General features: G+C 39.0%; 2 pseudogenes; both read right to left on the reverse strand.

Annotated features, from left to right (window-relative positions):
• Window positions 1-1969: 1969 nt before the first annotated feature.
• Window positions 1970-2374, reverse strand: LOC101523679 (small ribosomal subunit protein eS24-like; annotated as a pseudogene).
• A 16345-nt stretch (window positions 2375-18719) lies between these two features.
• Window positions 18720-111276, reverse strand: LOC101523926 (heterogeneous nuclear ribonucleoprotein A/B-like; annotated as a pseudogene).
• Between the last annotated feature and the right edge of the window lie 32903 nt (window positions 111277-144179).

Here is a 144179-nt window from a genome sequence, read left to right on the forward strand (position 1 = left end):
TTAACCTTCATTATGAAGGTTGTTTTGTTTTGTTTTTTCATTAACCTTCATCATGAAGATTGTTTGGGTTTTTTTTTTTCATTAATTAAGCCTTAAACTGATAATCCGAAATGATTCCCCTTGGGGGATTTAATGGAGGCCCAGAAAGAGAAAGGTGCTATTGGTTACCCATGCAAGAGATAAAGGAAAGGCAGTGGATATGCCAAACTGACGTCATTGGTTTCCCATATTTTTAGCCCTCCTTGGCCCTCTTTCAATATGGTCAGTTGATAGCACTTTATCTTCTTTATGATTATATGGATTAGGGCTTTCAAATCCTATTATCCTTTGACTGAGAAATGTTATTGTCTATCGAGGAATGTGGTATTGAGAAATGGAATGAGGGCAGATGTAAAACGTGCGAATTGTTCCTTTTGTGCAAATGTTTTATGTGATTATATATCACTTCTAATTCCTTCCTTTGGAAGCATGATCTCATGTGACCCTCTGAACCATTTCTGGGGGTCCTTTATCCTCTGTTGACTGACAAGAAAACCGACTTAAAGGGGGGAAGAAACTTTCCCAAGAAACAGTAGAGACCAGGTTCTCAATATACATCCTTTTTTGCTTTTAAAAATTTACACATTTACAGTTTTTCATTATTTCTTTGATGACAGAACATTGGACACAGGGGTGGCAAGATATTCTTGGCGTTAAAAACTTGACAGAGGATTTTAAATGCTCATCATCCTGAGCTGTGTACTCCAGCCTGTTAAAAATCAATAAGGGAAATTAGGACCACTGAAAGAAATACCCAAAGATAAATCCAAGTTTGCTTTTCCTATTCCATGTAAAGAGGTCCTCACTATTTATTGTGAAATAAAAGTTGCAACAGTCTGAAAAGAGCTATTTCTTTAAGTGGGATTTGAAAAAAATGTTGTTTATTCTCCCAATGTCATCTAAGCCATAAGTATTTCTTTTATAATTCCACAATTCATAAGAGCCTCCATCTTCAATTTTAGAAAATCCCAGTAATTCCAGGAAAAAGAAGAAAATTAATTTATATCTTATTTAGACCAAATTTGCTTCTAACAATATCCCTTCAAGTAGACCTCAAATGGATTATACTTCTGTGTGTGTGTTTGACAGGGAAAGTAGAGAGTTTAAAATATAATGAGGTCATCTTTTCTCAAATGTACACAACTCTTTCACAAAGAAGTCTACCAGAAGGCTTCTGTTAACCTAGCTTAGTAGATTACACAATTATTAAAGGTTAATCTTTTCTGTGGAGTTTAATGAAGTGAAAATTGCATTTTTAACCTTGGATCTTATGCTGTCAGATGTCACTCATCATTTGCTTAATCTTTCTAAACTAGGCTCTAAATTAAGTTGATCTAAAAACTAATTTATTAGGCCACCTGAGGAATGAAAATAGTCCATGGTTATGAGGAAGACTTTGAAGGAAAACCTATCCTTAAGTCATGTTAAGAAGATGGCAGTGACAATAAAAATAAAATCTGAATTACAGATACAGTGATAAGAATTATTAAAGGACGGGTTTTCCTATAATAGGGCCTAGGAGCTAATGTAACTTGTACCTCAAATACAAACCTGGACTCAAAGTCTGGTGAAGCTTGTCATACACCAGGCAAAATACCAACAGAATCATATCTAAACCAAGCCCATCATTAAGCCTTTTTTTAAAAAAAAAGTATCTTTTTCCATTTTATATATCAGTGTCAGAGTTTTGTACTGAGCTCCCTCACCAATCAACTGAATATTTTGTTTTCAGATGCTAGAAAAAGGAGACATCAGTAATTTTACAAAATACACATCTCTTCAATCTGATTTTCCTTCATTAACATTATTTTTTCTTCCTACTTTGCTCATTAAGAACAATGTCCTCCTTGTAATAGATGTTTCTCTTCTTTAAAAGTTTTTACAGTGCATTTATTTCAATGAAAAATTAGCAGGATCACCTTAGATAAAGTCACAGCAACATCTCTACTCCTTTGACTCTGCCAGCACCAACACTGGCCTTGGTGCTTCTTGACCTGTGTCATGCTATGCCTGAACTCCTTTTGCTGTTTTCTTGAGGACTTACTTCTCTTTCTCATTGAGGACTTGTCTTGCAGTTCATTTTTCTTAGCAGAATCCAGAGAATTATAAGTCATACCAAACCCCATTATCTTGCCAACACCAAAATAAATTCTGAATCCAAATACAAAGATGACGTCAGGAGTGGCCTTGCGCATTTTTCGGCTAGTTTTTTCAGAATTCCTGTCTTTGGCATGGTAGCCTTGCCGGAGTGGAGAACATCAATGACTATTTGCATCCTCTGAAGTAGCTGATTAGTCATGAAGTTCCTGATCCAGGCAGTTACAGCGTCATTCATGATGGCACTTGAACCTCATCAGCCAGGGAAGCAAATAGTTTTCCCATATGAAAAATTTTCTTACAGATTAGCTTATTTAAAAAAAAGGATCAGCTTATTTTTATTGGAAAGGGAATTTTACTGAGAAAAGGAGACACAGAAAGAAAGATCTTCCATCTGCTGTTTCACTCCCAAAATGGCCACAATGGACAGAGATGAGCTGATCCAAAGGCAAGAGTCAGGAGCTTCTTCTGGGTTTCCCACATGGGTACAGAGGCCCAAGCACTTGAACCATCCCTCCACTGCTTTCCTAGAATATAGGCAGGGAGCTGGACTGGAAGTGAAGCAGCTGGAACATATGAGATGCCAGCACTGTGGGTAAAGGTTTATCCTGCTACACCATGGTGTCAGTACCAGGAACCAAGTTTTTTACTCTCAGAGAAAAGAGGTACAAATGTGGAGGTTGGAAAGCAAAACTGACAACTACCATGTTAGATTGAAACTGAAGGTATAAGGTGAACTCCTACTTTTCAATATTTGGATGCATGGATGGATAGACACAAAGATAGATAGATAGATAGATAAACAGATAATAAAAACAAATCAAGGAAGATATAAATGTATATATGAATTTACTACACCACTCAGAAATACTTGAGACCAGAAATGTTTTATACCTCAAAATTTTTCAGTTTGGAATATCTGCATATAAATGAATCTGATATGTTGAGGACCATAACCAAATCTAAACATAAAACTCACTGATGTTTCATATACACCTTATACATAACAAGCATGTCATTTTATGCAATACTTAATTGTGTGACAGTTCTTTTTAATCTAATTCATCACATAAGATCAGATTTGGAATTTTCTACTTGGGGTATCATGTCAATGTTCTAAAAGTAACAGACTTTGATGCACTTGAAATTTTTTTAGTCTTAAAATTATGGATGTTTAACCTATATGCATATGTATGATGCTGTGCTTTGTACATATTATATAAATTTCCTTGCTGTACCCAGTTAAAAGACCCACAAGTAGCAACACATCAGGAGTAATAATGCACACCCAGATCATGGATCTTGATTTTTTAAAACCATCCCTCTATTACAAAAAAAAGATATATTGAACAAATAGATGATTTCAGGGTGGGTAGAGTAAGAAAAAAAGATGTATTTTAACCTCATGGTGCATCAGAAGATTTCATGGCCAAATTGCGGAAATTTGAGCTTCAAAATAAATAATCATTATAACAGGTTGCAACTGATAAGATAAATGTTAGTCTCTGAACTGATGTCAATAACATATGCATTTGATACATCTTTACATACTGTGGAATGTCAACCAACAGATTCATTTGTTAATAGTTAACTCAAACAAGAAACTTCAATAGATGTTAAAACTGATAGATAACACTGTGATTATTGAACTTTTTCTTGATTACTGAGTTTCACCTAGTATCCTATCATCTTTGATCAAAACACTCAAAGAGGAAGGAAGGTAAGTTTACAGTAGAAAAATCTGGAAGATATTTTACCTAAGGGATAAAAACTAACATCACCAGCAATGCAACAGAAAGACAAGAAACTGCATCAGTTAGTATGAATCAAGAAGACCACAGCATCCCTATGTGGAATCTGGGGTCTTATCATAAGATCAATCAAACAAATCCAAATATTTTGTAATCTACATAACTGTCCATAGTCCTAGAAAGTCAAAGGAAGACTAAAGAATAATTCCAGGTTGGAAATTTGAGTGACATGACTATAGGATTTGAATGTAACAACTGTATGTAGAGTCTTGAGCCCGGCGCAGTGGCCTGGCGGCTGAGGCCTCACCTTGAACGTGCCAGGACCCCATGTGGGCACCGGCTCTGATCCCAGCAGCCCCACTTCTCATCCAGTTCCCTGCTTGTGACCTGGGAAGGCAGTGGAGGTTGGCCTAAAGCCTTAGGACCCTACACCCATGTGGGAGACCTGGAGGAGATTTCTGGCTCCTGGCTCCAGATGGGCGCAGCTCCAGCCGTTGCGCTCACTTGAAGAGTGAATCATCGAGCAGAAGACCCTCCTTTCTGTCTTTCCTCCTCTCTATGTATCTGACTTTGCAATAAAAATAAATAAATCTTTAAAAAACAGAGTCTTAAATTTGTCATATTGTTACACACTAAAATACAGTCTCCGGGCTACAGATCTTGCATATTTAACATTTGTGAAAATTTGCAGTTGCTTCGAAGTGAAAACTGTAAAAAGAGACAATGAGTATATGCATTTACTGTAATGATACATGAGATGGTGTCCAGAAGATAGAAAATTATTTTCCCTTGGTCAACAAAACTGTATCTATCTTCAGTATTACTCTCTATCATGAAAGCCCAACCTAGTCCTTCATGTAATTGGGTGTATCAAATGAATTCTTATTTAATTAAGCATGAAGGAGAAAAGACGCAGGCTGAACAAGTCTTCATAACAGAGATATATGAGAAGAATGGACATTCTAAGCATAGGGAACAGAATGAGAAAAGTTGTAGATCAGATACGGCAGACAGCACACGACGAACTAGCTAGCTTGAGCACAATGTTTCAGGACATAGCAGGACTGACAGCTGTAAATGTTAGCACAGTATGATACTTGACCTACAATGTCAGGGTGAGGTGAATGATACATTCTGAATTTAGAAGGTAACTGAAAAGCTTATTAACATAAGCGAAGTAAGTTTACTCTTTCTTTTCCATCTTTCCTCTAACAACCCAATAGTGAATCCAAAGTAAAGGGAATACAAGCAAACATTAATTTGCCAATTAAATGACAAAATGTCTTGGTTCTTCAGCTACATTTCCAAAAATTTCTACTGAATTACATTCCATAGAACCTTATTCTATGTTGATAAGTGTTCCAAACTAGAATAACTTCTGATTGAGCTAAATTCACCACACACACACACACACACACACATACTCACACACACATCTTATTATAAGATATATACATACGTAATGTGTATCTTATGCGGGGAGTTATCTATTACACACACACACATATTTACATGTCTTATAATAAGATGTGTAAATTAGAGTCATTGGATGTTCCAAAAGGAAAAGAATGTGCAGGTTGGATCACACTGATCTCATATCTTCTCTATATCACTCCATCTTCCTGGAGTGGCTAGAGAAAGTCTCCAGGTACCATGGTTTGTGTTGTTGAGCAGATAGAAAGGGTAAATTCAAGGCTTTTATGAGCAGTCAGTCCAACCATTCAAGGCTAAGGGTTTTCAGGAAAACCAGAGATAAAATGACTTAGCCAAACAGTGGCAGAGGAACAGGACCCACATACTGTCACTTTCCTACTTCTCTCTTTGGGACCATTATTAGCCTATTAGCCTATGTATTTTCTTTCTCTCTCTCTCTCTCTCTCTCTCTCTCTCTCTCTCTCTGACAGACACACACACACACACACACACACACACTATAAGGATGTAGAAGGTCAATTCCTTCCAGGGTCTGTCATAAGAGGTACTAGCTGATTTCACAGATATCAGAACAGAAGAAGCTTGCAGGAGGAGAGTTATTCATGGATGGGTAGGTGTCATGCCTATGAGAGTTGAGAAATAAGCAGAGGAGAAGAAATGAAATGAGTATAGAAAGACTGAGTAGCCAGTTTAATGGGGGCTCAAAGTGCTGCCAACTTGTACTCCATCTAACAGCACTGACTGGAACACCTTCTTCATTGAATGTTCACATTCAAGGTCTAGTGACTCTCACTGACAGGTTTGCAGACATTCAGCCCAGAGGGGGCGGGGGATGACTGATGATTTCTGTGGAATTGAAATTCAGTGGTGCATGAAGTATGCACAGCGCCTCTTCAACGACCACACTGGACAATTACTAAGCTGAAAGATACATAAGTGCCATGTAAACTCTACAAACATTCAAGAAGCAAATAGCTCTTTCCCACATAACTATTTTTCTCTCTAGCATCAGAGTGAAAGAAGGGGCAGTCAGAACAGATAGCAGCAGAAACTAGCAAAAGATAAATGGAGGAAATGTGAACAAGATCCTGAAGTTTGCCCTCCAGTTAGGGTGCTGCAGAAAAGGTGGAGAATGAAATGGAAAGACAAGTATGCACCATGCACACAGTGAACTTTCTGAAAAACTATAAGATGCTCTTCTATTATTCTCAAGTTTCCTCTCGCTCAGAAACACCCTAGGCAGTTTGTCAGAAATGCAAGTGTCAGGGCTCCAACTTCCCCTTAAGTTAGGGATCACTGCGGGAAAAGTGTGGACTTCAGAAATCCAAAGGTTCACAAGATCCTCAGGTGATAAAGATGTAGGTATTCCTGGGTCATATTATCATAACGATGTGATAAAAGTCATCTGGTTGAAGGATTTTCTGAGAATGTAGCTCTGTGCCTGAGAGGGCCAAACTGCTGAGCAGGTGAATAATAGTCTCCTCATTCAGGAAACTTGGGATAGGCATGGAGCTACATCAAGGCCTTGCCTACTGATGCAAAATATTTATGTGTGTGTGTGTGTGTGTGTACAGAAAAGTGACCCACTTTAGTTAGGGGAACATATTTCCATATTGGGAGGCACAAAGATTATGTTACAGTAACAGTATTGCACTATATAGTTAAATACCAGTAAATTAGAAATAAATTGAGATTAAATGAACTCCTAACTTACTGGCTCTTTGTAAAGGGTTAGCTGCATATGCTTCCTCACAGCTATGTCCTGGAGGCATTTAGTTCAAGTACTTCAGTTAAAGCCCCGCAGGAATGTGGAGATAAAGATAGCTTTACATGTATAAATTGCACCATATGGCTACAAAGAAAGCTAAAATATAGTCTCTCTGCTAGGGATATATGCATATTTAACATTTATGTAAATGTTCGATTGTTTCAAAATGAAAATTATAAAAAGAGGCAATGAGTATATGCACTGACTACAATGACATAAATAAAATGAGATGGGATTCAAATGACAGAAAATTATTTTCTCTTTGGTTATACGCCCAGAAGTGGGATTGCTGGGTAACATGATAGTTCTATTTTTAATTTCTTTAGGAATCTCCGTACTATTTTACTTAGTAGCTGCATGAATCTACATTTCCATCATGTAGAACATTCCCTTTTCTCCAAACTCTTGTCAACATTTATTATCATTTGTCTTTTCCATAATACATTTCCTAACAGATATGAAAATAATATCAGATGATGGATCTGTTACCTTTCACTATGATGACTATTTTACTCACAACAATACCTTAAATATATATAATAGAGGGTAAATTTATTAAGTTTTGCTGTCAGCTTGCTTGGTTTCAAATTTTGTTCTGAAACCCCTCTACCGTAAGACTCTAGGCAACTCAGATTGCACAACCATCCAAACTACATTATTTTTCTTAAAACAACAAGGACTTTTAACATGGAGAATCAGTTATGCATATTCCTGAAAAGCAGATAGTGCTGGTAGGGGAAGAAAGCTGCTGGAATTGCACAGACGTGATATTTAAAAGACTGAAAGTATTCAAATCCTTAAGTTGGAATTCATTAGCTGCATCTGTTGTGTATAACTGGAGTTACTATCTCCGTTGTTCCAAGTTCACAAGAAACATGCTGTCTTGACCAGGATCAGAACTACAAAAAAGATGTCGCTTACATTCCTGGCTTACATAGTTCAGAATCTTCCTACCTAACTAGTCACACAAGAAAGCATTAAGCATTGCCACACTATTGGAACACAAAGCAGGGAATTTCTTTTTTTGTCTGCTAGATTTCAACAAGTTTAATCTAAAAAGAAATTCACTGCACAGAAAGCTGGGAAATACAGTTTGAAGACTTCAACCTCAGTAGCACAGTTAAATAGCATTTAGAATTGAAAGATCGGCCTAAATTTTATTCTCATGCTAAATTTGTTAGAATTTCTTTTATATACTTCTTTAAATTGCTCAACTCCATATATTTGAGATGTACCTCTGATATTTTGCTAAGTGTAGCAAAATGATTACTATAGTCACGGGACTTACAGTATTTTAGCTGTTTTTAAAAGACTCATTTATCTTTATTGGAAAGGCAGATTTTGCAGAGGAGAAACAAAGATCTTCCATCTGTTGGTTCACTCCCCAAATGGCTGCGAGCCAAAGCTGAACTGATCCAAAGCTAGCAGCCAGTTGCCAGGAGACTCTTCCAGGTCTCTCATGCAGGGGTAGGGTCCAAGGCTTTGGGCCATCTCTCACTGTTTTCCCAGGCCACAAGCAGGGAGCGGGTTGGGATGTGGAGCAGCCAGAGCATGAACTGGTGCACATATGGGATGCTGGCACTTGCAGACAGAGGATTAGCCAGTTGCACCAGCCCTGATGCATATCATTTTGCAATCTCTTCATTGTGTGTGTTAAGTGGTGAAAGGACCTAAAAATCTATTCTCATGCATGTTTCCATACTTTCTGTATATTTCTCTGGCTTGATCTTGAACCCTCTCCCTTCTTTCCTTCTCTCTCTCCTGATCATAAATTCTAGCTTTGCCCTGATAGAGCCCTAGAGAAGAAGTTGGAAGATGTGCACAATATGCCTTTCAAGCATACTTTATTCTGGTGCACAGCGCAGTGTGTAAGTGTCAGATATGTGATCGTGTCTCCTTCTCATAGAAACTGTGTTTATTCTGGAACATGCTCCAGTGACTCTGGTCTAACCTATATCAATTCTATTAACATAATAAATACTCTTCAGTAAAGCCATGAAAGAAAAGAAGTTAGGTTTGGGTATGTCAGTCAAGTGAGACACAGGCAAGGAGGTATAGTAAAACACCTGAAATAACAGAACAACAGGAATCCCTCCTACTGTGCTCAACCAACAAGTGGATACAAGTAATACTTGTGCTCCACCAACAAGTGGAAAGAAAGAAACAAAGAGTGCATGCCTAAGGGCAAAAGTTTTCACAAGGGTTCAAGATATTACCCAAGCAGGTTTCTTTCTAGAGTGTTAATGGGTGGATTTTGAGCATACAGGTTCAGGTTGTGGAGGCAAGAGTCTCACAAGCCTACTTGCGCCATACACTAAGGGTGTCAATGTCAGTGGGGTGAGTCAAGTAGGTCGGATCTAACTAATTCAGAGGAAGGTGGTTATGGGGAACTGTATAAGATAGCTCTATCCAGGTGAACCACCTTGAGGAATTAGGGAGACGTGGACAAGTAGAAATGGTGTCAGGGTGACTACATCCTGCTTCTCTGGTACAACAAAACACAGCTCATATTGGAAACAGATACCCAGTCAATATAAAATTATAAGAATTCAATACTGTAACATAATGTTATTAACTACAGTCTTTATGTTATATACCATATTTCTCGACTTACTCATCTTCAAACCTTTTCATCTACATCTCCTTATCCCTGACTTTTCCTTTCTTAGATTCCACATATCAACTGGTTTAATTCACTTAGCATTAGGTCCTCCAGTCTCATCCATGCTATGCATCTGGCAGATCTACTTTTCTTTTTTATTAAGATTATTTTTATTTGGAAGGTAGATTTACAGAGATAAGGAAAGACAGAGAGAAAGATCTTCCATTTACTGGCTCCTCCCCAAATGGCCACAATGGGCAGAACTGAGTTGATCCAAAGCCAGAACCCTAGAGTTTCTTCCAGGTTTCCCACAAGGGTGTAGGGTCCCAAGGCTTTGGGCCATCCTCTACTGCTTTCCCAGGCCATAAGCAAGGAGCTGGATGGAAAATGAAGCAGCTAGGGAATCAACCAGCACCCATACGGAATGCCAACATTTGCAAGCAGAAGATGAGCCAATTGAACCATTGTGATGGCCCCAGACCTACTTCTTTTAGAAGGCTGAGTAATATTTCATTCTATATACAACAACATGTCAAATTTTTTCTATCCATTCCTCTGTTGATAGGGATGTGTTTCCACGTCTTAAATATCCTAAATAAGACCACAACGAACAAATTAAGATATTTCTACCAGGTATTAATTACATCTCCATTAGACATTCACCTAAAGGGATTCCTTGGTTGAGGTAGCTCAAGTTTTAATTTTTAGAGCAAATCTATGATGCTTTGTATAATGGTTGAATTAATTTGTGGTCCCACCAACAGTGTGAAAAAATATAAAATGTAGATACTACAGCACTCCCTGTTCAAATGAACTCAGGTAACAAAAGCAAGGTGCTCAGCATACTTAAGACAACAGTTAAGCACTCAGAGTAAGTTGAAAGAGCAAGAAATGGGCCCAGCATGGTGGCCTAGAGGCTAAAGTCCTCGCCTTGAACGCGCCAGGATCCCATATGGACGCCGTTTCTAATCCCAGCAGCTCCACTTCCCATCCAGCTCCCTGCTTGTGGCCTGGGAAAGCATTCGAGGACAGCCCAAAGCCTTGGGACCCTGCACCCACGTGGGAGACCTGGAAGAGGTTCCTGGTTCCCGGCTTCGGATCCAAGCAGCACCCGCCGTTGCGGTCACTTGGAGAGTGAATCATCGGACGGAAGATCTTCCCCTCTGTCTCTCCTCTCTGTATATCTGACTTTGTAATAAAAATAAATAAATCTTTAAAAAAAAGAAAGAGCAAGAAATGGATTAATATTTCCTTTTTGAGCTATTGCTGAAGAGTAAAATTATTTCAAGAGAAAAGTCAAATGCAGACAGATTCTCAAACTAGAAATAGCCTCATTGCTAAACATCAGTGTATCACTACTGTTACTGAAGTTTTTCACAGAAATTGTAACTAGTTGTTTCATGGTTCACATCACTTTCATTCTTTATTAGATTTGGAGATTTAATGACTTTAATCTTTTAACATAATTGATGAGAAAACCCTGCTCATAGAGCTTGTGAATTCCTCAGAATCATATAGTAGAGTCCAGTCCAGGCCTCCCAGTTCAGAAATTTTACTCTCTTCACCTCTGTAGTTCCTCAATTCTTATTAACAGTCACATTGGGCTGGAAACTACAAGGTCAAAACTTGCACTTACACTTACTATCAACCTTAAACAAATCATTCCACCTCTCTGAGCATCAGCTTCTCATCCTTCAAAATGGGCATATCACTATCCCCTCTCAAAAGTAATTACACAGATCAAAAACAGCACCACTGTCCAAGTCTTCTCTAAACTGTGATTCTGTAGAAGCACACAGTACTAGCTTCTTGCTATTAAAATTAAGTAAAGTTCAAATTCAGATGAAAATGGGCTTTTCAAAGTCTATCAGGAAAAGCCTAGCCATGTGCGAGGTTGGCATTCAGTGTCAGAGTACTAGTTTCTGTCCCACTACTCCACTTGTACTCCAGCTTCCTGCAAATGCATCTGAAATGACAGCATAAGGTGGCCTGTTTTGGTTCCAATCTCCTGTCCTGGGGGAGATTCCAATAGAGTTCCTGCTCCTGGCTTCAGCCTGGTTTAAACCTAGCTATTTAAGTCATCTGAGGAGCAATCTAGCAGAAGGAATATCTCTTTTTCTCATTCTCTTTCTGTTTCTCTTTTTCATTCTCTCTGTCTCTGCTCTCTCTCTCTGTCTTTCTCTCTCTCCCCCTTTCTTTTTTTCTCTTCCTTCCTTCCTTTCCCTCTTAATTTTTCTTCCTTTCTTCCTTCTTTCCTTCTTTCCTTTCTCTCTCTCTCCCTCTCTTTTATTGTTGAAATAAATAGATAAATGCCTTTTTTAAATGGAGGGGGAAAAGGAAATCTATGAGGAAAATATATTTATACTCAAAGCTCTATTCTTTCAACTTGGATAAAATAAAACTAATGTATTCAAATGAATTTAAGATTTATTTGCAATTATATGAATCAAAATCCCAAGACTATGATCTGACTGCTTGCATATCCCTCAAATGTCTGTATTAAAATCCTAACCCACAAACTGGTAGCATCAGGAGGAATTAGTGCGGCCTTTGAAGGGTGTGCGTTCATAAGCTTGATTATCAACCTTAGCAAACAGGCCCATGGGAGCTCATTCCACCTTTCCACAAAGTGCAGTTACAGCAAAAAGCAACTATCTATGAGCCAGAAAGGGAGCCCTTACCAGATGCCAATTCTACTGGTGCTTTGGTGTTGAGTTTCTGAGCTTCCACAACTCTAAGAGGTAAATATTTGCTCTTTACTCAACCATCCACTTCACAGTCTCTTATTAAAACAGCCCAAGGGGATTAACATATCTAACATTTTTGTCCAAGTGACTACTCTTCTAATCCCAGGACCCAAAGGATAAAATGGATCTTGGACAGTGTGTCATGTTACTTTGTTTGTAGCACAACACACAGGAGCCTGCTGTGGAGGCAGAAGGCTTTCAGAGATTTGTCCCATCACTTCAGCAGAACGTGTAGGCACAAACAAGGGCATCAGACCAGAGGGCAGAAGTTCGGGGTCCTCTTCCAGGAACAAGCTGCCCGCAGCCTCGCCAACAGCAGAACAGAGCCAGAGCAGGCAACTACAAATCACTCCCAATCCACCAGAAATGCATATGGGTCTGAAGAGAGCAGCAGCTGTGGCAACAGTCAGCTATCAAATGGACCGCTGGCGGTTGGCTGCTCATCACCAAAGCAAAGAGCAACTTGTGCTGAGAGGGCTGGGGGAGAGAGACTGCATCTTCTAACAGCAAGGGTCTGACCTTTTCAAGTTACCCTCTTTGCTGCACTGTTGAGACTTAGAAACTAGAGCATTCATGGGGAACCACATGCAAGATGCTTCAAACTGTGGGCAAGTGCGTACAAAGGCACCATGAAACCAGAAAGCTTTAGCTGTTGTCAGGCTCAAGAACAAACTTTGTTGTCCTTTTTCCTAACTGATATTTTTAATAATCCCTTTACCCACAAGCAACTCAGAGATGATATTAGGTTTTCTGTGTTTCCAGGGGTTGCTAGGCAACGCTTCTAGGCAGCTGGAGATATTTCCACAGTAAGCAAGTCGTGTTCTACCACAAAGGCCATGGATTGAAAAATACATTTTTCATCTATCATCTATTAACCCAGTGTTTTAATACTAGGGGCCTTTATCACGGCGAAAATGAGATTCAGCATTTTATAACTACAGAATGCTTTCACATCAGGCCCCGACATAATTCTGCCCTGGGAACACACACAGTCACCAAAGTACGCATCAGTGTTTATAGGTATCATAAGTCAAGCACGGTCAACAAGAAGAATCAAAGAAAACTCAACCAGGCAGATTTTTCATTAAATAAGTAGGAGGATATTTAAAAAAAAAAAAAAAACAGCTTTTTGGAGGTTGCAAAGTTTTGGTTTCAGTTTTTAATTCAAACCAGAGAGTCTGGCCCCTCCTGTCTTTCTTTATGTTGTCTAATGTATACTAAGAGATATCATGTGATTTACTTGTGGAGGTCTCCAATGTTTTACTTTTTTTTATTAATTACGTTGCAATGTTTTAATTTAATATGTGAAATGTTGTGGCCCTCCTTGTGCAGTGTGTTAAGCCACGCTCTAGGACACTTGCCTCTGATATCAGCCTGTTAATTCATATTCTGACATTTCCACTTGCCAGCTAGCTTCCTATTAATGCATCCTGAGACACTACAGAGGATGGTTCAAATGCTTGGGTCCCTTTAACAACATCAAAGACCAAGATGGAGTTCTTGAAACCTGGCATCAGCCTGGCTAAGACCTGGCTGTTGTGGGTTTTTGGGCAATGAACCATCAGATAGGCTATCTCTCCCCACCCTTCTCTGTATCGCTATGTATTTCAAGTAGATGAAAATGATACACAATCATTTTTAAATCTAAAATATACCAATAGGCTATATATTTTTCCTAAGTTCCAATTTTGATTCATACATGTATATGAATATCCTCAGTATGTGGGATGCTTTAAAAAATTCAAATGCTGATTGTGCCTGGAAGTTTAAAAAATTCTCCAGAAACCCTGCTGCATCTCTGCTGTTATAGAAAATTACCTTTTAACAATAAACATGCTAATCAATAGCAAATGCAAATTATTTTCCATCCCGGCTCATTTCTATTTCCGTGGGGCCACACAACTAACTCCCAGTGCAGATCTCTCTTCCCCTCTGAAAAGTATGCTGTGCCAAACACCTAACTCTTGGGGTTAGGAATAGTTACATAGCCTGAGTTCCAAGGCTTCTGCAAATCTGGCATCTGCACAAAACCTCTCCCACAGTTTCCTTAAGCTCAAATTCACTCTCTCTCTCTTCTCTTTACACCTGAAAAAAAAATGTTCTAAACCTGCTATTCTGGTTACTGAGTTCTCAGGAAGCTAAAAATACCATTAAAAAAAAAAGCTCTTGAACCCATTTCTCTACTGTCCTCATATGCATGTAACTTCAAAAAGCATGCTAATTTCCTCCAAATAAGACATTTAAATCTGATTATTTTCTGATTATATTTTCCACAGAACAAAAAGGGGGGAAAAAAAGAGAGAAGAAACAGAGAATACAATTCATGTGACTTTGAATTTTTCTTGCAACAGTTGGGTACTTCACAGAACAAAGGGGACTGAGGCTAAGGCAATACACCCTCAACAGAAGTAAACACAGTGGCATATTCATATTCCAAAAATAGATCTCTTCTGCAATAGACAATTTTCTAAATCAGCCAAATCTACAGAATTAAATTAATTTTAACAATTGTATTCTCACTCAATTCTTTGTGCTATTAAATCACCACCACGACTAAGAAAATTATGTTCTTTCTGCTGAACTATAGGCTCTCCTTGACTCATTCAATGAAATTTGAGACCTTACCATAGTTATATGCCAGGTGCTCTGACCACTGTCTCGGACAAGCAAAGGGAAATGTTTTCCTCATTCTCAAAGAGCTTAGGACCCATGAAGGAAATGAAAACAACTATGGAGGCTATTACAGCAGTGTTCTAAGTTTTGGGTGGAAACAAATGCAGGTGATGAGAGTTCAAAAAGGTTTTAGAAAGTCCTCCTAGAAGCAGAGTCTTCAAACTGAGACCCACAAGACTGGCACCGGTGGCCAAGAGAAGGTTGTAGAGAAGGGGAGGGTGGGCAGAGGTGTTTCAGAAGGAACAAGCCATTATACTGAGGATAGCAATACTCCTTTCCTTGGGTGTTAGATGGCTACCTTCTCTTGAATCTTCACACGGCTTTCCTTTTGTGTGTCTCTGTGTCTTCATCCAGTCACAGGACACCAGTCATACGGGAGTAGGGTTTACCCTAAAAAATGTAATTGTAGCTTAATGACCTGTTTAAAGACCCTAACTCCAAACAGATTCATGCTCTGAGGTACTGGGAGTTAGGATGTCAACAAATAAAATTTGAAGAAATAAATTTAGCTGATTACAGCTATCAAGGTTGAGAAGGTACAACCAGAGGAAAGAGATGTATGTGTTTCCAGGAGGATGGAGGAGTTAACATGATACCAATGGGCACAAAAGGGAACCAGGTTTAGGGCAGATTCTTCAGGGGATCTGTGGGCTCACCCCTGTGCCTTTGTACTGCCCGTGAGACACCCTGTGAGCCTGCAGTTTGCAAAAGAGCTAGAGCTGGTGTTGGGCCAAACTAGGCTTGACCATGGAACTCACCAACACTTACGAAAACTGGAATTGCGAGCAGGCTGGGCTAGCCCAAGTTTCAATGCCAACAGACCACATCATTAGCCAACACATGCAAAGGTCAGGACTGGGGGTGGATAATGATGGGCAGGGGTCTATTATGTACCAGCACACATGAAAGCTAGGTCTGGGAGTGGACCTGGTGAGGGAACTTGGGGAACTCTCCTACTAGGTCACAGCTCCCACTGGTGAACATGAGATCATGGGCTCAAATGGGCCAAGCCAGGTAAGGTTGTACTACTCATCAGTATGTGTGAGGGCTGATACATGGCAGTGCTCAGGCTGGGGCTGGGCTAAGCCTTAGCACCCACTGGCATGTACAGGAGCCAGGACAGAATATGGGCCTGCCAGGGCAGACTACTTCACCTGCCAGTACACATGAGAGCCAGGGATAGAGGCAGGCTGAGCAGGGCTAGACCACAGCACCCTCCAGCAAGAGTTAGGACTAGTAGCAGGCCAGGCCAGGCCAGACTGCAGCATCAACTGACAGATGTGAGAGACAGGATAAGGTGCAGGCCAGGCCAGGATGAGCCATAACACTTGCCAGTTTACATAAGGGCTGGGACCGAAGCCTGGCCAGGCTGTGCTATGTTGCTGTACCTGCTTACCTGGGCTAAGACTCGGGCCCCAGGCTGCAGCAACTATGGTGAATGCTGAGGTGAGGTGGGCCATACCAGAGTGGGCCACAGCACTCACTGGAATGCTCAAATCCAGGGCTGGGGGTGAGCCTGTTAGGGAAACTTCAGGGACTTTTCTGCTAGGGTACTGCTCCCACTGATGAGCGTGCAAGTTAGAACTGGGGGCAGACCCGTATGGGTCTTGGAAAGATTTTCTCAATTCTGAAGCAATGAAACCAACATGTCTCAGAACCATCAAAACCACTCAAGTAATACCTTCATAACATTCTTCCTCACATCAGGGTCTCTAAGATGATATCAAATGACTGTCTCCCATCCCAGGATGATGGTGTGGTTTGGCAGCAAGGAGTGGCTCCCTCTATTCTATCCACCTCTTGCAGATACAGGAAAGAAGAAAAAAAATAGAAGCATATCTATCACTCTCCTTTTTCCATACCTCAACCCTACTCAACCCTAATCCATGGCCTACCATGGGCACACATCCTTCTCAACTGTGTAAAAAAAATTAATAAATTCAATTCAATTTAAATTTAAACTTGAACAAAAGAGGTAAGGCCTGGAAATGTCCCTCAGCAGTAGGGGCAGTGAAGGCATGATGGCTTTGGTGAACTTATTTAGAAGAGTGGTAGACACCAAAAGCCAATCACAACATTTGTGGACCATCTGGGAGTCTGAAGGCACAGGTGACTACCATCAGGAGGTTTATCTGGAGAAGGCAGGAGAGAGGGTGGAGTAGGAAATATCATCATGTTCTTAAATCTGTACATATGAAATGCACAAACTTTGCTCACACCATTATATATATATAAATTAAAAGGAGAGATATTGAGAACTGAAAAAAGGCACAGTCTGAGAGAAATTTTTGCATAAAAATAATTAAAATGAATAAATTCCCACTGTATACAAGGGAGCTAAAGAAGGACATAGATGAAACCTTGCCATGGACAAAATCATCATTTAAGCTAATGCTGAAATCACAAGGTGGGGGGAGTCAATTTTTAGTTCAAAATCTTATGTGCTTTCAATATCCAGATCATGGTAAAACCATGACATGTATGAAATACCTTACAGTACATTACTCTCCCAATGAGTACCAAAAATTACAGCAAAATTAACACTTATGTTACAGGAAATCTATGACACAAATAATATAAAACTAAAGGTGGAGAAAGGCTGACACTGCCTTTCTGAGATACAGTTTATTTTACATATTTATATGTAATATAGATATAATATGTATATATACATATATTAACCTAGTAGCTACAGTCCTCGCCTTGTACATGCCAGGATCCTGTATGGGTGCTGCGTCATATCCCAGCTGCTCCACTTCCCATCCAGTTCCCTGCTTGTGGCCTAGGAAAGCAGTGGAGGATGACGCAAAGCCTTGGGATCCTGCACGACGTGGGAGACCCAGAAAAAGCTCCTGGCTTCAGATCGGCTTAATTTGTGGCCACAAGGAGTGAACAAGCAGATGAAAGATCTTTCTCTGTGTATCTCCTTCTCTCTGTAAGTCTGCCTTTCCAACAATAAATAAGTAAATAAATAATTTTTTAAAAAAATTATGTTAAAATTTTTAAATTTATATTATTTATTTGCAAAGCAGAATTACAGAGAGAAAAAAGCACAGAGAACTCCTCATCAACAGGTTCACTTTCTAATGGCTTCAACAGCTGGGGCTGGGTCAGGCAAAAGTGAGCAGCCTTCTCTGGGTCTCTCCCATGGTCTCAGGGTCCCAAGGATTTACACCATTCTTGCCATTTTCCTAGGTGTATGAGCACAGAGCTTGGATTGGAAGCCAAGCAGCCAGGACTCGAACTGGTACCCATATGGGATGCCACTATATCAAAATGCAGGTCTCACAATTACTCTTTAAACTAAGTTCCACAGGTCCAGGCTACACAGTGATGGCAGGAAGCCAACTCTTCTTCCATGTGGTTCAGGAAAACCTGGTGATAAAATCAACCCATAACTCAGCCACGCCTACTATGACACCATACATTGACTGAAACAACCAGCACTCTAGAAATACTAAACAAGAGACTGATTTCCAGGGTAAAATCTTCAATAAGATTGACATGGGACAAGCCAAGAAAGTCTGCCATGTTAAATTCTGTACATAATAGCATCTATTCCATAGCCAAACCCAGCGTATACAGGTGCTGGCTGCTCTTGTCATCCCTCAAATCCCTTTGGGCTGGGTCACCTTGATGTCACACTTGTTTCCACTAAAGGTATGGAACTTATTTTCCAGAAGTTTCTTCAAGGGGCCTTCCTCTGTAAAAGTGATACAAATAAGACCCCCACCTTGGATCGACTGGAAGCTCAAAGGCCTCACTGTAGTCAAACTCACCAAAGTTCTCCTTGATCTTTCCCACAGTAGCCCGAGGAGTCACTCCACTACAAAGATTGCCTTCACTGGTTCCTTGATAGCCACAACTTTTTCAGAGCTGGTGATACAGCCATCCTGCCCATACTGTATCTGGTCCAGGACTTTATCTACACTGATTGCATCTTTGAAAAGGATCAACCTGAATCTACTTGATATCCAGTGTTAGGATTCATTTTTATTGCACAATTAATGACTTCTCTAAAATGAAAATGGTCCTTTAAATGTATTTTTTTTTTTTTTGCTGGTACCACAGGTCAGACCATTAAGGAATATTTTTCTGACACTGTCGGGAAAGATGCATGGCAGCAAATCTTGAAAAGCAAGCTGTGATTCTGGAAATGCCTGTTCCTGGCTAAGTTTTCACTGCAAGCATTACAACCCTACTGCTTGTGAAAGTCTGTATAGACTCAACCTTAACAGTATGCATGATCAGGGACTGTTGTACACAGCTAATCAAGCCACTGTTTCCAATGATGGCATATCATATTGGTCCCATTCAATTCCAGAGACCTGGATTGGCTCCACTTCCAATCCAGCTTTCTGCTAATATGCCTGAGCAAGTAGTGGAAGATGGCCCAAATGCTTAGGTCCTTGCATCCACATGGGAGAACCACATGAAGCTCCCAGTTCCTGGTTTTGGCCTGGTCTAGTCCTGGCCATTGTACCATTTGGGGAGTAAACAAGTGGATAGAGGTCTCTTCTTCTTCTATAACTTTGTCTTTCAAATAAATAAATGTATCTTTAGGGGGGAAAAAGTCTGCACTGTGCCGTATTTGAAGGGTGGGACATCTCCATTATCACATAGTACAAGCCAGCCATTTATAAAGTCAAAGACAACTGTAGGCCCTGCCTCTGAGAGAGAGGGAGGGAGGGAGGGAGAGAGGGAGGGAGGGAGGGAGGGAGAGAGAGAGAGAGAGAGAGAGAGAGAGAGAGAGAGAGAGAGAGAGGAAACAGCAAAACTACAGACCCTCACCACATAGGATGGAGAATACAATTGCAATTTTTAAGGGGGTAGAGTTGTTGGCCCTTAATGTGAGCACTGAGTTCAAGTCCCAGCTGCTCCGTTTCAATCCAACTCCCTGCTAACGACCTAGAAAAGTGGTAGAAGATGGCCTAAGTACTTGAGACTCTACAGCCACGTGGGAAACCTAGATAGAGTTTATGGCTGCTGACTTCTGCCTAGGCTAGCCCTAGTAGTTGTGGGTATTTGGAGAGTGAAACGGGATGGAAAATGTCTGGATCTCCTCTCCGTCACTCTCCCTCTCAAATAAATATTACCAACCAAAACATCTAGAAAACCTAATTAAAAGATATATTTATGTTTTTAAAAAGATAAGTTTATTGGGGAAAAAAGAGAAGAAGTGGTTTTCACATATGATCAACGAATAGAATTTACAAAAATGATGTCAGTTGCTGGGTTTGGGTTACATGTAGGAATAACATATTTAATAACTTTCAGGCATTTCTTTGATGTTAATAGTAATAACACAAGTCACCACTCAGTGTTTGTCAACTATAGTTAGACAATGTGCTAAGTACTCCTTATGTTATTTTAATCCCTTTAAGATACCTTCCATTATTTCATTCATTTTTTAAAAATAAAGTGGAGGCTTATTTAAGTAAATACTTTCATCAATTTATGGCAGAAATTAGACCCAACTCCATTCATGATCATGTTCTTAAAACCAATGCTACCAACTCTTTTTTAAAGGTGTGTGTGTGTTTGAAAAGGGATGAGTGATGGAGAGAGGAGATCCAAACATTTTCCATCCCGTTTCACTCTCCAAATACCCACAACTACTACATTCACGACATCACAGAAAACAGAGATTAAATTATATCTTACACTGAGAAACCTTACAATTTCAATGTTGTGTGTACATTTTGCCAGGCAATAAGACAAATCTCTCAAGGGCAGATATACCTTCTACCTATATTACTGTCCCCACAAAACCTATCTAGGGCAGGAGCAGTTACTTAAGACACATACTACTCCTTCACCCTGTGGTGCCTGTGGTGCTGGCATCCCATATGGGTACCAGTTTGTGTACTGGCTGCTCCACTTCCCATCCAGCTTCCTGCTTATGACCTGGGAAAGCATAGAGGATGACACAACTCTGTGGGACTGTGCACCCATATGTGAGCTCCTGGCTCCTGGCTTTGGATCAGCTCAGCTCTGGCCATTGCACCTATTTGGGGAGTGAACCAGCAGATGGAAAATCTCTATCTATTCTCCTTTCCATAAATCTGCTTTTCAAATAAAAATAAGTCTTTAAAAAACTATTTCAGAAGTTTCACCATAGGAATTTAAATCTAATTATGTTTGTAAATGTTTACATAAAGAATTACTGAATGTTAAACAAAATACTCAAACATAACAAAACAGGACTATAATGTTCAAGGACACCAATATCTGTTTCTTGCTTAAATATTTATGCTATTGGTGATGTCTCACACCATTTCCCGGCACAAATTCACCAGTCCTGGGAGCATAGAGGGATTTTCTTAATCCCCAATGTTATTTTGCTTTGATTAAAAAAAGGCTGTTTCTATCAGTTTTGGAAACTAAAAAAAGATATTTTGCAGTTGTTTATTAGACATATTCAATCAACACCAAAAATCAATTATACATCTTGGCTTTGCTGCTAAGATCACTAATGGAATGCAGTTCACTTATATTATTAGCAGTCATAGGTCATGGCCATGCATAAATGTGACAGTAACTAGTTACAGCTTAATTGCAAAATCACTCCTTTAAGCAGAGATTAGAATGAAGCTACTACAACCCTTCTTGCAGCAAAACAGATTTGTTCTACTTTCATAATAGAATTTCGACTGAATGCCATAAATCCAGCTTAATGTTACTCTTTCAATCCAATAAGTCTGTTTTCACATGTAGTACGACATAAAATGTCTAATGATAGTGTGGATAATGTTGCTGTTAAGAAACAATAGCCACTCTACCAAACTCTCGTATAAGTTCTAGGAGTCTCTGTGTTGAGCCTCGTGGCTCTTCTATATAAAGAATCATGTCATCTGCGTATAGTGAAAGCTTGACTTCTTCATTTCCCATTTGGATTCCTCTGATTTCTTTTTCTTGTCTTCTAGGACTATGTTGAATAGCAGTGGAGAAAGTGGACACCCCTGTCTTGTTCCAGATCTCAGCGGGAAGGGTTCCAGTTTTTCTCCATTCAGTATGATGCTGGCGTTGGGTTTTTCATATATTGCTTTGATTATGTTGTGGATTTTTCCATCTATGCCTACCTTGGTTAGGGCTTTTAGCAGGAAGTTGTGTTGGATTCTGTCAAAAGCTTTTTCTGCATCTATTGATACTATCATGTGATTCTTGTTTTTCAGTTTTTGGATATGGTGGAATACCACTCAGCTATTAAAAAAAACAAAATGCAGTTCTTTGTGGCCAAATGGGCCAAACTGGAAACCATAATGCTAAGGGAAATGAACCAATCCCAAAAGGTTAGATACCACATGTTTGCCTTAATTTAAGATGATATGATGTTAAGCATAACATGTAATGTTATGGATGTTATGTCATATGTCTTATATAAACTAAAATTGAACTGTGAATGGGGGGTCACAGAAAGTGGTTAAGAAATCGCATTTATTTTTAACATGTTGACTGCTCAATACCATGTCAATTAATTCCATAAAGATGTTAATTGTTGCAGATGGTATGTTAGTGCTTTTATTTGACCGGGATGATACTCTGCTGTCTCTGCCCTCAGACCAGAGAGGGTCTACCCAATAAGTAGTTGGACTTGACTAGACTATAAGATGTTGGACTCTATGCTTGGCATATACTTGCAAAGAGGGAATTTCAACTGAACTTGAACTATGGTTATGCAACAAGGTGGAGGAACCCACCATGGGGGTGGGTGGGAGGAGAATCCCAGATTTTATGTAATTACAACACAATGTAATTAATGAATAAATTTAATTAAAAAAAGAAACAATAGCATTTCTAAGTACAAGTTCACATGTTCCTCAATTTTCTGCCTCAAGATAACAGAAAGATTAATCAAAGGTCTGATTTTTTCTGTTACACAGTTCTAACCACCAAAATTGCCATCCTTTAAAGAAATGCTGCATAGGCTGGTACAGCCTCTATGGAAATCAGTATGGAGAATATTCAAACAACTCAAATTCAACATACCGTATGATCCAGCAATAGCACTCCTAGGAATATATCCAGAACACTTGTTTTATGAGAAACCAACATGCACTCCTATGCTCATAGCAGCACAATCAGCAATTGCAAAAACATGGAAGCAACCAAAATGCCCATCAACAGAGGATTGGATAAGAAAGCTATGGTTCATCTACTCCATGGAATACTACTCAGCTATTAAAAAAAAACAAAATGCAGTTCTTTGTGGCCAAATGGGCCAAACTGGAAACCATAATGCTAAGGGAAATGAGCCAATCACAAAAGGTTAAATACCACATGTTTGCCTTAATTTAAGATGATATGATGTTATGTATAACATGTTATGTTTTGAATGTTATATGTTGTGTATAAACTAAATTGAAGTATAGGTGAGGTGGTCACAGAAGGTGGCTGGGAACTCGCATTTACTTTCAACATATTGGTTACTCATTACTATGTCAATTAATTCCATAATGATGTAAATTTTTGCTGATGGTATGTTGGAGCTTTCAATTGACTGGGATAATACTCTGCTAGCTCTGTCTTCAGACCAGAGAGGGTATACCTAAGAAGCCGTTGAACTTGACTGGACAATAAGATGCTGGACTCTATGTTTGGTATATGCTTGCAATGGGGGAATCTCAACTGAACTTGAGCTGTGGTTATGCAACAAGGTGGAGGAATCCACCATGGTGGGAGGGTTTGGGGAGGGGTGGGAGAACCCAAGTATCTATGTAACTGTGTCACATAATACAATGTAATTAATGAAGTTAAATAATAAAAAAAAAAGAAATGCTGCATGGCGGTTATGTGTGCAACCTGAGGAGTTATACCACTTGGGACCAAATCCTAGGATTACTACCAGTGTGATCTCAAAAAACTTAACCTTTATTGGCTTAATTTCCCTAATGCTAAAAAAGTTGATAAAAATTATAAATATGTAATGCTAGTAAGTAAAAATTAAGCAAGATGACTTTCTGACCATAGTGCCATCTGATTTTTTTATTAAAGTAATTTTCACATCATACACAATTCACTATTTTAAATATTTCTAATTGTACAATTCACTAGTTTGATTATATTCATAATCACATCCATTCCCTAACGGCAGGACATTTTCATGTCCCCCAATAGAAACCTTATACCAAGTAAACAGTCAAGCACTTCTCCCAGCCCCACTCCAATCCCACATCCCTCCTATCCCAGCCCCAATAACCACTAGTCTGCTATCCTTCTCCACAGATTTGCCTGTCCAGGACATCCCGTATAGATGGAACAACACAAAAGACAGCCAATTCAATTTATTATGCAGTTGTATAGCCTAATATATCTAGAGACTTGAAGATAAATGCTTAAAGAATCAAAATAATTTAAAATGATTGCTTCTGGATAGCAGGAGTGAAACAGGGTAAGAATAACAAGCAAAGTTTCTGGTAGTAATAAGTTTTTTGCTATTAAGCACAAATACATATTGCTTTCATAATTTTGCTTCTAAAATTTTATTTAAAAATTAATGAGCAAAAGTTTAATGATGAAGCAGTTACTTCATGAAATTCTTTGATGTGAAGCAATGTAATAATTACAAAATATTTTTCCCAGTGCCTGCAATGCAGGACACATTTGACAACTTTTAATGATCATGATTGTCACTGGTAATTATTTACTAGCTTAGCAGTGTTACAGAGCAATGGGATCAGAGCCACATCTTTGGCTCTTTTACCTGAGAATGAATGGGCCAGTATCAGCTAAACAGAGTATTTTAAGATGACCTATCAATGCCAACTACTAGCTATTAAAAATCAAAGTGGCAGGTTAGGGGCATCCCCTTGAAACAAGGTTAAATACCAGCACTGAACTTCTACCTTCAAAACCTGATGTATGATGAGATGCAGGCATTTTGAAGACAGAACTAGAATGGAATGAACCCCTTTCTTATCTTTTTCTTTCTTTTTCTTTCTTTCTTCCTTCCTTCCTTCCTTTCTTATCTTCCTTTCTTTTCTTCCTTCCCTCTTTCCTTTCTTTTTCTTCTTTCTTTCTTTCTTTCTTTTTAAGATTTGCTTTATTTTTACTTGAAAGTCAAAATTACAGTGAGAAAGAGAAGGAAAGAGAGAGAGAGATCTTCCACCACTGGTTCACTCCCCATAGACTGCAATGGCTGGACTAAGTTGGTCCAAGCTGGAAGCCAGGAGCTTCTTCCCTGTGTCCCACGTGAGTCATCCTCTGCAGAATCAGAAGTGGAACAGCTAGGACACAAATCAATATCCATATGGAATGCCAGCACAGCAAGCAGATTAGCCTGATAAAGCACACCACAGCCCTAATCTCAGCCCCCAAGCCCCTTAGTTCTTCTATCATTCCTATGGCATAATTGTCAGAAAAGCTACTGGGAAACATGATTACTGAAAAGTAATTGGAGAAGACAAAAATGGAGAAGACAAAACCTATAAACTTCCCCTGAATGATAAGTCTCTTTCAGAAGACATGGAATTTAGTTTAAACTCCAGCTCATCCTATTCATTTAGGTGGATGGACTACACACCCCATATTGTTCTAGTTTCTATATTTGTTAGGTGATGCCCTGAGGAATTTGATCTCATGCTGTTTTTGTGAGAGTTAATTATAAATGTAACTCCATGGAGCTGATACCTTAGAATAGCAGGCCATGCTTCCACCTGGGACACTGGCATCCTATGTGGGCCTGGGTTGTGCCCTGGTTGCTCCCCTGTTGTCCCTGGTTATAGCCTAGTAAAGCAATGGAGGATGGCCCAAGTCCTGGGAGCCCTGCATCAAGATGGGAGACATAGAGGAGGCTCCTAGTTCCTGGCTTTGGATCGGCTCAGCTTTGGCTACTGGGACCATTTTCTGGAGTGAGCCAGCAGATGAAGGATCTCTATTTCTGTGTCTCTCCTGCTGTCTCTCTGTAACTCTGCCTTTCAGATGAAAATAAAATGATCTGTTGTTTTTTGTTTTATGTTTTTACAAATAGTAGATCTATAAAAACACTTTCACCTGCGCACCAAATGGTAAGCACTCATTAAATGTAGAAAGCAGAATTATCTCTGACAAAAGCTTCAAATTCATTAAGAAAGTATCCTTTAGTATATACTGAATTCTTCATGTCACAATTACAGGAAAATTATACTCAGTTTTTACCTTACTACTATTGAAATCACTAAAGTAAAAAAAAATCTGGAAAAAAAATCCCTTCTTCTTATTTGGATTCAAAATAATATTTAACATTTTCTAATGAGTGGAGTTGTTCATCTCTTCCCTCTGTCCTTCCTAGGAGTCTCACAATACTTGTGTATTCACTGAGAGTTCTAGAAAGGAGCAAACAAAACAACTGCCTACTTGCCTAGGAATGATGTCCATGCAGGAAGCCACTGGTTTGTTTGTTTATAGAAATTGCTGTCATTTGAAATATTAATTTGGTAAGTCTTGTGAAACATTTTTTTAGCCCATTTTTTTTTTACTACAAATCTTTCAACATGAATGAGTCTACACAGTTCTATAAAATCTCAAATCTGGAAACGATCTCAGGAGACTATCTAGTCCAGCATTTTCATGTTATAGATAAGGAAACTGAGGTACAAAGAGATTACTAATTGGATTGCCCAGCAGTAGGATTAGGAGGTAAGTCTATAGAATTCCAGTGTTGGTTCTTTTTTCTCTACCATGCAGCTTTGATTAATGAGAGACAGAGAAAAACAAGGCACAAGAAGACTGATTTAAGTCAAGGTAGAAAGCACTAGGTGCTTTGCTAGTTATTAGCTTCCAGAATTACTAATTCTCAATTCTCTAACTATAAAAATAACCCTATTGCTATCTACGAGGGGCAAGGAATTAGATGAAAATAAACTGTGCCAGAATGGTTATGGTCACTTTGTTTACTCTCAACCACCATAGGATGCCAAGAAATACCAGCATGCTAATCAATCCTGCCCATCTGGCTAATTCAGTCTTCATAATTAATAATCCAAACCCTTTGGGCACAAAGACCTATTAACATGCTAATATACCTTCTCACTATTCTAGCTGCTTTTCAATTAGTAATTATCTATAGACTGAGCCAATCACTGACAATTTTTCCAAGTGATTAGCACCTTGAAAATCATGGTCAGGCTGGTTGCTGATTAACATTCTTTGGTGTCAGCAGTTAGCATTTCTCAATCCAGAAAATTATTCCAGTGGGTTCCATTGGCAGCTTAAGGCTATGGAAATCCAAGCCTATTTAATAATTAATGTCTATTTTGAGAAAACAAAATTATAACACATTAATGTGAGAATTCTATTCACTTGACAAAAAGAATTGTATGAAAACATTTGTTTCAGAGCTAAAGCATTCTGAAAGTATTTGCAGAAACTTAACTACAAATGCATACTAGATAATACCATCACATTACTAAAAATGGTCTTAGGTGTGAAAACAGCAATATGATATAAAAGTTGGAAACTGAAGTATTTATGCACGCAGCATTATAATATCTCAACTTGCATTCAAGTGCTTTAACAATAAATTTACATAATTGGATACATACATATATAACAAATTGTGGCAAAATGTTGAAGATACCTTTTGTTCCAAATATATATTTTACTTCAACATCATGAAAGAATGTTTATTCTACAAATGTGTCATTTCCAGAAAATCACTTATGTAACTAAACACTACATTTACAACTAATATATGAATCAAGTCTCATTCCTTTCATTTATCAATATTTTTCTCTCCTCCTTTCTGAATTGTTAAGAATTGGAAGGTGTTTCACACTACTGTCTTCAGCCTGGCCCAGATCCAGGTGTTGCAGGCATTCAAGTGAACAAGCAGATGGGAGATTTTTCATACTCCCACTCTCTTATTGTACCATTTAAATAAATAAATATATTTTTAAATAATTGGAATTTAAAATTTGAATATCCAAATGTTCTACAAGTAGTTACGTGACTTCTACATTTTGGAACAAACATATGCTGGATGATAGAGTTAGCTAAAAATTGAACATGGGATCAGAGAGTAAAGCTGATGTTCCCACAACCAAAGCATACATCTGTAGTACATATTCAGGCAAGTAGTCCCAGATTTTAGCCACCTCAGAAATGACCATTGATACGTAAGTTTTGGGAGCACTACCTAGGCTTCTACATTGGAATCACTTTGACCTTTGTTTGGTGTTAGTTTTTCAAACAACAAATGTTCTTTTAAAAATGTGTCTTCATACAGCTTTATATGTGAGAAACTTTATACTGTCTTCTAATTATATAATTAATTAATCTGAGCTTAGCAGCCATAGTAAGGGCATTGAGTCTATCTCCAACAAAAGATGTGGACTGTGGGCTGTGTGCAGAAATAAATCAAATGCTATAAACCCAGACAAAACATAAGGAATTAGTATTACATTTGTCAAGAGTCTGTTTAGCTTTTTCCAATGACATTAAAGATACAATCTTAGGAGCCAGTGTTGCATCACAGCGGATGAAGCTTGCATGCTCCTATTCCACATCCTTGTCCCTGTACAAGCCTGGCTACTCTGCTTTCCATGCAGCTCCGTGTTGCAGTAGATGATACTTGTGCTTCTGACACCCAAGTGTGAAACCCAGATGGAATTTCTGGTTCCTGAATCTTGATCTAAATCTGGTTGAGCCACAGACTGCTCCCTGGCTTCTGGCTTCAGTATAGTCCAGCTACAGATTTTAAAGTTGATTTGGAGAGTGATGGAGCAGACAAAAGATAGTGTGTGTGTGTGTGTGTGTGTGTGTGTGTGTGTGTGTTTGGAGGAATGTTTATGTCGTTCAAATAAGTAAATAAAAGCATTTTTAAAAAGATGGAATCCTGAACCAAAAGCAACCACTGGATAATGATTCAAGCAGTGAACATTAAGCCACAAAAATACCATAGCAGACATTTCCACATACATTATGACACCTTCCAATATCATTTATCTCTTGATAAGACAAACAAGAAGTCGTATCAGTACAGTACCATATTATAACTGTTTTTGAAAACAGCCTATTTTTTCATTTAATAGTGAAATTAGTCAGGCTTAGACACTTTATGGAGGACTAAATATCAAGAAATCAAACATAAAATGTCATACTCTATATTCATCTGCATAATTGATGGCATTGGCTTTTTCCCGAAGGAAAATGAATTACAAATATGTAACAAATGCACTGTTTCATGTTAAAAGATTATATTAAGATTATACTTAACAATAATGTAAAACTCTGTACAATACCTCTAGAGTGAGAAATTTTGTTTCACTGTAAATCAACTCTAAAATCTTCATTCTAGTACATGTTGATGTATATAAAGCACACACTCACCATTTTAATTTGATTCATAAGTTCACATTTTAAATAAATGCCATACCAATTTTTAAAATATGGACATAGGTTGATAAGGGAGCAACATCATCGCATTCTCAAAATGTCTAATATGTCAATTATATGGAATATTTTAAAATAAAAGCAGATTAACAGACAAGGTGTTTGAAGGTCTCAAGCTAAACCATGCTTGACCCAATATAATAATGGTTAAACCACACATACAAGAAGTAATAAATGTATCTTTTCTTTGACAGGCAGCAAATCAGCACTTCTGATAAAATTCTTTTCTCTTCATTAAACTTTCTGTTTAAGAATTCTTTCGTGTAGAAAATGAAAAAAAAATACCAAGATAGACAATAGATAATTTGTGAGACTAGAAACAGATGGTTACAAAATAGGTAAACTCAAGAGAATTTTAGATGGGTCACTTTTGACATTTAAACTTTTTTAACCTCTGAATTGCATGCTGTCACATAAATGATAAGAAAAAACCATTGGATAGGCTTTTGATCTGCATTTTCTGAATGGCTTCTCTTGCCTCTTACAAAAATCTTTCTTAAAACAAAAAAATAAAAAAAAAGAAATCGTATTAGTTTAACATGAAATTTCACAGTATTAAACGCTAATTTATTAGATGATTATAAAATGGACATACTGTCAACCACAGTAATAATGAATCCCTTTGGTCTTTGATTTCATGAGGAACTTGACATATACCCTGAAAAAATGAAGAAACATAATCAAATGTCATTGTTAATGATATTCAATTATTCCACCTGTGACCTGAGCTATTATAACTATCACCTTATAATTGCAACTCATCCACTGGGAGAGCCAACTTCAAACATTATCACAGCTTAAAGGTCACTCAGAAAGTATGCAATTATAACAAAATTTCTGATAGTTATGGAAATGAATTCATTTTTATACTTAGTCTCAGGTGATATTTGTTCTCTAAGGAATAAGGCATAGAAGATGAGTTAAATATATGAGTGTTTTCTAGCCCTCATGCATATTTAGATGAAAATCAAGAACTGATTCTCATCATATAATTCCCTTTTTCAGCCATCTTTTTTTTAAAGATTTATTTATTTTTATTACAAAGTCAGATATTCAGAGAGGAGGAAAGAAAGAGAGGAAGATCTTCCATCCAATGATTCACTCCCCAAGTGACTGCAATGGCTGGTGCTGCACTGATCCGAAACCAGGAACCTGGAACCTCTTCCGGGTCTCCCACGCCGGTGCAGGGGCTCAAGGCTTTGGGCCGTCCTCGACTGCTTTCCCAGGCCACAAGCAGAGAGCTGGATGGGAAGTGGAGCTGCCGGGATTAGAACCGGCGCCCATATGAGATCCCAGCGCGTTGAAGGCTAGGACTTTAGCCTCTAGGCCATGGTGCCGGGCCCCTCAGCCATCTTTTTTATTCTCAGTACAGCAGCTTCCAACAGTGATTCCTGTCTTTCTGTAATTTGTCATGTATTTACAGAACAATTTTATCATCTCCACTTCTAGCCCTGCCTCTTACTCTTCTCTGCCCACTGCCCTCTTGGACACAGTAATGCCGTATCTCAGACCCCCTGGTCATCACTGATAAACGAAGACTGCACAGTGATTCATAAAGCAGTTCCCCATTGCTTATTAGCCCAAACCTAATTTTTATTAGCCTACTTCTGATGTGGAAATAGAAAAACAAAACTTCAAAATATACTATGTAATTATATCTAGATTCATATAATCATCATTTATGGACATTTTTCTAGGTACAAAGTACATGGCTAGGTACTTCACACACATCTTTATTTACAGTATTGCATACTTTCTCTTGATTCGGTTTTCATATTTGAAAATGCTCGGTCAAGGCTATCTTCCATTGAGGAATAGATAAGAGAGAAATATTGCAGTATTCATAATAACCATCATTTGTTGCATACTATGTTACTGGACTAACACATTCAAGTAAGAATTCAGAGGACAGAAAGGGGTGGAGAGCAACAGACGAGAAAAATAGGAGTCTCTGGGTCTGCTTCAAATCCCAACTTCGGGCTCTGATTAGCAGGAACTCTTGTCATGGTGATAAACTACAAAGAAAAGCCCGAATTGCCAAAAACAGGAAAGAAACATACTAGACAGTTATATAGAGAGAGTTGTGAACTCCAAATAGCTTAGAAGATCAAGGAAATTTAAGATCCTAGAGAAGTGACAGGAAGAAGGGGAAAACCACATTTGTTCTTAGTGCCAAATGTTAAGGCTGTGATAGCCTTTTATCTACCTCTCAAATCCTTTATTTTCAACTCATTTTTAACAATAAATTAATTTGTATGATGTTTACATAGTTGAGAGGGAAGCATGCCCCTGTAGATCACTGACTAAGATGGGGAAGGTCAATGAATGGGGGAAAGTGGATGAGATAGCTGCCTCCAATCTCCTCTTTTCTTCTGGAACCCCACCCCCACCATACCCACGAGTGTACAGATGCCCAAACCCAGTGCTCCTGCAGTTTGCCATCCGAGCCTGAAACCCTGCCTGCCTACCCAGGGCCCATGCATACTCATGTGTGGATCCCAGGACCCTGTTTGTTGGCGAACTGGACTCTGCCCCCGCCACACATCTTTTTTAAAAAGACACAGAATAGGCAATTACTCTGGCACACTGACATAGTTAACACAAAATTGGCACTAACCAGGTTAGGGATGCCCGCCCATTATTAGCGGCATTTCTCCCAGAAGAGTAACACTTGCCTAGGTACAAAGCTATAAGGCAACTTAAGCCATTGCCAGCAGCTGGGGTATTTTCATTTTTTTTTTTTTACAGAAAATAAAAGTAATACACATTGAAGAGAAAAAATAACGTAATATTGCATATAAACATATGCCACTTCTGTATACTCAAAATATTATTTATAAATGCATATATGAAGAGATATTGAGAAAGTTGGTGAAAAATGCATACTATGGAAATATACAGATGTTAAAAAGCATTACATGAAAATAAACATATATAAGTTTCACTTTCTACAAACTTTTCAAGTACTTCATAAATGTATGTAAAATTACTAAAATGTGATAGAGTGATTTTTCCTCCCGTGTGAACTTTCTTACAATGTTTGTAGCAAAACAATGGTTCAAGTTGAAAATCAGAGTTGCTGGGGGTAGGCCAAAGAAAGGGAGTAATTAATCAGTCAAATTGGATATTTGGCATGATTTAGGAAAAGCATCAATGGGTAAACACCATTTCAAGAGAAAGAATGTTTGCTTGTTAATGTGGCACAGAATTATGTTTTTCTTTTATGGGCTTTATATTCATACTTTACACTGTCTGTGAATGATTATAGAATTAGACTCATAATAGGATCAGAGAAAAATTAGTGCAGTTTTCAGTGAAATGCGATAGCTTTTAGTCATTTAAATATCTTCTTATAATTAAGCAAATTCAGGTAAATAAACATTGACCTGCCTAATGTGAGTGTAATTTTACAACGAATGGTAGCATGTAATAAGGAATATAAATCAACCTGACACTCTTCGCTCTATTCTTAATGTATTCATTTGCTTAATTTCTATAATTAAAACCCCTAATTTAACCCTGTTAGGGAAAGATCCAAGATGACTGAGTAGGCAGCAGCCACAGTGACTTGAGCTTCTCCGGACTATGTAAAGAATGAAGCAAGCATTGCAATTCCAGAAGTTTGACTGACAGAAATGCTTGTGGTTGAAATGAAAGAAAATAGTAGAAGCTCCATGGAACAAGAGGCCAGAGCTCAGAAATGCTGCAGCTCATGGCTGCCTCAAGTGAGAGACATCATGCAGGGCATGGTACGCGCTAACTTTGAGTTGGCGGTGAGCTGATGGCCTGGCAGGCGATGGCACAGGCCTCTAGGAGTGTGAGGCATGCACACACCTCTACACTTCTACAAGCCCTGAGGGGAGGCACAGCAGCACAAGCTGCTGAGGCAGAGCACTCAGAGGTGGCTGGTGCTGGCAATGTCTCTGCTCTCCAAGCTCAGAGCAGACTAGTGGGGCTGAGGTAAGGTTCAGCACCCTGTGATTGTGGCACCGGTACCCTTTTGGGATCCCAGCATGGGATAAAACATGGGATACATCAAAAGTAGTGTTAGAAAGGAAGTTCACAAAAATTAGTGTATATGTCAAGAAACCAGAAAGACATCCCATAAATGATCAATGCACCTCAAGGACCTAGAAAAACAATAAGTTAAATCCAAAGTCAAATTAAATATAATTCAAAGAAATACTTAAAATTAGAAACACACAAACACACACAAAAGACACGTAAGATCAGGGAATTAAAGAACTCTAAAAAATGAAAACATTGATAATCCATTGGCTCAACTAAGTCAAAAAATAGTGAGAAGACCCAAATCAATACAATCAAAACTGAAAGTGAAATATAACAATGGACACCACAGATACACAGAGAATCATCAAAAATTCACAGAAGGTGGCTGGGAACCCGCATTTACTTTTAACATATTGGTTACTCATTACTATGTCAATTAATTCCATAATGATGTAAATTTTTGCTGATGGTATGTTGGAGCTTTCAATTGACTGGGATGATACTCTGCTGGCTCTGTCATCAGACCAGAGAGGGTATACCTAAGAAGCCGTTGAACTTGACTGGACAATAAGATGCTGGACTCTATGTTTGGTATACGCTTGCAATGGGGAAATCTCAACTGAACTTGAGCTGTGGTTATGCAACAAGGTGGAGGAATCCACCATGGTGGGAGGGTTTGGGGAGGGGTGGGGAGAACCCAAGTATCTATGTAACTGTGTCACATAATACAATGTAATTACTGAAGTTAAATAATAAATAATTAAAAAAAAATTAGTACAAACAGCCAAATGCCAAAACAAAAATTGGAAAAACCTAGAGGAAACAGATATCTGAACACACATAACTTCCCAAAGTTGAGACACGATGACATAGGAAAATCTAAATTGACCAATAACTAAGATGGATATTGACTCTGTAACAAGCTGAGGATAAAAAAAATAATATGATTATCTAATAAATACAGAGAAGGCATTTGATAAAACACGACACTCTTTTATGATATGAAAAAAAAAGCACATTAAGCAAACTGGGTATGGAAGAAACATTTCTCAAAACAATCAAGGTGCAGTGGCCTAGTAGCTAAATCCTCGCCTTACACGTGCCAGGATCCCATATGGGCACCAGTTCGAGTCCTGGTTGCAGCATTTCCCATCTAGCTCCATACTTGTTGCCTGGGAAGTCAAGGAAGTCCTAAAAGCCCTGGGACCCTGTACCCATGTGGGAGACAAAGAGGAGTCTCATGGCTCCTGGCTTTGGATGGGCTCAGTACTAGCTTCTGCTACCACTTAGGGAGAAAATCAGTGGAATATCTTTCTCTTTAGAGTGTCTCCTTCTTTCTGTAAATTTGCCTTTCCAATAAAAATAAATAAATCTTAAAAAAAAATCAAGGCCTTATACAAAAAACTCATAGCTGGCATCATATTGAAACGAGGAAGCTGGAATCACTTCCAGCCACTAAAATCCAGAACCAGAGATCTTAAGAAAAGGGAAAAGCTGGGAGAATTTCCACTAAGATCCAATTCCACACAAGGATGCCCACTTTCCTCACTGCTGTTAAGCAATACAGTCCTGAAAATTTAAGCCAGAACTATTAAGTAAGAAAAAGAAATCAAAGAGATGTAAATCAGAAAGGTGGAAGAAAATAAATGTCTGTTTGCAAATGACTTGATTCCATATATAGAGAGACCAAAAGGCTCTACTAAGACTACTGGATCTTTTTAAGAGAGTATGGAAAAGTTGTGGGATATAAAATCTACACACAAAAATCAATCACCTTTGTATACACAAATTATTCAGTGACTGAGAATGTGTACGTTCAGTCCCAGTCACAATAACGATAAATATTTTAAATATTTTGAAATAAATTTAGCTATGGATGTGAGGGATCTCTACATGGAAAATTACAAAACATGAAAGAGAGAAATAGAAGAAGACACCAAAACATGTGGAGAAACAGCCATGTTCACAGACCGGTAGAAATAACATCATCAAAATGTCCATACTACTGAAATTAATATACAGATTCAATGCCATCCCAATCAAAATACCTAAAATATTCCTTACAGAAATAGGGGGAAAAGATGCTAAAATAAAAAATGAGAACATGAGAGATTGAACAGCTAAAGCAATCTTAAACCAAACAAAGCTGGAAGCATCAGAATACCAGATTTCAAGACCTACTGTGGGGCAGTTGGAATCAAAATAGCTTGGTATCAACACAGAAAAGACCTGAAGATCAATGGAATAGAACAAAAATGAACCCACACATCTACAGTCAACTGATTTGAGACAAGCAGAATCAGCGCAATCCAGAGAGGAAGATCAGTGTCTCCAACATGTGAAGCTGAGAAAATTACGTCTATGTGTGCAGAAATAAAATAAGACTCCTACCTTAAACCTTATAAAAAATCAACTCTAAACAGATCAAACACCTAGATCTATGACATGATACTATGAAATTACTAGAGAAAATCAGGGACACTTGCAAGGCACAGGCAAAAAACTTCTTGGAAAAGACTCCAGAAGCACAGGAAATTAAAGCAAAAACAAATAAATGGGATTATATCAAGCTGAGAAACTTCTGTACTATAAGAGAAATCGTCAACAAAGTGAAGAGGCAGCCAAGAGAATGGGAGAAAATATTTGCAAACTATGCAACTGACAGAGGATTAATTTCCAGGATTCATAAACAATTCAAGAAACTCAACAATAATCAAACAAACTTAATTCCAGTTAAAAAATGGGTAAAGGACATGAACAGACATTTTTAAAGTATGAAATTCAAGTGCCCAAGAGACAAATGAAAATCTGTTCAGGTTCAATAGCCATCAGGAAATGCCAATAGAAACCACAATGAGGTTTCATCTCACCCAAGTTAGAATGACTATTATACAAAAAACAGAAAACAATAAATACTGGTGAGAATGTGTGGGGAAAGGAACCCTAATCCACTGCTGGTGGGAATGTAAACTAGTGAAACCATTTTGAAAGACAGTATGGATATACCTTATACATCTGAAAATAAATCATTCACATGACCCAGTCATTGCATTCTAGAGATTTTATCTAAATGAAATGAAATTAGCCTAACAGAGGGTTGAATTTTCTGTACCACCATGCTTACAGCATCTTAATTCACAATAGCTAAGATACGGAATAAACCAAGATGCCCATCAGCAGATGAATGGATAAAGAAATTACATATATATAATTTTAAATGTGTATACATGTATGTGTATGCATGTGTCTGTGCGTATATACACATACACATACACATACACACACATACCTTGATGCACATTCCAGAATGCTACTCAGACATAAAAAAGAAGGAAATCTTATATCTTGCAACTAAATGGATAAAGTTGGAACATATGCTTAGTGAAATAAGGGGGTCCAAAAAATTGTATGCTTTTTCTGATCTGTGACAGCTAATACACAGAATATTAAAATAAAAATATATAATCAGGACCCAGTGTGGTAGCCTAGCAACTAAAGTGCTCACCCTGAACATGCCGGGATCCCATATAGGCACCTCTAACTCCTGGTTGTACTGCTTCCCATCCAGCTCCCTGCTTGTGGCCTGGGAAAGCAATTGAGCCCAACGCAATGGTCCCAGCTTGGAACTCTGCACCCATGCGGGAGACCTGAGTTTCCTGGCTCCAGGCTTCAGATTGGCTCAGCTATGGTCGTTGCAGTCATTTAGGGAGTGGATAATTGAATGGAAGATATTCTTCTCTATCTCTCCTACTCTCCATATATCTGACTTTCCAAAAAAATTAATAAATCCTTTAAAATAATAAAGATATATAACATATATGAATGAGATTGACATTCTTGGATTTAATTGTTTAGAATCTATCTACATTCTAGAAAAATAGTAGAGTTTTTCTATTTGTTATGTGTTGATAATTTTACCTAATAGAGTGTTAAGTAATTGCAAAGTAAAATGAATGTATTCCATTGTACAAATTAGCAAATAAAAAGAAATAAGAAAGGAGAAAAGTCCGTTGGGAAAGTGGGCAGGAAATAACAAAGGGTGAGAAGTATCGTTATGCTCCTAAATCTGTACTGTAAAATAATTGCAATTTGTTCATTTTATATAAATAAAAAAGATTAAACAATTTAAACAGAAAAATGTACAGAAATATTCAATATTTCAGTCAGATCTCACCCACTCCGACCTTCACACACACACACACATACAAACTTCATAAAAGTAGCATTATTGAACAGCTATGGAATCAAATTTCTAAAGACCAGTTTTAGGGATAGATTTGGTAAGGTAAAAAGCAACAATGTTTGATACCTTTGATAGGCCAAGATTCCACTTAAACAAATAAAGTCAGACACCTACTTGAATCCTTTAATAGATAACTTAGTCAAAATGTCCGTATCAGTCAAAACATGTAGCAATCTCCTGAAGCCAGCACCAACACTGTGATGGAGAATTTTCTACACTTTTAAAATACCCGAACACAATGCCTTCATTGTTTCTATGAGTGTCTGCAGTGTCATCATGATCCATCAAAGAAAGTACAGTGACTAGACAATGAGGTGGCTATTAAGGTGAGCTATTTCAGAGAACTGTGTCTTGAGGAAAGAGCTGTTTGCATTACCCACAGCATTATGCTCAGTTCTCTCCCTGATCACTAAGGGAAGATAGATCTTCTTTGGCTAGATGAACAGCTTATGAGATTTTGTACTATATAAAGGGACATCTTCAGGGCCATGTGTTAGTACATTATACAATCCATGAGTATTTTATGTTACAACATGCATATTTAATGTGATAATAAAAATCTTATTTATTTCAATGTTCCTCTTGATCCTTGCTTATATAACCAAACAGCTTGATGCTACTGGCAAAATTTTCAAAACTTTCTTTATTTATGTCTGCATCAGGAACATGCCGAACTTCCAGAGATACCTCAATCAAATTCAAGCATTAAATGACATAGCTAGGATGAGTAATAGGCATCAATACGGAAGCACAGTGTAGCAGGTTCAGGCAGCCAAGCATTTTTAAGGCCCAGCAGTTCCCTTTAACTCCAAATTGTTTCCACAGTAAAATATTATTCTTATATTGCTAGCTCCAAAACTGATTAAATTATGAGGCTGAACTGTTTAGTGCACTGACTACTACAACATGAAAGAGCACAGAACCCTTTTGACAAAAGACAAAAATACTTGTTGCACTGAAATAGTAAAGAATAAAATATTTATAAATCAGATCTCCAAGTGGGAATTCTTTTGAACATCAAATTACATTCACCATACAATCAACACAGACTACTTGAAGACTTGCAAATTCAACTCTATGACATCTATTGCTATTCAGAGTTAGGAAGAAATACCGCTGTAAATAATTTTCAAGGAGTAGTGTGAAAGTTGTAAAGGAATGACAGCCATTTCAAATCCAGTCTGGATACTAAAGATCAAAATGTAAATAATAGTTGGAACATTAAACCATACATTATTTCCTAGCCAAAACATAAAAAAGAAGCAAACTCAGGTATCAATCTTGCCTAGTTTTATCCTAAAGATGGCAACAAAGTGATTTTTTTAGAAAGATGTGTATCTGAGTTATAATGTTGAATTGGATCACTAAGGACAATTACATTATCAGAAAAGAGAAAGAATCTTGCATTATTTTATATGAATATTATTTGGGGAAAATGCTTCAGAGATTATTATAATAAAAGTTTAAACAAAGGTTATATTCACTTTAATGTCTATAACCCAAAATACATGAGGGCTTGAATTAAGCTTGGTGATTACAGAGCAACCAAAACAGTTTCAAAATATTTTACTTTGGGAAACATAATTGCTTAGAACTAACACTGGTTTTGATGTGATGCTTTTATGTAAATAACGTGAATAAAACACTTTTATTAATATTCTGAATACTTTCTAAATAAACTGCTTGTATCTAATTGTATTGGTCCAGGTGAGATGTTTTAAACAAAGCTCACTTTTAACCATTCAATAAATAAATACTACATGGTGTCATCAGAGCCACAAGGACTTTTAACTTGAAAGAAAGAAGCCTTTGCCCCAATTACTCATTTGTGATCAACTGGTGTCTGACATTATTGCTCATTACAGGATGATGGAAATGGCTGTTTTGTCCTAAAAATACTCCTTGCTCTAAGCTGAGAATTATTTCATTCCATTTCTTGAGCAACACCATTTAACTTTTTTTCTTTAAATTCTCCTCTGATAGCCAAAGAGCACAGTAGGAAATTCAGTGTTTGCTTCTTGCACCTTCCTTTTGGTTGTACTTACTGGGCAAAATCCCCCAATGAATAATTTCAGAAAAATAAAGAAGTTTTATCTAGGATCTTTGTAGGAGGAAGTAAAAGATTTTCACTCAAGGTGGGGTGGCATGCATGGAGCAGATACCAGACTCCTCTATCCACTAGAGACACAGTTCTTCAAGACAGCAAGCATCGTGGCCAAGGCAAATCAATCACAGACATTCGCTGTGAAGATTCTCATATGAGGTGGTGTTGTTTCAGATGCCTTGAAAAATCTCACTTGAGAAAGCTCCAATCATTTATTTAAAAAAATAGAAGGAGAAGGAGAAAAAGAACAAGAACAAGAAGAAGAACAAGAACAAGAAGACGACAATGACGACATCATGCAAAAATGATGTTTTCTACCTGGAAACCTCTATTGTTAGATTCCAGTTGCTACAGTTATGTGTTTATAATACACATTATCTTAAATAAAAGATCGAGAAGTGATAGGTATATAAAATACATATGAGCAATACATGGTTGCAATGTGAAGATGAATCCTGAGGATCACTCTCAATAAAGCAAAATACCTGTTTGTTCAGTTGCCTTTAAAAAAAAAATACTTCAACACTTAAGATATCAGCAAGTATTTTATTCTCATAGGTCTTCTTCTAAATATTCATTTACCTACTTCACTAGTAATCATTAAGTGCATTTTCAGTAGGAGAAAAGAAAATGAAACTTAGAGGGCAAAACAACCTTTAAACAAATTATCATAGATATGTGATAAAAAAAATTCACTTATTAATTTATTGGAATTGTACGTCTAAACATAAATAACAGCTCCATGACTAGAAAGGGAAATTACAAAGTAGAAGACAGAGGAACAGAAAGAAGATACCAGCCAAAGGAAAAACAATCTGTGTGGGCAACAACACAGGAAAAAAACTTGGCAGCAGCTTCCTGAAAGTTTGGATTTAGAGTTGCCTGGAAACAAGGAATGTGTAAGGCAGTGGCATACCCTTCCTATAATCACGAATCTGGAGAGAAGAGAGCAGAATGGATATCCATATCTAGTACATTTTTTTGTAGAAATAGAATGTGGGCCCAGCATGGTACCCTAACGGCTAAAGTCCTCACGTTACACATGCCAGGATCTGATAACGGGCGCCGGTTCTAATCCCAGCTGCCCCCGTTTCCCATCCAGTTCCCTGCTTGTGGCCTGGGAAAGCAGTGGAGGATGCCCCAAAGCCTTGGGACTCTACACCCTCATGGGAAACAGAAGAGGCTCCTGGTTCCTATCTTTGGATTGGCTCAACTCCGGCCATTGCAGCTGCTTGGGGAACGAATCAACAGACGGAAGATCTTCCTATCTCTCCTCCTCTCTGCATATCTGACTTTGAACTAAAAATAAATAAATCATTTTTAAAAATTAAAAAAAAAAGAATGGAAGCCATTGCTGAGTTGATCGTGGAAGTGGTGGTGCTAACCTAGGTGTCACTAGTATAAAACATTCCTACCAATAAGGGTGGCAAACCAGGTCCATGACATTTAACACTCTGGGAGAAATAGCAGAGTCTAAGTCTTCTAAGAATGTCAGTTCTCTCTCTCTCTCTCTCTTTTTTTTTTTTTTTTTTTTTTTTTTTTTTTTTGCTATTTACTCAGATGACAGAAAAGCAGAAAAAATGAAATCCCAGCCCTTTCCCCATAGCTTAGAGAAGGGAAAATAAATAATTCCCTACAAAGACAGCCCTCCAGATAGTTGAGCTTAGAATTATTAGATTCAAGAAATGTTGGGTCCAAATGTTTAAAATTGCAACTAGGGGCAGTCACTTGGTATAGGGATGAAGATGGCATTTACTTCGGATTTGATATTAGAAGTAATCTAGAGATGACTTAAAGTATACAAGAGTATGTCAATGTGGAAACACCACATCATTTCATACAAGGGACTTGAGTATATACCGATTTCGGTATCCACAGGAGGTTCTAGAGGTCACTGAGGAACAACTGCAATCTTCCAAGAGGATCAAGTCTTCACCCAAATCATATTAATATAAATACGTAGTCAGATGCAGAAAAAACAAAATACTATACAGTTTATGCAAGCATATACAATAGGAAAGAATTTGCACACATAAAGACAGAAGAAACAGAAATCAAGCGATTTAAAAAATACACACACCTCAGAAATTAGAAGGAAAAAAAGGAAATTAATTTCTTCACACCATAGAATAATTTAAGACTATCAACTCAAAACAAAAAGAAAAGTAAAAAGTGCCCAAGGATGAAGTGGTAAGACAGCAAAAAATGAGATAAACTTGAAAAAAGCAAAAGACAACTCTGAAGATCATGCTAATTATAAAAAACAGCATTTCACACAAGTTTCTGTAAAAATTTAAAAATATTAGACATAAAGATAGTGGTTTGTAACATTCAACAAATGAAGCAGAAGACACATTCAAAGATGTAAGAAAATGTCCCCAAAATGAGCCAACAACTTAGTCTTCTGACTAAAAAGAACACATTGTATCTCAGGAAATTTAAAAATAAGACACTCAGCTTTGAGAAAAATCCAGGTAAGGTCTTAAATTTTAAAATGAAAAAAACTTTCAGCATCAGGCAACTTAAGCATATGGCTGAAAAGGAATAATTTTCATATTACAAAAAAAAATCAGGCAGCTGCTAGAGCAAATGACAATAAAACACTTGTGTAAACTCAACAAGGAAGTATAACCTTAAAGTAAAACATTATTAATACAGCAGCTCTCAGCATTTTTTTCAAACATTTGCCTGACAGTGAAATCCAGTCAATTAGCAAAGGGTGTACATAAAGATCTTCAGAATGAAGATCCCCTGACAAAGGAACTGATGATGTGACTGAATCAACTTACATGTAAAACCAATCCTGAACAACTGACAGAATTGCTATTGTATCTGATTCAGTGAGAAACCAACAATGTAACTACCAAAAGCTAAGGGAGTGGAAGGGGGGCATAGAAAGTATTAATTAATTTTATCATCATTCAAAGCCAGAAATCAAAATCCAAGTTTCTAAAAAAACCACTCTTTTTTGTGTTTTTGCAAATTGTTTTCTATCTTTAAAAGAATCAAAGAAATAAAATTTATTGCATTAAAGAGAGATTTTATTGGTTTATTTTAACCACCTTTTTATTCAAGCAAACTTCATGAGAAGCCCCTTATTTCAAAGTGTCATCAATAATACACCTTTGACTGATTTCAAAAACAAATATTTATAATTTTCACAAAAAGTAAAATAGACCAAACCTTAGCAACAGCTGAATTTGGCCATTAAGAATACTTACCCATCCATTGATTTTTAGCATTTATTGAGACCCATTTAGCAGTAAGTACCACACTATTAAAAATATCTAAACTACAATAGCAAAGAACACAAAATTACTCCAAGATAATTGTGAGGAGGGAAGAACAGACAAAAGACGGAAAGAAAACATGACATAGAACATGCACTATTGGGCCACGATGAGCTATGGATAAAAGTAAGCAAAGAACAGCATGACTCAACAAGAATGTTCCATTTTATCAGGTCCAATCCCAACGCGTGACTTCTGTTTCAACTTCTTTGTATAGCACCCCCTTCACTCCTGAAAGTGTCTTGATTTGCATGGTTAATTGTGTTTTTCCCAAGTAAACGTGATATTAACTACCCTTTGGTGGGAATCAGAGAAGTCAGCCACTGAAGACCTTGGTAGAAAGGTCTCTGTTGAGAGAGACTTGAAAGAAAGGAGAGTAGACCCTCAAGATACCTACAGAAAGGTGAATAACAGGCGGCCAGAGCAACACATGCAAACAGCTGAAGACAGGGCTCATGGGGCACTCTCAAGAACACCGAGGCCCAGGGACAGGGAGGTGGGAGTGAGGTGAGAGCGCTTCAGGCTGTGTTCAAGAGGACAGAATAGTTGTGAATGAAGCAGCTTGGTTTTTCACTCTGTACAAGACAAGACATTACGCAAGATTTGAGCAAAGAACTATGTTTTGTAATTTATGAGTTAAAATAATCAATCCAACTGCTTTGTGGAGGTCAAAAATAATGAAAGAAAAATATAGATGGAGAGATAGAGGAGTCTATTTGAACAACTCAGGGATGGGATGAAGGGAATGTGGTGGGGTGGATAAAAATGGGAACAAAACAGGATGGATGACTGCTATTTTTCTTCATACTTTACTAAATTTTTTAAATTCAACAAATTAACATTTAAAAGAAGCGATAATGGTTAACAGACACAAAATATATTTGAGTAGAATCCAAACAAAGTCAATTGCCATTGGAAGGAGAAGAATGAGTATGCATTCTTCAAAATTACTAAGTTTTGACTGGAACAACAAAAATCATGCCACTGTTCATCAAAACAAAGAATGCCAAATGTGTAAGAAACTTCAGGTGTTACAATATCTAATTCTAAAGCCCATGAAACAGAGCTATCCAGCAGCAGATGTGAATGTGGGGGCAGGAAGTGATTTGGGTCTGGAAATATGTCTCAGATATTTGGTTACAATACCAAAAAAGATGACTAGTATAAGAACATACAGAAAATGGTGTCCTCAAAAATTGAGGAATAAAAATCCAGTAGGCAATATCAAACTACACATGCACCATGAAAATGCAACCGATTTGGTGCAGTCCATTCCGCATCGAGAAAACAGGTTACTAAAGTTCTGTTTTAATGCAGAACCTTGTTATTAGTGTTACTAATTAAAGAAAATAGTGTTTTATTCAACAGTAGAACTGTCTCATCACAAACTTCACAAGAAAATCCAACTGTATCTAGAAGGCTATGTTGGTAATTGTTTTATACTTCATTTAGTATTCTTTTGTGTTATTTTTAATATATCCTTAAAAAGTTTTTATGAACACTATAGGCTACACAAACCAGATAATTACATAATATATTAACATCTATCTTATTAAGCTATCTCCAGTCTTCCTTAACAATATTCTTGATTTAAGCAGTATTACCCTGAACTAACATCATTCATGTTAAGGAGGAACATGGATGTTCCACCTGCCTAACTCTAAACAAAGAAACAAAAGTCTTCTACAGACTTTTAGTAAGTTTTACCTATTTTGCTGTAAAAATAGGCAAATTTATATGTTGTTTTATTTATTTTTCATGTATAAAACTAAACTTATTATATATGAGTTTTTCTATTGAAAATTCATCTATTTTCACTTTAACGGGTATTTAAAATGCTGTATCCCAGTCAATCTGTGATTGGCAGAGCATGACAAGAAAAAGAAAGATGCCCTAAGAACCTCCTGTCTTTCACAATAAAATACATTTATGATACAAGAAAGGTGATAAAATACAATAGTTTGAGCTTTTTCTAGTCACTCATGTTATTTCATCCACACATTTACAAAGAATCAATTCTTACCTATCCACCCTTAAAAGAAATTCACAAAGCATATTTCTCATTTTCCTAATTTCAAGGTGACTAAAGTCCTAGGGTTTCCTATAAACTGATGTTCACAGACGTTTAGTATTTATGCTCTTCTGGAAATAGACAATGCATGCATCTTAACCCTCAAGCCAACCTTGAGTGTCCTCTACACCACTACAAACAATAAGGATGGGATGATTAAGCTTGTACACGTCCTCACTAGCACCTTATGTGAACTGTGAAGGGTAACGAGAGTTTCATTTCTGAAAATTGTGCTAGGTTGTTTCAGCTCTTTGATATCCAAGGACTAGCAGGGATAAACCATATATTGTTGCTTAAGAAGATATTCTCAGAAAGAAGGAATCTTTGTTTCCCCCAAAAATGTATTTTATTGCTTAGCAGATGTTCACTAAATAGTGTCTTCTGAAAGAATAATCTCAAAGTAGCATTTTTGCAAGTCAGCTTCCTTTGTATGAAGACATTTTCCCTGTGAGTTGTCTGTTTGGTCCAGTGATGCCATGTTCATTTAAACACTTGGTGATGATACTCCCAACTTTAAAACTATTTCTAAACTTTGATCAAAATATGGACTTTCATGTCTACCTTCTTTCAACCCGAGAGGGGAAAAAAATGTGCCTTACATAAACCACAGTAAAATGAGTGTATGCGCTGGCTTTGAAACATGGCTTGAAAATGTGAGCAATTGTAAATTTATACCCCTGTTCCTAGACCTGAGAATCAGAATATCTAAGAGCAGCAGTTTGAGATTTGGCACACCCTCAAGGTGATTGTAAGAGAGGTAAAGTGTGAGAAGCACTGCAAATAAAGAACACCTGGAATACTTTTTTAAAAAAACTCAGAAGGGAGAGGAGCATTGTAACTACTGAAATTTCTGGGGTTGAGGCTTGGGAACTGAAACTTATTTTTAAGATTCATTTTAATTCTGTGACAGATAACGACAGCACATCTTTATGAGGTCCATTTATGCACAGCATATTAATCAGCTCAGGATATGTAGGTCATCCATCCTATCCAACATTTATCATTTCTTTGTGACAAAAACACAGTCTTCTCTTCTTGCTGTTTTGGACTGCATGGGTGCCTTGCTGTTAACTGTACTCACCAGCTGCACAACAGAACATCAGAACTCCTTCCTGCTATCTGGCTGGGACTTAGTAACAGATCTGCCCCCAGACAATTCTAGCACACACCCAGTTTGAGAGTCACTGCTCTAGAGACATCCTGTGTTAAATGATGGAAACACTTTAGCATAAGCAAGACAATTCACCAATTGTAAGATTTGCTAGTTCAATTTATTTAGGCGCTTGTTTTCTCTGCCTGATTAGCTTGGGGTGGGAGTTAGAGGATGGTTCATATGTCATCCCTTGCAGTGCTAGGCAAAGCCCATGCACCCTTACTTTAATGGGAACATATTTCAACAACCTCTTCACCAAGAACCATCTCATGCAAGTCTCTGAAACAATGACATCATGATCTCTGATGTTTCTAACTAGGGCTCACAGAGCGCAACTATTTCACAGTCAATTTCAGTAGAACCTGAACTACCAATCCAGAAACCTTTCCACCACAGGAGTCTGTCCGTTTGTTTAACTTCTGCTTGGGTTGCAGCTCTCCTGTAAGAAACTCTTCCACCTCATTTAAGCAACCCTCTCCTGCCCCATCATTTCACCATCACTTCAGGGATACAACAGACATCATTCAAAAGTCATAGTGGGTTTGGCATCCTCACAGCTGCAGTTTCAGCCCTGTTCACTCAGTAGAGGTGTGTAGCACGGTTCATCTCATTTTGATGAAATACTAAGAATACAGATTATAGTTTTCATTTTTTAAAAAATGCTAAAAGGGAGGAAAGTAGGTAATAAAATGAGCAGGTTTCCTGGATCATTGATATTTATCACTGATAAAAAAAAATAAAGCCTCAAGTAGATTTGATGTACATTTTTCCTAAATGCATTCCCTATTTGTTTTAATCAAAGTATTCTAATAACTCAATACTTTATGTCATGAAAATGTGGACTCAATGAAGTTGTTGCCTGAATCACATGCAAATCTATCTGCATGCTGGCCACGCAGCAGCTGCAAGAAAGGCCTGTAAATAGTCCTTCCTTTCCTCCCAAATCCAAACGATTATACTGTACACAAGCCGTGTTTACAGATGGATCACTGTGCATTCTCATTAGAGGCTCTGGAGGATCACTTCCTTTTTCCTAACATCTCAGTGTTGACTAGCTGGTCTACAGCCCTCAGAGCATGGGCAGGCAACATGAAATACTTTAGATAAAATCAGAACCATACTCAGAAGCAGCCTCTGTGCTGGAGAAGAATCAGTCATCCCCTCCAGTGTTAGTTGTGCTGAGGAAGGCACTCAGAAAGCATACTTTACTTTGACTTCCTGGAGCTGTGTGACTCTAAAGATTTTGCAAGCTTTGTTTACTGCACTCCCATAATAAAATGTAAACCCTGATAATCCAAAGAGGGGATAGAGATAAAAATACAGGATTATCTAGGATCATATGAGTACCTTTGATGCAGAGGAGGAGAGCACTTTACCAATAATGAGATGAGGAACCCGGGAACATGCCCATAACAACATGTTGTTATGTGTCACTGCTAGATAAAGTAGTTTGGTGTCAGTTCACCCTCCTCAGGACCAAGAAAGCTCACACCTCCAGGATGACAAGCAAATGGGAGATAGGAAGCCAGCTAGTAAATGAACAGAAAAGGACATGCTACTAAAAATGAAAGTTAGGATTTGAAACCAAAACCATAGAAGCTACAACGAGGGTCACTTCTACTTACAGAGCAGTAGACATAATAAGACCTACATTCTATTTGTAAATATTTCTAACTGTCCTACATTCGATTTCTGGGTCCACTAATTTGTGTGAGCTTTGATAATTCATTTAACCTTTCTGTATCCAATTATTTTCATCTGTGAGGTAGGGAAAAGAATGGATCTGACCTCACTGATGCAGCACACAGTGAGTACTCACTAGTATTATTATTATGTATTATTAGTATTATTATGCTTCCTGTTCAACTGGGAAACATTCCAAAGGAAAGTATTCAGCATAGGGATGGAAAGTTATGCCTGGCTCTCCATTGCTCTAAGCCTTGTGCTCCTAGCTAAAACTCACATGTCTGGTCTCCTGATTTTTCATGTCCATCTTTAAATATATTCTGCTCTTTGCCTCTCTAATTCTTGATATAGGAGAGACCAAGATTTCCAGGTCTTTAACTTCTCCAGCAATATGAGAATATGATCCCACAGGATCATTCAGAAAATGAAAGGGCTTTGCAAATGTGGTTTTTAAAACAACATTTAAACTCCAAATGTGTGGAAAATCAGAAGCTACTATAACTGGAGAGACTGCCAGGAGAGATAAGCTGATTTGTCCCACATTATTTTATAAAGTATACGCCTAGGTAGAAATTACTAATATTTGCAGTGTATTCAAGGGTCATCTGGGTTCAAGACAAGATTCATGTACTATGACTACATACATGAGGGATTTTCAAAAAGCTGATACAGGGGCTGGCACTATGGTATAGTAGTAGCTTAAGCCTTCACCCATGGTGTTCACATCACATATGGGTGCCAATTTGTGTTCCAGCTGCTCCAGGTGATCCTGTTCCTGCTTATGGCCTGGGAAAGCAGCAATAGAGGATGGCCCAACTACTTGGGCCCCGGAGACCATGTAGGAAACCCCAAGGAATCTCTAGTCTCAGCTCAGGACATTGCAGCCATTTGGAGAGTAAGAAAACTGATGGAAGAATTTATCTTTCTTCTCTGTGTAACTATGTCTTTAAAGTAAGAATAAATTATTTTAAAAAAAAAGCTTGCAGAAAATGCCTGTTACGGATATAGGTTGTTGGCCTAACAGTTAAGATGTCATTTCAGACACCTTCATGCCATATTACATTGTCTGCTCTTCTCTCAATTCTAGCTTTCTATTAATGTGCACCATGGGAAGCCACTGCCTCTATATATTACTTCAAATACTTGAGCCCTTACCCCACAGAATGTAGTCTTAGGCCAAGTTCCTGGTTCTTGGATTCAGTCTTTCCCAACACCAGCCCTTACAGGCATTTGGAGGGCAGCCCATTGGATGGGAGACTTCTATCCATATATCTGCCGTCTATCTGTCGTCTATCTGTCTGTCTATCTATCTACCTACCTATCTATCTCTATCATCTCTAATCTCTACCTCTAACTCATCTCTCTTTCCTGTCTCCCTTATTAAAATTTCTTAGAAATAAAATGCTTACTATGAAAAAACTATACATGCATTTTAAATTTTTTGCACCAAAATTAACTTCTTTTGTTTTCATCTTTCTGTGAATTTTTAGAATATTCCTAATATGTATGCACTCAGATAAGCACTTTCAAAACTCCGCTGTATTGTTTATATCCTAATGTTTTCTTTCACTTTGCATTTTTTTCAAGAGGATTCTAATAAACCTGACATACGAAGCTGAAAACCAGTTATACTCTAATCAGTTCTTTTCAATCTGATCAAAATACGGGCTGACTGCTTCAGAATTGGGGCAGAATCTCTCATTTAAAAACCTTGCAATCGTTATGCACCAGTTAAATCTTTTCTAACATGTTTCTGTATTTACTATCAAGCAAACAAGACTAGACTATATATAGTTTAGGCAATCTCTTGATGTCCTTTCCAGTGCTATACTGACACTTCATCTGACCCCAAGACACAAGATGCAGGGACTGTTAAAATTATCAGTGGCTTTTTGACTGGCTTTGACTTTTTAAGGTTATCTCAAAATGCTGAAAAGCACACTGGTTATGAATAAGGTGATTTCTCTGTGAACAGCTATTAAACTCCTAGTGACAGTCTAACATAGCAGACACTGTGTTAGGAAGAATAAAAGGAGAAGAGAATTGAAGTGATTCCTACATGTTTCCATTTTTGGAATAACAAAAGCCAATGTTGCTTTGAATAGCCGTCCCAGTAGAAAAATATTTCTCAAGTGTTGTTGCACAAAAGCAAATAAATTCTGTGTGATATCTGACATGATCCAGATGACAGTTGCTTTCACAATCGCCATTGAAAACTGAAGAGTCATTCTGCCTCTGTCAGAAGTGTGTTATAATAAATAATAACAGACTAGAAATATTTCAAACAAATGATTGCATAAAACCAACTCACACTCTGCATACTCAAATCAGCATTGCCATCTCTTATAGGATCAAAACGCTGCTTGGGATATATACTGATTTTGGAGTACAGAACATCACAACAAATTAGGTTACAGGTATTATCCATATTCTGATCATCTCTGATCACTCAATATAAAATCATGATAATGATACCCAATTACAGAGTCATGGGAGATCACTTTCAATAATTTACAGAAAAAGCTCTGTTCATAATACTTATTCAATAAAGGGTACACACAATGGGTCTATAAGTTAGTGGAAACATATATTATGAAAATATTAAGCACATATTTGAAAATGTTTTGCATCAAAATAAATTTATCTTTTAATCACATCCTTTTTCACTGGCAAGTATTATGTTTTGTGTTTTTTTCCCTAGATGAGGCTTTTTTTTACTTTATTCATTGTTTAAATTAGACAGGCATTAAATATTAAGTTAATTCCTGGGATAGTTGATCACTTAAAGTGAGATTTAAGGAGAAATCCAAAAAAACATTGTTAAATGGGGCACAGAGCAGTAGTCTAGTGGCGAAAGTCCTCTCCTTGCATGTGCTTGGATCACATATGGGTACCAATTCATACCTGGCTGCTCCACTTCCCATGCAGCACCCTGCTGTGGCCTACGAAAACAGTAGAGGATGGCCCAAAGCCCGAGGACCCTGCACCCTCATAGAAGACCCAGAAAAAAGCTCCTGGCTCCTGGCTTTGGATTGGTTCATCTCTGGCCATTGCAGCCACTTGAAGAGTAAACCAGTGGATGGAAGTTCTTTCTCTCTGTCCCTCCTTCTCTGACCTTCCAATAAATACACAAATCTTTAAAAACAAAATAAAAAAACACTGCTAGATAGAATCTAGGTTGATAAGGAAAATTTTATCTTCCGTGGCTTGGAAAGATTTATTTCCCCTGAGAAGGAATAATCAGAATGCAATGAATAACATCTGAAAGCAAAATTAAAGTAAACCATTAAGTGGCTGTTTCAGCTCCATCTTTGTGCATCAAGCAAAATGAGAGATCACTAAAAATAACTTAGGTAACAAAGGTAATTATGAAAAAGACCTCTGTTACACTGTTTCCTCAAATATCAATATATTTCAGGAAGAGTGTGTACCATCTTCAATTACAGATTTATAGTAGCAGATTCAGCCAACCACAGATTGAAAATATTTGGCCAGAAGCCCCTGCTACGGTGCATAAGAGATGGGGTGGGGGTGGAAACGACCAGGCAGCTGCATCTACCAATGTGTGCACTGGCTGGTGCAGGCGACAAACTTGACACTACTCTAGCTGGCACTAGTAAGAGTCAAGTCTGAAGATTCTCCAGGCAAGATTTTGTGGGGAACTACCCATCTAGACCGCTGGACTCAGACCCCAGGCTCAGAAAAAAATCACAAGATACATGATCCAATCCTAGAGTACAGGTATCAGGACTTGGCCTCTTGAGTTGCTGGCTCCCTTTTAGTGGAAAACATGTCCAGAAGCACACAAAAGACATGACCTTCAGTTCATCTGAGCTGACAGAGCAGAACACGTTGGACAGCTCTCCTGGTCAGGCATTACAATGAGTGCCTGGTTCTGTGGATACACCAAAATGGATCTAGTCAGCCATCAGACCTTTCAAAGATTTTCTCAACCCCGGTGTAACTAAACTAATGGTGTCTCAGAACTATCAAGACTGCCTAACTGGCACTTTCAGAACATTATTCCCCACATAGGGGTCTCTAAGGAAATATCAGATGACTATCGTCTTCCCCAAGCGCTGACTGTAATAAAAAAGAGGGAATGATGGAAGAGGAAAAAGGGGAGGAGGGGGAAGGAAGGGACAGGGAGAATCCTTATACCTACAAAACTGTATTATGGAAAATAGTAACAATAAAAAAATGTTGGAAGAAAAAAGAGGGACCAGCTCAATGGTTCAACTGGCTAATCTTCTACCTCTCAGCACCAGTGTCCTATATAAGAGTGGGGTCTAGTCCTGGGTGCTTTCTAACTTCATGCTTATGACCTGGGAAAGCAGCAGAGGATGGCCCAAAGCCTTGAGATTCTGTACCCAAGTTAGAGACCTGGAAGAAGCTCCTAGCTCCTCCAGCCATTGTGGCCGTTTGGGGAGTAAACCAGCAGATGGAAGATCTTTCTCTGTCTCTATCTCTTTAATCTGCCTTTCCAATAAATATAAACAAATGAAAACATTTGGTGAAAATTTCCATCTATGCAGATGTTTTTCTTATTATTTGCTAACCAATACATTAAGCAACTCTTTACATAGCATCTATACTAAATTTAATATTACATTAGATATGATTTAAAGTATATAGGAAGGTCTACGTTAAAACATTGCACCATTTTATATAAGTGGCCTGTGAATCCTGGGTGTTGGATATCCAAGAAAGTATCCCACACTCAGTACCTCCATAGATATCAAGAGGTTACTATATTCAATGACTGCTTCAACTCCATTGTCCATGTGTTGCAAATATAGATGTTGTATATTTTAAGATTTCATAAGAAAAAAAGGGCTGCTCATTCATACCAACATCGTGAAAAAACAATTTAAAAAGCAGTTGCAGTATTTGGTTAAAGGCAGATCAGGAAAGTACAAGTTTAAGATTATAATACACTTTTATGAGTCATCCTGAGCTCAAAGAGTACTATAGATTTCAGATCAACCAACAGGATATCTCTTAAACTTTAACGGCCTCTAATGACTTAAAGGAAATACCTTTATGTGGAACCATTTATCTTGGCAGAAGAAACATACTTCTAACACCTTTTCCATGGAAATCTATTTTATTCAAAGGTCCATTCCATTTTCTTAGCCTGCATTTCTAGGCTACAAAGTAAATTAGAGAATTCAATTTACTGTCCCACTAGTTCATATCCAAAACTTCTGTTTTCATTCAAAATGTCTAGATGCTTTCACCCTGTGTCATATATACACTGTCACAATTCTGCACTGCATTCCACTTGCATGCACAATTAGACAAATGTATGTTATGTAAGGGCTTTATTTTGGATTCTAATTTATTCTGCTTTTCATGCTTGATAATGAAAAACAAGGCAATGAAAGATAAAATGTCTTAAAGTTGTTGACATGGCAAGATATATTATATTTTGGTCAATAAAAACTAAAATTTACCTTTCTAAACTCATAAAAATCAAGCCGTGTGCAATTCTTGAAGTTTTGCCTACATCTAAGCTGTTTTTAAAGGCACAATTACATGCAGATCAACAGCTAAGGAAAGGTCTTGTGCAAATTTGTATCTGTACTATCCTTTTATGTATAGTTATATTACTAACGTCACCAGCTTAGCTTAGATATTGATTTTGACTTTATCAAAAATTTTTTAAGCCTTTATATTGCTATTTTAACTGTTCAAATGTCTCCAAGGTCCCAATCTGTCTTCCACACCCCCACAACATTCTAACACAAACCTCAATACAATCTTCTCAGAACAAAAGCACTAAAATGATGCCACCAACATCAGTATTCTCATTGCTTATCAGGCAAAGTCCTAGTTCCACTGCATATCTGCAAACCTGTCAAGTTCCATCATTTGTGCAAACTTTTCAAGGTTGGACAGACTTGAACACTTCTCAACACTTCTTTAGGCTCACCCCAACACATTAGCACCTGTTGGGAACGCCCGCGTCGCCACGTAATCCGAGCCGAGCGGAGGGACTAGGGTTGCAACGCAGACAACGCAGAGAGACAAGACAAGGCAACACGCAGTACACCGAATGCCGGTCGATGACAGAATGATTGATTTTTATTGCAACTCCAGACTTTCTTTTATACTCTGCTTAGCTCCTCCCAGTAGTGGCCACCCTAAATCCCTTCAGTTCCTCCCAGTAGTGGCAACCCTAAATCCCTTCAGTTCCTCCCAGTGTTTATCCAATCCTCTCGTGGCCACCCTAAATCCCTTGAGTTTTATCCAATCCCTTGGCAGATAACTTGACAAATAGGAAGCAGGAACTTGCGGTTAAGCCAGTGGCTAGATGTATCAGGCCAAAATTACCAATCCTGTTATGCTCTGAGAAACAAGCTAAGCTGTGGAGTTAATCCTTGGGAGACCGGTGCCTGCATGTAAGGTTTTGAGAAGTTCTGCCAAGATTTTAATATAACTCACAAAACAGGCATTCCTTATAATCCTCAGGGTCAAGCCATTGTTGAACGTGCTAACCGCACCCTTAAAGTTTATTTAGAAAAAATAAAGAAGGGGGATGTGGCTGAGCATTGCAGCTCACCCCATTCCTTACTGGCATCTGCCATCTATGTGTTAAATTTTTTAACTGTCACTAATGATGTAGCTCCTGCAGAGCGCCATTGGCTTCGCCCTTCTAATGAGAATAAAGGCCAAGTAAAATGGAAAGATCTGGCCACAAATAAATGGCGAGGACCAGATCCAGTACTAACGTGGGGGCGAGGCTCTGTTTGTGTTTTTCCCCAGGATGAAGAAACACCTAGATGGGTTCCTGAGAGACTTACACGACAAATCTCCTTGGCTCCAACTCAACATGATTCCACTCCTAATGATGTTCTTGCAGGATAGGAGACCTTGCAGCAGTGGTGCAACTTCCTGGTATCCTGCCCATGGGAAACGCAGATCTCCAGCTGCTCCCCGATTTACCATCATATATGTGTTACCCCTGTTAAATGGCATTTAACTGGCAGCATGGATGTTTTAGGAACAAAGCGGAATCTTGGCCATGGGGCTGATGGTCGTAGCCATGATTGCAGTACTGTTTAGTCTTCTTTGCCGCCTATGCAGGCAACAAGCCTGGGAGCAGGTCATTATTTGACAAACCATGATGGTTTTAGCTGTGGAAAATCCTAGCGCTCAAGTTTGGCTGAACATGGTGTGATGGGCAGCCAGAGACGGGTAAGATCTGGCAGCGCTGATGACCAACCTAAGACAGGGATTCCCCAGGTGGGGCTCCCCATGACGGGTAAGGCGTCAACTGACTGCTGGACAACCTAAGACAGGCGTCCATTAAAAAAAACAAAAAAAGGGGGACATGCAGGCACCGGTCTCCCAAGGATTAACTCCACAGCTTAGCTTGTTTCTCAGAGCATAACAGGATTGGTAATTTTGGCCTGATACATCTAGCCACTGGCTTAACCGCAAGTTCCTGCTTCCTATTTGTCAAGTTATCTGCCAAGGGATTGGATAAAACTCAAGGGATTTAGGGTGGCCACGAGAGGATTGGATAAACACTGGGAGGAACTGAAGGGATTTAGGGTTGCCACTACTGGGAGGAACTGAAGGGATTTAGGGTGGCCACTACTGGGAGGAGCTAAGCAGAGTATAAAAGAAAGTCTGGAGTTGCAATAAAAATCAATCATTCTGTCATCGACCGGCATTCGGTGTACTGCGTGTTGCCTTGTCTTGTCTCTCTGCGTTGTCTGCGTTGCAACCCTAGTCCCTCCGCTCGGCTCGGATTACGTGGCGATGCGGGCGTTCCCAACAAGCACCCATAACTTGCCCTTCTGCAAGTGTGACATGCATTTTCCATCTCTGTACTTTTGTTGTTGATTCTTTCACAAAGTATGACAGACAACTATACTTTATACAACCCACATACCATATTATTTGATATCTATCCACCTCCAGACACGGATTCATCAGCCCATCTTTGGTGCTTCCATGATATGAATCTCCATTTTCTTCTACTTATTTTTGACAAGTATTAAACCATTTGATTAATTCACTTATATACCAAACCATTGAGAGAATCAAGAAAAAGCCAAATTCTTTAATCGCAAATAGAAACAAGGGCAAAAGATAATATAAAAGACAAATCTTGGAGCTAGTGCTGTGACACAGAGCTTAAGCAGCCCCTGTGACACCTGCATGCCATACGGTACCAGTTAGTTTCAGCTGTTTCACTTGTGATCAGCATCTTCCTAAAGCATCTAGGAAAGCAGTGGGATACAACCCAAGTGCATCTGTCCCTGCCACCCACAGGGGTGACCAGGACTAAATTCCTGACTCTTAGCTTTGATCTGGCTCAGCCCCATCTGTTGCAATCATATGGTGAGTGAACCAGTAAATGGAGGGTGTGTGTGTGTGTGTGTCTGTCTGTCTGTCCTTCTCTCCCTATCTTTAACTGCCTTTTCAAATACATAAATCTTTACAAACAAAACAAAAGACAGAAATTGGGATTGGCATGATGGCTAAAATTGGTTAATCTTCCACCTCCAAGCACTGGGATCTCATCTTGCCACAAGTTCATGTCTCAGCAGCTCCACTTCTCACCAGTTCCCTGCTTATGACCTAGAAAAGCCAGGAAGGATGGCCCAATGCCTTTGGATTCTGCAACTATATAGGAGACAACAGAAGTTCCTGGCTTTGGATCAGCTGGTGCTGAGCTGCCATTTGGGGAGTGAATCAGTGCACAATCTCTGTTTCTCCCTCTATCAATAAATCTGCCTTTCCAATAAAAAGTAAATCTTTTTAAAAAAGGCAGAAGTTTTATTTACTGGTTATTTTGAAAACCTCAGATTAAGTGAGTAGGTCATATTAATCACTGGAAAATTTTTCTAAATATGCTTCTCAGAAGTGTATTTGAAAACAAAAATATTGCCTATCATCATCTTCAATTCAAAATGCTTTTAAAGCACATTCTACAGAAAAGCATTTCCCCTCTTAATTTTGTACTAACTGGCTGTAAATATACACAGTTAAATATCTTGTTGAGGAAAAGCATAAAAGCAAATCAATCCTGGAAAATACATTTTCCCATGTACTACACACTGCAGTCAAATTCATCGTCAATGGACCAGCAATCTCACTCAGGGGAACATTATTTCCAGAAACTTAGATCTGAAGTTTATTAGTAATTGTGTGCCTGCCCAGGGAAAAATTCCACTCCTCTGTCCTGGCCACCTTGTTGAGTCTTAAATGCTTCACACAATTTTCTTAGCTTAGGGTTTAATTAATCCGGACTGACTTAAAACATTCGTTGAGTAGGTACTTCAAAGAAATGATTTTCATTATATGATGGACATTCTGAGGAGGGTATGTAAAATTATTTTATTTTGTATTTTGCATGAGGGTTGACTTACACTAGACAGAACATACGATATTTGTTCTTTTTGGACTGGCTTATTTCACTGAGCAAATGTTCTCAAGTTGTGATGATTTTGTTGCAAATGGCAGACTTTCTTTTTAACGGCTAAGTGGTAATCCATGAAATAGATACGCTACAATCTCTTTATCCATTCCTCTTTCAGTAGGCATCTGGGTTGTTTCCATGTCTTCACAGTTGTGGATGTGCTGCTATAAAAGTAGGGCTGCGGGTCACTTTCTCATATGTAGATTTTACTTCCCTTGGATATATCCCAAGGAGTGGGAGAGCTGAGTCATACAGTCAGTCACTTTTCAGTTCTCTCTGAGCATTCTCTATACTAATTCCTATAATGCTGCACTACTTTAAACTTTCACCAACAGTGGAACAGGGGAACGTTCTCCCTACATCCACAACAGCAGGTGTTAGTAGATTTCCAAAGGTAGGCCAACAGAATTTCAACATGATTTTTATATGTGTTTCCTTAATAGCTAGGGAGCCCAGCACGTTTTCATATGTCTGTTAGCCATTTGAATTTGTTATTTTGAAAAATGCTTGCTCATTTTCATCCACTTTTAACATGTTTGCTTTTTATGCTGTCACTTAGTTTCTGGAGTTCTTGGAAAATCCTGGATATTAGTCTCCTATCTGTTGGGCAGTGTGCAAAGATTTTTTTTCCCATTCTGTTGGTTGCTTCTTTACTTTGTTAATCATTTCCTTTGCTGTGTAAAAGCTTATATATATATTGGTTACTCATTACTATGTCAATTAATTCCATGGTGATGGAAATTTTCGCTGATGGTATGTTCGAGCTTTTGATTGACTGGGATGATACTCTGCTGGCTCTGTTTTCAGACCAGAGAGGGTATACCTAAGAAGCTGATGAACTTGACTGGACAATAAGATGCTGGACTCTATGTTTGGTATATGCTTGCAATGGGAGATTCTCAATTGAACTTGAACTATGGTTATGCAACAGGGTGGAGGAATCCACCATGGTGGGAAGGTTTGGGGAGGGGTGGGGAGAATCCAAGTACCTATGAAACTGTGTCACATAATACAATGTAATTAATGAATTAATAAAATTTAAAAAAAGCTTATATATATATTCTCATAGACTAACTCTGTAATGGAGACTAATATGACAGGAAGTAAAATACATTGCAGGAGGCATTTTTACTTCTGAATAACAGGAATACTCCCAATGAAACTGTTAGATATACCCTAACAATTTGACACTAGACTTTTTTTTTTTACCATTTCCGATACCACAATTCCACGATAAACTCAAATAGCTGAATGTTGAACTTGTGACTTTTGCTGAAGAACTATATTACTGTAATAATAGCGGGGGCGGGGAATGACGGCAGGAGGAGGAAGAGGGGGAGGGAGGAATGCAAAGTGGAAGGGTGGATTCCTATACCTACAAAACTATATCATGGAAAGTAAAAGATAATAAGCAAACAATTATTATAAAAACATGTACCTGAGTAGAACCCACCCACAGTTCTCCCCCAGACTGATCCTAACAAATACTCCCATATTTCTATCTACAACACGTAAAATACAACAAATAGAGTGCCTGCAGCTCTTGCTGCAATAACAGGTAAATGTATTTGCCTGACTAAACAGAATTTGAAGCTCACAGAAACAATTTCATAAAGTGCTATGTTTTCAAAGTAGCTTTCAAAAATCAAAGCAAAGAAAAACTTGGGTAGGATAACAAAAATGAGCGTAAATTCTAGTTAGACACTGAAACATAAGCTCCTAAAGTCTTACATACTGATCGAAGGTGGTCTGTACGTTTAGAATCTAGGCCTTCCAGCAGTAAAATCAAAAAGAAAATTCTTAGAGTTAATAATTTTTTTTACTTTATCAGAGGCTCATATTTTTCAGATCAGAGAAAAAGCAATCCTCCCAGTGGACTTCATTAAGAGGATTCTGTGAATTGTGCTGCGCTTTATTCTGTTTGCCCCAGTTCTAGTTAGCGTGTATGTTAGTTAGTTTCAACAATGTGGTAAGCATCTCTGACTCTACCACCAGTAACCAGAACAAGGACCTTGCTAATAATCTATAACAACCCCCCTGGTCTCCGACCAACGCAAACCACATGTCCCTGCCACCAAAATAAACATTGTCCTGAAGCACCTTTTCCTCATTACACGTTGATTTCCTTTCTACATAGGTGTGTAACATTAATACACACTCCCAAATATTTATTTCATTTTATTTTAGTTGCTTTTAACATTATAAAAAGGATATAATCTTGTGCATAATTTTAATTGTTATTTTCTATTATGTTGTTAAAATTCATTCATATTGTTGTCTTTTGTCATAATTAAGCTTTTTCAATTTCTTTATAACCTCTCATTGTGTGACTATATAAATCTCATGTGTCTGATTTCTTATAGTTGGGTATTTATGTTATCTGAAGAGTTGTGCTATCATAGAGAACAGTTTGTAAATAACTCAGTGTCTCAACGCTGACAGGAATTTCACCAGTGTGTATATATATATATATATATAAAACAGTAAAATTGGTAGATCATCAATTATGATAATATTGAACAAAATTCTCTTAACAAATCTAAACACTGACATGTAAATGTTTCATAAAGAATGGAATTCTTTTGGGTCTGGCGTGGTAGCCTAGTGGCTAAAGTCCTCACCTTGCACACGCCGGGATCCCATTGTGGCCACTTGGGAAGCGAATCAGTGAACGGAAGATTTTTCTTTCTACCTTTCCTTCTATATGTATATCTGATTTTCCAATAAAAATAAACAAATCTTTAATAATGGAATTTCTTATGGTACATAGAATGGGACATAAATATCAAATTAAGCTGAAGCTGATTGCTTTCTTTAAACCTGAATCTCAATTTTCTCTTGGAGGAATATTCAGTTTGCATGGAAGTAGCAAAAGTATTCCTGGTTTTTCATCTGTTGAATGCATAGCTTACTTGGACCTGGAAGGATAATTGAGATATCTGCCTTCATTCTGCACATCCAACCACCAAGACGAACCTTTAAAATCAAAATATCAACTCACATCTCCTTCCTTCTGAAACCATACATGCACTAAATCGTTACTGAATCAAAGACAAAAGTATAACTCAGTTTAAACATAATAAAGCTAAAGTTCTGCACACTGTGAGGGAAGTCCCACAGTCAAGGAGAAGAATGGGGAAAGGGAGATACTCTCCTGAGAAGTTTTGAGTTTCCATAATGCAGTAATTATTTTATTAAAAGCATTATAATTGTCCCCCTTGGCTAATAATACACATGCACAAAATGAAGATTCCGTCAAGCACAACTCCTTTATGTTACCCACAACATCCCGTCCCTTAGTTTCCATGGCTAATGGAGATGGATCTAGGTTTTCATGACACTGTACCTCTGTCACTGGGAGATTTTGCTACAAAACAGTTTAAAAGTGAGAACAAAAAACAAATGTTGGGTCACATAAGTATTATCTCCTGTTAGATGACTGGTAATCTTCCTCAATATGAAAGGAGTCTCCCATAGTTTACAGTAATACAAGACACAATGCCAACAAAAGTAAGCAAATTATTATGTATTCAGAGTTTACAAAATCATGACATCCCTAGAGAAAATTAGGTGGCAGCCTGAATAATAACAAATCTAAGAGAAATTTGAATCCCTGACATTCATTCCTTTATATTTTATCCAAGTTGTATTTGTGAAAATCCTGGGGGAAAAGTCAAATGAAGAATGGGAGAAACTATCAGCATAATCTATGACCTGAAATACATTATTTGTCTGCAGTAGTTAGACCATTCAAGCAAATATAATGAGAGTTTTTCATCATAGTTTGAATTATCAGCATACATATCCCAGCACTCTACTTCACTGTGGATAACTGGGCCCGGCCTTCATGTGCAATGAGGAAAAGACATGGGACATAGTTGTCCTTCATTCTCCATCATCCTGATTTCGCTCCAAAGTTTTTGGTTGCCCTAACTCCCCCTAAATCTATCCTTGCATCCCTTTCCCACATTTGTCGGCATGTCTACAAGGGCTGGTTTAGGAACTCTACTACGAGCACCGACATTAGTGCTCACCTGCTGCATCTCTCATGATCCGGAGCTTGTCTGCATCCAAATGTTAGGCGAGAACTCAGTCACATGAAACTATTGACATATATTTGAGCAAACAGAAATTTATGGATCGGGTGATGCAATCACACAACCTCTTCTGGAAGGGCCTCCATGAGGTAAACACGAAGCAAGGCAAGCAATTCATCCCACTGGAAATTCCCTAGTTACAGATTATCTGGACGCTTCTTACTGGCATTGACTGAGGTAGTGGTTGGTTTGCTGGATACTAGAAGTGCCTTAGGCATGTGGCTTCTCAATAAGCAGTGCAGGTGCATCAAAATTAACAACAACTACCCAGGAAAACTTTATCCTGTAAGAGGGAGGAAAACAACTGGGGATAGGTGGAAGTAGAGAATAAGAGCCAGGAGGCCCTTTTACAGGTTCTCTAGAGGAAACTACAAATAACTATAACAGAACTACTGTGTCCTCTGCTTGAAGGTCATCAAAACAAAGATCTATGTATATAGGCATAAACACCACAAAGACATTATTTCAATATTCTATACATTATGGTAAGGTCACCAAAAAATTACACTCCACAGGAAAGTGACCATAGATAATGTTAACATAGTGTATTTTTTTGCTACAAGAAACATGCTACATGGTAAGATTTTGGATGTTTTCATTAAAAGGAAATATTAGATGTTTGAAGAGATAAATATATTTATTCTGACTGAACATTACCAGAGATATGTATGTAATACATATATTTGCTAGAGCATCACATGGTATCCTATAAATATATGCGATTCATATATATTTTTATTTATTTATTCAAATGTAGAGAAGTAAATGTGAATCTAAATAAACTGTAAAAAAAAAGTTTTAACTTTTCTCATACATTTACAAACTCATACTGGAGAATCACATTTTAGTCATGTTAGAGGTCACCTTGTCCATTTATATTAAAATTCTAATTTGTTCTGGGACTAGGAGCCCATAGGCTAAGCAATAGATGAAATACTTCTTGGCAAAATAATTTCCTTTGAAAGACAGTGTTCTTTCCAGTCCTATGCTCATGAGTACTTTGAAAAGGCGCATGTCCCTGTGGTGGTCATTACAGCTGTTCCCATACATCCTCATCTCCCTTCTTCTGGACACATGGTGGCATAGGACTTCCTTTCCTCTTTGAAGTTAGGAATCAGCAGGTGATGCCCTCTGGCCAACAAAACGTGACTAAAAATTCCATGTAACCTTGTGCACAGAGCTACTTTTCTCCTGCCTTGTTAAGTATGGGAGCATATAGGCCTCCCAGTGACTGCAGTGAGTCACAGAAAGGATTTACACTGCATGTGTAGCATAAACAGTTACCAGAACTAATCCCTTAAGGTGGTTATGGCACTGAGAGTTGCCAGTTGTATCTGTCTTTAGCAAACTTGGCTTATCCTGAGGATACAATTTATAAATGTTCCAAATGTTTCTAAAAGTCCACTCAAGAAACAACTGTGATTCATGTAATTGAGATTTCTTCAAATAATGAGTAACAGTAATCACAGAGGTGATGCTAAAACGCTAATAAGGACAGAGTACTGTAGATCAACTTCGACCAACTGTTACAGACAGTCTCAAGCAACAACTCAAGTAATAAATTCAGATAGGTATACTCTATAATATAAAATCTAATCATATCTGCCTTCTAAATAGAATTGAGCCTACAATAAACCAAGTGTTACATTTGGACTCCTTAGGAAATCCATTACATAATTTTTAAAATTTCTCTCTGTTTCCACATTCTTCCTCTATAAATATCTCTGCATGTCTGTGATAAAACCATTCCAAGGCTATTTTTCCATCTAAGGGATTTAGAAGCTCTAAAACATTCCCTCTAATGTTGCATCAGTCAAACTCAAACTCTTCAACTCTAGCACAAAAATCTTTTAACAAGAGTCTGCTTTTAATATAGATTTCCACCCAGAATCCTTTGAAGATGTTTGTCATTTTCACCCCTTCCTAATTGACTGGTCCCTTCATGCTATGCAGTATGTTCTTCTTACTTTGCCATTCCCACCATGGAATCTCTACATTCTTGGAAAACTTATAATGCACACTTAATCTGGTATTTGATTATAGATATTTTTCTATTTCAGATGAGGATATAGCCCACTGTTGATGGGAATGTAAACTAGTGCAATCAGTATGGAAGACAGTATAGAAATTCCTCACACACATGAAATTAGATCTACCATATGACTAGGCATTCCACTCCTGAATAAAAATTAAACCTGCATATGAGAGTTAATTACATCCCCAGGTTTATAGCAGTGCAATTCACAATAGCTAAGATATGGAACCAACCAAGATGCCCATCAAATGAGTGGATAAAGAAAATGTAGTACATGTGCACTATGGAATACTGCTCAGCTATTAAAAATGAATGAAATCTTATCATTTGCAGCAAAATGGAATTAGCTGGAAACCATTAGGCTTAGTGAAACAAGTCAGTCCCAAAAAGACATCATATGTTCTCTCTGATCTGTGATAATCAATGCACAAAACACAAAAAAGTAATCTCTATAAATGAGTGAAATCCCAGGCTTCAGCACAGTAAGTAGAAGTGTACTGAGGAAGGACAAGGTATACTTCTTAAGAGCTTGGTAAAACATCCACACTCAAGCTTCAATAATCACTGCTAAGTAGACCTGAAGTGTGAACAAGCAATTTCACATAATTCTAAGGCACAGTTGCCTGCAGGTGCATAAATAGACCAGCAGTTTGCTGAGTTGGATTACCAGGTTCTGTAACAATCATTGCTATAAAAACAAGTCAGACAAACCCTTTGCTCATGACGAACTCAGGGCAAGAATGTTGTATAGTTGGCTTTTTATCTGCTTGGCACTGAGCTGTGTTATCAGGTTCACGCACTAAAACCACTTGGCTACATATTCCTTTTGAGAAGTTCTCCAGTAATGTTGTGGTAAGAGAAATATTGATTTTAATGTCAGTTTACATAACCAAAGAGATAGTTCAGGTGTATTTTTTTCCTCCTGTATTCCTGTCTTCTACATTGTTTTCTAAAATAGCTTCTTATTATCTAACAAGTATTTAGTACAATTAAATTTATGCAGACAATAAACCTTCCTGTCTATCCAATTGGAAATTTACACAGGTGATGGAGAGAAAAAAAATACACCTTGAACAACTTCTAAAACTCAAAGTAATTACGTTCCAAATTCTGTGAGTGACATTGTGTTTACTCCAAGATGATAAATTTATAATGGATCAAGACTTTTTTATTCATATTTTCATACAAGTCTTCATCCACAGCCTTTCCTCAAAGGGAAAAAAAAATTCTCATTTCCAAAGCTTTTAGTGATCAACAGCGGCAAAAGTAAAACTCATTGCTCACCACTCTTGATCCTTAGCAGAACTCTTAGGATTTGCACCACACCAATCTTGTAGCATCAAGAAGACCTTGTATGAAGTGAACTCCTCCGTGAAGCCACCTGTGCCAAAGAAAATGTTATAAGCCGAGGTTGGAACATTCTCACAAACTTCACAAGTTGTAATTAGCTCAAGAAACAAAATGCTTGCTTTGATATATGCCTTTACACAAAAACTGAAATGAACGTTGTTAAATTATTTCAAAAGACATTAATACAAGGGAATAGCTCTTGCTGTGATAATATTTGAAGTAAAACCGTATATTTTAGCTGAAACATTCATGCAACTGTCTTATTTTACTATTTCTCTTTGTGAGGCTACTCCCCTTCTTTGCTTGCCAAAAAACAAAAGCCTCCATAATTCCTACTACTCTGTAGTTTCCTTAAAATGTGCTTAGATCCTTTCAGGAAAAGGAAGGGTCTTGGCAAAGGTTATTACTGTCACTGATGCTGTTTTGTTAGATCATCTTGACATAATTGTGAAAATTCTTAGATCTGTTGAGCAATTTCATTCCCTGAAGGGGTACTTTATAACTCATTTATAAGCTCCCTATGCAAAGAAGAAAGAATGCTATTGAGAAAAAGGAACACAAAACAAATCACCAGGCTATCTAATGATTTTTATATTAGAAGAAAACTATTTTTAAAAGAACAGCATAGTGTTTATTTATGCCGAATGAAAGAGAAAAATAAGCCACATTCCAATTCAGGTAAGACATATACACATCATTCACAATTTTGAATAAATGATCTCACTGCCTTAAAAAATGTTCATATACATGTATATATGTATATCTTTGGATAATTTATGATTATTTCCTAAACATAGCATAACTATTGAATTAATACATGTGAGTACATTCAAGTAATTTGATACCTATTGTTAAATGTAAATGTTTCTTTTTTAAAATTTACATAAGGGCCCGGCTCTGTGGCCTAGCAGCTAAAGTCCTTGCCTTGAAAGCCCCGGGATCCCATATGGTCGCCGGTTCTAATCCCAGCAGCTCCACTTCCCATCCAACTCCCTGCTTGTGGCCTGGGAAAGCAGTTGAGGACGGCCCAATGCATTGGGACACTGCACCCGCATGGGAGGCCCGGAACAGGTTCTAGGTTCCCGGCTTCGGATCGGCGCATCGGCCCGTTGCGCTCACTTGGGGAGTGAATCATCAGACGGAAGATCTTCCTCTCTGTCTCTCCTCCTCTCTGTATATCTGGGCGTAATAAAATGAATAAATCTTTTTTAAAAAAATTTACATAAAACTTTATATATACGTGCTTATTTAAATTTATGCATTGAAAATTTATTTTCTCATCAAAATAATCAAATGTATTAGTAAAGTCAAATTTTTTATAGATTAAAAACTGCATAAAAATCAGTGAGATGATTTGCTAAGCCATGCAATATGCGTATGTGTATTGCCAGCTGACTCCCAAGGTGTACACCAGAAGGAAGCCGTGATACACAGCACAGCCAGAATTCAAACAGAACGCAGCTGTTCCAAGGGGCATTGTAACTAATACGCCAAATGACTGCTCCTAATGTAAAGATATTTTCACAGGCAAAATATTGTTTCATAATCATGCAAAATTTTTTCATAAGCATCAGTTGGAGAAAATTCTGTCTGGTCCAAATTTCAAGGATAGATATACTTCTAAAAAGTAATATGCTTGATTTAAATCTTGTCAACATCATTAATATTGTAAAGTAACTATCTTTCCCTGAATTTCTCAACTGGTAGAAAGTTTAGCACACAATCTGTGACCTGCCTGTGATATAAAACAGGAAAAATAAATAAATAACCAGGAAGTACAAATCATATCTTTAATGTGTGAGTTCCACTCTAGCTCTTTTCCCTTTACCTCTAGCTCTTCATTTTTAACATACTATGTTTTCTTGGTGTTTAAATATGCTATCACAATCCTCCTTTAAAATTACTCATATGTGAATAAGATACATCAAAAATAATTTAGATTATTTCTATACTGTTATTTTCTATGCGATTGTACAACTGCATATTTTCTGTACTATAGTCAGTGATGCTTGATTGCTGAATTTATTTGATTTTTCTCTCTGGAGACAAAATATTTCTACAATGCACATATTCTTTAAAATACGTAACAAGCAGGTACTTAGAGATAGCTGTTTTTTCTCCAGATGGTTGGTGACTTGTCAAGAGAGCTACCACATGAATGATACTGTTTTCTACCACATCATATAATAATTAGGTAGAAATTTTAATACATTTTATTAGCGAAAAATTTAATTTAAAATATCCACTGTGTTTTAAAACGTTCAGACATCTGTTCCACTTGCATTACTGTGACAAAGATACATTTCTTACTTATTTGGCAAGCTCTACAAATACATCTGCTATTTACAAACGTGTTGCTTCATCCATCAAGGTTGCTCAGAGCAGACAGCATTTAGTGACTAAGTAAGGCATGGCAAAGAAAGATAAAAAAGAAAAATGATTGCAGCCATGGTTATGTTAATTGAAGAATGTCAACTGTAAAATGTTAAATCTCCTATCTAGTAAGCATTTCCCCAAAGGAAGCTTGACCCTAATCTCAACATACATCCTCAAGAAATATAATTTGTGAGGTTGAAGCACTTGTGCTACTGGATTTTGTGTATTTTTTTCTTTGTTTACTCATTTTTTTCTTTTTTTTTTTCTTTTTTTGTTATTGCTAATTGGTCCCACATCAAAGTGTTAAGTGACATGGAGACCTCTGGAAACCCCCAATGAGCGGACGATACTACAAATTAAATAAACACTGACAAAAGGAAGAGGGAACTGTTTTAACCTATCATTAGGTTTCACACATTTAGTTCCTCCAACAATGCAAAGCACACTTTTTGCTTTTTCTTTGGGTTCTTTCATTTATTTTTTTTCTTAATTTCATTTGTACATCTCTCTATAACATATCTCCAAACAATATCTGGAGGGAAAAAGAAAAAAAAAATACCAGTAGATATCAGTTGCTTTAGGGCATCTCCTTCCAAAAGAAGGTCCTGTCTTGGATCTTTATGGATAAATGCAATTCTGTTTTCCCCTGGGTACTTGCCGCATGATAAAATGCAATATACTACGGATATTTTTAGAAAGAGAGAAAATGCCTATGGGTCAAAGAAAAACAGATGTAGCAACTTTCCATTTAGGCTGTTCAAAGTCAACAGTAGCTACACCTGATTGCTTAGGAAGCTACAGGTCTGAATATTCTGGACAAGAGGAAAGTGCTACAATAAAACCTGACTAAATCAAGGTTAAGATTTGGAGGAGCAAATGAACTTGAAAGATTGAGGCAAGCTCTCTAAGCCTACATGAAGAGGAAGCAGAATCAAGAAACAGAGAGATCAGCCAAGAGCCCTGCTATTCCCAAAGGTTTATACGGTCTCTAATTTTACACCATTGAGTCGCTAAAGCACTACTACTACTCATCTGCAACCCTCCACTGAACCTAGAATTGGAAAGATTTGTAAAACATGGTTACCACTCCTAGAGCGGCACAATGTAGTAGATCATGCAGATACACAGAAGCAAAGGTGACAGCAGGCCCCACTTACTAGCACTAGCACTAAAACAGACATCCTTTAAAGATGTTTATATTTATGGGAGAGGTAAATTTACAGAGAGAGGACAAGACAGAGAGAAAGAGCTTCCATCTGCTGGTTCACTATCCAGATGGCCACAAAAGCTAGAGCTGAGCCAATCCAAAGTCAGGAGCCAGAAGCCACTTCTGGGTTTCCCACGTGGGTAGAAGGTCCCAAAGTTTTGGACCATTCTCTATTGCTTTCCCAGGTCACAAGCAGGGAGCTGGATGGGAAGTGGAGCAGCCCGGACAGGAACCAGCACCCATTTGGGATGTTGGCACTTACAGGTAAAGGATTAGCCCATTGAGCCATCACACTAACCACAAACCAGGCACTATTAACACCTTGTCTTTTGGCATTCACACCTTACCACAACCCAGCTCCACTGGGCCACACAAAGGCAGACAAGGGCTCACGAGGCACAAAGCCAACTCCATCCACCATCTATCTTGTTTTTTTTAAAGATTTATTTTATTTTTATTATAAAGTCAGAAAGAGAGGAGGAGAGACAGAGAGGAAGATCTTCCGTCCGATGATTCACTCCCCAAGTGAGCTGCAAGGGGCCGATGCGCGCCAATCCGAAGCCGGGAACCTGGAACCTGTTCCGGGTCTCCCACGCGGGTGCAGGGACCCAAGGCTTTGGGCCGTCCTCGTCTGCTTTCCCAGGACACAAGCAGAGAGCTGGACGGGAAGTGGAGCTGCCGGGATTAGAACCAGCACCCATATGGGATCCCGGGGCTTTCAAGGCAAGGACTTTAGCTGCTAGGCTACGGCGCCGGGCCCACACCATCTATCTTTTGCCAGCTTTCACAGGGTATCCTCTACTAGACAAATGCCATCATTATTTTTTTCACTTTACACTAAGACAGTTGAAGTTCAGACAAACTAAGCAACTTAGAAAAGCAAAATCTAGTAAATGGCAGAATGGGACCTCAGAACTGTACTATCAACCATGTCTGAAACTATTATTGAAGACAAGAACAGGTGATTCTTCTAAAAAGTAGTATAAATGGTCATATAAACCAATAAAAATTAACTTCTCTACTATGGAAACAATGCAGACTGAAATAAAATATAGTTTGTCACTAATAAATTTGAAGACAATTTATTTTGATGAATATATTTGAAAAGGAGTAGGCATTATTTCCGGTTGGTAAAAGCATATAGTGATAACCTTCTAGAATATAATTTTATAATATGAATTCAGTATACTAAATGAATATTTAAAATCAGTAACTCAATTTCTGAGTTTCCATTTTAGAATATTAAAAAAAGAGTTGAAACACTTTCATTGTATTTATTCAGTATCTCAACTGGCAAATATTTGCTTGGCACTTGGGATAGAATGTGAGCAACACAGACTTGGTCTCTTTATTGAGTCTAATGGTAATGATGATCACTGTAATAATCTGCACATAATAGCCTAAATATTGGAACTAACAGGGTGTGAGTAAATAAAATATAACACAACCACACAATGAAACAAAATTGCAACCAAATGGAACACTATGCTCAGAAGAATATTTAAGGTCTTGGTTAATGCTCACGACATTTTACAAAAAACAGATTATAAGATATAATGGTTTGAAAGAGAATATATGTTAATCACAGTACAAATTTTGTACATTTCTAATTATATGCATTCATACACTCAACAGATGGTTATTAAAACCTTTTCATGGCAGGCCCGATGGAAACAATTATAAGTAGATAACAGCTTTGCCTTTGGGCCCTGCTCTGTGGCCTAGCAGCTATAGTCCTCCCCTTGCATGTGCTGGTTCTATTCCTAGCAGCTCCATTTCCCATCCAGCTCCCTTCTTGTAGCCTGGGAAAGCAGTCGAGCATGGTCCAAAGCCTTGGGACTCTGCACCCACGTGGGAGACCCAGAAGAGCTCCTGGCTCTTGGCCTTGGATCGGCTCAACTATGGCAGTTGCGGTCACTAGGGGAGTGAATGATCAGATAAAAGATCTTCCTCCCTGTCTCTCCTCCTCACTATATATCTGATTTTGCAATGAAAATAAATAACTCTTAAAAAAAAAAAAAAAAGCCTTACCTTCTCAGGGAAAAAAAAAAGTAAAGTGAAAAGTTTATCCAGATAGATGCGGAAGCCCTGCAGAAACGTCTCACAGGTATGCTGGCCCGTGGGGCAACTACTGCACAGTGTTTACACTCGGACTACACTTCCTGCAGGCTGCTCCTACTGCTGATTCTTAGGGATCCCAACTCGTATCCAATACAGACCCAAGAGTCCTTTGTTGGCAACAATCACTCCAAAATTCATATCAGCCTTACAACATTTTCTTAGAACTGTATCAAATTTTAAGACTCCTATCTAAATCTCCTTCCTTATCTCTGTTACCAGCACAGTTAAGCCTTATTTCACAGGGTGGAAGATCCCCCAGCCTCCTTTCAAGACCTCATCTCTTCCCAGGTTCCCTTCCTACTTTTTGCACAAGCAATTTATTCAATAAATGAGTTGCATGTGCAATATCATCGTGGTGTCTGCAAACTTTTACCCATGTTGAGGTCTGAAATGCTAATAAGCACCAAATGAAAATGTCTGCTAGGTAGTCTAGAGTACAGACATGGCAATGGAAATTTAAATTGAGAGCCACCAGCACACTAATAATGTTTAATGTCCTGGGGCTAAATGAGCTGGGTTTATTCAACATATGTTTTTGTCAGTGTCCCCCTAAGGACAACCCTAATATAATGTTGCAATCTGGCATGCATTTTACAATGGATGTCTTCTTCCAAGGTCCAGCCCTGCAAGAATGCCTGCATAAATTAGGAAGCCCAGAAAGTGAGTTTAATAGATTACACTATGTCTTGATAAAACTTTAAGCCTTATGCCAATGACTGATGAAGATCATTTTGAACCCACTCCACGTTTATTCAGAGGCAGATTCACCGCTACTTATGACTAACTCATATGTCTAGTAATTCTCATTTGTTCCCTGTCATTCTTTTTTTAAAGATTTATTTATTTCACTGAACACAACAGTCTCTGGTTGGGACCATTTTATTGCAAAAGGTAGCATCCCATTCCTTTTAATGGCTGAGTACTATTCCATGGAGTAGATGTACCACGGTCTCTTTGTCCACTCCTCTTTAATGGACATCTGAATTGTTGCTATGTCTTTGCTATCATGGCTATGTTGCTGTAAATACAGGATTGCAGATCACTTCCTTACATGCAGATTTCACTTCCTTCAGATATATTCCAGAAGGGGGATAGCTAAATCATACAGAAGATCACATTTCAGTTATCTTTGCACTCTCTATACCCCAAAGAACAAATATCATATCTTCTCTCTGATATAAGCAACCTTCATCTATGACCATACCACCCTGAACGCACCTGATCTTGTCTGATATAAGCAGCCTTCAAGCAAAATACGACATAAATAGATAGGGCTCAGTGTGATGGCTCAGTGGCTAAAATCTTCACCTTGCATGTGCCAGCATCTCATATGGACACTAGTTCATGCCCTGGCTGCTTCACTTCTCATCCAACTTCCTGCTTGTGGCATGAGAAAGCAAAAGAAGACGGCCCAAAGCCTTGGGAACCTGAATTCATTTGCTGCCTTTCCACCCTTCTGTCTTTCCAATAACAATAAATAAATCATTAAATAATGATAATAAAAAGATAGATAGATACACATGTATATACATATATTCTCAAGATGAACTCTATAACAGAGACTAGCATACTGGAAAATGGAGTTACGTTGCAGTATGCATCCCTGCTTCCAAATAAAAGGATGACTCCCAATAAAACGTTATATAGGGTCTGGTGCAGTGGCTCAATCAGCTAATCCCCTCCCTTCAAGTGCCAGGATCCCATCTGAGCACTAGTTCATATTCCAACTGCTCGATTTCCAACCCAGTCCTCTGCTTGCAGCCTGGGAAAGCAGTGGATGATGGGCCAACTCCTTGGGACCCTGCATCCACACAAGGGGACCCAGAAGAAGCTCCTGGCTTCAGATAAGCTCATCAGTGGCTATTGCAGCCACTTATGGAGCAAACCAGCAGATGGAAGATATTTCTGTCTCTTCTTCCCTTTGTAAATCCACCTTTCCAATAAAGATTTTAAAATCTTAAGAAAAAAGAAACTGTTAAATATATCTTGACAATAGGTTGCTGAACTTTCTACCATTGTTTATATCTACCATGCAATGATATGCTTTAATAGCAGAATGATGGACTTGTGACTGTTACTGAAGGAATATACAACTGTAATATGGATGAAATAGTGGGGAGCGGAGGAGAGGGGAGGGTAGGAGGGGAAAAATCCCAGTTACTATGGAACCATATCAGGAAAAATAAAAAATAATAATTAATTTCTAAATTTATTTATTTGAACGGGAGATTTATAGGAAGAAGGACAAAGAGATAGACACACACAGAGCGATCTTTTATCCATTGGTTAACTCCAAAATGGCCACAATGCCCAAGTTGTTCCAGGCAGAAGTCAGAGGCCTGGAACTCCATTCAAGTTTCCTATGTAAGTGGCAGAGACCCAAGCACTTGGACCATCTTCTCTGCTTTCCCAAGCATGCCAGCAGAAAGTTGGATCAAGAGAGGAGTAGCTGGGAATTCAACTGGCACTCACATGGGATGCTGGCATTGCAGGCAGCAGCTTAGAACCCAGTAAAGCCAGATGCCTCAAGTCCACATCATCTCTTCACCATTTTATGTTCTTTTTCACTTTCCTTCAGTGATCACTATTTACTTCCTAGAAGAGGTTTCTAAGAAGCATTGCTAACTACACTTGGGAATACAGAGATAACACTTCTAAATCTTCCTACAAATAAACGAAAGTGTGACACCCTTGTTAACCCCAACAAACCCTCAGAAAGTTGATTTCTGACATAATTGAAAAATGTTAAATAATAATAGTTATTATAGTATATAAAAGAAAATAATTATTTTGCATTTAGTTATATTATTAGCATAATAATTATACTAAAATGTAGAAATTAAATGAGGAGAAAAGAAAGGTGACTAGAAAAATTATTTGCAGAAAAGCAATAACCGTTCATTCTTTCCCCCTTACTTCTATCTAGCATTTCCATTGAGAATGCACTGTAAATACAATGTTTCCTCCCTTCTCCATCAATGAGGTTTAGCTCCTGTAGGCTTTCCTTCTATCTTTGAGTGTGTGGCTACTTCCTCCCTTTTCACAAGTATGCAAGAGACATAAATATTCTATTAGGAATAAAAAAATGTATGAAAGAACATAAAATTTACTAAGCTTATATTAATGACATTAGTAAATGATATATATACCTATAGTCTCTTGACTGATGAACACACATTCTGAGTGTAATCTTGTTCCACTGTAGGTGTATCTGAGAACCCAGTATTAGAACTATACAATCCGGACAGCATCAGGCAACAAAACATATTTCAGATCCAGCATTCCTTTGAAGCCCAAAATATGTGTAACTGTGCCTAATCGGCATTAGTGGTATCATATCACCTGGGTCAATAATGTTTAGCCCCTGGCTCAGTCACATACTGGAAGCTGCTTAAAAAAGGCAACCAGACTCTTCTGCACTGCCAAAGGGCCAGAGTGAATTTTTATAGTCCACCTAATTTTATCATGAAACCTCAAAATAAAATACCTACCAACACTAATAAACCGACAAAAGAATGCAATACAACAAGAATAAGCCAGTCTTGATGGTCACTCTTCTCCAACATCTAGTTAATGAAGACCATCTCGGGGTTTCCCCTCCATCTCTTGGAAATCCAATCCCAATTTCATATCTTAATCAATGGAATAGTAGGATTCACTTGAAAATTATGAACAGAATCGTTGACAATCTATCCATTTTGTAAATGGAGATATAGCTCAATACACACAAACTGCCTAAAGCTTCAAAAAGAACACCAAAAGTAATTTGGAAAAAAACTAATGTTTGTGTGAAAAATAGCATCATTTAACACATTTAGCTTGCCTAAGGAAAGAACGGTTTACAAGTACTCTCTCTGTGAACTGTTAACACAGAGAAACTTTAGATAGAATGAGAAGAAATCAATAAAAACTGAATTATGACTGGCTGCCAGGAAAAGAAAACCTGTCTTCATACCATCAATTCCCCCTTGGGATTAATTAGGACACTAAACACAACTTACTTAAGAACTCTTAACAATTCCACAGAAATATAGAATAGTTTTAAATTAAACATAAGGACAGAAACCACCTTGGTGTTAACTCTTGGGTATATACAATTTTCTCTTCACCTTTGATAGTGTGAGTAAGCTCAATATTCATGTCATTAAGTAGGAAAAGGAAGAAATGAAAATACAGCTTGCAAAGCACATCCGGCACACAATGCAAAGACCTGTAATTCCCTATGACGACTCTGATGAAAACGGAGCACTCACTTCCTTCCGCAGCCCAGAAGGAGAAGACACACCTCATGAACAGATAAGCTCCTCACCAATTCTACCTTGACCATGACATGAGTCCCACCCAGTGAAAACTAGATATTTCCAAATCCCATGGATTTTACTTTTGGGGAGTACTAAAAAAATCATACTTTAGGCATGTATATGACTCTTTTTTAAGAACCACTGTGAGGAAAATGATTTGCCCCAAATGCCATCATAACAACAAACACTAATGGGTATCAAAACATGAAATAACGTGTTCATAAATCCCTGAGAGGCACTTTATGCACACTAGAAATTCTCGTGACAAGACACTTTACATGGAGCTATACATTCTGCACAGCAGGAGGCTACACCACCCACCATATATAAGTTATTACCATTGATGTAAACTACATTTATATCCAGAGACAGGCAAAGCTCTGGGAAGTTTAGGTTTCATGCCAAAATTCCAAGACTGAAAATGTTCACTTTAGTTAATTATCGAATTGTAATGTTCTTACAGAATTTATTCAAAATTAGAAATTGGTGATATTTAAAGGGACAAGGGGGTGTGTATATTTTGTTTGCCATTTTTACTAACAGTAACAAGAAAAGGTAAAACAAGAATCACTCTCGTACACCATCAGCTGTGGCAATCCCTTAACATTTCTCAGTGATTTCACAGACAAGATGACATCCATGAGTGTCTGTTCTTTAATCTGACTTGTGTCTTCTATTGGTGAACTTGCTTATGCCACACAGGAACCACACAGCTCATTTCAAACTCTCAGTTCAATAGTAGTAGCTACTTGATGACACTGTTATGATTGATCTACAGATAGTAGTTGATTTAATTCTTACCTGGCCAGAACAAGTAGTAATTTTTTCACAAAAAGTGAAAAATTAGGCTGTGTAATAAGGCAGTCTAGATGCAAGGTCTAAGCAGGATCTGAAAACTCAGGCAGCTGGCCTCATGCCAAGTTTTGCTCTGAGTTTTGCTGGAGAGGAGAAAAGGGGGCCATTAAGCTGATTACATACTCCAGCAGCAACAAAAAAAAAAAAGAAAATTCCAAGAAGGCCTGATGCAAAAATAAACAGCCAAGGCCCTAACTGTGCCAGAAGAATAGAGTTAGTATGCTCCAATTATTACTATCTCCAATTTCTCTACTTTTACAAAAGGCAAATTTTTTCCTACTCTATCTAGATTATTCCCTCACCCTGGTACTTGTTTTTAGTGGTAATAGAATAGGAGGTGTTATATACTTCTTTAAAAATTAAGATGATGTCATAATGTAACCCAAAGCTACATCAAAGTATCTCTGTTGTGTCATAAAAACTGTCAGACAAGAATGCCATAAGCCCTTAATGATGTCAGTGTAACAAGGCATTTTTGGCAGATTAAGCTACTTCCCAGAACTGAAAGCAACAGCTCCTTTCTCTTTTTTCCATTCACCCATTCCAACCTGCTTTTCTTAGTGTGCTGGTCGGTACTGACTTTGTAAGTGATGGGAGATAAAAGTCTTGTAGGAGAGGAACTAAAAGAAAAGTGATATCGCATAATAGAATGTTAGACTTTTTATCATTGTGTATACCTAAATGAACACTTAAATAAGAGAACATGGACTTGTGACTGTTGCAGGACTATACTATTATAATAATATGGGTGAAAATAATAGGGTGTGAATTGGAGGTAGGAGGAGAAATCCCTGCGTCTATGGAACTGTAACATGAAAAAAAATTAAGATGTGAGGTCCCAGAAGGGATAGAATATCACCTGGCCTTTAACTGCTCTCTTAAGATGGTTTTGAGCTGCTTTAGAAGGTTGTGTGGTCTCTGACACACACAGAGTCACACTGGAATCAAAGTAACCACACGTGGTCCTGAGTTGGAGAGGAAGTCACACCACATAGCAGAGAGAGCTCATTCCTCCAATAATCAGAGAGCACACAGAGATAGCACCTCAGACATGGACAATGGAGATCGGCGCCTGCAAAGACAGTCTAGGAAATGGTAAATGAGGATAAGAGGGAATCAGGGCAGTTTACAGGTGGCAATTGGAAGGATGACTGATGAACCTAAACGTGGCACACTTTGGGGGACTGCTAGTTAGGCTAATAGGGCCTTACCCTATTCTAATGGAAAAAGAAAGGGCAGCCTTGTTTCACAGTCACACTGGTGTGCAACCTGGCATATTTATTTAAGTTGGGGTCCATCTCAGCCTCACCCCTACCTGGACTACTCTATCAACCTCTCCACCTGTACAGACTTTACTTCCTGTGTGCTGCATATTACCAGACAGCATTTCTTCATATGATTTTCCTGCTTAAAACGTATTCTGGGGCCTGGCGGCGTAGCCTAGCAGCTAAAGTCCTCTCCTTGAAAGCCCCAGGATCCCATATGGGTGCCGGTTCTAATCCCGGCAGCTCCACTTCCCATCCAGCTCCCTGCCTGTGGCCTGGGAAAGCAGTCAAGGACGGCCCAATGCATTGGGACAGTGCATCAGCGTGGGAGACCCGGAAGAGGTTCCAGGTTCCCGGCATCGGATCGGCGCACACCGGCCCGTTGCGGCTCACTTGGGGAGTGAATCATCGGACGGAAGATCTTCCTCTCTGTCTCTCCTCCTCTCTGTATATCCGGCTTTCCAATAATAATAAAATCTTTAAAAAAAAAAAAGTATTCTGTTACCCATAATATAGAGTGCCCACAATGTAAAGTGTGATTGTAATTATCAAGAAGGGTTGATAGGGTAATCAACCAATCCAGTTTTCCCAGGATAATCCTGTTTTCAGTATCGAAGATCCCATGTGCTGGGAAAACCCTCCGTGCAAAGGAAGCTGGAAAGGTTAGTCACCCTCTGTGACCATTGACTTGAGCTTGGGATTGGTATAAAAACGTGGTGGCTGCAGGTTTCTTTAATGGTGTGGTCCAACACACAGAAGAGCTATTAACAGCTGCTATTTTTAAACCAAGGAGCAATGAAATTGAGTTGCCTCCTTCATATGGGTAGCTTGGTTGCTATGGCAACAGTGCGTGGCAAACTTGATTGTACAAACACATAAAACTGACAAATGTTTCAATGTTTTCTTTATACCTGTGTTAAAATTTGCTACTATGGGGCTGATCTCCTTGCACTGTGAAATCACATTATAACACTTTAGCATAACTATTTACCTTTCAGAATATTATCTACAACGTATTTGAAAACTAACAATTTATTTACAATAGCCATTTAAAACATCGTTCCCCTGGAATGGACATTTTACCTACCAGGTAAGACACCTCCCCACCACCACCCGCCATGGTATGTCTGCATCCCATAATGGCTGTGTGGATTCCAAGTTCCATTTCTACTCTTGATTCCTGCTCCCTGATGGTGTGTGCTCTGGAGGTGGCAGCTGATAACTCAAGCAGTTGGGTCCCTGCCACCCACCCAGCAGTTAACACTATTTGAGACCCCTGCATCCCTTATCAGAGTGCCTGAGTTCAAGTTCCAGTTTTAGCTTCCTGTTAAGGCATACACTGACATGCAGCAGATGATGGCTCAAGTGCTTCTGTCCTTCTACCAATGGGGATACGTGGATTGTATCTAGCTCCTGGTTTCTGTGTCACTCAGCACCAGTTGTTCTGTTTTAGGGATTTGGGGAGTGAACTAGTACATGTGAAACATTCTCTCTCTCTCTCCCCCTGCTTACCTCTCTCCTCTCTTTTCCCTCTCTTTCATATCTTTCTCAGCTGTTCAAATAAATAAGTTTAAAATGTCTTTCATCTGAACTTTTAAAGCATTAATTTAATTCAAGGCACAGGAATTGCAAACCCCCTGAAGATAGCAAGTCAGAGTAATTGCTGCATTCACAGCACATGAGTAGTATCTAATAAATCCACAACTGCAGGTTATAGTCTGCACATTTTCATGACCTGAAGACGCTGATATTATTTATTTACATTAAACCATCCCTTGTCCTGTAAAGGGTTTAAGGAGGTTTTTAAAATACAAAATAAAGCAGGCAAAAAAGAAACAGAAATAAGTGGGAAATGTGAAAAGCAAAGTATACCAGGAGATAATACTCTTAGAGTATGATACCAGGAGTAAAATCAGAACCAAAAAAATAATAATAATAATCATAATCCATGCCAAGAAGTAACATTTCCTTGCAACATTCTAAATATGAATCCTACATGTGTTTTGGGCAAAACAAGAAATTCAAAAGGAAAAATCATACCTATTATAAAAACTATTGTCCATATGGTTAAAAAAAAGTTACCCAGAAATTTAAACAGATTGACAGAGAAATTAGAACTATTCATCATATGGTTTTCACATGAAAGATATTAATTAATGTGATCAATACCAAATCAATGGCCAACTGTCTAAGACTACTTTGTAAAAAACAAATTACTACTTTAAAAGGAAAACATTTTTTTCATCTGAAAAGTAGATAAATAGGTTGATTTGGGAACTATAAAATAATTATTTTCAATATTAGAAATTATTCATTATCTTCTCCAGGTAGGTTCTATATAATTGGCTTATAAAACAAACTCCCCCCAAAAAATCACACTTCTGCAGGTGCATTAAAGCTCAGCATCTCTCTCCACCAAGTCCTATCTCCTTTACACTGCTGCGGGTGTTGACCCTCAGGTCACTCTCTGGTAAACTTGCTGCAAGTAGATGGGAATCTTAGAATGAGCTGCCCAGGAAAACTCACGAGTGCCAGTTACCCTTTCTGTTAGCTCTGATGCTTCCATTTTCAAAAAGTTAATAGTGCAAAGGACACAAATCTATTCTGACTTGTTGTATCTGGTATGAAACCACCTTGAAAAGCATGCTTACCTTTTTGTGCCATTAGGAACTTAATGACTACATGAGGAAAATGGTAATTATTGTGATGATTTTATGAGAAATCTTAGCTTTCATTAAATCTCCCATTTTCTTCTTATCATGACACACATACAGAGATTTAAAAGACACTCAAGTCCTGAATTTTCTTGCGGCATTTTCTGAACAGAGTAAAAATGTAATTTCTGATCAATAAGACCCAGATTTACAATATCTTTCTGAATCTATTATTTTGGGTCATTGAAGTGTAACTGTGAAGCTGCCAGTGTATTTTCCAAGTTAGGGTTTTTAGACGAAGGAACTTTACACAATGAGTAAGTGATAAAAAGAGACTATTGTTTTAAATGCATTAATTAATTTAAAGGAATAGCTTACTAAATTGCATTTATCTGGCACACACAGCACACAAATTATATGTATTTAAATATATTTTAAAAGGCACTGAAACATCTCTTTATGTTAAATGTCATGGAACTATTGCCCAAGGCACTTCACTATTTGTGTGTCAATTAAAAATTCATTAATTTAGTTTTTTGTGTGTGTGTGTGAGACCACCTCATTGACATTTCAATTTTAGTTTATACACAACATACAACATACATAACATAACATGTTATACATAACATCATATCATCTTAAATTAAGGCAAACATGTGGTATTTTAACCTTTTGGGATTGGCTCATTTCCCTTAGCATTATTTCAATTTACTTTGTGTATCAAAATTCTGTACGAGTCAGACGACCATGAAGAAAGTGGAAAGCCTGCCTGCCTTTACTTTCAAAGCATTCTGCCCGACAGAGCTTTGCTGCTCCTATCAATCTCAAGTGAGTTTCAATCAGAAAGTAATTCTGAACCAGACAGAAAAATGAGCAAGCCAAGCCTAGCGGAATCATCATTCATGAGTTTTTTAGAATTATTAATGAGAACCAAATCAGTAACTCTGGAACTTAATTCTCAGTCTAAAATTCCAGGGACTGTCATCTAGTCACTCTTTCTTCCTCACAGAAAATACAAGTCAGGAAAATGTATTTTTAACTTCACAGTCCTGATCCAATATTTTTAACATAATCAGTTCTATATTCCAGTGGGATGAGTCAATCGTCTCCCTGATAAAAGAAATTCTGAGTTCTTTTTTTTAATGGCTCAATAAAAAATATTTTAAAATATTAAAACATTAAAATATTAAAACATTAAAATATTAAATATTAAAATATTTTAAAACATTAAAAAATAAAAAGTGTTCCTAACCTTGATCTGCTGGAAGACACAAACACTTCGATTACATTTAGGCATTGCCTTTTCCATCTCTCTACACAAATAGAGTTGTGTCAATGAAAGGCATATATTTTATATTTAATATCATGAACAAAATGAAGATTTCATCTCCATAAAATATGAATAATTTTAATTTAACTGAACAGCACTGCTGAAACTTAGTCGAATATTTAATACAGAAATATGATCCGATGAAACAATGTAAATGAAAACACATAGTAAATCCAAAGAATTAGCAAAGATGCATGATCACTACTAATCAGCTTGTGGTAAATTAATGTGGCACACAATAAGAGGTTTTAAGTTTGAGCACTGCAAAACCTGTCACATAAAATCCTGTGTACTAAAGTCTAAAGATGATTGATGCAGACAAATTATAGATTCTTCTTGAATATTCCTCAAAGAGTGGCATATTTTCAAAACAAATAGGGACCAGTCATCTTTCAAATGACAAAAAACTGTAATGTGTACTGTTAATTGCTGACATCTATATTACAATGACACCAGATACCACAGATTGCAGCCATTTGCATATGCACTGCTTGAATAAAATCTCAATAAATTAAAATTTTTAAAATTTATTATCAACTCCCATATTAACGTCTCTTTTACTACATTCACTATACTAGAGGGGTCCCCAACACTGTTTATTGCATATATTTTAAAAAAAGGATAACATTTGCATCAGGTCCCACCTGGCCACCACAAGTGAATCCACATCCCAGAATGCCTAAAACCAAAGTGGAATACCAGCTTAAAAAAGTTAGCTTTGCAGAAGGCACCTGTTACGTGGTCTTACTACAACTTGTCAACCCAGGCAAAGCAAAGATTAAGTATCAGATATTTATAAATACAGTAAAATTTCATTTTAAAAATATAAATGCAGTGTGCATCTTTACTTCCAAATCAAAGATGGACTCCCAACAAAACTGTTGAATGTATCTTGACAATAGGATGCTGGACTCTTTGCCAGTGTCCATGCCTATAATGTCAGGATACACTTAAATAGCAGAATGATGCACTCAGGACGGAGGTGAAGCACTACACTATTGTAATGATATGGGGGAGATTAGTAGAGGACAGATGGGGTAGGGCGAAGGAAAATCCCGAAGCCTATAGAACTGCATCATGAAATAGTAAAACAAATTAATTGATTTTTAAAATATCTAAAAATGATTCTTAGGTCAGCTAGTGGCTAAAGTCCTTGCCTTGCATGCGCTGGGATCTCATATGGCAGCCCCGCTTCCCATCCAGCTCCCTGCTTGTGGCCGGGGATAGCAGTCAAGGATGGCTCAAAGCCTTGGGACCCTGCACCCATGTGGGAGACCCCGAAGAAGCTCCTGGCTCCTGGCTTCGGAGCAGTGAAGCTCCGGTCATTGCAGCCACTTGGGGTGTGAATCATCAGATAGATCTTTCTCTCTGCCTCTCCTCCATATATAACTTTCCAAAAATATATATATATTAACCATCAGGCCCTATAATTAGTAAGACTCATGTTTAACTTAACAGATAAATAATAATTGCTTAAGAATTCCTAAAACTGAGATTGAGAAAACCAGCTAAAGTCTGCACATTATCTGACCATAGTCAAAATGAGCAGAAAAAGGCAATATTTTATGACCTTAGCCAGAAGCCATCATGCAGATGGCTTTAACCTTTGTGCCTACTGTTACTGATCACTCCCACCACCACCTCCAACCTTCCTGCCTTACCTTGCTTTTATAGTCCCTTCCAAAGCTTTCCTGCTGAGAATTTTAGATGCTCTAGGTGATAATTACAATCTTAATCTCTCACAACTGTCAGCATCTGAATAACCCTAATTTTTTTTATATATTAACTATCAAACATCAAGCACCCAGACCTGTTTTTCACTAATGGTATCACCAAACCTTGTTGTCTATAATGTAATACAGTCACTCTCTTGCTTTGGAGAAGAACACAGTACTACCCTAGTTAGAAAAAATCTGGAGAGTAGAAGCAACAATATTGTCAGCCATTTTGGCTTCCACAAAAACCTGGAAAGAAACACCTCTTCCTTTAAACAGTAGGTCCGAGAATGAGGAGATATTTACTGTGGACCATTGTGAATAAAGTCGGGAGCTGTCTGAAATCACACCTGGTAAAACCCTACCCTGGAAGGTGAAGCTAAGAGACACCAACAGAAGCCACAGAGGAAAGGTTTGCATGAGCACTCTGGGCTGGAGGATGGCTCTTTTCAGCACTCCACAAAAATACCCTCAAGGTCAGGACAACTTTAATGTCTTCCAGGCCCAGACAACAAACAACTGTCCTATGTCATTGCCTGATCAAATAAGAATATCTACTTCTTCCTTCTCCTCTCCTTCACACAATTCAGGACAATGAATATGAAAAAGGGTGGGTGTGTCAGATAGCGATGGAAGCTTCTTGGCCCAAATCTCTGCAGCCAACCTTACGTCCTTCCCAAGGGAAAGAGAAGGTTAAGGGTTTTGATCATGATTGGATATTCTGTTCTCTCTGTTGAAATAATCTGTAGTTTAGTGTGTCTCTAAGGACTCTGTGTTATCTATAAATCACCAGGAAGTCCTGGGACCTGATTAGATTTCATCCAGGGAGGACAGAGTTATACTCACTTGCTATGAGAACATTTTTTAAAGTTTTTCAATTTACTTGAAAGGCAGTGAAACTTTTCCTGATTCACATCCTGAATATCCATTACAGCCAGGGCCAGTTAAAGCTGAAGCCAAGAGCCCAGAATTCAGCCCTGAACTCCCAGGCTGAGGGCAGAGCTCGAAGAACCTGACACATGGTCTGCTGTCACACAGAATGCACAGGAAGCTGGACAGCAAGCAGAGTAGCTGAGTCTGAAACAGGCACCCTTAGGGACACAGATGACTGAAACAAAAAACTTAGCCACTATGCCAAATACACACTCTCAGTGAGGATGAAATGGGGAATGAAAAGACTATCTTGCATTTATTCAAGCTGTAGATAATACAGAGTTTCTTAAGGCAGACAGCACCTGTCAATACAAAGCCTTTCATTTTATGAAACTTCTCTGGACTGCAAAAATTGGACTTTCTACATGAAAAATCAAATCTCTGTTTCCTGAAAGTGTAACTGACCAAGCAGATTAACAACCAAGAATGAAAGCAAAATCTGCACAGAATGTAGCCTACTTCTATAAATGTAGATATACAAGCAAACTTTAAAGTTGGAAAAATTCCACATAATTGAAATTATTTTCAAAAGCTATATTATTTTCATTATTATTTTCATATTATAATACCCAAAAGTAATCAATTTGATTAATCATTAATCAATGTGATTATTTAATATTCATTTTTAGCATGGACACCTTCTCTTTCATTAAAGTTATCCAAACAGAAATTTCTGTGTCAATTCAGAAGCAAATTGCTAGAAATGTTTTAAAGGCATGTACAATACAGAAAACTGATAAAAGGGTCCGGCGTGATGGCGTAGTGGTTAAGGTCCTCGCCTTGACTGTGCCAGGATCTCATATGGATGCCGTTTCTAATATCGGCAGCCCCTCTTCCCATCCAGCTCCCTGCTTGTGGCCTGGAAAAGCAGTCAAGGATGGCCCAAAGCCTTGGGAACCTGCACCCACATGGGAGACCGGGAAGAGGCTCCTGGCTTCAGAATGGCTCAGCTCCAACCGTTGCGGCCACTTGGGGAGTGAATCATCGGACAGAAGATCTTCCTCTCTGTCTCTCCTCCTCTCTGTATATCAGACTTTAATGAAAATAAATAAATCTTAAAAAAACAAAAGAAAACTGATAAAGAAATAAAATTTAAAATATCCAAATAACCTGCACCATTTTTTTAAAGACCACTGTCTATAGGCAGAAGAGGGAAATGAGTAACTTACAAAGTTACAACAAAGGAAATGTACATCAAAATGACAAGATACTAAATGCCAGCCACCCCGTGCACGTGGTGAGCTGTCCCAGGGCCTGCCTGGGCTCCAGGGCCTGCTCCCTTCAGGGTGAGTACACCGACTGAGGTGGGGAGTCTCCGTGACTCACAGGCATCCTGGGGCCTGGGGCCCACCCACCACCCTCATTGAGCGGTGGATACGATTGGGGAGGGGCACGACCTTGGACCTGGGGGTTGAAACTTCCTGCAGCCTACTGGCTGCGGGTGGGTCTCAGGAGGGGCGTCTCATGCTCAGATCCCAGACGCCAGCCATCACGTGCATGTGATGAGCTCTCGGTTTTGGTTCTTTGAATCGCTGCTAAGGTAGCTCCAGGTTGAACCCGCTGTGTTTCTGGGATGTGAATCAATCCTAAAGATTCCCAATGACAGTAACTCTTCCTTTGAAGAACTTGTAATCACTGAACAATGCTGAGCACCGAACACCAGTTCATGCAAAAGCTAAGGCTCAGGGCTTGTCCAGCAGGATATCCTATTACCTGACATGATGATGGATCAGCAGATGGGTCACATTAGGCAGGGCCATGACATTAACTAGCACTCGAGAACCATATCTGGGGGTAGATTCTGTGGGGGATATGTGGGTCAAACCCTGTGGAAATTCTAGCCCCACTGGTTAGCTCAATAGTAGGGGTGGTGATGGACTAAGCTAGGTGTAACCAAGGAGCTTGCCATCAATCACAGGTAAAGGAACTTGCAACAGTCTGGACTGGTCAAGGCAGCAGCACCCAAATGTGCATCCTGAATGGGGTGTGGAATGGGTCAGGCTACAACATTCACCAGCTCATACATGGCCAAATGGAAGGCCAGACTGCACCAGGCTGGCCTAAAACCCAATGGCATGTATGAGAACTGGGTCTGGGAGTGGATCAAGTGGAGGAACTTGGGAAACTCCCTTGGCGAGTCATAGCTCCTGCTGGTGAACATGTGGTTCAGACCTGGGGGTCAGACAAGCTGGGCAAAGTAGCTCCAACAGCTGGCTAACGTGTGAATTGGTAATGGAACAGGAGGTACTGGGCAGGACTGAGCAAACCTTAGCCTACAAGCGAAACTAGAAACCAAGATGGAGCACAGGTCATGCCAAGCTAGGCTCTGGCACCTACTGGTCTGCGTGAGTCAGGGACGCTAAGCCACAGTGTCTAAGGCAGAGGCCGGGACAAGAGAGGAACTGAGCCAATCTGAGTCAGAGCAACCACTGGCATGCGCGTGATCTATGGCTAGGAAGAGGCCCACTTGGGGAGCTAAGGGGACACCCTAACTGGGTTGAGGTTCCCATCAAGGGGTGCGTGTGCTGGAATGGGGGCTGCATTCTGATCAGGAAACGGTTGTAGTCTCCCTTGGCAAAAGTGTGGACTGGGACTGGAAGCACCAAGCCGGGACAGACTCCAACACCGTCTGGTGTTGTGGAGAACCAGGATAGATGTTGGACGGACTAGGCTAGGTCTCAATCCCTACTGAGCCATGTAGGAGCCATATGTGGGTATGGACGAGCCGTGGCTGGGCTGAAACATCCAACAGCAAGAACCAGAATGGGTTGAAGGCCAGTCAGGAAAAGCCACTGCTCCTGCTAGGAGAGGAGGTGAACTGAGTAGGGCTGGCTCATGGACCCCCTGGTATGCGCAAAATCTGGCATTGGGAGAGGTTCTGATGGAGGAGCCTGGGCAACTCCTCTGGCAGGACACAGACCCGGAAGGTAAGCGCAAGAAGCATGATAGGAAACAGCCCAGAATAGGCCATGGAAAGTTACCCACAGGCATATATATTTGGCATGGGTCAGGGGTAGACCAGGCTGAATCAGTACATGTCATCCACTGGCAAATCTGAGCACCAGAGCAGAGTGTGGGTCGAGCCAGGTTCGGTCACAACAAAAAACCAGTGCACAATACGGAATGCCAAGGTGAGGTTGCCTGTGCCAGATGTGACCGCAGCGCCCAACCAGCACACATGAGAACCAGGAAGGGAGGGGGCAGAGCTGGCAGGGGGAATAAGGGGAGTTCCCTCGCCAGACAGCTACTCCCACTGGAGAGCGCGGGCTGGGATGGGGACAGACCAGACCAAATAGGGCTACAACACCTGTGGGCCTCATGTGGACTAGATCAGGGAAAAGCCAGGCTGGGCTGATTATTCCTGCTGGGGCATGCATAAGTTAGAGTGGGTGAGGGTTGTTTGGGCTTAGCCACAGCATCAGCTGGCAGAAGCTGGCACAGGGGGCTAATTCTGTCAAGTCAAACCACAGAACCACTTGAGAGAGTGCATAATCCAGGAGTGAGAGAGACCTGGGAGGGAAATAGTGGGCTCCTCCTTCTTGGGTTACCACTCCCATGGGAAGGCACGGAAACTAGGACAGGGGCTGGGGTGGCTAGACAGAGGCACTCAACAACATCCGTGAGGGCTGGATAGTTGAGCTGGTTAGATGGAACTAAGCTGCAATACCCATTGACATTTACGAGAGCTAAATGGGATGTGGGACAGACTGGACTAGTCTGCTACACATACTGGCAAACCAGGGTAGGGGGTGGGCCTGGTGGGGGTTATTGTGGGTCGCCCCAACTAGGCTGCAGCTCCCACTGGTTTATGCAATGGCTGAGTATGTGCTGCGCAGAAGCAGGCTGGACTGCAACACCCATTGGTTCCAGTGCAACGCAGGACTGAAAACAGAACCAACCCAGCAATTGAAACCACCAGCTGATTGGGGCAATGGACTGTGCTGGGCCCTGTGCTTGCTAGAACATACAAGAATCTGTGAACACCTCAAAGTTTCTTTGGGAATCTCCCCAATCGAAATGCCGGACTCAGAACCCTACCCAAGAAAAGACAGAAGACAGCACAGGTCAATCAACCACCTCAGCTATATGTTGGCAACAAAATACTGGGCAAATGGAGACTCTATGATAGACTATGTCAATCAGTGGATTCTTCGATGACCTCATCGTGCTTGGAGTGGTGAGACTGGCAGCGATTCATAACTGGTGAACTATCAAAACCACTCGAGCAAGTATCTCAGAGCATGACCCACATCCTGGACCTGGGGTGGGTGGAACACTGGGTGGGGCTTCTCCCTCAATATCCCCCTTTACCTCAGATACAAGAAGGAAACAATAGGGAAATAATAGTCTTACCCACTTTCCTATAGCCCTTGAACCCCTTTACCCAAATTAACTATGTAAAGATTGTCAAAACTATAACAAAAATAAATTAAAAATGACAAGATACTGTCTCACAGTTCACAGACTGACAAAAAAAATGAATATAAGAATTCTCTACCTCAAGACCTCTGCACTTCCTGTTTCTTCTAAGTACAGACTCTTTGCCCCATATCCATATCATCAGCCATTTAGGTCTCAGCCATTTAGGTCTCTACTAAAATGTCACTTATCTAGAAGAGTTGGTCTCACCGAACATCCCACCCAACCCATCCTATCTGCATCTCACTGTCCCTCACAATTTCATGCATCTTCTGGCACTATCATCACCTGCTATATTACATATTTGTTTGAATAGTGACTGTCTTTCCCCTACTGGAACAGCTTCATGAGGAAAAGGACTAGTTTTACTTTTGTATACCCAGATGTAAAACACTGAATTTTCATATGGCTTATTCAATAAATTGCTGCTAGAGGAATACAGCAAAGTCTGACAAAGTACGGAGCAAGAAGTGAGGATTGGCCTCACCCATCACTCCCCGAAACACTGGTAATGGTGGTGAAATTTGAAAGGGAGACAAGTAGGAGAAAGGAATGAGAAAGAGATGGTCAAACCACTGGTTCATTACTAAAATTACCACAACAGTTAGAATTGAGACAGACTGAAAGCCAAGAGCCAAGAACTTCATCCGGGTCTCCCATGAGAGTGGCAGGGATTCAAGTACTTGTGCCACCATATTCTGCTTTGAATGTATGTCAGTACAGAGTTGAATTAAAAGTGCAGTAACGGGATTCATTGCATTTGCCACAATGATACAATTTTCCTGGAGGCTTTGCAGAGCTGAAAATAAATGTATTTCCAAGGTAATCCTCCCTAGTCCAAGATTTCTAACTTAAACATGTTATTCTGGTGTTGTTCCATTTGTACGTAGAGTGCTAATAATTCTTTGGCAAAGACTCCCCACTCTCTAGCCTTCCACAAACAATAAAAAATAAATAATAAAAATTTTAAGAGCCATGGGAAGTGGGGCATTTTGAAAACTTTAAAAATAACTATAAAAGTTCACACATCAGTACCAATAGACTTCGCACCCTTGTTTTATATTGTAACAGTTCCTTTCACCAAAAAATCTAAAATTCTTTAAATATTTACAGTTCTGAACTTTGCACGCTGCTGTTGTTAGCTTTCATATTGCTAGCTACTCCGTTGGCTACTCAACTAGTCTACCTATTTCTTTCCTTTATTCTCCTTTCCTGTGCATACTTCAAATTCATGTGCCTGGGCCAGAGTCGTGCCACACCAGAGAGGCATAACTCCTCATGTGGGTCATTCTGAGTCCAAGGAAGTGTGTATGAGCTCAGATATAACTGGTAGAATTGGAAAATGGTCTCAGTATGTGCATATATTAATCTAACCAAAATAAAATAATTGGGTGGATTACATGAATAAACTACTGTGTTAGTTACGCATCATGTTAGTCAGTATCATGAAGCCCTTTAAGATTCCTCTGCAATAGTTTCTCCAAATCTCATAAAGTGTATTTGTAAACAATTCTTCAGCAAAACTAATCTAAAAAAGTCTTACTGTCCCATAAATTGGGAGAAATAACTATAGCCCTTTTACATACAAGGTCATGCTCCAAATCACATGTAGTAAAAGTGAGTAGATTAATCTATTAAGAAAACATAATTTTAAAATGTGATCACTATAAGGGAAGGCAAAGAAATAATGATTTATAGAACTTGGTATCCCAATTAAAATGTTTTGCATATACCTATTATTTTTTCAGGTTGTGAATTAACCAATCTAGTTTTTTTGTTTTTGTTTTTATTTTTAATGCTGATCTATGAGTCCTAAGTAGTCAGTAAAAATTTCTATGGCTGCCACTGGGGGGTAAAATCAGTTATCATGAATATTCATTAAACACCTTCAAATCAGCAGGAGACAGAGATGGAGAAAGAGAAATAGCCCATCAATTCAGAAGAAAAGGCCTTTCCCTGATTTATGAAAAAGAGAAATATTGGACCTGATGTGCTAGAAGGTTTTATGTCTTTTATATGTATCTATGAATAACCATTTTTTGAGAATACTCCAGTTTGATTTTTATTTCAATAACACAGCTTTTACATACTAATGATTAGTTCAGGATGCCTGATTCTCAATTATTGAAATTATTGAAATGTTCAATTATTTTGAATATTTTGATTATTGAAATATTCAAATATTTAAGTTTAGTAAATCTATTTCAGAATAGAAGTTGACTACTGCCATGTCTAGTACCTTCCAGTATTTATTTGGATTAGACTGTACTGTCCAACCTGTCTTCAGTTTCAAATATTAAGCCAATGTCTTTGAAGTATTTTCATTTTATTCAATTAGACTATATTAGGATCTATATCTGTTTTTGTTTTAAATGTATTGAACCTGTATTTTGTGCAAAATACCAGGGGCTATGGGAATCAACGAATAAGTTAACATGAACTAATCTACTTATCTTATGAAAAGACAGACTTGGAGGTCAGACAACATTATTATTAATTGATATAACCTGTTTTGCATATGGAATTAACCACAGTTAGGACTAGAGCAACGACACAAGTACCATTAATGAAAAAAAAAACTTCTATTTCAAAAATATTTTTCTAATAAATTTTTAATACAGAAGTAAAACTGTTAGAAACAATAGGAGTTCAATCCAGAAAAAAAAAATTCAGCTGCATAAACAAAACATAATGCTAAATACTACCTTCACCCAAACATGTTTTCCTTTCATTTATCCTACTTACCTACCACTTAGAAAAGATAATGAAAGTTCATCCCAGAGCAATGGTGTAGTGGTTAAGGTCATCGCCTTGCACCCGCCAGGATCCCATATGGGCGCCGGTTCTAATCCCGGTGGCCCTGCTTCCCATCCAGCTCCCTGTTTATGGCCTGGGAAAGCAGTTGAGGACGGACCAAGGCCTTGGAACCCTGCACCCACGTGGGAGACCTGGAAGAGTTCCTGGCTGCTGGCTTTGGATGTGCGCAGCACCAGCTGTTGCGGCTCACTTGGAGAGTGAACCATCGGACAGATCTTCCTCTCTGTCTCTCCTCCTCTTTTTATATCTGCCTTTCCAATAAAAATAAATAAATCTTTAAAAAAAAAAAGTTCAGCTACTCAACTCAGAAAGTAGAACTACCTGACCTAACTGCTTATACTGATTTAATAGAAAGAACTTTCCTGCAAACACATTTATAGGCCATTTGCAAAATCATTCAGCTCTTCGGTTTATATTTTACTAATGACTGAGTTATTACAGAGAAAAGATTTTATGTTTCCTTTATTCTAGGCTACAAGTATCAAAAATTTAACCTTTTTTTTCTTATTTGGACGGCACAGATTCAGAGCAGAGTAGGTGAACAACTCCCAGATGCTGGCGCACTTCCCAAATGCACACAACATTCAGGACTGAGCTGGGATAGCTAGGAGTCAGCATCTGGGATCACAATCCAGTTTCCCCACGTTAAAATCTGGAATCCAACTACTGGGGTTTTCACGACTGCCTCCCAGGGTCTATACTGACAAGAAGGTGGAATTAAGAGCCAAACCCAGGAAACACCATTTTAAAAATGAATAATATTCAGAAAAAAAAAAACAGATCCTATTTTGTGAAATCAAGTAAAAAATCAGCATCTGTGATTTCAGCTGGATCTGCCAGGTTGCTACATTCACCTCCTAAACATTACTATTCATCCTCTTTCTCACCTGTTTCTAGTACCCCTTGAATTCTCTGGATAATAAATGGGTTCTAGAGACTACCATGTTTAGAACCTAACTGTCTTCTCTATATAGAAATAAAGGAATATTCTATAGACATGTTCTATATTTGAGTTTTTATCATATAACCCTTTCTTTTTCAATCATTTTTGTGTTTCTAGAGCCTTACACAAAATTAGCTCTTTTTTAAGTTAATTTAAAAGGTGAGGAAATCACAGATATACATGGGGCATGTTGAGGTGTGGAGAGAGTTGGGAGGCAAAAGCTGAGAGTGAGGAAAATCTTCCTGAATTCCATTTTTTGTCCACAGGAAGACAGAGCTCACTCCTAGGCATTGCCATTTATGATCTTGAGAAGGGGAGTAGTTTCATGATACCACCCCAGGGCCCTGGTGAGCAGATGTTCCGAGGGAGACGTCATTTATGGATGGGTAGGCAGATGGAAACTTACAATTAAGAGGGTGAGTGTGACTTACAGCTATTGACTTAAAGTAAGTCACCCACCTGTTCCATTTCATCCCCCCTCAGAGTTCCAACTCCTAATCCAAAGGCTGCTGAAAGCTGCAGATTCATCATAGTTCCTATCGGTACTTGAGGGAATTAGCTCTTCTAAAACAGTTGCTGATTGGCTGGCTGAGCAGTCTAACAACTCCAAGTGGCTTGAATGGAAACGCTATTTTAAGTCATCAGAAATTCATGACAACATATAAACACTGGTTTCCACATACACATACCCCATTTTCTGTAGGAGAAGAAAATTCATGTATTTCCTTTCACTTCCTAAAGAACATAAATATTAGCACAGTTATATAGAAAAAAGCTTGTAGTGTTTGGGTTCCACATCTAATGGGCTATTAGGTTAAATACTAAAGAACAAGAAAATCTTAAGAAGATGGTAGAAAGAAAGAAAAAAAAAAAAACACCTCCTGAAAAAAAGTATAGTTCCTGAAGGAACACTAAGATTAAAAGAATTAGAAGTTGGGCTAGCAAGTAGGAAATAAGTAAGAGAGAACCCCAAAAGTTCAGAAATAGTCTCAGGGGGTCCAGCGCAATGGCCTAGTGGCTAAAGTTCTCACCTTCAATGTGCCGGGATCCCATATGAGCGCCGGTTCTAATCCCAGCAGCCCCACTTCCCATCCAGCTCCCTGCTTGTGGCTTGGGAAAGCAGTCAAGGACGGCCCAAAGCCTTGGGTCCCTGCACCCACGTGGGAGACCTAGAAGAAGTCTGGGCTCCTGGCTTCAGACTGTCTCCGCTCCAGTCACTGCAGCCACCTGGGGAGTGAACCATCGGACAGAAAATCTTCTTCTCTGTCTCTCTCCTCCTCTCTGTATATCTGCCTTTCCAATAAAAATAAATAAATGTTTAAAAAAAAAAGAAAAAAAGAAGAAGTAGTCTTACGGAAGTCCTCCAAGAAAGTTTAGAACCACAACCTTACATGTGCAAAGGCCACTCAGTCCAGAAGCCAACTAGGAAGGTAGATTTTCAGGGAGAGTAGACAGCACTTACTCAACAAGAATATTCCCCATTTCCTGTTCCAAACAAGTCATCGTATTTCTTATTGAACTATGGTCAGACCTTAATTATCATTCAGCACCTCAATCACTGATCACACTGTGTGGATGGTGCTCAACTTCAACAATAGAAGTATCCCAAAAAGAGAAGTGGGAACCAGGACATTGAGAGGGTGGAAAATATTATCAATACACCTGTACTTAAAGTAAGATGACATGAGTAATGGGTGCTAAGATTCTCACTAGACTGGCAGAAAAAAAAAAGAACCATTTGTTCTCAGTTATTGGTCTTTGAGACTTTGAAAGTAACAATTTCTTTTTAATTTACTGGTATGACTACTCCAGAAATGTGGTAACTTGAAGACACATGCTTTCTTCTGTTTCTTTCTAAACATCTCCAAAAATAAAAGACAGAAAAAGAATAGCAGATAAAGGAAGATAAAAAACATTATCATATTGGAATATAGGATATACATGGAATGATGGTAAATGATTTATTAATGTAGAGGGAATGACATCTAAGTGCATGAAACTGGAAATACATTGGCAAATGAACCATTCATCCTTCACAATAAGGAAATGTAGGGAATCTTAGTATTTGCTTATAATCAATGATGAAGAGTGAGCAATGGGACTGAAAACAGGAATGTGGTAGAAAATCTATACAAGAGCAGTTATTGAGGCTGGCAGTACAATAGGTTAAATTGGCACTTGTGATGCTTACATCCCATATAATAGTGTCCTATCCCATATGATTTGAGTCCTGGCTATTCGCTTCCAATTCAACTTCCTGTAAAGGGCTTGGACAGGCAACAGATGATGTCCCAAAGTATTAGGACCCTCACTTCCCATGTGAAAGGCCAGACTGGAGTTCCTGGCTCCTGGTTTTGGCCTATCCCAGATCTGGCTGTTACAGGTGCTAAGGGAGTATAGGGAGTGAAGGGACCATCTCTCATTTCTCTTTCTTTTCTTTCTTTCTTTCTTCCTTTTTTCCTTCCTTCCTTCCTTCCTTCCTTCCTTCCTTCCTTCCTTCCTTCCTTCCTTTCTTCCTTCCTTCCTTCCTTCCTCTTCCAAAAACAAAAATATGAAGTTCGCCCAATCAAAATACTGACAGCAGGAAATTAGGACAATCATTTCTGCAGAACTTCATAAATTCACGGAAAAATATCCAATACCATGAGATTTGGAGGCCTTCTTACAAGGAAACTTCTAGATCCTTGCCCAATCAATAAGCCCAGACAATTTGATTATTCAGATTCTTGGGCATCTCACATTTAAATACAAACAGCAAGCCAAAGATCATTAACTTGAGGGAAGTACCAACATGAAATACAGACACCTACACAAACAAGTTTTTAAAAAGAAACTCAGGACGGGTGGGCATTGTGGCACAGTGGATTAAGCCACTGTGGTATAAGCATCACATATGGGAACATAAGTTTGAGTCCTGGCTACTCTGCTTCTAGTCCATATCTTTAATAATATACCCAGGAAAGCACCAAACAACTCACAAACAACTTGAATAAATACATCTTTTTTTAAAGATTTTTTTAATCTTGCGCCCCAACTGCCCAGGAAAGAAAAACAATATGAAACAGAAGCAGTAGCCAATTGTACTAAATAATCTTAAAAGAATAAAAGAGAGCATTGCGGTCATTAAGCAAAGTCGGGATTCTGTAATTCAAAGGCTAAAGTTCAAAGGAAATTAAAGCACTCTTAAAACCAAAAGAAAAAGAAGAAAGAAAGAAAGAAAGAAAGAAAGAAAAGAAGAGAAGAGAAAAGAAAAGAGGAAGAAAAGAGGAAGGAAGGAAAAGAGAGAGAAAAAAAATAGTAGAGAAGAGAGAGAGAAAAAAAGAGGGGCCAGCATTGTGGTATAGCAGGTGAAACCTTCTCTTGCTACACTGGCATCCCATATCTCAGTGCCAGCTCAAGGACCAATTTAGCTCCCTGCTAATGAGCCTGAACATGCCTGGGAAAGCGGCAGAGGATGGTCCAAGTACCTGACCCTTTCCACCAACATGAGAGTTTTGGATGGAATTCTTGATTCTTGACTGAAAGTTGAGGCATAGCATAGTAAGCCAAAGTGCTAGCCCGTAAAAATTTAAGAACAACAATAACAACAACAACAACAACAACAACAACAACTGGAAGATAAAACATCTTGTTTGGGTATTCTTATTACAAAGTTTGAAACAAGAAAGGTGTAAACAATGATTACTAGAAATTACAGACAGAACAGGGCGTGGGGGCGGGGATATCTGCCTAAGAAATAAAATAATTCCCATAACCAAAGAACAAAGTGCTCAAACTGCAATATTATACTTCGTGGCCAGAAATTATTTTACTTTATGTTTTTATTCACTTATTGTTTCAAATTCAAAAAGTCATACATGAAGTTGAGGGCCAAGGTGGACATTGTGCTTACAACAGGTTATCCTATACTGCCACTCAAAACGCATGCCATTCCAAAGCACCAGGTTAAGCTTCCAGTCAATCTTCACTCTATTTTGAGAAAAATATTTATATTCCAAAGTTTAATTCAGATATCCAATACCTAACTTTATTTTTTTCTTTCTATCTGATTTTTCCACCCCTCATCATCTCATGATGAAAGGATCTGGTACCAAGATATGTCATTTGCACTAATGGATTTTAAGAAAGACTTTGGTTTCATGTTATCTCTGTGGCCAGGCATTATATTGTCCTTTAATCAACACTTGTTTTAAGCCTCCGTGCAAATATACTAATAGAAGACTACATGACAACTTCCTCATCCTACTGTATCTCCCAATGTCTACCTCTTCTCCCTAAGAGGAAATGAGAGCAATGGAAAATATTGTCTAGAAATCCCAGAAAATAGAACATTAATAACCATGAGAGAAATTTGTTAAGGTCAAACTACAAGATGTTAGAAAAGACTGATGTCTGGTAATCAAAAAAATTGAAAAGGCAGAACAGAGATTTAAAGCGGGAGTTCTGGGCAGAAATGAGAATGGATCCATGTAGTAATACTGCACAGTATAAAAATTCAAAACCATGAATCTCAAAAATCCAATATCATAAGTTATACAACATTATAAAATGCAATTTCACTGAAACACCTATTTTATGTGACAGAATCCTAAATGCTCATAAATTATATGAGTTGCAGAGACATTTTTCTGAAAACCAAAGCACATTTTAGTAACTCTTCAATATCTGTAGGAAGAAGCACAAAGCAAAACATTCTCTTCCTATAGGACAAAAACACCTGTCCTATCTGCCTCCCATGAAAAGCTGTCTTCTTAGCATAACTTTTCATGGAGCTCACCGAAAGTTTTAGCTCTTAGGGTTTGCCACATTTCATCGTACCACATTTACTCTGCAATGATCAAGAGAGAATATCAAAGAGGAGAAATATGAACGAGAATCTTATTGACAAGAAATAGTATAGATTATAATTCATTCTAATATAGTCAATGACTTTATTGAAAAGACATGGGTTGGCACTGTGATGCAGCAAGTTAAGCCTCCACCTACTATGCCGTCACCTCATTTGAGTACCTGTTCTAGTCTTGGCTGCTCCACTTCTGATCTCATTTCTTGCTGATGTGCTTTGGAAAGCAGCAGAAAATGACTGACAGTTGGGTCCCAACACTCACATGGGAGACAGAGATGGAGTTCCAGGCTCTGCTTGGTTCTGGTTCAGTCCTGGCTATTGCAGCCATTTGGGGAATGAAGGAGCAGATGGAAGGTCCTTCTCTAACTCCACCTCTCTCAGAGTTCTGTAACATTTTATCTCAAATAAATAAAATACATCTGTAAAAGAATTAAAAGAGGAACATAGAAAATGTGATTCAACAGAAAACATAAAATTCAAAAGCGTAAGTTCAGTATTAACTGATATTACCACAGTGTGTGATCATGATTATGGTTCATGCTTTACACAAACAATGTGTCAATTTAGGACACATGAGTGAAAGTATGAAATACAGGCCATATGAATGAGTTCAGACGTTTCCCATCTTAAGTTCCCAGAAGGTCCTCATAAGAAAGCACCATTGCTTCCACTTAAGTAATGAAAACTGTAGAAAAAGCTTGACTTTTAAACTTTTCCCAAAAATTGAGGCAGGTAGACAAAGTTGTCAGACTTGATTTGACACAATTACTACTATCCCTATCATTCTCTATTCCTAACCCTGTATTATTTTTCTGTACAACATTTATCACCTTCTATAACTATATTACATCTTTTGTTTATTTTATTATCTCACATATAAACTCCATCAAAGAAGGTGGTTTCTTTAGTTTCATGCTATAACGTTTGGAACCCTGCCTAGGGAAGCCATATCAGAGACTCAATAAATTTTTACCAAATGAATTAATAAATCTACTGAATTCAAAAAGCAATATGTAATTGAAGTAGATTAAAGTAACCCAGTTTTCTTACCCTGAGATTTTTAGTTATCTGGAAGTCAGCTACATATACAACCAAACTGACAGAAGCTATGCACACATTTCATCCTACAGCATGACAATTTCATAGCATTCCACACCACTCCTGCTACAATAAGCTGCTGAATAAATTTTGTGAGCTAAATTTAATTGTTTTCAATTATATCAGTTCTCTATATCCTACTCATAGAAACCAGTAATTCAGGACCTAATAATTCACATCTGGGTACTTTATATATGGAACTACTAATTCCATACATTGGGTATGGGACAAAAGGAAGAAATGGAAATATCATGAATTGATGTATTAAACAAACTCAGCTCTGGATATCAGAATAGAAAACCCATTTAGGGGCCTGGCATGGTAGCCTAGTGACTAAAGTCCATGCTTTGCATGCACCAGGATCCCATATGGGCACCGGTTCATATCCTGGCTGCTCTACTTCCGTTCCAGCTCCCTGCTTATAGCCAGGGAAAGCAGTAGAGGATGACCCAACACACATGAGAGACCTAGAAGAAGCTCTTGGCTCCTGACTTTGGATCAGTTCAGCTCCAGCTGTTGGGGCCACTTAGGGAGTGAACCAGTGCATGGAAGAAGATCTTTGTCTTTCCTTCTGTCTCTCTGTAAACATCTGACTTTCCAATGAAAAGAAACAAACCTTTTTAAAAGAAAGAAAACCCATTTAGCCCTAGACATATTTTCTACCCCGGACCACAACTTGGCTCCCCATTTTTTGTATTAAAACGCAAAAGACACAGGATATCTTGCTGTGAAAGGACACACACACACACACACACACACACACGTATACATTCTGACCCATCAGACCAAAATTTGCTTTTCACTGATTGCTCTACTTCCTCAGAGCCTATCTACTCCTAAGACCCACTCAGAGGATAGGTATATACTATTTTCTACTGTTTCATCTACCTGATGAAAAAAATTGATACATCAGATGATCTATATGTACACTGGCACTTGATTCCTTATTTTGAGCTAAATATATTACCTATATAAACTGTAAATATTGGTATTGAATTCATTGCCTTTTACTTTTTTTCTTGCACAGGGGAGAAAATCCTACCTTTAGAGAAAAATGCCAATCACAGGCCAAAATCAGTTACATCAATTTTGCAAATGCAACATCTAAGAAAAGATCATCCTAATAAACTGTTCAGGATTTTTCTCTGTTAGCATAATCCAGCAAGCGGTATGTCAACGCAATGATAACAATAGCTTCTTTACCCTACAAGTCAGTACATGACATGTTCTGTGAGCAACAGCTTAGTTTCACAGGAGTACCATAAATCACATTAAATTAAATTTATTAAGTTTTCTGCAGAGAATATGTTTAATCTGGTAATATTTTTGGCTTTATATTGATGTGATGCTTATAAGTTTGTCCTTAGTTTTAGTCTTGTGTGTTTTGAAATACATTGTTAGAAAGGCCCTTTCAGAGCTTCCGCAGGGGATGGAAGAAGTCCAAACACTACCGTGCAGAAACCAACGTCATCGGAAAGACAACCAGAAGCCCTGAGTGGTCCGCAGAAACAGAAGAACAATGAACGTCCTTCGGGACCAGGGAGGAGAGCTTTCTCTGGTCCGAGCCTGGCTCCACCTCTGGACCCCCACCCTCCCTTGCAATGACCATCAGGATCGCTCCGAAAACCCCTCACAGCAAACAAACAATCATACAAACTAAAAAAACCTAAAATAAATAGACAAACAACAGAAAGTAGAGCTTGGAATCTGACAGGAAAGAGCTGGCATGGATTGGCTCATGCCTCGCTGGGTGGGACACAAAGATTAGTCACTCCTCACCAAGGTGTTGGGGACTTTCCTGCACATCCCCCCCTCAAAAAAAAATGTTCTGCACCTTAATTGTCGACCAATGTCTTGTTAGAGTTACAAGCCAGTCTAGATTATCCTAAAATCTGCCAAGATCAGCAAAATTATACTTCAACACAACAAATGGCTAAATACGAAAATGAAATAGACACGAGACAGCTGAATGGTACCTTATAGCCATTTTAAGGTATATGGCAGCCGGTCCTGTATATAAACTAAAATTGAAATGTCAATGAGCTAATCATAGGTTGTGGTTAAGAACTTGCTTTTTTGTTTTTTTGTTTTATTTTGTTTTTTGTAACACACTGGTTACGCAAAACCCTGTCAATTCCATAATGTTACAAATTGCTGTTAATGCTATATTGGGACTCTTAATTGACTAGGATGATATTCTACCAGCTCTAACTTTGGACCAGAAATGGTCTCCCCAAGAAACTGTTCAACCCATCTGGACAATAAGTAGCTGGACTTTATGCTTGGTATATGTTTGTAAGGAAAGAATCTTGATTGAATTTGAACTGTAATACTGCACCAAGGTGAAGGAATCCACCAGGGGGGAGGGGCGTTGGGGGGTGGGGGGGATTCCCAGAGCCTATGAAACTGTCACATAATGCATAATAATTAATAAAAAACAATTAAAAAAAAAGAAAGGCCCTTTAAGTCCCTGCTGTGAAAAAAAAAAAAAAAAAGTCCCTGCTGTGAGTCTATAAAAAATCAGTTCCTTAGAAGGGGTTCATTCATTGCTAAAGCTTGAGGGACACTGAGTTAGACTCAAAAAATCAGTGAATAATTCATTTTTCTTTTCATAAAACCTAACCCCTTTTCCTGCTTGAAGGAAAGTGGAAATGCTGTCTGCCTCTGTTAGCTACTGCTTTCTCAGAGATCATCATATAAACCAAGTGGCAAAAAGGGAAGCTGGTACCTGAACAAAAGTGCTGATTTTTGAGGCATCAAAGTGCATTAAACTACCCACTTACTCCCAATCCCCATTCCACTAAACCCTCATAAATAATATTTCTACACATGGGGATTCAAGCTCTCAGGAAATATCCAAACCTTTAAAAAAAAAAAAAGATTCATTGCCCTAATAAACAAATTTCTTCCAGTGAAGCAAAGCAGAAAGAACCCTGGCAACTGTGCTAAGAAAAGGCTGCAGGTTTTGTATACTCTGGTTTCAGAGCAGCCAAGAAATACCCACAAAGATAGGAAATAATCAGAGCCTCATGCAGCGAGCTACCCAAGTACCTCCTGGACAGTGACATTAGGGCATTTACATCGGTTTGTCTTCGTGTAAAAACACAAGGAAAGGCTTCGGCTGACATCAGTTCTGAAGAAAAGATACAGCAGTCAAAACAAAAAGAATAATAACAACATGGAATTTGTTTTCTTTACTTCAAAAGTGAAAATTAGGGGACAGATATTTGGCATAGCAATTATGGTGTTGATGGGGAGTCTGCATCCCATACCAGCATGTCTAGGTTCAAGCCCCAATTCCAGCTTACTGATACTGTAGATGCTAGGAGGTATCACTGATGGTTCAAACTGGATTCCTGCACCCACACTGGAGACCTGGACTGAGTCCCAGCATCTGGCTTCCACTGGCTCAGTCACATTCGTGCTGGGCTTTTGAGGAGTGAACTGGTAGATGGGTGCTCTCTGTTTTCCCCTATTCCTACCAAATAGATAAGGACAATTTTTAAAGTTTTATCCTAAAGACAGTCTTCTGGGAAAAAATCACAACAGAAATCAAAATGCCATTCTAGAAAATTTTGGCCAACCAAAATTATAGGATCTGAAAACCATAAGAAAAGAGTATGAGGACACAGAGTGAAAAATGAATGATATTAAAGGAGGAAAATTGGCCTATACAGTAAGAAACTAACAAGGTAATGAGAGGTTAATGTGCATTATGATAGAATTCACACTGGAGAAAATCTTATTTATGATGTGGAGGACAAAGTTGAAAAGTTCTCCCATAAGACAAAGGACAGAAATAAAGTTGGAAACAATGAAGGCACGGCAAAGACATAATAAATCAAGACAAAAAAATATTGATCTAAAACATACACATATCATGAAATCTCACTAGGCCCCAAGAAATAAATTCACCTGGAAAAATTTTTAAATTATAGCATAGGAAATATTCAAAAGAATGTAAGCAAAAAGAAAAGGTCAATACAGGTAAATACCTAGTGGCAAAACAAATATATAATTAGACAATGAAGAAATGTCTGCAGAATTTGAACAGAGGAAAACTATTTTATACTACTCAGTCAAGCTGTCATTGATGTGTGAAGAAAATAGAAACATATTCTTAGAAATGTCAGGTCTCATAAAATAGTATACTCAGGGATCTAAAAAGACAGTTCAGCCAAAAAAAAAGGTGGATGAAAATGAAAAGCTCAAGAAGGTGAATGGAGGTGAAAACAACTAGTGCGTGGCCTAATAAATTTCACACTGATAAGAAGATATTAGTCCTTTTTAAGCTTTGCAGGGCAGCTTCTGTCAAAACCAAACCTTCCAGTAAACATGTTTTGTCTCAAAATACAGACCTTTTCTCAGCCATTCCCCTCACCTGGACACAACACTTTCCTGTTAGTAATGTTCCAAAACTCCTTATCCAGAATATCAAAGCCAAATAAACTGTAAAAATATATTTCCTTAAAAGTCACTTGGCAGCAGGACTGGACGGCAGCTCCAGCTAGCGCGAGCTGAAATGAAGGCAGACTAAGTTGAGCCAGGCTACAGCACCCACCAGCAAATGCCAAGGTGAGATGGGCCACACCAGACTGGGCTGCAGCACCCACCAGCACATGCAAGACCAGGTCAGAGAGTGTGACCCTGGTAGGGGAGTAGCAGGGACTCCACTGCTGGGCCACTCACTGCTCATGCTGACGAGTGTGAGAGCTGGAACTGGGAGCAAACCAGCTGGGCCAGGCTACATGGTCTGTAGGCCTGCATATGAACTAGATTGGGGGGAGAGCCAGGCTGGGGCAACCAATTGTATCCACTGGTACAGGCATGAGCCAGAATAAAAGCAGGCTGCTTGGGCTTCGCTGCATCATCAGCTGGCAAGTGCTGGGACAGGGGGCAAGTCCTGTCAAGCCAGATTGCAGAACCACCTGGAGAGTACAATATCCACACTAGGGAGTAGATCTAGTGGGGAGGTTGTGGGCTCCCGTCTGATGAGCTGCAACTCCCACTGGTGAGCATGAGAACCAGGACTGAGAGAAGGCCTGACTGAACAGGCAGTGGCACCCCCTGGCATGAGTGTATGTTGGAAGGTGAAGTGGGTTGGGTTGAATTAGGCTTCAACGCCCAACGATGTATACGGAATCTAAATGTGATGTGAGGGAGACCAGACTAGTCCACTGCACATGGTGGTAGGCACAGGAACCAGAGCTGAGGGGCCGATCCAGAGGAAGTTATTGGGAGTCACTCTGACTGGGTTACAGCTCACCCTGTGGTATGTGAGGGCTGAGTGTGTGTTAGGCAGGGCCGGGCAGAGAAAGGCCACAGCACCCACTGTTTTGCTGAGGATGGAGGCCAGAACAAACCGACAGACCATCACGTTGAATCTTCACAGCAAATTTCTGGGCCAATGGAGACTCAGATGTGGACTATGACAGCAATCTACCTGGGAAGGATTTCCTCATCCTTGGACCAGTAATATCAGCAGCATCTCAGAACTATTGAAACCACGTGAGCAGAACCCTCAGAAAATGTTCCACAATAGGGACCCTAAGTTGACGTTGAGTGGCAGTACCCCATTCCCTGGCTAATGTGGCAGTTGGAAGGCTGGGCATGGTTTCTCATCTTGTAATCCCTTCTCCCCCATATACAGGAAGAAGAAAAAGAAAATGTGTGAACAATGTTATCACCCACTATGCCCTGATACTCGACCTTTCCCACCATGTTCAACTATGTACATATCACCAAAAATAAATTTTAAAAAAAAAATCACTTGGCAGGGCCCAGCATGGCCTAACTGCTAAAGTCCTCGCCTTCCAGGTGCAGGGATCCCATATGGGCGCCGGTTCTGGTCCCGGCGGCTCCGCTTCCCATCCAGCTCCCTGCTTGTGGCCTGGGAAAGCAGTCAAGGACGGTCCAGGGCTTTGGGACCCTGCACCCATGTGGGAGACCTGGAGGAGGTTCCTGGCTCCCGGCATTGGATCGGCGCAGCAAGGGCCGATGCGCTCACTTGGGGAGTGAATCACCAGAAGGAAGATCTTCCTCTCTGCCTCTCCTCCTCTCTGTATATCTGACTTTGTAATAAAAATAAATAAATCTTTAAAAAAATAAATCACTTGGCAGCAGAGTGAACTGATACAAGTCTAATCAGTCTTCCTAATCTTATCAATTGAAAAGCCATTATTTTGCTACATAAATATAAATGAACTAGGTCATAGTTGATTGTCATATACTCTGACATTGATATTACATGAAATGCCACTTTATTCTTTATAAAGTGTAAAGGTATTTGTAACTTCAGAATACATTCAAAAATTTCCAGTAAAAAAACATGGATCTCCAGTGGAACAACACATCCAAATGGTTTACTTATTTATCGCAACTATTCACCAGGTGGCTCATCTCAAAATCATATCCCCTGATGCAAAACAATCCCACCTTTAACAAATTTCTATCCAATCCAGTTGGAGCCTGTCCTTGACCTTGGGCCCTGGTCATATGACTTTAAGAAAATGTCAAGCTTAGTACAAGGGAGTGTATATTTCTGATACAGCTATTGTATACTCCAAGTTTTTGGACAACCTAGAAGAGTGCTGAACCATAGTCAGATTCTGAACACTGTATAAGAAATTTTCCTAAACTTCACGTCAGTGATGGAAAGGATAATTATGCTTCCATTTACTTCTTTTATATAAACTACACTTACAGATTTAAAGATGCGTCACTAAACATTCCTTGTCAGGGTGGGCATTTGGCACAATAGTTAAGATGTTGCTCAGTATACCTACATGCCAGACTAGAATGACTGAGTTTGATTCCTGAACCCGATTTTGATCCAGGTTCCTGCTGATGTCCACCCTGGAAGGCAATGGGTGATAAATCAAATCTGCTGGGACACTACCACCTATGTAGGAGACATGGGTTTAGCAGCTCCTGGCTGCCAGTGTTAGCTTCAGCTATCCCCAGCTATTGCAGGCACTGGCGTTGGCATGCAAGAACCTATCTCCCTCTCCTACCCAACACCTCTCTCAGTCCCTCCCTCCACCTTCCTATTAGTCTGCATTGCCAATAAAAATTATTTTTCTTTAAAGAGTTATTTACTTTTATTGGAAAGGCAGAATTACAGAGAGAGAAAAACAGAGATCTTTCAAACACTGATTCCCTCCTCAGTCATAATGACTGAAGCTAGGCTGGCCTGAAGCCAGAAACCAGGATCTTTTTCTGGGACTCCCACATGAACGCCAAGAACTCAAGAATGCGGGCCAGCATCCTCTAACTTCTCAAGCCAAAAACAGAGAGCTGGATCAGAATTAGAGTATCTGTGACTCAGATTGGCACTTATATGGGACCTCAGTGCTGCAGGCAGAGTCTTAGCTTGTTACGCCACCATGCCAGCCCCTCCAATAAAAATAATTTTAGGAAGACATTCTGTTAGCACTCTTGGAGTTCTTTTTGGCCTCCACCCCCAGATCAGTTGGCTCTAACTTCTTTTCCTATTATGACCATTCATTTCAGAAGCACCTTTTTATTTACACAATTGTAAAAGCAAAGCAACAAAATTAGGAATATAAATAAATAAATATCATAGATGTGCCCACAGTTTCCCTACTGAGCCCACTCTCAGCTCTGGGTCTTGCATTTTTCAGGTGATCCTACGGTCTAGTCTGACAGAACTTTCCCCCAATCCTAGCACTTGTCAGCTGATGCTACAGCAAAGATCCACCAGCCTGCACTCTGGCTCATGCATACATCAGTAGATACGATCACTTAGCCCAGCCTAGCTTTCCCCATAACCCAGCTCACATGCAGGTCAACACGTGTTGTAACCTGCCTAGCCTAGTCTGCCCTTGGTTCCAGCTCCCATGCTCACCAGAAGGAGCAGTGACCCAGCAGAGGAGCCCCTGCAGCTCTCCTACTGGGCTTGCCTCCATCCCAGTTCTTACATGTGCTGGTGGGAGCTGTGACCCAGATGGGAATGGCTCACCTCACCTTGGCATCCACCAGGAGTTGTTAACAAACTACCTCGGCCCAGCCTGCCCTCAGTTTCAGCTCATGCTGGCATGTGCTACAGCCTAGCCCAACCCAGTGTGCACCCATCACTAATGTTCATGCAAACCAGTAGGTGTGATAGCCTAGCCTAGCTCAGCATAGCATGCATCCCATCCTGCCTCCCACACAAGCCAGTGTGCTGTGGTTTGTTCTAGCCCTGCCTGGCCCACCCCCTACAGAGCAACCCACACACCTGCCAACAAGTGAAGCAATCCTGTCTAGCCTGACCAACACCCAACCCTGACTCATGTGCTCACAAGCAGGAGTGACAGCCCACCAGGGAAGTTTCCCCCACCAGGCCCAGATCTCAAGCATGCCAACAGGTGCTAAGCCCTTACCCAGCACAGTCTGACTCCCAGTGTCGGCCTTTGTCTGGGCTGGTGGATGTTGTGGCCCAGCCTGCCCCACGCCCAATTCTTGAATTTGCTTGCAGGTGTTACAGCTTGGACCAACCTGGCCTGTTCCCAACCCTAATGCATATGAGTGTTGGTGAGTGTCATGGTCATATCTAGCTCAGTCCATCACCACCCCAGCCCTCAAGCAAACCAGTTAATATGGCAGTTACTGAAGGATGAGCATACAACCCCCCACAGAATGTGCTCCCAGACCTAGTTCTCTCACGAGCTGGTTAGTGTCACAGCCCAGATTAACATGGTCCAACCCCTTCCCTAACACTCACTGACAGGCTATGGTTGTGCTCTAACAGGTAGGACCTCCAGCCATAGCTTTCACTTATGTTGATAGGAGGTGGTTGAACCAACAATCACAGCTCAGGTCTCTCACATGGGCAGATGTATTAGTTTGGCTCCAAAAAGTCCTCTGGTTTCCCTCCTCTAAACCACCTGGTCTCAGCCCTCCTGTTTACTTGCAAGTGCAGTAGCCAGGTTGGTGGATGTCACTCAGAAGTCTCTCCTCACCTGTGACATTCTCTGTCACATGTATCTCCAGACCTGCTTCTCATTGCAGTCTACAACCCCCAATGCCCAGTCTTCTGGCAGTGTACCATGCCAACCTGGAGCCCTGCCTGCCTACCCAGGGCCCACTCACTCTCACACACAGGTCCCCAAACCCTGTCTGTTGGCATGATGATGTCTGCCCCTATATATCTTTTAAAAAAATAGAATTGAGTAGATGGCTATGCTGACACACTGGCATAATTAACAATAATTTGGTATTAACCAGTCCCAGGACGCCCGCCAGTTGTTAGCTGCTTTTCTCCCCACAGTGTGACACTTGCCTAGGTACAATGCAACCTAGGCTATGCCCTACATGGGATAAAGAATTTTTTTAATTAAAAATCATAAACAAGAAAAAAGGGTAGGACTTGTTGAAACCAATATGTCACATAAGGGGAGTTGCTGAAACTCAACTGATTAAAGAAGTTCAGTTGGTTAATGCACTAGTTAAACTCCCTGTACAAACTTAATATTTTACTAACAGCTGCTCCTTCTCCTCCTGATCTCGTTCTAAAGAGAATTTCAGTCATGGAAATACTGTTATTCTGTCTGATTGAAGGCAAATCAGAATTAAAATAAAGAAATTTGTGTGACTAGATCCCTATCACCAGAGTAGTCAAGAGATTGGTAACAAGTATACAAACCACCACAATAGTTTCTCTTTTAAAATAGTAAGAATATAGTGCACTAATTGTGCAAAAAAAATTGTCCTAATCCTTCAATATACACTACTAGCCTTGATGTGCTCAGAATAAAATATACAGTCCATCATGTTTATTTTATTAGCATAGTGCTCTGGGAATAGAGTGGGTAGAAATTTCTGTTCTGAAATCTGTTTGTTTTTCATTTCTCCGGTGGTGTTTCCATGTGCTCTTTTGTATTAAATATCAAAGATCTCCATGGTGGATTGTGATTTATCCAGTCAACCCCACAAGGGAATGCTGAGTATACATAAAACTGAGGATGGGTCGCATTAAACAACTTCTATATCAGCACTGTACTTGAGTGTAGAAGTAAGATTCTGTGGAGAAAAAAAAAAATGTAGCTATGTTTATTAAGTGTTGATGTTCCCAGCCAATAAATCTGAGCAGTAGGATTAGGATATTTTTCATTGTTAGCAGTAAAATAAAATGATTTCTTACATTCAAGATAGGTTGTTCTTTTTCTCTTCTGTTTACTCTTCTAACAGGTAATTCTATATAATTGCTTTCCTTTCAGCTCTAAGTTACGAGAAGTGACGAGTGGGATCAAAACTTTAAAGCAGAAGGCTTCAGAAGATAATCACTAGCGGTAGAAATCTCTGCTTAAAGAAAAAGTTTAATTTACAAGTAGAAACTACATACTACTTCAAATGATGATGCTGATTTAGTCTTCACTCGAGTCCCATGTCAGGGAAATATATATTGATTCTCCACAGACAGCAGGAAGCTATTCAAACTTAAGTTAAACTTAACTCAAGACATTAGTGGTCAGGTTCTCAGAAGAAAGAATCAGAGGATGAGAGCTGTGTGAGGAAGGTGTGTTAAGATGCGTTTGCAGACTGAAGAGTAGGACTGGGCAGAAAGCCTTTGAAAGCCTGAAAAAGATCTCAGCTAATCCCCTAAGAAGTTCTGGAGTTGGAATGACCCTTGAATAGTTTCCTATGTTAGCAAGAAACAGAGCTGACATACCCTTACATAAACCAGTCTTTGGGTGTGACTGCTTTCTTCACTGGGAGGGAGAGTGAAATGCCAAGGTAGTTCTGATCCATAAAGGGCAAGTCCTGGAGACTCAGCCAGGTGGTACCAACTGACAACATCCCCAGCAGCTGGGCAAATGAGTATTTCAGTCCGAAAGACAAAGGATCTGGGTATCATACTGTAGCATCCACTAATCCGTGTACCTAAGACCATTAGCAAATAGCAAGGTTTAGGAAAAAAAAAAAACTCAGAACTCTTGCCCCAGAGGCGTATCACACATATCTTACTGAACTGAGAATCAAAAGCACTGTATCCTCTCTAGTCTCTTCAATTTAAAAAAAAAAAAAAATGCTCTGCCTTCTCCTGTAATATAAGATTTTTTGGCAAGAGAATCACCTATAGTCCCTTGTATCTTGACAATTCTAATTTTGGTGCCTTAATTTTCAGCAAAATTGAGAGGAAAATATTTAAAATGTTGTCATACCTCATAGAAATTTGTTTCACTGAGGTTTTAAAGTCTTATATTCCATTATTCCATAGTTAAATTAAATCTTTAAACCTCAAAGTTATTTTCAAGCCCCTTAGATAGAATTAGTACAGTAACCTAGGAACTAAATCTAAGAGTAATATTTAAGTCCCAGAAGGATAAAGGATTAAGCTGATTAATCATAGATTTCTGGTACTTCAACCAGAAAACCAGATTGTAAATTCAAATAGAAAATTAAAAGAACTCCTTTAATTGTAATTCCATCATTGTCACTTTCTCCAAAGGAATAAAATTCCTAGGGAATCCATAATACATTTTATTTTCTCTGCAAAACCTAATGTGCTAAATTTCTCCTACTTGGAGAAGCTAAACAGCCACATTATCTCCATTATTGTCTTCCTCTGTGCTTTTTTAAAAAGGTCACTAGCCACATCTTTGGCATTATTCTGAATAATCAACTGATAGACCTAAAAATGTCATCTACCTTGCCAAACATGAAAGTCAGCCATCTTTATTTGGGCACTTTAACGTAGTTGCCTGAGCAAGGTGCAATGGAAAACTATCATGACAATACTGGATTTACTGATTCACCATATTAGGACTTGTGTAGCATCTCTGTCTCTTAGAGGAACCAAATGGAGAGATCTAAAAAAAGAAGACCTTGATCTTTCCTGGCACTAAGCTTCATGAAAAGCAGCTTTTTACAAAAAAAAAAATCAGCTTTATTTAATCTAGTTAAATATTCTACATCATGCACGCAACAATGCATTTTCCTTAATATGTTCCATTCCTAGCTCTGCCTTTTATTTTGTCAACAACCTAATATTAATGATTCTTGCCAAAAAGAGGAGCATGAAAATAAAGTTAAGAATAAAATCACTTTTCACCTTAAGCAAGAAACTAGCATGATCTGATACTAAACTGCCACTGAACACAAAATCAAAAAAAAACATGTGAGCCATTGATTTTTATAGAATTTATATCTTCTTTACATTTGTGAGATCCCATTTTTTAACCTATTTGCAATAAGTCTCTATTATAACACACTGATGTGTTTCCTGTTGTTTCCATCAAGCATATGTTTCTATTTTATACTAGAACTATTCCCATGTACTTGAATACAATTATGTCAATTTCTATATATCTATTCTTATATAATAACAATAAGCATTTCTGCAATACTAAAGAAATAGAATGTGTTTTTCAACCCCAGCAATACTGCTTGGTATATCCCTTTAAGTTTCTAAAACTAAGATAAAGCCACATAGTCATTCAAATCTAGTAAACCTACAAAAGCAATAAATCATATGTAAGTCACACCTAACTGTGCAACTAGTTTGTTTTACTTGCAGTTAGCCTAAGTAATGCTAAAAGCGAAGATGTTGAAGGAGCCAATTCCATGGAATGTAGATTCGAGGAATCATTACAAATGTGTCTCATACAGCTCCCTTCCCCTGATCTCCTACTCCGACTAGCTTCAAGTACTGCCTGGAGGTCTGCATGCTTCCATCACAATTGGAGAAATATTTCTGGAACATCATGGACAGGGAACATAAAGCACAGAGATGCAATACACAATATAAAACCATCAGAGATACTCAGTTGCTAAGAGAATAATTTGGTTGGCAAGGTAGAAATTAGTTCTGAAGTAATTCAGCTGAGAGAAATGTCATTCAACTAAAATATTCATTGATCTGGCTTAGGGGAGGAAGATGGGTGCCAGAGGGTGAAAATTAGTCAGGGTACCAGTTGACCCAGCTACACTGTCCCTTAGAATGGGTGAACTACTAACTTAGCATATCAGAGAAGAGCCCAAAACACTTGAGGCAATGTAGAGCGAACTCTAGAACCCTGTCAGAAGGCAGTAGTTGCACTGCATTGTCAAAGACAAAATCAGGAAAGAAATTTAACACATTCCTCCTCCTGTACATTTAATTATATTGCCAGAAAAGCGGTACTGAATTGTTAACATGATATCTATAAACACAACTTTATTTGAAAACAAAACTCTCATAGTTATAATCAAGTTAACAAGAGTTCTTACAGAGGTCCAGGTAAGTCTGAGCAGCAGAACGGCATGAGTGTCTGGGTATCCCAGCAATGTGGCTGTGGCTAGGGGTACCTGTGCCAGCCTAGGTTTCCTGCTGGGGATTCTAGCTCCCCATGCAACGCTGCTCGGCAGTAGGAGGGTCCTGGGCTTGTGGGTGGCCAGAGCACAAACTGGCGCTGGTCTCTGCCTGCTGGCCATCTGGTGGTGAGCTCCGGGGTCATGAGGGTATGGAATTACTGCCTAGGGACACCCATGAATAAGGCCACCATACATGTAGCTGAGGAATGACTCCTGAAGGACACCCAACAACAGGGACACTGTACTTGCAGGTAAGCAAGGGAACTGAGACCTGACGGCTTGGAGGGTAGAGACCTGAAGATATTTGGTGGTCAGACTGATGCACCAACCCACATTAAAGTCCCAGGTTGGGCTTGTTAGCATGGAACGTGGCTGACCAGCACACGCCAGTGCATACACAAGCTATGGCAGGGGGCCTGCCTGGCAGGGAGATCTCAGTACCTGATAGTGAGTGTTGGATCAGGGGATGGGTAACATTACACTGGGTCATGACACCAACCAGCTCGCAAGAAAACCAGGTCCGGGGGTCAATTCTATGGGGGATACGTAGGTCCAACCTTACTGAATTCCAAATCCCACTGGTTATCTTGAGAGTTGGGATGGTGATGAGCTGTGCAAGGCATGACCATGGAACTCACTGATGCTCACCAGTATCGGGGCTGGAACAAGCGAGGCAGGTCCAGGCTGCAGCACCCATATGAGCACCCTAAAAAAGGGTGTGGGGTGAGCCAGGCCACATGCACCAGCTCATACAAAGACTGGGAAGGATGGTACAAGCCATGCTGGGTAAGGGCCAAGCACCCACTGGCATGCATGAGATCTGGGTCTAGGAGTGACCCGAGTGAGGGAACTTGGGAAACTCCCCTAGTGGGTCATAGCTCCCACTGATGAGTATGTGTTTCAGGCCTGGGTATTTGGCAGGCTTGGCAGGGTACCTCCATCTGTCAGAAGCATGTGAACTGGTTTGGAAGGGGGCAGATCAGGAGGGACCAAGCAAACCATAGCCCACTGGCAAGTACAGAAAACAGGATGGAGTGCAGGTCAAGCCAGGCTAGGCTGCCATACCTACTGGTTTGCATGAGTCAGGGAAGAGAACAGACTGAGCAGGGCCAGGTTCCAGCATCCGAAAATGAGAGTTGGGACTGGGGGCTGACTGAGCCAGGCCAGTCTGCAGCATCCCAAGCAAAGACCAAAACAGTGGAGGGGCTATGCCAAACTGGGTCAAAGCAACCACTGGCACACACGAGATCAGTGCCTGGGATCAGGCCTGGTTAGGGAGCTAAGGGGGCACCTTAGCTGGATTGTGGGTCCCACTGGTGAGCATGGGGGCCACAGTGGGGGATGCAGTCTGGTCTGGATATGGATGCAGTATCCCTCGGCACAGCTGTAGACTGGGTCTGGGATGTGCAAGACTGGGCTAGACTCCAGCACTCTTTGGAGCTCATGAGAACCAAGATGGGCATATGATGGGCTGGACTAGGTCTCTGTTCCTGCTGAGCAATGTGTGAGCTGTGTCTGGGTATGGACTAGACTAGGGTAGGCTGAAACATCCAACAATAAGAACCAGAATGGGTGAGGGCCGGTCAGGAAAGGCCACTATTCTTGCTAGGACAGGAGGTGTACTAAGTAGGGCTGACCCATGGACCCACCAGTGTGAGCAAGATCTGGCACTGGGAGAGATTCTGATGGAGGAACTTGACAATTCCTCTGTTGGGACACAGTCCTGCAGGTAAGCACAAGAACCAAGACAGGGATCAGCCCAGAACAGGCCAGGTTATGGTACCCATGGGCTTACCTTTGGCTCAGTTCTGGGGTGAGCCAGACTGAACCAGATCATATCAACTGCTGGCAAATCCAAGCACCAGAATGAGGTATTGGTCATGCCGGATCAGGCTGCAATGCCAGCCAGTTCACACTAGGGCTGGGACTGGGAGCTGGCTGGGCTGGGCTAGGATCTAGTTCCCACCAGCGTGAGCTAGAACGAGAGTGGGCCAGGCCTGGCCAGGCTACAACACCCACTGGCAAATGCCAAAGTGAGGTAAGTCATACATACATACCAAATTAGGCCACAGCACCCAACCAGCACACAGGAGATTCAGGAGAGAGTGGGCAAACCTGGTAGGGTGCTGTAGGGAGATCCCCTGCTGGGCCACTGTTCGCACTGGTGTGAGAGCTGGGATCGGGGGCAGACCAGGCCAGGCAGAGCTATAACACTTGTTGGCCTGCATGTAAGCTGGATCAGGGACAAGCCAGGCCTGGGTGGACTGTACCTACTGGTACATGCATAAGCCAGAGGGGATGAGGGTTGGTTGGAAGTAGAGGGAGGTCACACTAGCCAAAGAGTTGAGATCTTGTTCAGCAGAACCAAGCCAAGGAGCTCAGACCTGCAAAAGGGGTTATTGACTATTTTTTGCAGAAACATAATTTTATTGGAGCAAGGTTTTTGAAGATTGATTTGGTAGCAGTATATAGAGATGCTTGAGTAAAGGAAACAAAAAATAAAACTATCACTCAGGAAATCACTGCATTAAGCCAAGCAATAATACTAAAGGTTATATATGCCTTATCTGAAATGTTTGGGACTGGAAATGTTTCAAATTTTTTCAATTTTTGCAATATTTTCATGTGAACAATGAGAATCTTAGGCATGTGACCAAGTCCAAGCACAAAACTTTTTAATGTCTCACTTGTTTTTGCATAAATAACCAGAAGGAGATTTTAAACGGTATGCATAGTGTGGCTGTGTTTTGACTTGAACTGTTACGTGAGGTCAGATATAGAACCTTCCACTTCCAGTATCATTCAAAAGGTTTCTGGCTTTGAAGCATTTTGGATTTCAGATTTTGGGATTAGAGATACTAGCCTTATAATTAAAGGCATCATAAAACAGGTTAACATGAACAGAAAAGGAGTAGAAGAGACATACAAGCTTGGTAGACACAGAATTAGTACTTTCTGGCACTTGATTTTATGTAGATAAATAAAAATAAGTGAAAACTAACTGCCAAGATAACCAAAATAAAATAAATGACATGAAAGTTAAGTCAGAAGAAAGACAAATCAAGGAGGGAAAACACAAGCTTTAGAAACTGATCTATGCCAGGTTAAATAGATGCTTTCATGCTACACAAACACATTGCTTTCTTCCTTGAGAAGTTCTGTCCCAGCTCATACCTCAAAGTGAGCTAACCAGAATTAAGCTAGAGATTGAGAGAAAGCAAAGGAGAGAATGAAAAGAGAAAAATATATCTAACAGGGCATAACCATGGATCCCCCCAACAGGATCAAAAGGAAACCATGTTGCAATATTTGAACAACCCACAATTCAGGGCACCACTAGCCAAGTCCTCTCCAAAACATGAGCACAGCTCATATTCCTGGGAGAATCTGGCAAAGCGTGGGATGCAAATAAAGGCAAATAGAGGAAAGGCCCCAAAGGGCTCCATAATTTAATAATCTTTCCAGCTAAAAAAGCAAAAGTAAAGATTGCATATACATATTTTTATTAAGCCAGCACATGTCCTATACACAGTGCCTTAAGACAAAGGATTTTTTTAAATTTCTAGATCAAACTTAAATGATATTTATTAAAGATACAATACAGTTAGCTATAGTTACTAGAGTATATACTTTGGGAGCACATGTTTAGCCTAACAGTTAAGATGTCCACACCTCATATCACAACACTTGTGTTCAAGTCCCAGTTACAGGTCCCAATTCTAGCCAGGGAAGACCCTGGGAGGCAACATGTACCTGGGTGTCTGCCAACAACGTGGTAGACCTGCATAAGTTCCAGGGTCCTGGCTTTGCCATAAACTAGCCCTGACTCCTGCAGGCAATCAGTGGTAAAATCAACAGATGGAAGAGTAAGCACTCCGTGTGTGCATGTGTGCACACGTGCGTGTGTGCGTGTGTGTGCAATACACTTGCATGTTTCTTTCAAGTAAATAAAAAATAATTTTAAAGTATGTAATCAGAAAAAATATAATTCAACCACAGCTGTAACTCCTTTTTCTAAATCAAAAAAAAAGAAAAATTTTTATTTGCTAAATCAATGGAGATGCAGAAATTACTCAGTAACAGAAGAATGTGCTGCAGATCATGCTGTGGGAGGGAGGCTCCTCCTTCAATTCCCAGCATCTGCTCTTCGTGTGTACCTCACTGGCTCATTCCTTCGGGCAGTTCACACAGAAAATGCAACTCCTGCTGTTCTGAATCCAGGTTCGACAGCAAGTGCTGCAGGAGCCATTATCATATGGGCTGGAAGTACAGGATAGATAACAACTATGGAAAAAAATCTTAACTCACAGAAAACAAAAGTTGGCAATTTTTCTCTTTTTCTCCTTGATATGAGACTGATTTGAGGCATATTTTTAGTTCCACACCTTCTGTGCAGATATTTTGTAAAATCAAATCATCATCTGCACGCAGTACTAAGTCCTGACCAATTTTATAATACTGTTGCGTATTTTCTCTATCACTGCTCGCCTGCCCTACCAACACAATCTCAACTCCAAGTCCTTGGATTGTCCTCTACCATTGAGAATTAGCACAGGATATTTGCCTAAGACTATTTTCTAACTAGTCCAGACGAAGGTAGATAATCAAGTACTGTCACACATTTTAGTCTGAAAATGTCTTCTTTCATTTTTGCCATGTGTTGCTGTCTTGCCTCATATGTTCATCATTATAACCACTGCTTTCTAAACACAATTAACTCCATTACTCCTCTCACGGCTCACACCTGTCAAAACCCAACTATTTTCATCCTCCTTTCTTTCTGCCTCACTTCCTTCCTCTTTTTAAAATACCTTTTTGAAATGTCAAATGCCATACACATATATGAAATAAAACTTAAATAAAATGAATATTTTAGCAATGAAAAGCATGGAAGCCAAGAAACAGATCACTGTCAGTGCCCCAGAAGATATAGGTGCCTCATTCTGGTAAACTTCCACTCTTAGTGCCTCTAACGTTAGCATTAGCCTAGTATTAGGATAACACACACCAGTATTTCACCAAAGTAACACATGGAATTGGAAGTGCTTTTCTCTAACAAACCTGGATGAGATTTCCTCTACTAAATCCCTGACACCCAAATAAGTGCTGCAATTTTACTAGGATTTCCATACACCAACTTTTAGGGCTAAATACCCAGTAAAACACCTCACCTCTTTTAGCTCAAAAAATATCACAATCCTCAAACCTCATGATAACAAGAAGCAAGTCAAATCCACCTTTCATGACCCAGGCTCTTCTGATTATCACCGTTTCACCCTCAGGAACTTAGACTGTGATAAAGAGAAAAAATGAGAAACAAAGGGTAACTCGGGTCAAAAAAACAGTCTGAAAACGGAGTGCCTCGTGCCTGCAATAAGCTCCCTACTCCTCTCTGGAAGCTCTTACTTTTTCTCCTTATCAGCAAAATAATATATCTACAATGCCATCCACAAAGCCAACTAGCCATGCAGACAGATAGCTATTGATTTGCTTTCCTGAGGACCAGGGGGCCTCAATGAATCAGACTTCTGGGAAACTATTCTTTAAACACTTCATGTCTTACAACTAAACTACAAACTCGGACTTTTCCTCTCTTCTATAGGTATTGGTGATTTGCAGGTGGAATTTATAAAATTTTTTCACCTATCAAGGAGCAAGTCTCCCTTCTTATTCCTTTTTCACAAATAATGGGAGGAAAAAGACATCAGCAGTGAAAGAAGTCTCTTCATTTAAAAAAAATGAACTATTCTCACCAATCTCCATTCCCACCTGCATTACAGCTCTACATATACCTTCCCACACCTTGTTAATACCCACAGGTATACAGAAATGCCTATATAGAGTTCCTTCATTGTTTTTCAATACACAAAAATGCAAGTATAATTACATTCTTAGAAATGTATATATGAAGTACATTAAATCTATTATCTTATATATTAACATGAGAATTATGTGTAGCAATTATTATTTGTTGTGACTCTGAGAAACTAATATATTAATAAATGTACTAAATAATTTTAAAAGGACTTCTTACATGTAGTACGTAAATTAATTTACTACCTTTACACATCATATCATTAATCTATCTCTACATTAATAAAGTGAGGACAGATTAACTTTTATTATTTTTCAGCTATTAATTTGAAAGTCAAAGTTACAGAGACAGAGAGAGATCTTCCATCCACTGGCTTACCTCTCAGATGGTCAATACAGTCAGAACTGGCTCAAGCCAGAGGCGGGTGTATCAGGACTACATCTGAGTCACCCAGAGCAGTCAGGAGTCCAAACATTTGGGCTACCTATCTTCTGCTGCTTTTCCCAAGCCAGATCAGCACACATGTGGCAGACAGCAGCTTCACACAATATGCCACAATGATGCTCTAGATTCATGATTAGTATCTTTTTTTTTAATTTTCTTTTTTTCCCAGGGTTTTGTTCTTTTTTATTATTATTACTGTTTCATGACACAGTTAAAGAGGCTCCTGGGATTTCCCTTATCCCAACCCCAATTCCCACCCCCCCCAACCTAGTTCCCCTATATCATTACTAATGTATAGTTCTTCATACAGAATCATATGTCCATCATTGTAGGCAGGGACAATGGCAGAGTCTAGCATCCTACTGTCAAAATTGTAAGTCCATCTTTGTCTGGAAGTAGAGATGCATACTACATTGTATCCTCACATTTGGATATGTTAGTCTCCATTTCACAGTTATCGTACATCCCCTTAAATGAAAGGTCCCCCCAAAAAATCAACAATAGGAAGAAAAATAGAAATTTACAATGCCATGAAGTTAAATAACATGTTACTAGATATGACAGTCTCAATTACACAGCTACTATACATGCCCTTAAATGAAAAGCCACAAAACAAAATCGACAACAGGAAGAAAAAAAAAAATTAACCACACCATGAAGTTAAATAACATGCTAATGAATGACTAATGTGTCGCTGAAGAAGTGAAAAAGAAATCAAGAACCTTCTTGAAGAAAATGATGCTACTGTATGATCTATGAGTCATTGCAGAATTTAATCACAAGAAACTGTTTTGAAGAGATGAAACTAACAAAAACAAAAACATCAAAATCCATGAGAGATAATTTCCACTGATTTTTCTTGGTGAAATATGTCTCTTCTAAACAATAAATAGATGGGTTTTGCTTTTTAATCCAGTGTATTAATCTATGATGTTTGATTGAGCCTAAGCCATTGACTTTCAGGGTTAATATGTATGGGTGGCTATTTGGTCCTGTCATTTTGGGAATGGGTTGTTCATTGGTTTAGTCTTGTGTTGCCATTTTACTGGGATGTTCTTCCCATTTGCCTTTGGTTTTGGTGGATGCTATTCTTCTCTGTCGAGAGAAAACCTTAAAGTATCGTTTGCAGGGCAGGTTTGGAAGAGGCAAATTCTTTTAACTTTATTTTTTTATGTCATTTTCAAAGACAAAAGAAAGCTTTGCTGGATATGTTATCCTAGGCCGACAATTTTTTTCTTTTAGAATCTGGAATATGTCACTCTATTCTCTTCTTGCCTGTAGAGTTTCCTGTAAGATCTCCTGTGAGTTTAATTGGCATTCCTTTATATGTCAATTGATTTTTTTCACATGAACATTTAAGGATCTTTTCCTTATCTTTGATTGAAGAGAGCTTGATGATCATGTGTCTTGGTGAAGATTGCTTTTGATCAAGCCTGTTGGGAGTTCTGTGCCCCTCCTGGATCTTGTTTCCCAATTCTTTCTCTAGATGAGGAAAATTTTCCCTTGGTATTTCATTAAATATATTTTTAAAACCAGTTTCCCTTTTTGCACCTTTTGGGACTCCCATAGCTCTTCTCTTTGGCCTCTTAGTAGTGTCTGTCAATTCTTGAATACTTTTTTTGACCTGAACCAGCTCTGCTTCCGGCTTTTTGGTTGCTTCCCCCTGATGACAGGAAATATTTTCCAATCCTGAGATTCTTTCTTCTGCTTGCTTCATTCTATTTTGGAGACTCTCCATTGTACTTTTAATTTGCTCTACTGTGTTCTTAATTTCTGATACATCAGCCTTGATTTGCTTTATTGCTGCTATTGCTTGTGTAACATATTCCTTAAATTCTTTGAACTCTTGAATGTGCTTCTCATTGTTGATCAGAAGCTTTAAAATGAGTTTTCTGAATTCTGTGTCCCCCATTTTCTTGATGTCTGCCTCAGTTAACTCTGAGGTTGGCATAGGGTTTTGCTCCTTTGCAGGGGAGTCTTCAGTAATACTCATTTTTGCCTGTGTGTCTTCTTTTGCTCTTGACCATTGTACTTCTGGTTATTAGATTCTTCTCCTTGGGGCAGGTTTCTAAGCTGTGTCACCCACAGGTCTACAATGCGATTTTACTTATTGCAGTTGGTACATAACTTTTTACTTGCAGCCACTTGTGCTACTCCCTCCAGCGAGTTCCAGATCTGCGTTCTTATGTTACATTTCCACCAAGAACTTTGTAGCCCCAACTCCTGGCTAACCACTCTCCACCTCCTGTGCTTTCATGCTGAGGTTGCAGTGTGGTCTGTACAACCTTCTTCCCACTTCTGGTTGGAGCAGCTCCAGGATTAGAGAGATACCAGATGTCCTATATAGCTAGGTTGCTGGTGGTGCTGATCTGGCCGGAACCCGTTGGACGTCAGATCTGGTGCCACACGGACCTATTTTGACCCGTAATATGCCACAGTTTCCCGTGGGACCAGTGCAGTTCTCACAAGCTCAGCACATGCGCAGTTCACTGTTGTCCCCTGCAGTCCTAAAACTTTTGCTACACTATACAAATAGGTGCCAACATTCCCCTACTAGAGTTCTTGATCTGCTGGCTGTCAAGTCTTAGGACTACTTGGACCTATCTTGGGTGGAACATGTAGAATGCCATGTTGGTGCAGTTCACTGAGTCAGAAATGAGTTCACTCCCAGCTCAGTCCTTTCCCTTGCCTTTGCCTCCCTTACGCAAAATGGTGCCCAATTCGGCTCTAGGGGGCTGACTGGGCTGTGAAATCCACCCTGTTCTCACACTACCCGTCTGGGATCTGCTGCTCTGTCTCTGCTACAGGTCAAATCAAACAGACCAGCAGGATGGACAGTTCTTTGTCTGCATTCACCTCCAGAACTCCCAGTGAAAGTCCCTTCCCACCTGGTTGCTGGTGGAGTTAGATTGCCGTTGGCTGAATCCCACTGGATTATCTGTCACTGCAACACCACACCTTGTTTTCGCTGCGTTCCTGTGTCTGTCAGTCTCCAGGCACCCCTCTGCTGTTGTTCTTTCCTCTCCTATTTCCTGGAATGTATCCTCCAGACTTCAGGCTGATTGAATGTTTCTCCTTCCTTACCCTATTCTGCCATCTTGATTCTCCCCATGATTAGTATCTTAACAATGAACCATATGTGCTATAACACAATTTTCTAAATCATTCCCACGTTGGACCCCGGCATGGTGGCCTAGTGGCTAAAGTCCTCGCCTTGATCACTCCAGGATCCCATATGGGCGCTGGTTCTAATCCCAGAAGCTCCACTTCTCTTCCAGCTCCCTGCCTGTGGCCTGGGAAAGCAGTTGAGGACAGCCCAAAGCCTTGGGACACTGCACCCGCATGGGAGACCCGGAGGAAGTTCCTGGCTCCTGGCTTTGGATCGGCGCAGCACCAGCTGTTACAGTCACTGGGGAGTGAATCATCAGACGGAAGATCTTTCTCTCTGTCTCTCCTCCTCTCTGTATATCTGACTTTACAAAAAAACAAATAAATCTTTAAAAAAAATTCCCATGTTGAAGCACACCAATAAACTTATCTAGTAGCAGGTTTTAGACAGATTTCCAAAATTTTGGAATCCTGAATAAAAGATGTTTGGTTGGCCCAACTGCCTTAAATATTACAGATATTTAGTTTTCCTAGAAAGAAACTGTTTGCCAACATAATAGATGGTATATCATGGTTACTTTAACTTGCATCTTCTTAATTTCTCCTGAGATCTAACATTTTTTTAAAAATATTTATTCCATATTTTTCATTGGTTTCTTTCAGGCTGTCAGTTCCCTAACAGGTTTTATTTTTGTCTTCAATTTGTAGAACTTTACTGGCATACGGTTAATGTTCTTCAAAACTCTCCCACAATTTCCATTTTATTTAAATGTTCTTCTGAGTCTGTGGTTTTGTCTTCCTTTGGCTCATGTTGTCCTTTGCCACATTTTTAAAAAATGATGTAATTGGGCCTTCAGCAATGACCTACTGACTAAATCCTCACCCTGACGCCCTGGGATGTCATATGGGGATCAGTTCATGCCTAGTTACTCTGCTTCACATGCCTGCTTTTGGCCTGGGAAAGCAGTCTAGGACAGCCCAAAGCCTTGGGACCCTGCACCTACATGGCAGACCTAGAAGAAGCTCCTGGCTTCTGTCTTCAGATTGGCTCAGCTCCGGCCACTGTGGCTACATGGAAAGTGAACCAGTGGACAGAAGATCTTTCCCTCTGTATCTGCTTTTCTCTGTAGATCTTCCTTCCATCAATAAAGATTAATAAATCTTTTAAAATCGTGCAATTGTAGAGGAGACTATTCATTGCCCAATAAAACCCATTCTGGCTTCTTCCTTGGCGCATACGTAAACCATATTTCCTCATTCCCTTGCAGTTAGGTATAACCTCAGAAACAACCTTCACCAACTTAATATAAACATAGAGTGAGTGCCTCTTCTTAGATTCAGGTCTTAAAGGCAGCTCTGTTCCCTCACTTTCTCCTTCCACTGACAGGAATCTGGACATGAGAGCCTAGGTTTGATGTCAGTGGGACAATACCCTAAGACATGAAAAGACCACATGTCAAATCAGAAAACAGAACTTTTATACAAAATGATAATTTAACATAAAAAGTTTCATTTCAAGAATTAAGAGTCTGATAAATGGATAACAGTAAGAAGAAAGGAAATGCCATATGCTGATGATATTCTACAACAGAAGCAGAGCATTCAAGGAAGGCCAGAGTTAGAAGCAGTTCCCTCCCCAAGGCCAAGCAGTTCAGACTTTGGGGAAAAGTAAAGTTAAACTCACTAGATAGCAGAGAATCTCATTATTTATAAGCCCGGGCTGGTCTACGGACACTAGACAATCAGCAAGTAATCCCTCGGAATACAGACTGGACACAGGTAATCGGCAACGTGTGACCTGGTGGCCTACAGAGGCAGATGGAATAAGGATCCAGGGTACAAATCTGCAGTGGAAATTGTGGTACCAATGAGAACAGCTGACCTACAGGATTGAGTTCCCATGTATGCTGGGCCACATAAAGGGCATCACAAGGCCAGGATGAGGCTGTAAGGTGGTCAAGGGACCACTTTCTCTGGGTATATGCCTGAGGCGGAACACTGATGAATATCATTAACCTACACTGTTGACCCACTACGTGGCTGCCAGTGGAAGCCCCTCTCTCCAGCAATGTCCCTCTAGCACCCTCTACTGAGAAAGTTATGCATCTTATCTAGTGGATGGACAATACCTAAGGAAATTCTTCCCAAGGTTCCTGAGCCCATACTGAAACAGGACTACTGAATTTAGACAAAGCTTGGATCATAGATACACTGTGACTTATCAGCTTGGCCCAAGCAGTGTTACTGAACGACCATCATCCAGTTATACTAGCATCTACCCCTACCTAGAACACTCACCTAAAAATACTAGCAGAAGATAGATTGAGGAATTTGTGTTCTCTGAGTCACTTGAAAAAGGGAGGCATTTTTAAATAGCAGTTTGGTTTTATCCTAAACCAGCAGCCAAATGTGGAAGTCTTTCCTTTTCTGGATTCTGTTTTTCCTGCCTTATTTAGGATGGCAATTGTCTAGCCTTGATTTAAAAATAAACTCATATAGCATGTGATTATCTAATTAGGAAAAGACTAATCAAAAGAGAATATTGCCACCCTGATTGTGGTTGACAGCTACTTCCTGATACAGACAAGACAGAAAGACAAAGGAACACTGTGTAAAATCCATCAACACAAATCATGTTAGCTCTTGCAAGTAGTTTCTGTGAATACTTTCAAAATACAGACTTAAAACAGTCACACAGAGATGGGAGTTTAAGATGAAACAATCATAATGATTATTTCTTTCAGCCAACTGAATGCTTGAAGCCCTTTGTTCAAACATTTGTTAAAGAAGCGACTAGCCTGAATGGCTGGAAACACAGGAGGTATAGTTCTGTAGAACGTTCTACACTGGCTTTATTCAGAAACTCTTTCTCGTGGCTACAACTCAGATTTAACTTTAGGACACCTACAGCCTCTCCACATATTCGAATCATCCTCTTCTCTTCTAGTAGCATTTCGTGTGTGTGAGAGAGAAGGGAGCATGAATCTTTATTGATAAAGTCAGTCAACATTTATAGCTGCACTGAGTATGCATGTTGTATTTTCCAATACCTGTGGGAAAACACAAAGGAATAAACAGACTCTCAGTCAGCTCTAAAAGTGTCTAGAGGTTATCAGGGAGTCTGAACCAACACATGAACGACACAGACTTGGCAGGCCAAAGCAACACATCGCTGATGAAAGCACCAGTTGCAATCTCCGCATGCCATTTATAAGAACAATAAAGGGAAAAGGAATGAACAAATTTAATCTCCCAAGTCTGTGCATATCTGAAGAATTCAAAGTGTGTGTGTGTGTGTGTGTGTTTACCAGTTGCTAACAGAGGCCACCTACAGACAAAACAAACATAAGAATTTGGAGTGATACACATTGCTTATGCTGGTGCTTTTTGCAGTTTGTGAATCTACTACATTTCAGTCACTTTCCTAAGCAATCAGATAAAATCTAATAGCAGATATCACCTCCCTTGCTAATGCCTAGTTTTGTTCAACAACTCTGTTCCAGAAATTCAGACTTAAATTTGGGCATAACAGAAAACAAAATCGCCTTCCTCTGCTCAACATTTTCATCACACCTTTGTACCCTCCAACCTTCCTCCCTGGAGGAATTCCCTGCATGCCTGACCCCACCTGCCGGGTGAATTCCTTCTGTTCTGCAGACTCGGTTCAATTAGGTCTCTCCTAGGTGGTGTTTCCTGAGCTTCTCTATAAGAGTTCATTCATCCAGCACAAGTGTTGTCATCGCATTCTGGAGACATGTATTATTTGTCTTCACCTCCTGCTGCTCTGTGGCAGGGGTTTTTGTCTTGAGTTTACATGTATAGGTTAATATTTTTAGATTTACATTTCTATTGTGTGGCATTTGTAGGAGACCAATAAAAGTTAATTAAGTGAATAAATGTTTCACTTTTGCTATATTGCCCCCATATTCTGACGCCAGAACTTCAAATTCCTAAAATATCTCACGAAGAAACTCACGATGCTGCAGTGAAATAGAGTGTTGGTTTGCACTGAGCAGTGTTGAAAATCGTTCCACAGCCCTTGACCAGTTAGTTATGTCCTGGGAACACACTGCCCCCTGCTGGTGAGCTTTTCAGCAAGCACAGTAGTGATATGTACCCTACAAGGCTGGCTTCTGTTTAGGCTTTCTGGGCAGCAAAAAAAAAAAAAAAAAAAAAAAAAAACCAGATGGTCAGAACTATTTACAGAAGGCCAATTGTATAGAATGCTAATTTTTCTACTTTACATTCTATGATGTAGATGTAGAATGTCAAATAGGAAATAAAAATCAGTAGATTTCATTTTAGCTATCTTATTTGGGATCCTGAGTAGCTCAGAAAATTTGTATCAGTTTTATCAGTCTCAAAATTATAAATGACTTCACACTAATACTGCTAAGCCACCATAATTACAACAGAAAAAAATAATTAGCACTACCAGAGTTCCATAAATCCAGAGAAAGTGAAGAGTTTCAAGTAATTCAGATCCCAAGCTTTCACCTAACAAAATTGGCCAAACTGAAAATAGATTGGTATGTTAAACAGCATGGCACACACATATACCCGTCTCCATGTATGCAGAGATATATAAGTAAATCAATCCATGTGGTGGGTTTCCTATTTTATAGACATGCATTTAATATGTACGTATCTGTAATAGAAAAAATTATCCATAATATATCAAATGCTAATAATTTTCATCAGTAAGTGGTAACATTTTAAGCTGTTTTTAACTATATTTTATTGCATATTTACATTTTCTAATTTTTTTAAATAATCATGAGCAATTTGGGCAACCAAGAGTGGAGAAGAAAAAGATCACAGATCGCTTTACCAAAAGAGACAGTAGTGGAGAAAAACAAGTCAAAATTCAGACTATTCAGCCTGGTGCAAGTAGAAGATGTATCTTCTGTTGCAAGCATCACTAAGAAAAAACAGATCTCTAGGTTTCCATTACAGGAAGCAGTGTGCTGAGCCCCAAAAGGCAGTCCTCAGGGAGCTACTGCTCAGCCTCGCCCTCCAAGGCAGGCCCTCCAAGACACTCCCCTTGCAGTAGGAAGCCTGGTTCAGCCCCATTTGCCTGGCAATTAATCATTAAGCCAGCTTGTTCCTCATTAAGAAGTCAATGAAGTCAGGTGCTGCTGCTCCAGAAACATGGCTTGCTGAAAGATACGGAGTTATTCCAAATAGGAACCAAATAACATGGAGTTGTTCCAGAAAGCAACCAAACTATAAGCATTTGAATACCCTAAGGATGCTCCAAGGAGGGTTGGGGGAAATGGCAGGAACACTTGGCAAAGAAAGCGCTGCAATCTTCTTTTTAATTATTGAGATAAGAGAGTGACTTTGGTTTCATTTAGCTGTTCAAATAGAAATCTATTTAAATATTTAAACAGAAAAGCCTTCTGATCTAACCATCCTGCCCTCCTGTAACAGCTATGGCCTTTCCACAGGGATAAATTTTATAGTGGATTTGGTTTGGGAAACTTCTATTTTATGGGCTAGAAATTGATTTCAAGAGCCTTCGGCAGAGTAAAACACACACAATTGTATATTTGCTTTGAGAGTAAGTCCACACTCCCGTGCAGTACAAACTAAATCTCCTGCTGGTAAACACTGGGATGTTTGGCGTTTGAATTGCTTCTCTTTTAGAGATTTGGTCCTTATAATCTCCTTCACAAACCATTTAGGGTCCAAACTCTCCACAAATGCCTGACCCATACTTCCTGGACAGTATCCTAGACTGTTTCCTTTATTCTATTTGGACAAATAAATTTCAATATCAAAGCAACAAATATTAGTTATGTGACTACTTGCTGTCCCCAGTGAAAATTTATCCTCCTAGATAAGTGCCTGTAGTCAAAAAAGAAAAAAAAACTTGCTCCTCTTCTATGACCAAACCATTCCAGTGTTTAAAGATTTCTTTAATTACAGACCTTCTAGAAGCAATGGGAGGTAAGAGTACATCACAGTATCAGTTTTGATGCCCACATTTTTTTTTTTTGGTCATTACCACATCCTCACCTGAAGCACTGCCATTCCTTAAAAAGAAACCCACAGTCATTCCTTAACACTTCCTCCCAGTTGCCTTTGTCTTGTACCTTCTATAGGCACAGCTCTAACACTAAATCACAATTTCGGGTTTACATTCTTCCCCCTTTAGCTTATGAATTCCTACAGAAACAGAGTGTCTCATATCATAATATCCCCCATACTTATGTTCAATAAATAAATGTTGAATGAATAAATAAACTCCTCCAGAATCAATTCGTCTGAATATTATTGCCTGTGTAACAGAGATTAACAAACAAAGGCAGTGTAAGAGCTTTATCTTAACTCTCTTTACAATACAATACTCATATGTAAGAAAACAGAACTGAGTACTATTTTAATTAATACTTATCAGAATGGCATTTTTTTTTTAGTGTTTCAGTAGAGGATAATGCAAAAACAACACTTCCCACTTCAGGGCTTCTCTTGAGTAAAATCAGCTTTTCAAGAAGAAAATTCAGTTTTCCAAACGCTCATTTTTCTCCAAATTCTGTTAGACCAAAACAAGCAGCCAAGAGCCATTTCACATTTTGTCACTCCAGGGGAACTGCTTCTTTTTCTTGCTATGTTAGTGTGAATGTGCCTGCATTTCTTTCTTCACCTGCATGTGCCATTCATAGGTGGTTGAAAAAAGAAAATCTCAGAGTTCCTTGCTTGACTCAACAGTAAGAGATCATGCACATTTTCATGTTCAGAATTAATTTAGCTTTTCATTTCCTTCAGTCATCGGGAATATTTTACCTTTATAATCATCATTCATTGTATTTTCCCCTAAACTCTTACTGGTCATTATTCTAAGCTGGAAGCTTATATCCTACTGTTTTCAGTCCACAGCACCACAAAATGCATCACACAGCCAGTTCAAAGCCATCTTCAAATCAACATAATTGTCCAAAGAAGGTCTGGATTGCACCAAGTTCATCAACTGACTCACTCGTAAAAACTCTAAGTTTGGTGCTTACAAGTATACTGCAAAGTCACACTGTCTTCACAATTCAGCTTTTTTAAAAGTTCAATCTCGATTAGTTGAGCTTCTCAGAAAAACACAGCAGTTAGGTCAGTCTTTTTCCAGCATAACCAAAAAGAAGAAATGGCAGGTTTCATATCTTTGTAACAGCTAATGACCATTTTTGATAAATAAAGAAGTATACTTCACCTGTAAGGATACTTCTGCTTTCAACTTAAAGGTTTACTGATTCATACAAAAGTTAATAACCAATTTCAGGTCTCGGATGGCATATACATCCACAGTATTGTCAAACCTAGAAGGATGATTATCTGTGTTGTGTACACTCTAGTCCCCAGTGCTAAGAGTTAACACTGATATCATCTTGACAGGCTAAGATATCCTAATAAAGCGGTGCCCTAAATCAAGCCAGTGTGCCGATTGGAGATGAATGTGGATTGATTTGTGACTATCTACAATAGTCTCAAGACAAAGACTTGGATGGTTTTGAAAAAGAACAGACTACGGTATATGCAATGTCTTTTTTTGTTAAGCAGGATACATACCAGATTCGCTTTTTCTCTGCAAAGAAAGGTGAAGACACTACACCTGTGCATCTAAGGTAGCCAGACACTGTAGTTCCAAGTTAAGGTTACTATGCAAACTTGGGTGTTGTAAAGGAAACAAAGATAACCTGTATTCCAAATTTAGAAATAGAAAACGCAGATGTGCAAAAATATAAAATGTGACAAACAGCATTTATCTTGTTTCTGGGCTTAAATTCTGCCCTTGGAAAATTTCTTCACAAAGAAAAGATTTACCAATAGAAAGTCCAGTCCCTGTTGTATTATAAAAAATTCAGGAGGCTTAAACAGACAAAGGCCATGTAGTAAAGTCAGAATACTTGGTGGTGATGCAGGGCAGGAGGTTTATGAGATCTAAAAATCGCATCAAAGATCAAAGGCACCTTGATTTATCATAAATTTGATATGATTGATCAAAATTATTGAAACATTTACTTTTAATAATGTTTGAATCTAAGTGCAGCTACTGTAGTTATGAATAATTTAAATTTGAATTTACATGTTTAATCAATTCTGGTTCTAAAAAGAAGTGAACTGCAATGTTGAGCTCACTGTTTTTCTGATTTCCATGTAAATTACCAGAGTTAGTAAATTTGCTTGTCACTTAACACAGTCAATATTTAATTATTAGGGCCTGGCGGCGTGGCCTGGTGGCTGGGGTCCTCGCCTTGAATGCGCCGGGATCCCATGTGGTCGCTGGTTCTAATCCTGGCAGCTCCACTTCCTCTCTGTCTCTCCTCTTCTCTGTATATCTGACTTTGTGATAAAAATAAAATTAGCCTTTAAAAAAAATATTTAATTATTGAATATGTCTTCCGACATTTTGGTATTAATCTTGGAAGTTCTTCTGGAGAAAAAAAGTTACTGTAGTGAACTAATAACCTACTTGCTTTTTTCCCCTCCCCGTAACCTACTTACTTTGAGCTACTAGAGTGAAGATTACTCTTTGAAAACAAAACCAGAATGTTTCCAACAAAACAAAACAAAACAAAAAACCCTCATTTTGAACTCTATCATTCCAAAAGTATATTTTCTCTGTTTTCATAATTAATAACTTCATAATGTAAACTTCATCCATTTTTTGGTTTAGATAAGTTCCATTTAATTTAGAGATTCCTGTTCTTTGAAGGAAATGGGCCAGGGAGAAATGAGAGGGGAATAACAGAACTGTCCTTAGAATTATGCTCTGTCCTAGAACAAAGCCTTCCTTAGGGAATAAAGTTGCAGAGATTTCTAAGATGAATCAAATGTAAGTAGAGCACCAGAGGAAAGGAACATATTGCAAATATCGGACAATTACCAAAATTTCCAAAGAAATCCCTGCAGAATCAGGACAGCAAAGGCAATGAGAATGGACAAGGTGGACAGCATCAGTAAAGGAAGTAATCTTGAAATCTGAGAAAGTGAGAAGAGAAAGTGTATGCAGATGAAGACAATTCTGAAAAATCCATGGCAGAAGTGAAGAGTGTAAACACCTCTTGGAACTAGTGAGGAAAGAGGTCCAAGAGGCATGAGTGAAGTCACAAAAGTTGGTACAACTTGGTGGAAGTGAAGGATCTAAGCAAAGGCACCTATAAGAATGTCCTGGTGGCTTTGAAGGTCAGCTTAGGATTAAAGACCCTAAACACAGTGCTGGAGCTGTGACACAGTGGATTACGCCATGGCCTATAGTGCCGGCATCCTACACATGCACTGGCTTGAGTCTTGGCTGCTTCACTTCAGATCCAGCTCCCTGCTAATGCAGTTGGGAAAGCAGCAGAAGATGGCCCACACACTTGGGATACTGCCCATGTGGGAGACTCAGATAAAACTCCTGGCTCCTGGCTTCAGACTGGCCCAGACCTGGCTGTTAATGCCCATCAAGGAGCTGACCCAGCTTCTACTTTCTCTGCCTCTGCCTCTATCTCTAAACTCTGTAAACTCACCCTCCAAATAAAGAGACACATCTTAAAAAAAAAAAACACCCTAATTTTTCCTAATGACACGAATCTACAGTGTTTTTGGTTTCCATTGGAGTGCAAGAACAAGGGCAGAGATATGTCAGCAGAGACCTGACATCACATAACAGGAGGGATAAAAGTGCTAGGAATAGAAGCTTAAAAAGATAAAGGGAACAAAATTAATGTCAAGGAACTAGAAATCTGCATGAATTCAAGGATCAAAAAATGATGGCATTTAGGAAGTGCAAAGATGAAAGACAGTGATTCAGGAATGGATGAGCCCCCAGTGGTGACCACGAGAAGGTTTTCTGGAAACATCAAGAGGACACAACAAGGAGCCAGACAAAACAAGCTCATAACAACCCTATGAAGTAAGAACATTATCATATCTTCATTTTACAGGCTAAAAAAATGAGACACGGAATCTTACACTGCTATTCTAGAAAAGCAAGGAACTGAATCAAGACACTGTTGTCCCAGCCTTCTTGTTCCAACATACTACTAATGCTGCTGCTATCCCCAGAACAATGGCAGTGGCATCAGGGAGCTAAGGTGGTATGGCTCACATTAGGAGCTAATCTTATGAGTTAATGTAGAAAAACAGAGGATGAATGGTCATCTGGAATGTAGCTTACACTCTGATATCAGAAGCATCAGAACTGTGTTTCATAAGCTTTCATTATGTGCCAGTCTGTGCTATTTTAGAACAACTGATTCCCGAATAGCATCTGCAGAGCCAAGATTTAATTTCTTCCATATTCTTTCCCTAAAATTTGCACAAAAGGTTTTTTATTATTTTAAAAAATGAGATGATGCTCTGGTATTCAGCCTGCTAGGTAGCAGAATCTTTACAGATTCTATAATAATTTACAACTTGCAGCCAAAAATATTCACCTGAAAAAATAAAACTTCATAGCAAAATCCAATGGTGCTACACAAAGGCATAACCTCCTGGTTAAGTGTTTGCTCTGCAATTTACGTATAATAAAATCAGGAAGCCTCACCTGACACTAATCAGAAAAGCCATCCTAGAAGTACTTAGGTGGCAAAATCTTAGAAACTTACAGGAAAATTTCAAGAGATTAGACTCACTTTTAAACCAAATTTTGCACACCTTTTAGAATACCATTCCTCCTTGCTCAAACATTCAATTGCATTGTGGTGTTTTCACCCATATTCCTTTCCACATTTCCTGAGAATTATAAAAACAACTGTGGCTTAGCTGTCAGCAGTGCATAAATCCCCTACTCCAGCGGTTGGATTTGTGCTACACACATGATAGACCTGAGTGAAGTTCTCTCCAGACACCTGCCATTACTACAGGCATGTAGGAGAGAACATAGCAGAGGAAACCCCACTTCTTCCTCATGCTCCTCCTTCTCCTCCCCTTCTTCCCTATTTTCCTTTTTCTCCCCTTCTCCTTTTCCCTCGCAAATAAACAATTTTTAAATGGCATCTCTGAGTTAAAAGTAGAACAATATGCCCAGGAAGTTGAGAGAAATGCAACTGTACAACAAAGCTTTCTAAATCTAAACAAATGGCTCGTTTCTTTGCATAAGCTTTGTATCTTCCAGTCCACCCTCGCTTCTCTGCCCTGCCCTGAACCATGGGAGGTGGAACTCTATAAACTTTGTCAAAGGGCTCTTTGCCTCCTGTCTTCCGACTAAGTCCAGCAAATAGGGAGTTCACACAGGAGTCAGAGACAGGAAGTGAAGTTAGGTTGTCTATCCTCCAAGCTTCCCACAGACTGAATGTGACCCTTGACTGGAAACCACAGCTCATGGAAGGAGCTCTCAACACAGGCCTATCTGCTTATCCTAGCTCATTATATTCATCACATATTTCTGTGTAACAAGTAGCCCCAAAACTTCACAGCTTAAAACAAAATCAGGTAGGGTTGGCATCACAGAATAACAGGCTAAGCTTCTGCCTGCAGTGCCAGCATCCCATACGGGCGCTGGTTCAAATACCAGCTACTCTACTTGGGATTGAGCTCCTTGCTAATGTGCCTAGAAAAGTAGTGAAGGATAGCCCAAGTTCTTGGGCCACTGCACCCACATGGGAGTCCTGGAACAAACTCCTGGCTCCTGGCTTCAGTCTGGCCCAGTTCTGGCCATTGTGATCTTTTGGTGAGTGAAACACTGAATTGAAGATCTCTCTCTGCCTTTCTTTCTCTATATATAAATCTGCATTTAAATAAAAACAAATGAATATTTTTAAACAAACAAACAAAAACATGTATCATCTTATGGGTCCTGGAAGCCTTTGCCTCAAAAATTCTTGTGAGACTTTAATCAAAGTGTCATCTGGTGCCTGGTCTCCACCCAAGGGGTTGCGGTGATACCTGCTTGCAACTGACACATAGGGTGCTGAAAGCACTCAGCTGCTCAAAAGGATTGAGCCAAGGGGCCCTTTAGTTTCTTGTCATTAGGGCTTTTCCACAAAGCAGCTTAAATCAGGGTAGCTGGCCTCCTTCAGAACAAACCAGTGAGACAACGAGCAAGAGAGAAGCCACAATCGTTGTGTAACATAAAGTCGAAAAGTGCCATTCCATTTGGAATGTTCTCCAGTAGCAGCAAAAGACTACAGCAGGATCACAGAAAAGAGGGAAGGAATGCAGAAGGGTTTCAACATCACAGTACCCGGAAGTGGGAATCACTGGGGTCGCCTCAGAGCTGCTCACCACACCACTTCACACCACAGGTAATAACCTCTGCTACTAACCTTAATATACAAAAATGATTCACATTTCCCTGAAACTCTCCAATTAACACTCCTAAAATTACTGCATCGTTCCTGAACCCTCCTTTGAAAGTGTAAAACAAAAAAGCTACAAAGTTAAGTTTCTCCATGATTCAAGACAAATGTTCAAAGGGTTTGAGGTCCACACAGAATAGTACTTGAAAGACTCAAGCTTGCAATTTAACTTCGTTTCTACAAATAGTTCACCTGTAAAAGACAACAGTGAAAGTAATCCGAACAAGGTTTTGAACAAGCAGAAAATGGAGGCACACAGCCAGAAGAAGAAGAGAATTAGGTTCAAATAGAACTTTTCCATTACATGTAATTCTAATCTTTTCTGGGTTCTTATGTGAACAGTAGAATTTGTTCTGATAGGACAGAGAAAGATAAGAGAAAAAGAAAATGAGGAACTAGAAAGTAAGATAAGCTAAGAGCAATAAGGGTAATTAATCATAACGTCTGGGAAAATTCAGGCAATCTTCATGGCAGCACAGACACACATTCCACTGAAACAAATTACCTTATTTTCAAGTTTGACTATACATGAAGTGTGAATCTAGAGAATAAAATGAATGTTTGCCTTTAATGAAATGATTTTTCAAGTAATAATGTACCATTGCCTCTCAAGCTGAAAAAAATATCCATTTCTAACATTTTTGTCTGCACTTGGTATTTTCATCACTGCCATACTCACTATTCTGAAGTTTCATTCTAATGCTAAGATAATTTATATTTTATTGAAATTCCTAAGTTTTCTAGAGAATCACTTTTATCCTGGTAATACCTGCCATGCCCTGAAAAAGAAATGAAAGGCAAGACTTTACATGCTAGCTCAATACCTACAGATTTTAGCAAGATCCTTTGCAATTTGGTAAAAAGAAATAGAATGAGGGGTCAGAATCGTCCCTGTCTCTCTCTCTCTCTCTCTCTCTCTCTCTCTCTCTCTCTCTCTCTCTCTCTCTCTCTCTCCCTCTCTCTCCCTCTCTTTTTACAAACAAATAAAAATGTGCCCTTGCTTGTAACAGTGATCAGGTGTGCTGCCTGATTATAAAGTACTTGTGAGAAATATATGCATAAATATTTGCAAATTTCTTTAACATTTTCAGTAATTATTTTTATCACAATTGAAGTTAAAAAAGAAAGCTAAAATTGTTTCTCAATTAAATTTAAATATCACACTGGATACATGTAAAATAACAAGATAAACTTACAAAATGTGCACAAGTGAGAAGATTAATTCTCCATTAGACATATAGAGTTTGTGCAAGGGTATCAGTTGACTTGGTATCCATGTGTCAACATTTCAGCTAATCTACCTGTCTAGAGACACTTCAGGGAAAAGAGACATTGCTGATATTTCATATTTAGCATGAGAATGGAGCTTGGGGAGATTATTAATTTCTATTTTTCCTCTAACTCAAGTGAAATTATCTAAGCCAGAGTGGAGACAGCTCATTTCTCAAGTATCTACTTACTAGATGATATTATAATGATCAAAGAATGAATCTAGGGGCCAGCATTTTGGTACAACAGGTTAAGCTACCACCTATAATGTTGGCATCCTATGTGATACTTCACGTACTAGCTGTCTCGCTTCTGATCCAATTCCCTACTAATGCACTTAGGAAAGTAGCAGAGGATAGATAGCCCAAGTGCTTGGGACCATGACACTTAAGTGGGTGACCAGGACAGGGTTCTGGGCTCCTGGCTTTGACCTGGCCAGCCCATCATTGTGATAATTTGGAGAATTAACCAAAGATGGAAAGTCTTTCTCCGTGTGCCTCTTCTGTTACTCTTTCAAATAGATGAATAAATCTTCAAAGCATAAATACAAATAGAAGACTTTTTAAATTGGATAACTTATAAATTTCCTAGTTTTCCTATACAGTAAGTTATTATATTAAATGCTTAGTAACATGCAATACCTTTATATTTTTATGGTGTGCTGTGCAATATTTCAACACTTACATGTGCAATAAGCTGATTAAACAGGAAGCTAGCCTTGCTACCTTCTTACCTTTTTTATGTATGTGATGTCTACCTGTCCCCCTCCTCTAGTTCTTTTACCACACATGATACATTACTATTGTTCATTATACTCACTCACTCCATCAAACTATGTAACAACAAAACCTAGTACGTCTGCTATGCTTTGGTACCCATTATCTATCTTTCTTCTATCCTTCTCCCCTCAACCCTTCTCATGCATTAGTAATCACTGTAAGTTCATGTATACTATTTTTAACGCCACATATGAAGAATACATAGTGTTTGTCTTTTGTGCATAGCTAACATAATGATCTCCAGTTCTATCCATTTTGCTAAAAACTTCAGGTTCACTTTCATTTTGTGGTTGAATTATATTCCATTGTACACATACCATATTTTCTTTATTCATTCTTTGCCAATGGACAAAATCAGGTTTAATTCATTTCTTGGTATTATGAATAGGGCTGTAGTGAATATGAGAGTATGCATATTTCAAGAAGTAGAATATCTCAGTCACATAGTGGATTTATTTTTAGTTTTTGAGGTATCACCACACTGTTTTCCATAATTGTACCAATGCCAGTGCATTGGAGCATGCCTTCCTTTCTCCATATCCTCACACATTTTTTTTTATTTTTTGTCTTTTTGATAATATCCATTCTAAATGGAGAGAATGTACCTCTAACTTATACTTTCCTGATAGTAATTCATGTTGAACAAGTTTTCATGTATTCAACAGCCATCTGTATTTCTTCTTTGAAAAAAATCTCTAGTCAGTTTGCGTGCTTATTTCCAAACTAGATAGTTTATTTCTTTATTATTGAGCCTTTTTAGTACCTTAGATTGTCTAAATATTAAGTATTTGTCTGATTAATAATTTGCAAGTATTTTATCCCATTATATCAGTTCTAGCATCACTCTGTTGATTGTTTCCCAGCAGAAGTTTTTCAGTAGGACAGAAATCCATTTGTCTATTGCTGCTTTTGGAGATCTTATCCAAAAAAACATTGTTGCCTATGCCAATGCGTTAAAGTATTTCTCCTTTGTTTTATTTGAGCATTTTCTTAGCTTAAGGTCTTACATTTACATATATGATGTATTTTGAGTTATTTTCACAAAGGATGAGGGATAGGGTGAATCTTGGTTCAAATATTCTACATATGGACACCAAGTTTCCTTAGTATCATTTATTGAAGAAGTTGTCCTTTCCCTTTGCACAATTATAATTTCTTTGCCAAAGATTAATGGGCTACAGATGCATGTGTCTACCTCTGAAATCTAATATATTTCATTGGGCCATGTTTTCATGTTGTTTTTAGTTACAACAGCTCTGCAGTGAGTCTTGAAATATTCCATCCTTGTTCTTTTTATTCAGGATTATTTGGACTATTTGAGATCTTTTACACTTTCACATGAGTTGTAGTGTTGCTTTTTTGGATTTTTCTGACTAATGTCATTGATATTTCAATTGAAGCTGCATTCAATCTAAGTCATTTGGGTAGCATGGGAATTTTATTAATGCTAATTTTCCAGTTTTTGGTCTTATTAAACTTCCATGAACATTTGGTGATTTGCATTATAAGGTTCTTCTACATCCTTAATTACGTTTATTTCACTGTTTTCTAGAGCTGTTATAAGTAGATTGCTCTTATAATTTCTCAGCAAGTTCATTGTTGGTATATAGAAATACTGACTTTACTTGTTTGCTTTATATCCTACCATTTCACTAAATTTATCGCTTTAATACTCTTGTTAAGAGTCTTTAGCATACAGGGACAGCCCTCAGTGTCCTGGATTTTCAGAAACCTAGAGTTAGCACCACATCCCCAAATCAAACCTCTGATTCCTGCAGTACAAGGCTCTGCTCTGGTTTGTGTTGCTAGGGTCATTGTCAGTCAGCTGGATAAAACTGGAATTCTCAGATTTCAGGCCCTTAAGCTAATGCAATGAAATGTCTGTGGATACCCTAAAGTAGGGACACATGAGGACCATGGCAGCAGGAAGAATCTTCTTAAGATGATGCCAAACTACTACAGTCTGGCCTCTAGGACTTGGAAAAGACAATGTGGCTTCCTTCTCTCAACTAACGCTATTCTATGTATTCTGAGTGCCTGGTAGAAAATGGCTGCAAGCCTGTGACTATCACAGCCCCTCTCCTAGACAGGTTTAATGGTATCTGCTTCTTGGTGAGTCTAGTGGGACACCCTCTTATGGACTTCCAGTCTCTGACTTGATGAGTTCCAGAGTTCTGCCTTCAGACACTCACCTCAAAATGCAGTTGCCCATCTGTTTCTGAAATTCTTTGTCACACAAAGTAGGTAAAGGGAATCTCATTCACTCTCCTTGGCAGCTCTGGTGCAGTTTTCTACTTTTTCACTTTAGTGTAAATAATCCTTAAACTTTTTTTATCTTTATCTGTATTTTTGCAACCAAAAATACAAGTGAATTTTGGTTTCTTTAGCATTATATTGGTTTCTATCATGTAAAATTTATTTCTCAGTATATCCAATCCTGTTTTTTGAAATCTAAGATAGATCTGTAAAGAACTGGCTGAACAAATTTTTTAAATTAACTTACTAAATATGCCTTGTGCAAATTCTTTTTAGTTACAATTTTTAATTTCATGAACTTATGCAATGCAGTGTGACACCTCCATAAATACGTACAATGCATGCTGATAAAATCAGAGTAATGTTTCAACACCTTTTTCACTACTTCATAAGTGGGGACTTCAAGTGCCTTTCTTCTATTTGTTTAGACATATATAACTCCATAGAAAGCATAAAATTCCAGCATAAAGAAGAGGATGAAATTCCATAATTTGCAGAAAAATGGATGAAACTGAAGAATATTAAGTTAAGTGAAATATGACAGACATAGAAACCATGTGCAAAATAGAATGTCACTGGGCAGTTAAATGAATTTCCTAAAAAAGCTGACCCATCAGCAACGGTAATGCACCATTCTGTATTACTTAGTAGGTTAAGTAAATAAGCACCGCCGGTACTAACAAATTACTGCAAATCATTACATTGACAGAGATCATGATCACATCAACACTATAACTTCATCACTTTCTCCATCTTGTATTAACTGGTTATGTGTATGTCTCATTACTTCCTTTCCAGATTACTCATAAATAGACAGAAAAATTTCCTCAATATTTACTAATAAAAATAGGTGTAAGTAAATGAAACTCAAAGACTTGTAATGAGAACAAACTCTCCTATGAATGATGTTAACTTTCACTTGATAAAAAATGCAGGATAACAGAATCAAGATGACAGAATAGGGTATGAATACATTTAAACAGACAGAGAAACATTTAATCAGGATGAAGCAGAGAGCACACATTCCAGGAAATAGGAGAGGACAGAACAACAGCACAGGGGTACCTGGAGACTGAGATACACAGGAACGCAGCGAAAACAAGGTGTGGTGTTGCAGTGACAGATAATCCAGTTGCATTCAGCTAACAGCGATCTGAATTATACCAGCAGTTGACACTCCACCAGCAACCAGGTGGGAAGGGACTTTCACTGGGAACTTGGGAGGTGAACCCAGACAAAGAACTGTCCGTCCTGCTGCTCTGTTTGATATGACCTGTAGCAGAGACAGAGCAATTGATCCCAGACGGGTAGTGCGAGAACAGGGTGGATTTCACAGCCCAGTCAGCCCCCGAGAGCCGAATTGGGTGCCATTTTGAGTAAGGGAGGCAAAGGCAAGGGAAAGGACTAAGTATAGGCTGCACTGGGGGTGAACTCTTTTCTGATTAGTGAACTACAGCAACATGCACTTCTACTTGTTCCACCCAAGATAGGTCCAAGAAGCCCTAAGACTTGACAGCCAGCAGATCAAGAACTCTACTGGGGGCATGTCAGGCACCATTTTGTATAGTGTGGCAAAAGTTTTAGGACTGCAGGGGACAACAGTGAACTGCGCATGTGCTGAGCTTTTGAAAATTCACTAAGTTCAGTGGGTAGCACTGGTCCCGCGGCAAACTGTGGCATCGTATGGGTCAAAATAGGTCCGTGTGGCACCAGATCTGACGTCCAACGGGTTCCGGCTAGATCAGCACCACCAACAACCTAGCTATATAGGACATCTGGTATCTCTCTAATCCTGGAGCTGCTCCAACCAGAAGTGGGAAGAAGGTTGTACAGATCACACTGCAACCTCAGCATGAAAGCACAGGAGGAGGAGTGTAGTAAGCCAGGAGTTGGGGCTACAGAGTTCTTGGTGGAAATCTTTTTTTTTTTTTTTTGGTGGGGGGTTAAAGTAAACATCTTTTTTTTTTTTATTTCGTGGTGGAAATGTAACATAAGAACGCAGACCTGGAACTCGCTGGAGGGAGTAGCACAAGTGGCTGCAAGCAAAAAGTTATGTACCAACTGCAATAAGTAAAATCGCATTGTAGACCTGTGGGTGACACAGCTTAGAAACCTGCCCCAAGGAGAAGAATCTAATAACCAGAAGTACAATGGTCAAGAGCAAAAGAAGACACACAGGCAAAAATGAATATTACTGAAGACTCCCCTGCAAAGGAGCAAAACCCTATGCCAACCTCAGAGTTAACTGAGGCAGACATCAAGAAAATGGGGGACACAGAATTCAGAAAACTCATTTTAAAGCTTCTGATCAACAATGAGAAGCACATTCAAGAGTTCAAAGAATTTAAGGAATATGTTACACAAGCAATAGCAGCAATAAAGCAAATCAAGGCTGATGTATCAGAAATTAAGAACACAGTACAGCAAATTAAAAGTACAGTGCAGAGTCTCCAAAATAGAATGAAGCAAGCAAAGAAAGAATCTCAGGATTGGAAAATATTTCCTGTCATCAGGGGGAAGCAACCAAAAAGCTGGAAGCAGAGCTGGATCAGACCAAAAAAAGTATTCAAGAATTGACAGACACTACTAAGAGGCCAAAAAGAAGAGCTATGGGAGTCCCAAAAGGTGCAAAAAGGGAAACTGGTTTTAAAAATATACTTAATGAAATACCAAGGGAAAATTTCCCTCATCTAGAGAAAGAATTGGGAAACAAGATCCAGGAGGGGCACAGAACTCCCAACAGGCTTGATCAAAAGCGATCTTCATCAAGACACATGATCATCAAGCTCTCTTCAATCAAAGATAAGGAAAAGATCCTTAAATGCGCATGTGAAAAAAATCAATTGACATATAAAGGAATGCCAGTTAAACTCACAGGAGATCTTACAGGAAACTCTACAGGCAAGAAGAGAATGGAGTGACATATTCCAGATTCTAAAAGAAAAAAATTGTCGGCCTAGGATAATATATCCAGCAAAGCTTTCTTTTGCCTTTGAAAAATGACATAAAAAAATAAAGTTAAAAGAATTTGCCTCTTCCAAACCTGTCCTACAAATGATACTTCAAGATGTTCTCTTGACAGAGAAGAGGAATAACACCCACCAAAACCAAAGGCAAATGGGAAGAATATCCCAGTTAAATGGCAACAGAAGACTAAACCAGAGGCTTGGCAGCGTGGCCTAGTGGCTAAGGGGTCCTCGCCTTGATCCCATATGGCTGCTGGTTCTAATCCCGGTAGCTCCACTTCCTCTCTGTCTCTTCTCCTCTCAGTAAATCTGACTTTGTAATAAAAATAAAATAAGTCTTTAAAAAAAAAAGACTAAACCAATGAACAACCCATTCCTAAAATGACAGGACCAAATTACCACCCATACATATTAACCCTGAAAGTAAATGGCTTAGGCTCAATCAAACATCACAGATTAACAGACTGGATTAAAAAACAAAACCCATCTATTTGTTGCCTTAAGGAGACACATTTCACCAAGAAAAATCAGTGGAAACTATCTCTCATGGATTTTGATGTTTTTGTTTTTGTTAGTTTCATCTCTTCAAAACAGTTTCTTGTGATTAAATTCTTCAATGACTCATTGATCATACAGTAGTATCATTTTCTTCAAGAAGGTTCTTGACTTTCTTTTTCATTTCTTCAGCGATGCATTAATCATTCATTAGCATGATATTTAACTTCATGGTGTTGTTAATTTCTTTTTTCCTCCTGTTGTCGATTTTGTTTTGTGGCTTTTCATTTAAGGGTATGTATAGTAGCTGTGTAATGAAGACTGTCATATCTAGTAACATGTTATTTAACTTCATGGCATTGTAAATTTCTATTTTTCTTCCTATTGTTGATTTTTTGGGGGGACCTTTCATTTAAGGGGATGTACCATAACTGTGAAATGGAGACTAACATATCCAGATGTGAGGATACAATGTAGTATGCATCTCTACTTCCAGACAAAGATGGACTTACAATGAAACTATTTACTATATCTTGACAATAGGCTTCTGGACTCTCTGCCATTGTCCATGCCTGCAATGATGGACATACAACTGTGTATGAAGAACTATACATTAGTAATGATATAGGGAAACTAGTTGGGGGGTGGGAATTGGGGCTGGGATAAGGGAAATCCCAGGAGCCTCTTTAACTGTGTCATAAAATGGTAATAATAATAATAATAAATTTAAAAAGATTTGAAAATGCAGTATAATTTTGCCTTGAACATAATAGAGTTGGATTATGTAGCTCTTCTATCCCTTAAAGTTTAGACTCTTCATTACCTAAAAGAGATGCCTGAACTACAGAACAGTGAGTCAGTGTTTTGAAAATAAAGTCTGGTATATTTGATTTCATCAAATGGTTATAATATAACATTGTTAGCCTCTCACAGAAGAAAAATGTCTCATTTGAAATTGAACATCAAACAAAAGTAATACAAAGGAACTCTATTACAACTGAGTAAATTTTTAGAATATTCACTCTTACAGTCAATATATATTAGCTCACCAAATATTTTCTTTGAGCTCTACCCATGTGATAAGCACTAGGAGTACACAGGTAAATAGGACAGTTCCTGGCCTCATGATATTTAGACTCTATAGCGGAATTAAGGTATGTGTATTATTGAAATACATCTATGTGTCAGAAATATGCCACAGTGTTTTAACAAGGTGTAGGACATTCCTTTAAAATGGTTAGTAAATATCTTTGAAGCAATACAGCAAATGAAAGGTATCAGTCAACATGTTGGAAATTTCCTCACCATATGCTATTCATATTGCTTATTTCGAATGAGTTATAAAAGATATTTTGATTTTCTATAGAATGTATAGCATCGAACATACAAGCAAGACTGACTAAAATAAACTCTGAAAACAAAATTCTGTCTCCTCAAGTGATTAGCTTCCTTCCTTTGTGCATTAGCCAGACATGAATAAGAGACAAGCCCATCTCACTTCACTTCTCCATTGAGACATAACAACAGCCATGAGGTTAGAAGGACCAATGAAGAGTTAGCATGCAGGAGTGCAGGGGGAGAACTCTTTTTTTTTTTAAACATTTATTTTTATTGCATTTCATTTTTTTAAAAAAACTAATTACATTGCATTATGTGATACATTTTTTTATGCACTGGGATTCCCCCCGCCCTTCCCCAAACCCTCCCCCCACGATGGATTGCTCCACCTTGTTGCATTTCCATAGTTCAAATTCAGTTGACATTCTTTCATTGGAGGTATTTAACAAGCATAAAGTCCAGCATCTTATTGTCCTGGTAAGTTCAATAGTTTCTTGGTGAGACCATCTCTGGTCTGAAGGTAGAGCCGGCAGAGTATCATTCCAACCAGTTAAAAGTCCCAACATAATATTTCCAACCATTTACAACATTATGGCATTAATTGACATGGTATTGATTAACCAATATGTTAATAGGAAAATGCAGGTTCTCAACCACAACCTGTGACTTCTTCATAGACATTTCAATTTTGGTTTACATTCAACCGTATTCTATACACCTTAAAATGGCTTAGATTGCTATTCAGCTGTCTCACGCCTATTTTAATTTTAGTCTTTAGCAGTTTATAGCATTGAAGTATGATTTCGCTGAACCTGGCTGTTTTTCGGGTGGTCTAACTCTATAATTCTAACAGGATATATGTCAACAGTTTAGGTGAGCATGTTTAGGAGGGGTGTGCAGAGAAATCTTCCATTCCCCAGTGAGGAGTAACTAATCTTTGTGTCCCACCCAGTGAGGTATAAGTGCATCCCCGCTGACCATTTCCTGTCTGGTTCTAAGCTTTCCTTGTTCTCTATCTATTCTCGTTTTGTTTGTTTGTTTGTTTGTTTGTTTGTTTTGAGGGGTTTCTGGAGCGCTCCTGATGGTTATTACGAGAGGGGGTGGGGACCCAAAGTTGGAAGCAGGCAAGGACCAGAGAAAGCTCCTCTTCCTAGTCCCGAAGGAAGTTTACTGTTCTTCTGTTTCTGTGGACCGCTCAGGGATCCTGGTTGTTGTTCCGATGACCTTGGAACCTGCAAGGCAGGATTTGGGCTTCTTCCATCCCATGTGGTAGATCCAAATGGGGGTGGTTGACCTCAGAGTTCTTGGTCTCCAAAGGCACTCCATTTCCCCGTGGTCTCCTTGGCAGTAGGGATGTAGTCCTCGGTGCTCCTTGGTGAGGATCTGGGAGTCTTCAGGATTGGGATAAAAGCCTCCTCCTTTCCGCCTGCTCTACTCTGGGGTCCCAGGGGGAGAATTCTGCAGGGCTGTCCGAGTCTCAGTCATGGAGACACTGAATGTTCCCTATTCAGATTGTTTATAATCCATTCCACTCTAACATCCTCTAAATTGGAGTTTGAAATATGAGACAGAGATCACACAGTTGAGTTAGCCACCATTCAGCTGCTTTCATCGTATAGGGGGAAGCAATCTAGTTGCCCCAAGAAACTTAAGATCCTATTCACAATGGGCAAACGGGAATCAGATATGTGCATATCACCAAGTCAACTAATTGATCTGTTATTTTATCAAACATATATCAGAAAAAGTGTTTAATTTTGTCAAGACTTAAAAATTAATTAAGTAACCACTGAGGAATAACCTGACCCAAAGTCTTTCTGCAGTCAGGATTTATTACATTGCTAATATGTTGTCCTTTGATTGAATACATGCTTTCAGAGGATAAGGACTGTTATCAACTAAGAATTTGTGACCTTTTGCCAAATTTGTTGAAATATGGTTTCTAATGTTGAAATCTGACTTCTAAAGTAATGGGATTAAGAGAAGGGATCTTGGGAGGCAAGTAGGCCATGAGGGTAAAGCTCTCTTGAACAGGATTAGTATTTTATTAAAAGGGGAATGTGACAAGTTCTCCTGCTCTTTTGCTGCGTAGAAAGGATACAAGAAACCAACAATCTACCACCTGAAAGAGCACTCCCAACAGAACCCGTTAACACTAGCACCCTGATCTCACTGCCAGCCTCCAAACCACAAGAAATAAATTTATCTGGTTTAAAAGTCACTCAGCCACACCTGGCACAGTAACTTAGTGCTCACCTTCTCCTCAGCTTGTATTCACCAGGATCCCATGCAGGTGCCGGT

Source organism: Ochotona princeps, chromosome 6, assembly GCF_030435755.1.
Source record: "Ochotona princeps isolate mOchPri1 chromosome 6, mOchPri1.hap1, whole genome shotgun sequence".
NCBI lineage: Eukaryota > Metazoa > Chordata > Mammalia > Lagomorpha > Ochotonidae > Ochotona > Ochotona princeps.